At 40.9% G+C, this 139590-nt stretch overlaps 1 protein-coding gene and 1 non-coding gene across 3 annotated transcripts; one reads left to right on the forward strand and one right to left on the reverse strand.

Moving 5' to 3' along the window:
* Positions 1 to 12930: 12930 nt before the first annotated feature.
* On the reverse strand, positions 12931 to 86234 carry LOC126100778 (rhomboid-related protein 2-like). Of its 2 annotated transcripts, none has more exons than XM_049911400.1 (8): positions 86181 to 86234; positions 85505 to 85579; positions 85227 to 85415; positions 75837 to 76016; positions 57232 to 57368; positions 29330 to 29543; positions 29091 to 29204; positions 12931 to 14128 (listed from the first exon to the last, which is right to left on the reverse strand). In XM_049911400.1, the coding sequence occupies exons 2-8, from the start codon at positions 85568 to 85570 to the stop codon at positions 13928 to 13930; spliced, it is 1101 nt and encodes a 366-aa protein (XP_049767357.1). In that variant the 5' UTR covers positions 85571 to 85579; positions 86181 to 86234; the 3' UTR covers positions 12931 to 13927. The 2 variants fall into 2 exon arrangements, with proteins under 2 accessions (XP_049767357.1, XP_049767356.1); XM_049911399.1 differs by having other exon boundaries at positions 85505 to 85575; positions 86060 to 86210.
* Positions 76510 to 76581, forward strand: Trnat-agu (transfer RNA threonine (anticodon AGU)). Its single transcript has one exon. It is a non-coding gene; the product is annotated as a tRNA-Thr (tRNA).
* Positions 86235 to 139590: the final 53356 nt, after the last annotated feature.

The raw sequence follows: 139590 nt of genomic DNA on the forward strand, positions 1-139590 counted from the left end.
CTAATTTTTACAACAGGAGTGCCATTACATCAAGCAAGTTTTTTTAACTTTTCCATTTTATTTTCTTTGTAGCCTTCAGATATGATCCATTTAACCTGCATCTGATAAGTACATGATATGGCACAAATTAAAATATGTACTGGTATCCAGTCACACCCACACTTACACACATGATGCACATAGAACATTTGCCTTGGTACTAAACATTAGTTACATCATGATATGCTCCTACAATTGTCGCAAAATACTGCACCAAACATCAATCAAATATGGAGCAAGTATTATTCATGCCTCCTCTGAACTTTGCTGACGCATTGCTTAAAACATTTAAGTCATATGAAAGTGGTGATATTCAGTTACCTAATGTTGTTCTCTGAATTTCATGCCGAACTCTATGTAGTGGTCTGTAAACAAAATTGCTAATAAGACAGCCAAGTCATTCAGCTCTAGATAGCCAGTGCTCCATGCATGAAGCTGGGGGTGGGTCACAAGTCCACAAATGAAATTCAGTGCCACAGCTTAGAATCAATTGACCAACTGTACACTGGCATCCCAATCGTTTGGCATGAGAGCTTGCACTCATTGTAAACAATATCATAAAGTAATTGATGGTACAGAATTGATCATATATGTTCATAGATTATGCCTTCCACAGCTTGAGTTCTTCTCATACTTGTAGGACAGCGTTCTACAAGTGGCAGTCCTCACTTCTCCGTATCTGGTGTGTAACCACTATGATGTCTACCATGATCCCCTGTGTTTATTGTGAATAATTCCCTGTCTGATAGTCACTGTAAAACACGCTGAACATTTTTCAGATGGAATGTGGTGTTGATGATGTTCAACTTCTGTGACACATGTCTGTTAACTAAACCATAGCAGAGTACTTTGTCTGTCACCTTCCACGTGGAATACTAGGGTTTAATTTCCTGTTTACATTGTTAACTCCCTACGGAATCACTGATCCTGTTCTGATGCCAGCACAATCTCGAAACAATATGTACAGAATGGCTGATGTAAGAAGCAATTGTAAATGCAATGTCTGACACAGAACTGCAGTCAGAGGGCTAAGTACAGAGACAAACAAAACAACAGAAATGAGTAATAAATGTTGGATCCTAAATGACTGGGAAACATTGGCCTGATCAGATGAGTCCAAATTTCAATTGGTAAGAGCTGAAGTGTGGCACAGACCCCATGAAGCCATAAACTCAAGTCGTCAACAAGGCACTGTTCAAGCTGGTGGTGGCCCCGTAATGGTGTGGGTTGTGTCTGCATGGAATGGACTGGGTTCTCTGGTCCAAATGAACTGATCATTGTCTGGAAATAGTTATGTTCGGCTACTTGGAGACCATTTGCAGCCGTTCATGGACTTCATGTTCCCAACAACGACGGAATTTTTATTGATGACAATGTGCCATGTCATCATGACACATTTGTTTGCAATTAGTTTGAAGAACATTCTGGACAGTTCAAGTGAATGATTTGGCCACCAAGATTGTCGACATGAATCCCATCGAACATTTTTGGGACATAATCAAGTGCACAAAATCCTGTACCAGCAACATTTTCATAGTTATGGATGGCTATAGAGACAGTATGGCTCAATATTTCTGCAAGGGGCTTCCAACAACTTGTTGAGTCCATGACTTGTTGAGCTGCAGCACTATGTGAGGAAAAAGGTCTTCACAATATTAGGAAGTGTACCAGGAGTTTTGTCACCTCACTGCATATCACAATGACAGATTAAAAGGGCTATAGATAGAGAGCATAGGGCTATAAATAGAAAGATGCTGTGTGAGATGTGTTTTGCTGTCAAAAAAGGCAATATATGAAGCCATCAGTGACTGCCGTAGTAGAATCTTGTAAAAATATCTCTCACAAAAATTCAGAGAAGTTTCTGTCGTATGAAAAGGTTGCCAATGCCACTGAAGTTAGTATAAGAGGACCTAGATAATCCAGTATGCTCGGGAACCTGTCAATGCTAAATTATCAGATTTGTTGAATTATCAAGGTCATTTTTAAAAATATGATTTAAGAAAGGAATATAAGTGAAACCTATAGTTTTAAAATACAAAAACAAGTAGGTATTTTCTGTTACACACAACAGGAGAGATTTCAGTATAAAAAATTAAAAGTATATATTAATTTTTTTGGAGAAACAGAATTGAATTAAAATTCAAATACTGTACTACTCTGTTAAATTTGTTTAAGGCTAAAAGTCTTAGAAGGGTTCAGTATATGCAAATAGCTTTTTGTACACTAGTCACACAATAAAATAAGTGCCATTGATTTACAAAGTTCAAGAACAAGTTAATTAATAAAAATTATTATGAAGGATTTGGTGAAGTTTAATTGGAATCAATGTCTCTAGAAATAGCACAGATATCTGACATTGCCAAGGACATGTAATATGTCGGACTGGTACCCACCATTCATAATTTAGCTGAAATTATCATCTGAGATCTCTGAAATATTGCATAAATCCTACCACATTTATTGGATTGAGCTACCTTTTGATGAACATAATTTTGTATGATGTGCAGATCCATAACTGCAGAAGTGTTGTATTGTTTGTTACTCTCAGTGAATTTCACAAAAATGTTTAAGGGTTCCAAGCGTCAGCCCAAGAAATATAAGTTGTAGGAGTTCCTTCTTCGTCAGTCTCAATTTCTGGTGGTGAGGATATAATTACACAGTGAGGGATACCACTGTGACTGATGAGGTGCTGTACTGAACAGTTCCGATGTTTCTCAGAGGTGTCTAACTGACTGCCGACCATGCCAAGCTAAAAATGCAGGAAAATTTCTGATGCTTGTAAGACTATCAGATCTGCCAGATTATCGAGTGCCAGCTTGGTCTTGCTGTATACCATGGATGATGCAGGAACTGAAACTGATAGTAACAAAGCTGAAGCAGAAATGTTGTATTTTGTTTTCAAATGTTCCTTTACTATTGGAGATATGGAATTACTGCCTCAACTTAATTCTCATGCCACCATAAAGATGAGTGATATAATTATTAGTGCGAGTGGTGTCGAGAAAGAGATAAAATATCCTAAATTAAACAAGGCTTCTGGGTCCAATGGAATCACTGTCAGATTCTATACAGAATTTCCAGCTGAATTAGCTCCCATTTTGACCATAAAGTACTGGAGGTCCCTCAATCAAAACTGTTACCAGGTGATAGAAAGTAAGTACATGCACACCTGTCTACAAGCAGAACTGAACCACAATACTGTCGTCAAATCTGAAAATTCCTGGCAGATTAAAACTGGTTTGGGGCTCTGACTCAGAACCTTTGCCTTTCAAGGACAATTGCCCTACTGACTGAGCTATCAAAGTGTGGCACATGACCTGCCTTCAAAGCTCTTCTCCACAATGTCCTTTGTTACAAGAGTACTAATCATGAAAGGTAAATGGGAGAAAATCTTTCAAAACTTACCAAATCTTTGAATGGTTATGGTTTTATATGCTGGCGTGGAATTTCCCGGCACTTTAGAAAACTAAACTCGGAGAGGGGCGGGGGCGTTTTGGAAAGATCTTTGATGTGTCGTAACATTTACACTGCATATTTTCGTGTTACGAAAATATAAATTCGAATTCCACTAAACACCACATGTTACTTTCCAAAGCACTGAAATCGAGATTGCGATGCGCTTTTGTAAGCCCGTCATAGCTCATGTCACGTGATCTCGCCAGCCGATGACAGCGGATATTCAGAGCATAGGACACATGATGTAGTCAGTCAATTGCAACATGACTGCTAAATCCGGTATTACACTATCAAATTTCTATGTCAAATATCTTTGTCAAAGAAATTTGATGGTGTAATAGGGAACTTTGTCAAATGTCGTCCAATATTTGATGATTTTATCAAATCTAGGGCCTCGCTGTAGATTTGATCAAAAAAGTCGCTTGTCTTCTGTTCACTGCACTGTGACATGTTAACACATGGAGCGCTAGCATGGCTGCAGCGTTCTGTCGTCCAAAGTGATTTTATAAACATTGCCGGTAAATACAATTGGTGTGTGCTGACAACTACAAAATTAATAAGCCGACCGGAGTGGCCGAGCGGTTCTAGGCGCTACAGCCTGGAGCCGCACGACCGCTACATCGCAGGTTCGAATCCTGCCTCGGGCATGGATGTGTGTGACGTCCTTAGGTTAGTTAGGTTTAAGTAGTTCTAAGTTTTAGGGGACTGATGCCCTCAGAAGTTAAGTCCCGTAGTGCTCAGAGCCATTTGAACCCATTTTTTTGAACAAAATTAATAGAGATGTAGGCCCATGAAGCTGATGAGGCACTTTACAACGTGAGGCAAACACCAATAGGGAAAGTAATGGTTTAAATTAATATACGAAGTGTTTCTAAAAGAAAAGCAAAAATTTCATTTATATTGTTGGTCTCAAAAATTAATATGCTGTAAGGAAAGCTAAGCTTACACATATAATGTTGATCTTTTCTGCACATGTTACACTTCAAGATACATCACACAATTGTGCCAGTAAAATTTTTAATAATAACATAAATCTTCTGGGCTCGAAATTCTTCTAAATGGGCGTCCTCAAAGAGTTAATTTTTAAATGACAGTCAAACGCTCTATGATTTAAGAAATCCATCGTACATTGTCGCACATAGTTCATCTTGCATAAAAGGAAATTTACTTTGAAAGCAACGCTTTTCAAACCACAATTCGCAATGTTTTCCCACGACCTGTTAGAAACAGGTTCGTCTCAGCAGTTGCCAGAGAGCGCCAGATAACAGGCGTCACTGCGCATGCGCAGCTACGATGACACAAGAAGGCCGTATGTACATACATGTAAAACATTAAAAGCACTTATATTACGTCATAAAAGAAACAATCCTTGGAGGATACTCCAAGAGCATCGAAATTTCGTGAACCACACTAAAATGCATAATTCGGCTTAAAGTGCAGATTCAGATGTAATTTGTCTTGGAGTACCTGTACTGTACTATCTCAAGCTTGGTTGTTTATTATGGCATAATGCCATATGCGCCAGAAGATGAAAACGTGCACTTGAATTGCAGTGACCAGTTGAAACTAGCCAGTAGTGTGGAATTAAACACTTCGTTTCAAGTAATTTTACTGCCTCAGCAGAAAAGGCTAAATTTCTTTACCAAACTGACAAATATAACTTTATTGTTCTGCAAGGCGATTAATGCTTGACTGACAGAAAAGTGGAAATAAAAAACCTGAAACTAATAACATATTTTAGTCTTCCGTAATTATGTGAATGTATTTTAATTCACTTGATAGCTCCAGGCCACTGAAATCCGTTTTGTTTTCATTTGATGTGAGAGTAATAAATGAATAAGAAACAGCAAATCACTAAACGTAAACACGGGACACATGGAGACTACCCATCTCACCAGTACAACTCAGCTTGCGCTGTGCATCAGCCCAGGATCTACAACATTTCCGAACCGGGGCAATACTAGACTACCGCCACCCCCCTCCGCCCCTTCCACGAGCTTTTGAGGTAGGAAGCCAAAACTATAAAAAAAATGACTTTTCAAAAATATGTTCATTTTCTGAAGAGTCTAATACATAAAACATGTGTGTTCAAGAAAATGTAACATGATATTTGGTCTTAAATGAGTCAATGTGAAGCGCCATGCCTCTTGTCACAGCATTCATCTATCGCACATCACTGTATTTCACTCTGTGGAATTTAAATATGTATATTTTGTAATGAATTCCATCTAACCATATTCAGAACAGTGGAAATTAAAATGTCCTATGATGCCTCTCCTGCTCCCAGTCGGTCGCTTTGACATACTGCCCCTCTTAAAAAAAGACTCGCAATTAATACTGGATGGGACTGTTTGTAATTGGGAGAACAAGAACTCTTCAGAAATTTTGCACTCCTTATTGCCTATTAGCTAATAATTTGCTGTTTTGTGTGACACAAAATTAAATATAAGATACATAAAACCAATAGAGACAAGAGACAAGCAAGACCGTACACATTTCTTCAATCCTTAAGTCCTAGCATTTTTTTTTCTCTCAAATCTTCCTACAGCTTTACATGGTGTGCTTTCCTTCCTTTGAAAGAATCTATTACCTCATAAAAGTTTGTCAAACATTTTGCTATATGAAAAATCGAAATGTCGTCGTCTAATACTGAAAAAGCTGTTAATACATATAGTACCCAACGTTGGTGTGTTTTCTTGATCTGATTACGTGTATTTTGTCATTGTCAGTTAGATAAAACGAAAAATGAATGTCTAATATTTCAATAATTGTAACACACATCAAATAAAAGAGGCTGTTTTGGCACAAATGGTCATTTTTATAACACAACAGAATATAATTTACAAAGTACCATTATCAAATGCCAGTTAGGCCTACTACAAGCAAAAAGCTTTATGTTAGGAAATAATTTCACATTTCACTAATGCGCTCCAGTTTCTCAAGCATAAGGTCTAACAGTAGTTGCACGAATTATTTATATAAATTTTGAATCGTCATATTCTTCCATAATTTGTGTGATGTCCTTGTTTCTTGCCCTTCCTTGTTCTGACAAACAATCTTGTCATCACCAATTCTGTAACTATTCCTGCAAGTGTCAAAACTTGTTCTCTGGTTAACTCCACTAACCCAGCCATAATCACCAGTTTAATTATTGCGCTTTTGTTCTCCAGATAGGCGATATTACATGTTCGTACAACACATTGTCCATGCTGCTGCTGAACAGAACTTAAGCAGCTGCTAGCAGGGGACTGTACAACTGGCTCTTACTACTGTAGCTATCTGGCCAAATTTTCTGTATGTTGTTGTGGACTTCAGTCATGAGACTGGTTTGATGCAGCTCTCCATGCTACTCTATCCTGTGCAAGTTTCTTCATCTCCCAGTACTTACTGCAACCTACGTCCTTCTGGATCTGCTTAGTGTATTCATCTCTTGGTCTCCCTCTACGATTTTTACCCTCCACACTGCCCTCCAATGCTAAATTGGTGATCCTTTGATGCCTCAGAACATGTTCTACCAACTGGTCCCTTCTTCTTGTCAAGTTGTGCCACAAACTCCTCTTCTCCCCTATTCTATTCAATATCTCCTCATTAGTTATGTGATCTACCCATCCAATCTTCATCATTCTTCTGTAGCACCACATTTCGAAAGCTTCTATTCTCTTCTTGTCCAAACTAGTTATCGTCCATGTTTCACTTCCATACATGGCTACACTCCATACGAATACTTTCAGAAACGACTTGCTGACACTTAAATCTATACTTGATGTTAATAAACTCCTCTTCTTCAGAAACGCTTTCCTTGTCATTGGCAGTCTACATTTTATATCCTCTCTACTTCGACCATCATCAGTTATTTTTCTCCCCAAATAGCAAAACTCCTTTATACTTTAAGTGTCTCATTTCCTAATCTAATGCCCTCAGTATCATCCAATTTAATTTAACTACATTCCATTATCCTCGTTTTGCTTTTGTTGATGTTCATCTTATATCCTCCTTTCAAGACACTGTCCATTCCATTTAACTGCTCTTCCAAGTCGTTTGCTGTCTCTGACAGAATTACAATGTCATTGGCGAACCTCAAAGTTTTTATTTCTTCTCCATGGATTTTAATGCCTACTCTGAACTTTTCTTTTGTTTCCTTTACTATTTGCTCAATATACAGATCGAATAACATCGGGGAGAGGCTACAACCCTGTCTCACTCCCTTCCCGACAGCTGCTTCCCTTTCATGCCCCTCAACTCTTATAAGTCTACAAATGCTAGAAACGTAGGTTTGCCTTTCCTTAATCTTTCTTCTAAGATAAGTCGTAAGGTCAGTATTGCCTCACGTATTCCAGTATTTCTACAGAATCCAAACTGATCTTCCCCAAGGTTGGCTTCTACTAGTTTTTCCATTCGTCTGTAAAGAATTCGCATTAGTATTTTGCAGCTGTGGCTTATTAAACTGATTGTTCGGTAATTTTCACATCTGTCAACACCTGCTTTCTTTGGGATTGCAATTATTATATTCTTCTTGAAGTCTGAGGGTTTCGCCTGTCTCATACATCTTGCTCACCAGATGGTAGAGTTTTGTCTGGACTGGCTCTCCCAAGGCCGTCAGTAGTTCTAATGGAATGTTGTCTACTCCCGGGGCCTTGTTTCGACTCAGGTCTTTCAGTGGTCTGTCAAACTCTTCACGCAGTATCGTATCTCCCATTTCATCTTCATCTACATCCTCTTCCATTTCCAGAATATTGTCCTCAAGTACGTCGCCCTTGTATAGACCCTCTATATACTCCTTCCACCTTTCTGCTTTCCCTTCTTTGCTTAGAACTGGGTTTCCATCTGAGCTCTTGATATTTATACAAGTGGTTCTCTTTTCTCCAAAGGTCTCTTTAATATTCCTGTAGGCAGTATCTATATTACCCCTAGTGAAGCGTCTACATCCTTACATTTGTCCTCTAGCCATCCCTGCTTAGCCATTTTGCACTTCCTGCCGATCTCATTTTTGAGACGTTTGCATTCCTTTTTGCCTGCTTCATTTACTTCATTTTTATATTTTCTCCTTATTTTCTTGTATACACCGAAGAGATAATACATAATCTTTCTTACCTGTTAATCCTGTTAGTCGTTTATTTCCACTCTGGTACTCTATGGATTTTGCTAGTAATTATAACAATGCTGATCATTCACAAACCCAGGTCAACCACATAAACAAACAGCGATTGGCATTCACCCGTTCGGATTTTCAGCTCGTATAGCCCCATCCACTTTTGTCTGCAGTAAAGTTTATTTCTAGATGCGATGTGGATTCCCCTGGCAGAGACATCACATACACTATGGACGCATTCGTAAATTAACTTATTATTCATTCAGAAATCAACTTAGAATGTGATCAAAAATGTTCAAAAACCAGCAGGGATGCATTTCAAAATCTTAAGAATAATCGATAGACCAACGTTCGTTGGATGCTAGGCGCTTTAAACAAGGTTTTCATCATCAAGAAAATGAATTTGGCGCTCCGTCCCCTGAAACTGCCGCCCGGGGCCCCCTAGTTCAAGGCCTGTTGTGCCTGCATGAATCTGGCAGCTTGGGTGCACCATTAAAATTTTTCCAGGTAGCATATGGCTGCTTGTTGCTATTGCTTATAGAGCCAATAGCCACATTTCTGTAGCCAGAAGCGGGAGAAGGTACTACTCATACGCGACTCAGATGCGCATGAGCTCGTTCACACATGCTCAAACGAATCTAATGCAAACAGTTGTGATGTCATGCTCATCAGAGGCAATTTGTTGTTATGGAGCATTGCATAGTCTTCCTAAAACCGTTGACAGATTTTGCTGTTGCCAGACGCTTTTGTGAGTACTGTGTTTTGTTGTTGTATATGGCACATTTCCTTTGCAACTTAATTTTTATTTTCGTTTTTTTCTCTTGTTCAAGTTTTATTGCTGCAGTACTATTCTGTAGCTTGTTAGACTATTGGTTCTTACCAGTCAAAATTACAAAAATTTATCTGAAAACTAAAACAATGAAAATGAATTCTAAAAAATTCCCAGGTTTTCTCCCAGATGAAAAAATTCCTGGGTTTTTCCCAGATCTCCCAGTTGTCCCGGGTTCGTATATACACTGTTCTTTGTATTTTGGATAGTAGGATGGAGATAATGATGCAGTCTGCAAGTCCTGGTCCGGCACACAGTTTTAATCTGACTGGAAGTTTCAGATCATTGCCCACTCTGCTGGAGAGTGAAAATTTATTTTAAAAAATCTCCAGTCTCCTAAATTGTGGCTAAGCCACTTCTCTGCAGTCTCTTTTCTTCCTGGAATTCAAGTCTCACAAGGCATGTATGTGGACTTCTGTGAAGTCTGGAATGCAGCAGAAAGGTACTGGCTGAAGTAAAGCTATGAGGAGAGATAGTGAGTAATGCGTGGATGGCACAGTTGGTAGAGCATTTGCCTGTGAAAGAAAAGGTCCCAGCTTTGGGGCCTGCTGTGGCACACAGTTTTAATCTGCCAGTAAGTTCCAAAACGGCATACACTCCATTGTGGACTGAAAATTCATTCTTAAAAATAATTAGTTACTGACTTAGTTGGTAACAGCCATTTCTCTTTGTTAATATGAAAATGTACTTTTTCAATATCCTGGAAGTTTCTCATTCAAGATATAATCAACAGATCACAATTAGTAAATTAATGAATGAAAGAATGTGTCACTCAATTAAAGAGGAAATTATTCCACAGTACTGAAACTTCTCACAATCTCTGTGATGTGAAAATGTGACTAATTGCAACAAATGAGAGAAAAGTGATTTCAGGTAAAAGTCTTGAAAGGTTCTGTAATGAGATGATTGTTCTACCTCTTGTCCATACTAATTGTCGTACTGATAGTGTCACATAAAAGCAGTAGGAAACAAATTGCATTGCTGAATTTTTATAACTGACTTTTTTATAAGCTGTGACTCATATGCCAGCCTGTGAGAACTTTTTATGTTTAATGGATGCAGACAATGCAGAGCATTTGTTTATTTAATGTTTCCTGGGAGATATACTGTTTCAAAATTTTTAATTAAACAGGTAGTATCTATGCACTTTCAGATAAATCAATTACTAATGACAAGGAGTAAATATTTTACACATATAAAATTTCTCTGAAAAATATGTGAGCCCATATTTGTACATAATGGGTGTACAAATCAATTGTTTTTGTACTTTTGTCTATGGGTTGGGACTTTTATGTATCAGTGATGTGAAATGATTATAATCCAAATTTTAAATTTGGATATTTAAAAAATATAACATGAAGACAATTGTGAGGCACAAAATGATGTAACTAAAATAAAAGTGTCTATGGACAAAGATAAATTAGGGAAGAAATAGGAAAACGAAACTTTCTTACTACAGGGCATTAATCTTTGATCTTTAGTTAAATAACAGCAATAAAATATTAAGAATTACTGCAAATGTGTCAATTTATGTTGACATTTAATGAACTTCAAGATTTTAAGATTCCAAATAAATACAAAAATATGAAATAAATATATATATCTAAAAACAAAGATGATGAGACTTCCCAAACAAAAGCGCTGGCAGTCGATAGACACACAAACAAACACAAACATACACACAAAATTCAAGCTTTCGCAACAAACGGTTGCTTCGTCAGGAAAGAGGGAAGGAGAGGGAAAGACGAAAGGATGTGGGTTTTAAGGGAGAGGGTAAGGAGTCATTCCAATCCCGGGAGCAGAAAGACTTACCTTAGGGGGAAAAAAGGACAGGTATACATTCGCACACACACACATATCCATCCGCACATACATAGACACAAGCAGACATTTTTCTTATGGGGAGAGATAAAGGTGAACTAGAAAGCAAATGGAGATCTGGTGTGAAAAAAGGTGAAAAAGTGTTGGTTAGAGCTGGGCTATGTTGATCCTGTGGTGAACTTGTGTAGGTAGACAACGATGTGCATAAAGGTTAGGTGGTTGTGTTGCCGCCAAAACACGTTAAAGGGCGGAGAAATTCGGGAAAATTTCGAAAAAACTACGTGTAGATGTATTAAAAGGAGTTGTTTTGTGGTGGCAGATTATGAAAATGAGGCTAACAATTTTCTGACGAAGAAATAATGACGTTAAAACCTGTGGGAAGCGGCTAAAAATCATCGGTGATGTGAAAAAAAACGGAAATGGAAATAAAGCAAAAGTTATTAGAACTAGCCGAAAAGGTTGTTTGATAGGTGAAAGGAACTGTTTGTGAACTAGAAACGGTGGATTTTATAGCAGCGGTAGTGTTGAAAGCGGAAAAAAATATTTTGGTTATGGTTTGGAAGTGGGTTACGTATTATTACGTATTACGTATTATTGAGTATACATCGGCGGGATAAAATTGTATAGTAGATTACGGTAAAAAGGGGAAGGTGAATACAAAGTGAAACTGCTGGCAAAAACAGAAGGAGGAAATAAAGACGACAGAAAAGACTTCGAAATGCAACAGTGACAATAACAAACGTAATTGTTGGGTTCAAATTAATGATATGAATATAATAAGAGGGAAACATTCCACGTGGGAAAAATATATCTAAAAACAAAGATGATGAGACTTACCAAACAAAAGCGCTGGCAGGTCGATAGACACACAAACAAACGCACACATACACACAAAATTCAAGCTTTCGCAACAAACGGTTGCTTCGTTAGGAAAGAGGGAAGGAGAGGGAAAGACGAAAGGATGTGGGTTTTAAGGGAGAGGGTAAGGAGTCATTCCAATCCCGGGAGCAGAAAGACTTACCTTAGGGGGAAAAAAGGACAGGTATACACTCGCACACACACACATATCCATCCACACATACACAGACAAAAGCAGACATTTGTCTGCTTGTGTTGCGAAAGCTTGAATTTTGTGTGTATGTTTGTGTTTGTTTGCTTGTCTATCGACCTGCCAGCGCTTTTGTTTGGTAAGTCTCATCATCTTTGTTTTTAGATATATTTTTCCCACGTGGAATGTTTCCCTCTTATTATATTCCTATCTGAAATAAATATATAAATACACCAAACTAATACAGATGTATAAACATTGGAAACAGTGCATTTCAGGTTGGAAGACTGGATTAAAGCTGTTAATGCATTTTACAGAAGAGGATGTGAAGCACACTACGGTGAAAATGGAAAACTAATGTGTGAAAGAAGGATAATTTTGTAGAAGAAATGAAGGAGAATGAGATAAATAGGAGGAAGCAAATCACATTATGTTGACACAGAATGCAAAGTAAATTAGCTTGGTGAAGCTGTTGGAAAGTAGAAAGAAAAGATATCAAACAATACAATAGAAGGTATATATTTTCTTCAGGATCTGACTTTGGTCTGTTGATTCAAAATGTGCTTATCCAGATTTACAATTCATCTCTGCTTCCTTTTTGTATGTGTTTATTTCTATTCAGAAAATTAAAAGTTCTCAAAATGCAAGTATAAATTATAGGTAAAACACTGAATCCACAAAACAAATTATGAAAATATTTCACAAAATGAATAACCAATAACACAGGTACAAGAGGGGTGGCAGAGCGTACATCAGAAATGAATTCCAGTGTAAGATATGTTTAACAAACTGTCATGCTTCGAAAGCCACTAAAAATTATAATCTAGATTCACACTATTCAAATGTCAATTATGACTACCCACTTGTAGAAGCATGCACAGTTTGAATACAGTACTTAATGTCAACACACCTGCAGGACATGTACACCAATTATCTAGACAATGCCGTACATGCATGTAAAGAGTACAAAAATGAATGCACCATAATCAATCATTTCACTCTTCCAGGTTACGTGAGGAATCCAAAATTCATACATTTTAATTTCACAAGTCATTTGCACACTCTAGCAGCACAGTTAAATACTTTTCAAAAAATAATTTAAAGAAATTTGATGACCAGTACATATTCTTGTGATGAAAATGTGCTATCAGATAATGTCATAGTAGCTCAAGGATTTTCTTATGACTGTTTTTATATTCTGGCAAATAAATGAGCTCTAATATAAAAACAGATGTAATCACAGACCTGTCATGGAACTTAATTGAACGACATTGGGAAACATGTTACAAATGTAAATTCTGTTCACTGCTTACTAGACAATCTTTCAAAGTTGAATAAAATTATTATAATGGACGCTTTGTAAAACCATGCCTGTGGAACAGAGGTCATCAAGCATTAACAGTTATTTGTGGCTGTGTCATTTCATTTGTACCAACAATAAAATTTGACAATAACCTAGGGTATTGGGGATATGCACATGATAGTCTTGATACAGTCTGCATACACTCATAAAAATTCCAGTTGTTATGAATTTTAATTCTGAGACTGTGGTAGAAAAACTGTAGTGGAAAAAACAGCGTCTTTTAATATAAGTTTGTGTATCAAAAAACCCTTAATTTTCTTCAAAAATTTTAATAGTAAAGCACTAATTTCTATAATAAGACACAGGGAAGTAGTCAGGAAATGCTGCATTCCAGATAATAGCACCAATCATCAGAATAAAATAAAGGACAAAACATGTCCACCGAAGAACTTTCTCCCACGGCTTCACTTGAAGGTTGCGCAAAATGTTGACACCAACAAGTAATCCAGCAATAGCACCAGCAATATGGGCTGCATATCCAATCTGAAGAAAGACATAAAAGATTTTTCATATGGTTCTAATTTTCACATAAACTCTACAATCTATAGTTTCTGTGTTAAAGTACTATGTACATGTAGAATACTGCAAAAGAAAAGTGGATGTTTCTGTCACAAAATATAAAGTTGGTGGCTGATCAGCTTGAACTGTGATGTAGAAACATTCTTGCATAGTGGGAGGTGGCTTAGTCACTGATCTGCCATTTTCCCCTTGACTTTATTTTCATGCACTTTCGCACTAAACTATCATATCTCCATTTTTCAAAGATGAATGGTTTATTTTCCAGCTGGATAGTCAAAGACACATGTATCAAGTTCTCAGTGATAGTATGGTATTGTACTGCTAGACAAGTCTTCAGTGATGGTATGGTATTATACTGCCAGACATTAGTTTTGAGTTTGTTTTCTAACCTCTTTGTCAGATCTCCAACATTGCACCTAACCTCGGTTATTTTAGAATACAATACATGCTTCGGATTATTAGTGGGTTGGTGCATAAGTTTACAGCATTTTTCCATAAGTTTAATAAACACAAAAGATACACACAACAGAAACTTCAGTCATCAGTTGTATTCTCCTTCATTATTTACAACAGTCTGCCAATGCCAGGAGCACTTTTTGAATTTGTGATTGTAGAAATCATGTGGTTTTGAGGCAAAGAACTCATCAAGCCATGTTTGAAGTGGATTTTCATCTGGAAAGGATGTTCCTCGAAGGTTGCTTGATAGAGAGCATAAAAGGTGAAAATCTGAGGGTGAAGGATCAGGTGAATAAGTTGTGTGTGGAATGACTTTCTGATACAACTACTGAATAGCATTGTTCATCAGTCTCACAGAATGCTGGTGGAAATTATCACAGAGCAGCATCACATCACACAGTCTTCCTGTTTGTTGTTCTTGGATTGCATCTGCAAGACGTCTCAGTTGTTGACAACAAATGTCAGCAGTGATGGTTACACCTCAGGGAAGCAATTCATAGTACAACACACCTTTGCTGTTCTACAGGTGCACAGTATTATCTTTTGTGGATGTGCAGGTGTCTTTGTACGAGGAGTTGGTGCTTTGTTAGAGCTTTTTTCCTCCTTAAGTTAGCATAAAGACAGCATTTCTCACCGCCAGTAACAATGTAGGATAGGATTGATGGTGTTTTTCACAAGCCAATTGATAAAGAGCAAACAGAGATGCACAAATGGTCGCTCTTTGAGTTTTGTGATTTTGGCGAAGAGCATGTGATATCTGTACACCCAATTTTTGTACCCACCCCATTGCATGGAAATGTTGCATGATAGTGGGATAATCACTGTTCATCAAATTTGTCAATTCTTGAGTGGAGTAACGCATTTGAATGATATTCATCAAACATCAAATGTCTTCCTGAATGTGAATACTCACTAACATCAAAACAATCCTCCTTGAAATGCGAAAACCATTTTCTTGCCATGCCCTGTCCAATGGCATTATCCCCATACATGGCAAAAATGTTTCTGGCTGCCTCTGCTGCTGTCACCTGTGTATTGGACTCAAACAGAAGGGTATGTAGGAATTATTCTGGTTTCTCCAATTGGCACTCCATTTCCTAGTGTACACAGCTCCTCACTGTCCCAAAATGACAGTGTGTAAACTCAAATAGCAACAGGGAACTACAAATAAAAAACAACAGTCAATAAATATACCAATATCAATAGGAATACCCAGATGCAAAACAAAAACACTACCAACTTATGCACCAACCTAATAAAATCTTAGACCATATTCTGAATACAAACATAGTGAGTAACCCCAAAGTGAATGACCTCCTCCAAGTCAACCAGCAAGGATTCCAAAAACATATATCATGTGAAATCTAGTGTGCCCTTTTCTCAAATGAATCCTGAAAGCTATGGATCAGTATTTCTTGACTTCTGAACAAAAGTTGACTTGTTATGACACCAATGATTATTAATTAAAGTACAGTTTTATGGTGAATCAAACAAAATTTGTGACTGGATTGAGGATTTCTTGATAGTGATGATGCAGCATGTTACCTTGGATGGGGACTGTAAAGTACCCAGATTTAGGCCAGTTCCCCAAAATGAAAAATCTATACCACTTTTGGTTTTGTAGTGTTACAAACTATTTAAGTTTTATAATACATGAAACATGTTATGTGTTGATGCATATAATAGATTTGAGCTTATTCAAGAAGAATAATTTTATTTACTTTTTATAATTAATATTAAAATTTCTGTCAGTAACAATAAGTAGATGTAATATGTCTCACAGCTAGTGATCCTAGTAATTTCAGTTGAAAATAGAGGAAAATTAATGAGGACATAATTTCAGAGATAAATGTATGTAAAAAACGCTATAGCTTTCCATTACTTAATTTGCAAGCCATAGCAAATGTCACATAAACTTGTGAAACCATGAAATTTTATTTAAGTTGTTGATGGTCACAATTTATTATTCATTACTTAAATATTAACCTTTTGATTATGGAAATGAAGTTGACTTAACAAAAAAATATTGTTATTTAATGAAATACCCCGTAATATTATTGTGAAACGAAGTGCATTACGAACATTTGGTTGAAAGCTAAAAATTATAAAAATAGTTTGTTACATATCAGTTTAAAAGATCTTCATAATTCTCTTATCAGGAAGCATTTTATTTTGTTAAAAATCCATTTGTACAGAAATAATCAACTTTTAAAATTTAAATATTCTGATCATTCCAACATAAAATTGTAATAATTCAAAATAACTATGGACAGTTCTTTGATTTTTCTGCACGAGACAACATATCATTTTATTTAAATTTATATATCTAAAAACAAAGATGATGTGACTTACCAAACAAAAGCGCTGGCGTGTTGATAGACACACAAACATGCACACAAAATTCAAGCTTTCACAACCAATGGTTGCTTCATCAGGAAAGAGGGAAGGAGAGGGAAAGACAAAAGGATGTGGGTTTTAAGGGAGACGGTAAGGGGTCATTGCAATCCCGGGAGCGGAAAGATTTACCTTAGGGGGAAAAAACGACAGGTATACACTGGCACACACACACATATCCATCTGCACATACACAGACACAAGCAAACATTTGTAAACGCAAAGAGTTTGGGCAGAGATGTCAGCCGAGGCGGAAGTACAGAGGCAAAGATGTTGTTGAATGACAGGTGAGATATGAGCAGCGGCAACTTGAAATTGGCGGAGGTTGAGACCTGGTGGGTAACGAAAAGAGAGGATATACTGGAGGGCAAGTTCCCATCTCCGGAGTTCTGACAGGTTGGTGTTAGTGGGAAGTATCCAGATAACCCGGACAGTGTAACACCTGTGCCCAGATGTGCTGGCCGTGCACCAAGGCATGTTTAGCCACAGGCCCCACTAACAAACACTGTCTGCCTGTGTCCATTCATGTGAATGGACAGTTTGTTGCTGTTCATTCCCACATGGAAAGCTTCACAGTGTAGGTAGGTCAGTTGGTAAATCACGTGGGTGCTTTCACAGGTGGCTCTGCCTATGCCAACCTATTTATGGGTCGCTTAGAGGAAGTCTTCTTGGTTACCCAGGCCTGCCAACCCAAAGTTTGGTGCAGATTTATTGATGACACCTTCATGATCTGGACTCATAGTGAAGAAGAACTCCAGAATTTCCTCTCCAACCTCAACTCCTTTGGTTCCATCAGATTCACCTGGTCCTACTCCAAATCCCATGCCACTTTCCTTGACGTTGACCTCCATCTGTCCAATGGCCAGCTTCACATGTCCATCCACATCAAACCCACCAACAAGCAACAGTACCTCCATTAAGACAGCTGCCACCCATTCCACATCAAACGGTCCCTTCCCTACAGCCTAGGTCTTCGTGGCAAATGAATCTGCTCCAGTCCGGAATCCCTGACCCATTACACCAACAATCTGAAAACAGCTTTCGCATCCCGCAACTACCCTCCCGACCTGGTACAGAAGCAAATTACCAGAGCCACTTCCTCATCCCCTCAAACCCAGAACCTCCCACAGAAGAACCCCAAAAGTGCCCCACTTGTGACAGGATACTTTCCGGGACTGGATCAGACTCTGAATGTGGCTCTCCAGCAGGGATACGACTTCCTGAAATCCTGCTCTGAAATGAGATCCATCCTTCATGAAATCCTCCCCACTCCACCAAGAGTGCCTTTCCGCCGTCCACCTAACCTTCGTAACCTCTTGGTTCATCCCTATGAAATCCCCAAACCACCTTCCCTACCCTCTGGCTCCTACCCTTGTAACTGGCCCCAGTGTAAAACCTGTCCCATGCACCCTCCCACCACCACCTACTCCAGTCCTGTAACCCGGAAGGTGTACACGATCAAAGGCAGAGCCACGTGTGAAAGCACCCACATGATTTACCAACTGACCTGCCTACACTGTGAAGCTTTCCATGTGGGAACGACCAGCAACAAACTGTGCATTCACATGAATGGACACAGGCAGACAGTGTTTGTTGGTAATGAGGATCACCCTGTGGCTAAACATGCCTTGGTGCACGGCCAGCACATCTTGGCACAGTGTTACACTGTCCGGGTTATCTGGATACTTCCCACTATCACCAACCTGTCAGAACTCCGGAGATGGGAACTTGCCCTTCAGTATATCCTCTCTTCTCATTACCCACCAGGCCTCAACCTCCGCTAATTTCAAGTTGCCGCTGCTCATACCTCACCTGTCATTCAACAACATCTTTGCCTCTGTACTTCCGTCTCGGCTGACGTCTCTGCCCAAACTCTTTGCGTTTACAAATGTTTGCTTGTGTCTGTGTATGTGCGGATGGATATGTGTGTGTGTGTGTGTGCGAGTGTATACCTTTCCTTTTTTCCCCCTAAGGTATATCTTTCTGCTCCCGGGATTGGAATGACTTCTTACCCTCTCCCTTAAAACCCACATCCTTTTGTCTTTCCCTCTCCTTCCCTCTTTCCTGATGAAGCAACCATTGGTTGTGAAAGCTTGAATTTTGTGTGCATGTTTGTGTTTGTTTGTGTGTCTATCAACACACCAGCACTTTCATTTGGTAAGTCACATCATCTTTGTTTTTAGATATTTTTTCCCACATGGAATGTTTCCCTCTGTTATATTTAAATTTATAGTTTTATTAAAAACTAGGTGTAATTAAAATAATTTAAATAACGATAGAGGTTACTCAAATGTTCTAGCAAGTAATTGTAAATAATATACAGTTGTTAAAATCACACCAGAACACAATCCCGTAGTTCTCTGTCTGCAGTTCTGTTTTGACAGTGCAGTTCAGTTCCTTACTTCTTTGTAGACAGCTCTTATGTCTGGCTAAATTGTTTCAAGTTGATTACAAAAACTTTTATGCTATAAAATGATCCTTCACTAGTTATGAAGTTTCTGAAAATGTGATTGACAGTTATTTTGCAACATGTGACTTTTGAATGGAAATCAATTTTGTGTTGATTTAAGACAAAAGTCTGACCAAGGAATGAAGAAAAATAAATCTGAATTCTAGAACAACAAAGTTATCATTTGCTTTATTATAGAACCTGGTACTCATGAACAAGATGCCTTTTCTTGTAAATCTAATCTAATCTAATCTAACCTTTTCTGCAGAGAACATCAAATAAAGACGGCCATGACATTTATTTTGAGTACTCATCTTCCTCATGGAAATAATATGCATCATATTAGTGTTGACCTTGTTAGAAGGGTGCCATGAACTATGGAAATTCATGGAACATTTAATTTCAGTGGTGAATTGCTTTCATGTTTCTCTTTAAATGTAAAGAAGGTAATGCTTAACAGAAAAGGAAGTGTTTTACAAGTCAGTGACAGAAGTAAAAGTAACTTCAGACTTGCCCTGATGTTATGTGTTGGGACCCTGACATGTGAAGGATGGCAACAATCAAATTGATAGTAATGTTGTTTTTTAGCAGTGCATCTCCTATCAGTATTATCCTGGTCTTGAATGTGTTAATCAGCTACTTCGATAATGCTGTGACTTTCTAAAATTATGCCATGAAATGAGGTCCATTTTGTCTGATGTTTTACCCACCACACCTAGAATTGCATTTTGTCACCATCCCAATCTCCACAATATCCTTGTCAGACTCTATGCTCCTTCTGCACCCATTTCCCTATGCTTGTAACCATCCCCACTTTAAGATTTGTCCTATACACTCTCCAACCATCACTTACACCAGTCCTGTAATATGCAAAACATATACTATAAAAGGAAGCACCATCTGTGTATGACACAGGTCATACACCAACTGTTATGCATACACTGTTCTGCCTTTTACATTCACATGACTGTTGCCAAGTTATCTGTTAGGATGAATATGGTATAGACAGAGGGTGTACACTGGTAACATACAATACCCTGTTGCAGATCATGCTCTACAACACGACAATCATGGCCTCGGTGCCCATTTCACCACATATGCCTTCTGGATTCTTCCCCCAGACACCAGTTTCTCAAATTCCACAGGCAGAAACTGGTGTTACAACAATTGGTTCTCACTATCCACTTGGCCTTGATTTACATTAATTTTTTTGGTCTCAGCACTTATTTTTTCACTTCCTTTTAGTTTTACATACCTTTCATTTTCCCTCCTACCTCCCAACTCTACTATATAAAATGTACTTAACTTTCTGCTCTCATTAACTCATGTATAATGTTTTGGCAGTAATCCTAGTCTTGCATATAATCCTATTTTCCACCGTTAAACTCTAAGGTTTTCAAACCTTGTCCGGTGTGGACCCCAACTTTCCTTCTTATCCTGTCTGGTTAGGCTTTTCATGTCAATTTTCTTTTCCGCTCTTCCTTTCCTTCACCCTTCTGCTACAAGAAAGAGCAATTGACTCCAAAAGCTTGCAAATTTAAATACCTTTATATGTATATTCTCCTTTCATGGCTTGGTTAGTAGATTTTTTTTTGTTTATTCATCTTCATCACAGTTTCAAAAATTGATTATTATTTTTATTTATTTAGTTCTTTGATCGTATGTAGTACAATGTACAAATTTATATTATACTTAACTCTAGTCATTGCAGATAACAGTTTTCAAGATTGTATATAGTTCTACATTCTATATACAGATTTGCATATTTATTGTAGTTAAAGTATTTACTTACTGAATAGAAGCAGTGGTATTGCAGACATTTTATAACACATCTTTCAAAAGCATTAGTATTTAGTATACATTTTATGTCATTTGTCAACTCACTGAATAGTTTTAGTCCCATACAGCTTATACCTTTCTCATACAGACTTTTACGGCTGGGAGTAAATGCAAGTTGCCTCTTAATTAAGTGTTATGATTATGTAAGTCAGAGGTTTTTAATACTGTTATCATTCCAGTTACATTTATAAAAAAATATGCTTTAGTGTGTCAAGAATAAACATGCATAATAGTGTTAGCATTTTCTAATAATCCTAATTTCTCTTTTTTGGATTCTGAAAGTCCCTAGAGCTGCTGCGAATTTCCCCAGAAAATGAGTCCATATTTTAAACATGCATTAAAATATGCATAATAGGCAGAAATTAGAGCCTGTTCATTCATACATCCCTTTAGAGCCCTTAGAAGATAGCAGCTTGCACTCAGCTTAGCATTAATGTGTTCAATATGTTTGTCTCATTTTAGATGACTTTGAATCGAAATGGCAAGATATTTTGTTACTTCTTTATTCACAATGGGTTGTTGGTTGATGGTGATACCTGGATAATGCAAGGTGTTGGTTTGACAGTTACGGAAATTTAATGCTACTGTTTTTCTGTTGTTTATTATGCGCTGATTCATAGCTGATCAGTTACTTAGTTGATTTGTAATAGAGTTTACTTCACATTGTATATCATCATTTTTGCAGCTTTTACTAATATTGTTGTGTCATCAGCAAACAGAATTACTCTGTAGCATTCAACATGCACATCCAGATCATTGACACATATCAAAAAAGAATAGGTCCCATTACTGGCCCTTGAGGTAATTGGGTGTTCTTCTGGCAGGTATTCTAAGACTATCTGTTCCTTTTCACCTATAAGTCTAATGCACACTTTCTGTTGGCAGCCACTGAGAAGTGAACAAACCCATTCATTTGTTAACCCCCTCCTGCCATAGTATTCAAGTAGTGCTGAGAACAGTTTGGTGGTTTACCATGTTGAAAGCTTTAATTAATTTAAAAAATGTATCTGCTGTTTATTATTTTCCATCAGCAGCTTTTAAAACTGTGGGCCATCTAACTTGATTTCTTACTTTGGAAACCTTGTCGAGAATTGCCTAATACTACAATGGTGACTGAAAAGTAATGCCTCCACCTTCATAACTCTTCAACAGTTGGTAGCATTGATATGTGGCAGGTACTGGCTTGTTCCATAGCCTCTTCTCTACAGCTCCAGTTGGCGGGAAGCCTTAGCATTGAACAGTTGTGTTGTTACAGTGTCAAGTATGGAACCCTGTGCAGATGGTCGGTCAATGCAATTTAAGCTACTTGCAGTCATTGAATTCTTGACAACAGAAGGTGTCACCCCAGAGGAGATTCATCAGAGAATGAAAGCAGTTTATGATGATTGTGTTGATGTGAGTATTGTGCACCTTTGGATGAGTAAGTTTACAGATGTTAAGGCAGGAACATCTGGCCTGTGTGACAAACAAAGAGTTGGACATCCTGTGACAGCAACCACCGAGATTCATAAGCAAAATGTTGGCTGATTGATTCAGGACAATCGTCATATCATTCAGAGAGAAATTGCAAGCACAATCAGCATTTCAGAAGAACGTGTAGGTCACATTATTGCTTTGCTTGGCTATCAGAAGTTCTGTACATGACGGGTACCCTGGATTCTGACTCCTGAAATGAAAGTGCACAGACTTGAAATTTGCCAGGAACTCCTCTCATGTTACAAGAATGAAGGTGACACCTTTCTCCATTCAATTGTGACAGGAAAAGAAATGTGGGTACACCATTACAACCCAGAGACGAAACGTCAGTCTATGGAATGTCAACACAAAGACTTGCCCCAGAAAAAGAAATTCAAGACACAGCCCTCAGCTGGAAAAATCATGGCCACAGTGTTCTGGGATGCAGATGGTGTTATCCATGTTGATTTCTTGATTGTGGAACAACAATAAATACAGAGTGTTACATCACAGTGCTGCAAACTCTGAAATAACTGGCTAACAAGGGTCTGAAAGGAAAAAGGAAATGTTTTCCTGTAGCATGACAGTGCCAAACCACACACTTCACGTGCCACCACAGTAGAACTTCAGAGACTGAATCTCACCATCGTAAGGCATCCTCCATACAGTCCAGATTTAGCACTGTCTGACTTGCATCTATTCCCCATAATGAAAGACTATCTGTGGGGACATCATTATGCTTTTGATGAAGACATTGAGAGAACTGTGAGACTGTGGTTGTAGCTTCAGAAAACTTGTTCATCATTGGCAGAAATGTATCCAATTGGCTGGTGATTATGTGGAAAAGTGAATATTGGTAATTATAGATCATATTCTAAGGGTTATTTCTGCATTTGATTTATTAAAATATTCCCATCCAAACCCAATTAACAAAGGTGGAAGAAATTACTTTTCATTCAACCCTCATATATTATTTTTTATAAACTTTATTAACTTATTGTACATTATTTTTTCCAAAAACTTTTGAAAAAAGGATTTTGCTGTAATGGGGTGATAGTTTATCATTTTATCTCTGTCACTAGTTTTGAATATTGGAATAACTTTAAATGGTTTTAGCTGATCCGGAAAGATGGCCATCTCTAATTAGCAGTTACAGGTATGAGTGAGGGGGCTCAATAATCAGCAACAGCCTTGACTGTTTCCTCCCTGCTTACACAATCCATAAACTTTAATTAAAAGCTGTTGATTTTGTTTTTTGCTGGCTGCTGATTTCCAACAAAATTAGTTTCTATTAAATCTTCAGCTATTCCAGTGAAATAGCTGTTGCATATATTTGCTGTTTCACTTGGTTCAGTAACCTTTTTATTGTCATGTAATAAGACAATATTCTCACTGGTTTTGTTTTCTTTTTTTCTTTTCTTTTTATTATGTCACACATAGCTTGTACTTTACTCATAGAATTTTTGTACACATATACTTGTGCATTCTTTTTGTCTGTTTTATGACCTTCTGTAAAATTTTCATGTATGTGTTGTAGTGAGTTTGCCGTGACATTATTTTCCTTGCATATTTGGTGCAGTTTTCTTTTTTTCTGGCAAGAAGCTCAAATTCCATTAGTAATCTGGCCATTTCCTCTTGCATTATTTCTGATATTTACCATTTTAGAGGGAAGGCTGTTTCTACAAATATGTTGAATTTTGTGTTCAGACTTTGTGTTTTGTAGACAGCACACCAGTCTTCATTGTGCAGTAATGCATTAAAGTAGTTTATGTTTTCCTGATGGAAGATCCTACATTTGATCTTAAGTATGTGGTTGTTTGCCTACTATCCTTGAATGTGATGGTCATTACTAAAAATATATGGTCACTAAATCTCTTATTGCATACTGTTGCAGACCAATTAAATTTGTCTTTATCAGTCATGACTGGATTAAAGGCAGTCTGACTGGTTGGTGTTAATCTTGTTGCAGGGTTTACTATGACAGTAAGATAATGTGATTTTATGAGATTGGCTAAAGCAGCTCTCTATTTACATTTATTGAGAAAGTCTATGTTAATAGCATCATATACCGTTGCCCTTACTTTATTTTGGAACCATTCCATTTTTTTCTAGAAATACTTCAAACTTTCCTGGTGGTGACAGGATGCAGTGACTACTATTAAATTTAATTTTGGAAGTCATATTGCTGCCATCAAAGTCTTTTTCACAACTTTGGTGAGTAATATTAGCTATATTAGTAACTTCTATATCTATAGAGGTTACCTGGTCTACAATAACAGTCACCTAGAGAGAAATTTTGTAGGGAGACAGATTTCAAAACACATTACAGAAATATTTTGTAGTTCATACACAGGGTGAACATTAATAAAACTGACAAACTGTAAGGACAGATTACTGACTCGAAATGGAGGAAAGGAGTTACTACGAAAATGTGTCTGGAAATTCATCACTGCCATGGTATGTAGTGCTGATGAATGGAGGTTCCTCCAACCACATTGCACTCACTGCAGGTGATACAGATAGTAGTGGTTGCCACATAAGATACACATAATCGCACTTTAGCTAACACCATGATGGTAGACCACTTGCTTGGAGCTTGTACTAGAGTTCGTCTCAATATCCCACAGAACCTGGTTCTCCAGATCTGGTCTATGCACAGTCTGCCACCTCTCTGTACTTTCGTCTGTCTGAAAGGACCCATGATCACACAAACTCCCAAAAAGGACTCGAAATGTGTGGTGGGCTGGGGTCTGTAAGAGTACATGTTTTGATATGCTTCACTACTTCTTGGCCATTTAAATCTGCTTGGCCATACACATACACTATCTTAGCTTGTTCCTGACATGAATACTGGACCAATCTGCTGCATCAATCACACAGCCTGCAACACACAAAGAACCCATGGTCAGAGGAACTTTTATTTGTCAGTGCCATCTACTGTGGCAGCAATGCATTTCTGAACACATGTAGGATTTTCCCCCCTCCATTCCCACCTTTCAGGAATCCATCTGGAACCTGTACAGAAAATGGGAATATAGAACAACATAAACATCATTTCCGCCCCTTTATTGCTCATGAAAACCACACATTGCATGTTGTACCACCAAACAGCAAGACCTTGAAAGGTGGTGGTTCAGATTGCTGTTCACATTGGTACCTCTAATACCCAGTAGCACATCCCCTTGCATTTGTGCATGCCTGTATTCGCCGTGGCATACTATCCACAAGTTCATCAAGGCACTGTTGGTCCAGATTATTCCATTCCTTAACAGCAATTTGGTGTAGATCCCTCAGAGTGGTTGATGGGTCATGTTGTCCATAAACAGCCTTTTTCAATCTATCCCAGGCATGTTCGATAGGGTTCATGTCTGGAGAACATGCTGGCCACTCTAGTCAAGCAGTGTCATTATCCTGAAGGAAGTCATTCACAAGAGTACACAATGGGGGCACTAATTGTCATCCATGAAGACGAATACCTTGCCAATATGCTGCCTATGTGGTTCCACTATCAGTTGGAGGATGGCATTCATGTATCATACCACTGTTATGGTACCTTCCATGACCACCAGTGCCGTATGCCGGCCCCACTTAATGCCACCCCAAAACAGTAGGGAACCTCCACTTTTCTGCACTTGCTGGACAGCGTGTCTAAGGTGTTCAGCCTGACCAGGTTGCCCCCAAACATGTCTCCAACGATTGTCTGGTTGAAGGCATATGTGACACTCATCGGTGAACAGAATGTGATGCCAATCCTGAATGGTCCATTCGGAATGTTGTTGGTCCCATCTGTACCGTGCTGCATGGTGTCGTGGTTGCAAAGATGGACCTCGCAATGGATGTCAGGAGTGAAGTTGCGCATCGTGCAGCCTATTGTGCACAGTTTGAGTCATAACACGACATCCTGTGGCTGCACGAAAAGCATTATTCAACTTGGTGGCATTGCTGTCAGAGTTCCTCTGAGCCATAATCTGTAGGTAGTTCTCAACTACTGCAATAGTAGCCCTCGGGCGGCCTGAGAAAGCCATGTCATTGACAGTTCCTGTCTCTCTGTATCTCATCTGTGTCCGAGCAACATTGCTTTGGTTCACTCTGAGACACCTGGACATTTTCCTTGTTGAGAGCCCTTCCTGGCACAAACTAACAATGCAGATGTGATCAAACTGCAATATTGACCATCTAGGCATGGTTGAAATACAGACAATATGAGCCATGTACCTTCTTCCTGGTGGTATGACTGGAACTGATCAGCTGTCAGACCCCCTCCTTCTAATAGGCATGCTTCATGCATGGTTGTTTACATCTTTGGGCAGATTTAGTGACATCTCTGAACAGTCAAAGGGACTGTGTCTGTGATGCAATATCCACTCACAATATCTATCTTCAGGAGTTTGGGGAACCGGGGTGGTGCAAAAATTTTTTCGATGTGAGCCAACAGCCTTGCCGCAGTGGTAACACTGGTTCCCATCAGATCACCGAAGTTAAGTTCTGTCGGGCTGGGTTTGCATCTGGATGAGTGACGCCAGCCGCTGTGGCTGAGCAGTTCTAGGTGCTTCAGTCCGGAACTACACTGTTGCTACAGTCACAGGTTCAAATCCTGCCTCAGGCAAGGATTTGTGTGATGTCCTTAGGTTAGTCAGGTTTAAGAAGTTCTAAGTCTAGGGGACTGTTGTCCTCAGATGTTAAGTCCCATAGTGCTTAGAGCCATTTGAACCATTTTGGACGGGTGACCATCTGGTCTGCCGAATGCTGTTGGCCAGCAGGATGCACTCAGCCCTTGTGAGGCAAACTGAGGAGCTGCTTGATTGAGAAGTAATAGCTTCGGTCTTGGAAACTGACATACGGCTGGGAGAGCAGTGTGCTGACTACATGCCCCTCCATATCTGCAACAGGTGATGCCTCTGAGCTGAGGATGACGTGGCAGCCGGTCGGTACCGTTGGGGCTTCATGGCCTGTTTGGACGGAGCTCTACAGTTTTTACTCGTTACAGCTCCCTATAATACCATGGAAGTTAGTCCCTCATGTCTTAACACATGTCCTATCATTCCGTCCCTTCTTCTTGCCACTGTTTTCCATATACTCCTTTCCTTACATATTCTGCAGAGAACCTCCTCATTCCTTACCTTATCACTCCACCTCATTTTTCAACATTCTTCTGTAGCATCACCTTCCAAATCCTTCAGTCCTCTTCTGTTCCTGTTTTTTCACAGGCCATGTTCCACTCCCACACAATGCTGTGTTCCACACATATATTCTCAGAAATTTATTCTTCAAATTGAGGTATATGTTTGATACTAGTAGACTTCTCTTGGCCAGGAATGCCATTTTTGCCTGTGCTTTTTGTGCTTTTTTTTAACCACTTACTCCATCCATCATGAGTTATTCTGCTGCCTAGGTAGCAAAATTACTTAACTTCATCTACTTAGTAATCACCAATTTTGATGTTAAGTTTCTTGTTGTCCTCATTTTTGCTACTTCTCATTACTTTCGTCTTTCTTCAATTTGCTCTCAGTGCATACGCTGCACTCAAAGGACTGTTCATTCCATTCAACACATCCTGTTATTCTTGTGATTCTTTTTCACTTTCACTGAGGATAGCAATGATCTTAGTGAATCATATCATCACCTCCAAGAGATTTTCAATTCAGTTCCTTCAGTATCTCTGTGACACTCTCTCATGGACTGGACAAACTTATGACCACTCATGCTATCCTTCTCTGTATACAGTCAATATCAATATCCTAGGATGGGGCATAAATGTGACATGTAAGTGAAGCAGAAGAACAATTACTACTAGCCCTCTACTGGAAGACAAGAATACCCTTGTAGGTCTGTTTCTATGGCAACAGCCAACCACCCCAACTCTTTTGATGACAAACAGGATTGTCCATGGAATTAAAGAGAGTTTAAGATATATCACACAACATATTTAACTACAGGCAGAATTTCTCAATTTTTGCATCATGGAATGTGAGTTCAAATCAAAAGTTCTGAAATTTTTCTCAATGTTAGGTAAACAATTAATAATTGTAGTATAATTTGAAACTTTCTAATAGATTAAAACTAGAGTCACACCATGAAAGACAAGAGTCCCATTTTTGATCCCCAGTTTGGCACACCATTTAATTCTGCTAGGATATTTCACATCAGTGCACATTCTGCTGCAGAGTAAAAATGCATATGGAAACTGTAGTATACGAAATACCAGATTTATCTTTACACACTGCAGGTTTATCTGCAGGCTAAGGTGCTCCTGTAATGATAAAGTACACTAACATAGGACCAATTGTATGTAAAACTAGTCATATACATGGCCAGCAACTACCTATTTCTTACCTGTGTTGCTTCCTTAAGGACGTAACGATTGTATATGGCAGATCCAATATCACTTGCAGCTAGTATAAAAAATACCAGAGCTTGCAGAATTGCGAGTTTCATCTCACTCCAGTTCTGAAACAATGAATAAATAAAAGTTGTCTCACTAAATTTGCATATAAATTGTGATATACACTCCAAATTTGAAGCACATTTTTAAACTGTTCAGTATAAATTCATGTAACATCAGTGAAACTAACCATTATAATTGTGGCCACATGGGCTGTGATGATAGCATATACACCTCCTGAAGCACCAGCTAAGTATACATTGGGATCAGATATTGAGGTTCCCAAGGAACCAGCAACTACTCCTGCGAAGTACACTATTAGAACTCTCCAGCCTCGGTGCACCATTTCTAATGGTATTCCAAGAAGTATTTGGACCAGCAAGTTTACTACCAAGTGAAATGCACTGCAAACAAGTTATATGTCTATAAAAATTACAATTACCAAATGATGTGACAGTTTGAAGAAAAAATGTTACAAGAACGGTCATAGAAAACTCTGAATAAACTTCCGCACAATTATGAGGATAAAAGTCGATCAAGAGAACAAATGGCAGGAACTTTCTTCACTGCTTTAGTGATGAAATCCTGGCCAAATTTAAAAATGTCGAATATATTTCGAAATAGTTCTGAAAACTGGAGTGTCATCATTACATGTACTGTCCAGTAAGTCAAAGCAATCAAAAAGTTGGTCATCCCTGTATGCTAATTCATGGAAAACAAACAAAGAGGTTAGTCTGCATTGATTTGTGGTGCAATAACACAAGCAAGGCACCTATTAAGAAAATCAAAGGCACAAAATCTATAGCTCTTTAGAAATTGAAGTCTTATCTGCAGACAAATGAATTACTTCTCTGAGAAACCATGACAGGAAAAAGAATGGAAGCATTCTATTTAGCTGAGATTATGATCTTTCCCTCTGATGTACTTATTTAATGATACATTTTATAAAAAATAGTTATCTCGATTGCAGAAGGAGCACAAAAATCATGTTACACAAATACAATCAGATGAAAGAGAGAAATATGTACAAGAAAATATAATTTATTAAAAAACTAAAGGTCATAGGCAGTTAGTGCAAACAATAAATGAAGTGCATGATGCTTCCTGTTCCATTAAGAGCTACACTTTTTGATAAAAGGATTATGTTCATAGTACATAAATAATGTAACACATATAATTTATAGCCACAATTTTTCATGTCCTCAGCAGCTCAGCATTCATTTGCTGGATATGGGCTTGGTGACCCCAGGATTCCTGAGCTGTGGACTGGTAAACACCACCAGTCCCCTGTCACTGTAGGCTCTGGGCATGCTTCAGCAACCACTGTACGGTGCAGCTGTGGAATGTTGTGTGTCACAGGGAATGAGGATCTTGGCTCGACTGCCAGATCATGAAGCTGGAAAGAAGCTCAATAAAAAAAACTCCAACTGGAAGTGTGCTGCATGTTGACAGGATGCATGGCTGTTGAGGTGGAACAGTCTTTAGTGGTCTACATCTGGTGAGCTTGCCACACCTCAGTTGTGTAAGACTAACCTATGCATGCAGGGCTTTGTACAGGTGGATTTTTTTAGATGCCCATAGCTATTTGTTGGACCATGATGTGACCCTTGAAATTTCCTCTTCTTCTTCCCAGTGGAATGGAAGGGCTGCTGGTAGGTATGAACACCCAACCTAACAAGAGGGCTTGTTTAGCCAGCCCTCCAGATTCAGGGGCTAAACAGAATTTATCATTGAATAATAACAGAATGCATGCTGCTGGTAGATTTGTGTGTGTGTGTGTGTGTGTGTGTGTGTGTGTGTGTGTGGGTGAAATGGGAAGAGGGAAGTCTGAGAAGGTTTCGCCTTTTCACATACAAAAAGATTTAGAGGCATTGCATGTACACTGAAACCATCAAGTGACTGCATAATGGAACACTCCTGGTTGAAACTGCCAATTCCAACAAGTGACAAAACCCCAGAGAGCTAAATCCCTTGGGGAATATGCCATAGAAACAGAGCTCCACAACACCTTGCACTACAGCAATGGTGTTGTGTCATGTCAACATCTGGTAGAAATTCCAAAGAAGGAATTGAATGATGAGTGGGTTCAAGAAGTGCTCATTAATGTGCAAAATGTATTGAAAAGGGTGTATGGGGATCTAGTAAAATCTGACTCCTTCATTCTTATGTTCAATAGCATGAAACTCCCAGAGCATATCAAGACAGATTTCCTTCACCTAAGTGTATGGCCCTGAGTCTCCAATCCAATGTGCTGCTTTAAATGCATTTTGGGTGCACCACCTTAGGGTGTAAGGTTGAAGCGACTTGTGGTAAATATGGCAAGGCCACCCATGATGGATTTGGTTGGTCTTCTCCTCCTAAGTGTGTAAATTGTTCTGGGAATCACCCTCTCTGTTGTAGGAACTGCAGTTTCTTACTTGCAGAAAGGAAGACACAGGAGATTAAAACACTGAAACACATCCCATATGGTGAGGCCGGAAAGATGTATAGGGCCATGCAGCCTCTCATATTCACTACATCTTTTGCTTTGGCCCTTAAAAAGCGTGTTTCAACAGCCAACGCTTCTACACAGATGGAGGTTGCTAGTGTCATCGCATTCGTCATTGCATTTGTCAAGCTGCAATTGTTTCAGAACTCATAGTCCCTCAGGAACATCAGATAAAGCCATGGTTGCCACCATTGCAGAGCTACCATTACCTTCAAAGGCAGAGTCTGGTAAAATATCCAGCACTGGCTCTATCACCAATGCATTGGTTTCCATGAAACCCTCCCAGGCCAAGAAAGCAAATGGGAAGTTTCCATCAGAGGCAAAAACAGGTGGTAGACCATCAGACCATGTTGATGTCATTCGACATGACAATTCTGCTGCTTCTGCTTCAGAGCCAATGAAATTCAAGGCCAGCTCAGGACAACCCGGTCACGACCAAATCTAGTACTGCATGCTTCGATGTTTGCCAGCAGCATCAAAGAAAATCCTTGCCAGTTGTTGGAGGAAGGCAGACAGGCAGCTCTTCCAGCTCATAGAGAGAGGCAGTTCTGATATCTCTCCACAAACCAGGAAAGGACTGCACTAGTCCTATGTAACAAGCTATGTAGGAAAGACCCTGGCATGAATGGTCAAGCATCATACGATCTGCTTGCTAGAGACCAGGCAACTCCTTATTTGCTCTCAGTGTGGATTCTGGAGATTTTGGTCCCCTGTCAACAACCTGACTCTACTAGAGGCTGCTATTCAGCAGGCTTCTCTACAAAAACATAACTTCCTCAGTATATAAAAAAAATTGTAAATTTGTGGTAAAATCTTATGGGACAAAACTGCTTAGGTCCTCAGTCCCTAAGCTTACACACTACTTAATCTAACTCATACTGTGGACAACACACACACCCATGCCCAAAGGAGGACTCAAACCTCCAACAGGGGCAGCCACACAGACCATTAGAAGATGCCTCAGACCACGCAGCTAACCCACGCAGCTCTCAGTGGTTTTTTGATATCAGTAAGGTGTGTGACACTAGTTAGAGACCCAGTATTCTCATGAAACTCCATCAGTGGGGCTTTTGTGGCCACCTTCCCATCTTCATATGGTCATTCCTGTCTAAGCACTTTTTTAGGTATTGAGTTGGTGACAAGCTGTCAGAGTATTTGGTACACAAACAGAATACCTAATTCACAGGATAAAATTAAAACTATATGGTCAGGAAGGAAGTTTCTGGTCAGCAGCACAAGGTCAAGGATATAAAGTCAGTATGTAGTAAAAATGTTTCTATTGCTGATAAGTCAGATATATGTACAGTATTTATCAGTCACTTTCTGAACATAGCTGGTGAATTAAAAAATTGAAAAAATTAAAAAAAAAACTTAGTTTCTACAGGAAATCATATAATTCTCTTGGAAAATGCCTTTCTGATACTGTTATCTGAAATCCTCCTCTGTGATACTGACAAGTGGGAGATTGGTTCAATAATTAAATCACTGAAGTCTAAGGACTCTCAGGTATATGACGGAATATCTAGCAGAATACTAAAGTACTGTGCTGCACAAGTTACCCCTGTACTTAGCCATATTTGTCATTTTTCCTTTAGGAATGGTCAGTTTCCTGAATGATTAAAGTACTCAGTAGTAAAGCCATGCTATAAAAATGGAAAAAGGGATATTGTAGAATATTTTATACATATTTCTATGCCATTGGTGTTTGCTAAAGGTATTGAAAAGGCTGTGGATGAAGGATAATTGATCATTCCACTTCACATATTTTTCTGTCTAATGTATAGTGTGGTCTTAGAAGTGATTTAACAATTGCAAATGCTATATTCTCTTTTCTCTGTGAGGTCCTGGATGTATTAAAAAAGTTTTAATGTTAGGCATCTTTTTGACTTAGCGAAGGTGTTTGATTGTGTTGATCACAAAATATTGCCCCAGAAGTTGGACCATTGTGGAATATGGGGAGTAGCTCACAACTGTTTCACCTCTTACTTTAAGAACAGACAGCAAAAGATTATTCTCCACAGTACTAATAATGGTTATGATGGGGGGTGCCTCAGGGATCAGTGCTAGACCACACCTGTTCCTTATTTATATAAATGACATGCCTCCTAGTATTATTGGTGATTCTAAAATATTTGTGTTTGCTGATGACACTAGCTTGGTAGTAAAGGACATTGTGTACAATGTTGACTCTATTTCAAATAGTGCAATTCAAGACATCAGTTCATTGCTTGTAGAAAATAAACTAACACTAAATCAGTGAAAGACTAAGTTTTTACAGTTTCTAACTCACAATTCAAAAAACCTGCCATTCTAATTACACAGAATGAGCATATGATTAGTGAGACTGAACAGTTCAAATTTTTAGATGTACAGATAAATAGTAAACTGTCGTGGAATTCCCATGTTCAGCATTTTGTTCAAAGACTTAGTTCTGCTATTTTTTACTATTAGAAGAGTAGCTGAAGTAAGTGATAGTTCAATGTGAAAAGTAGTCTATTTTGCTTATTTTCATTCAGTTATGATGCATGGCATTATATTTTGGAGTAATCCTTTCCATTCTCAATGTATTTTTGGCTCAGAAACAGACAGTTTTGGCAAGTGATCAAACTTCCTTGACTCTTGTGCAGAAAAGTGTGCAGTATTCTGCAGCATCCATTTTCAATAAGCTACCACAAGAATTCAAAAATCTTAGCAGTAATCTCCATGTTTTAAAATAGAAACTGAATAGTTTCCTCATGGCTCACTCCTCCTATTCTGTCATGTAGTTCCTTGAAAAATTAAGATTATTTCTATGTTATATTGTTGACTGTGCTTACATAAACTTTTTAGGATTCATAACCATTTTATTTTATCTGTTATTACTTTTTGTTGTAAGTTCATTTGCTGACACGTTCTATGACCATGGAGATTTGCTCCTCAGTTTTGTCCTATGGAACTAGACGTGTAAAATAAAAATAAATAAAATCATTTTGAGCAGGAGAATGGTGCTTGTTAGAGCAGTGTTTTAAGTGCTACCCTCATTGCTATAGCTATAAACTATATCATGTCTATAGTAGAGTCCTGTACAGTGCTCCTTATTTGTGTACAATTTTGTTGTTTTCTGTTCATCCTCCTGTGTTGCAACAGTGACCCCTCAGTTGCAGCTTACAGTGTGGAGGTTAAATGACTGCACTGAAAAGACAGGTTCTCAGTTTTCTGAAATGTGCATGTGTGTGTGTGTCTGTGTGTGTGTTCATTTTAATTATTGTTGTTGTATTTATAATTTATCTCACTTGCATATGAGGGACACAATACTACATTTTCAAGACTCAGTGAGATTTCTGGGCCTCATTTTTGACTCCAAACTGCCTTGGCTGCCAAACCAAAGAGACCTGAAAGCCAGAACTCAGAAGGCACTGCATATCGTAAAGTGCCTTAGCCACAGATCTTAGGGAGCAGACAGGGTATGTCTACTACAGTTTTATAGGGCTTTCATGTGTTCATTGCTGTTCACAAACAAGAAAAATTTGTTGTTGTTGTTTTTGGGGTGCATGGGTGATGAATGGTGAGATTATCAGCACCCTTCTAAACATGAAGAGAAATGAATATGTTGTATTTGCTTACTTCTGTGCTAAATAAATGTATATTTGACTTCTAAAGTGTGTCTTACCGCCCTACGCCATGTAATAGCCAAGTGGTGACACTGACATTGTCATTGTATGTTCGCGAATTATTTTGTGTTCCTTTTCATCATTAGCAAACATTGTGTGCTGGCCCACATTGTCTATGGAACAATGGATCTACCAGCATCTTTCTGTGCTAGTGCCTCACACCCTATTAACTGTGCTTGCATATTTACAAGTGTACCTAATATCGACATAAAAGTTTTCTGGGTTTGGTACCGCGTCATAAAGTAAAAAACTACTGCTGCTATAGAAAAGCCAACGTTTCGGCCACGATTGCAGCGGCCTTCTTCTGGCGATTGTTGAGGTTGTATTATGTCCTGGACATTTCAGGATGGCTTTTCTATAGCAGCAGTAGTTTTTTACATTATGACGCGGTACCAAACCCAGAAAACTTTTATGTCGACTGACTCTGGCCGCGGAAGCCTACGCAATTATATGTACCTAATATGTTGGTTAAAAGTGAACAATTACCTACACCCAGGCATGCTGGCAGCCACTTAACCTTAACTAGCTCAACATGGCCACTGTCAAGTGCAACTACATAGCAACAGCTGCTACATGGACAGTGCACACCGCTTAGTGACATTTTGAACGATAATCCAATGAAGGACATTGTGGTTCACCCCTCAGCTATGCAGTCTCCTTCTCCTTCAGTTCAGTTTGGTGTGCCACCAAAGTTCGAGTACTGTAATTTGAACATTCCAATGCATGGGGTCACACATTCTTATATATCTAATGTCGCAACACCCCCCTCCCGCACACCGTCTCGGCGATGAAGGTCACCTCAACCGCACTGGTTTCCGCAACCATTGCTCCATGGTCACACCACATTCCCCTTCTGCCCACTTTCATAACAGCACCAGCCATTCCCCCCACTTTGGTATTTGTATCAGATCCCCTGTGGCTGCATCGTGACTGCCTTCCACCCGCTGTTACAACGTCATCGGCCGTTACGTCCGTGCCATGTTCCCCATCGGACCTGCAGTTGGGCACATCATGCCATCGTTTGCATCTGCTCACTCCACATTGTGTGCTGTTGCGCCCCCCCCCCCCCTCCCCCTCCACGCAGACCTTGGGCAACACACTGTCTACCACTACTGCACTCCAGGTGTCGGGGCTTCCTGCCCTGCTCACACAGATCATCGCCTACCAGTGCTGCATCAACACGTGTTACATGGCAGGTTTCCTAAGCTGTCTGCTTTGCAAAAGGACAACACTAAGACTTGGTTTGCATTGGTATATCACCTATTGGTTATCCAAGGGATTTTGAACAATGACACACATTTTGCTGCCTGGTAGGCCACCTCCTTGCTCATCCGGACCTCATGAGTGATCTGCTCCTCTCACTGCCCACCTCACCCATGTATTTAGCAGGAAAAACATTGCTCGTCAAATGCCTTTTTCACCCACCAGTGGAGGCTATCCACCACATTATTCATGACGAGCACCTCAGCGACTGCACACCTCCGCAGCTTTGGTGGCGCCTTCATGCATTAATCAATGATCAAGCACTACCGAACACCGCGCTTTGGACTTTGTGGATGGTCCAACTGCCATTGGCCCTACAACTTCACCTGCTATCTTACGTCACCAACCCTCTCGAGATTTGGCTGACCACACCTACGCTATCATTTGTCACCAACACCGCCTGTCACGGACGACATCTCCGTCACCATCAGATGGCATGCCTGCACCTTCGATTCCATGCTCTACCAGCAGAGGCCAGTGCACTTGCCTCAGTACCTCAGCAGCCTGTCAGGAGCTGCCACCTAGCAGCCTACAGAAGGTACTGCCTGTGGCCTCACAACAGCAGCAGACGACTCTGCCCGAGCAGTAGCCAGAGTGGTCTCAAGCAATGATGCAGTCCGCTGTGTACCCCTCCCTCTCCACAGTGCTTCGCCTCCAAGCTTGCCTGCTATGCTGGTACCATGCCACTTACTGGGATGACACTCACAACTGCCACATGCCTTGGACGTGCCCAAATGATTCCAGCAGGCACGTTTAGGTGCCACGTCCCACCACGATTGTTCACAGCATGTATCGTTCGACGCCGCACCACTTGCTCCAGTGGCACGATGCCTCTATGTCATGGACTTGTCATTGGGTATTCACTTTCTCATCAACACCAGCGCCAATATCAGTATTATCCCAGCCAAGCATGCGGGCAACATGCTTGCACCTGCTAACCTCACTTTGATTGCTGCAAACCACTCTCCTAATGTGGTCCTTGGCTTCATCAAGATGTTGCTTCGTCTATGACCAGTCACCACCTCCTCTTGGACTTTCCACACCACTGACGTGAATGAACCTGTGATTGGGTTGGACTTCCTACACCATTACGAACTTTTGCCAGACCTGCAGGCTGCCACGTTCCACCATGTTCCATGCTCGAACGAGTTCAACATGACCCCGCTCTCGACCTCCTTGGCTACGCTTTCCACATGTGCATATCTCTCCTCAAGTGTATTACTACATGACTCTCTGATTTATTGGACTTACCTACACAAATTGACAAGCTCTGCACACATAACGAGATGTTACGCACTCGCATTGTCGGTGCCTCTGCTGAGTTATCACATGCACGGAGTGCGATTCACAGCCTGTCTACAGAGCCGCAATGTATGGAACCGTTACTCACATATACTGTACCTTCACACTACATTACTCCTGTGTCAAGTTTCCCTCTGCCTGCTGCCATGACCATGTCATCACAGGTGAATCTACAGGTCGATCAGGTTCTTGCTTCATGGGATTCCTTGTATCACGTGGCTGCCGCACCATGCCCTCCATATTCATCAGCTCCTGATGCCCCACCAACGCCATTCTGGCCCAGCAAGGTCAGTGAGCTGTGTTGAGTTTCCCTCTGCCTGCTGCCATGTCCGTGTCATCACAGGTGAATCTACAGGACGCTCATGTTCTTGCTTCACGGGATTCCTCATATCGCGTGGATGACATGCCATGCCCTCCATCATCATCTGCTGCTGATGCCCGCCCCCCCCCCCCCCCCCAACACCATTCCGGCCTGGCAAGGTCAGTGAGCTTTCATCTCACCAGCCCCCCTCGCACCCTCCCCCCACCTGCCTCCCTTCACAGGTATTGGCCATCAGCAATGGCACTTGTCATAGAATCCGCACCATGGATGACCCACATGTACATTATAAAGCTAGGCATCCTAACGCTTCCAAACTTCTGCGCACACCTCTGGTGTAAAGTGCCATATCCTTGGACTCGATCAACTTTGATTTATCTTTGTCTATGTTCACATGGCATGCTACATTTGTACTGCCATATTGTATTCGCTTACTTCTGTGATAAATAAATGTATATTCAACATCTAAAGTGTGTTATTATCACCCTATGACGTATCCTTGGACTCGATCATCTTTGATTTATCTTTGTCTACGTTCACACGGCATGCTACATTTGTACTGCCATATTGTATTCGCTTACTTCTGTGCTAAATAAATGTATATTCAACATCTAAAGTGTGTTGTTATCACCCTACGACACATAATAGCTACACACTTCTGTGTTCTAAAAATAATGAGTTTCGCCAAAGCATGAGTATGTGACTCATTATTGAATGGAGATATTCAGGATAGAATAATTTATTAATTTTTAAATGATCCGTAGATGTATCATGTACACTGCAGATCTATTAGAAATGAGGTGCTTCACTAAATTAAGAGTTTGTTTTTGAATTATGATTATGATATATCTTTGTCCCCAAAAATGAGTGCTCCTTATGTCTTCTATTTCATTGTTTGAGCAGATCATTCACATGACTTGTGGAGTTCTATGAGAGATACTGAATTATTAAAATTTAATGATAATGAATCTGTCTTGAACTGTATCTTGATGTTTTCACTTACAATTATATGGAAGTTAAATGATTGATAGCTAACATATCAGGTAAAAGTATCCTATGCCAGGAAGAGAGAATTTTATTTAACGCAGAACACTAGCTCTAAGCAAGACTTAGTTGCTTTTTTGCAGTCTTTACTTTTAGCCACTAGATAACCTATGTTGTAAGAACTCCTCTACATGACTGATTCCCAAATGATTTCCTGGTGTGATTCATACAGATACTGAAAAACTGAGTCCATTAGGTGATCACCACAACAAATAGATTTTTCATCATACTGATTTGATTTCATATATTTATTAGTGTTCTTCATGTTCTCTGCCATTGAGTCAAATAAGATAAGAGGAATTCATATCAGTCCTTTTAACTTATATTTATTTTATCAACTTTCATCATGTGATTCAACTTATTGGGTTTGGTTTCCTTTTTAGAAATTATGCTCAACATAACTAACATGTAACAGAAGTCAGAACCATCTCTTATATGCAGTCACATAATATGTTTTGTGGTGTATATCTTCCACAAGTACTTCTTGTTTTTATAAGTATAATAAAAATTTCTAAGTATGTGAGTGTATCTATATAACTCTGATCAGACTTGTAACACAACATCTTGCTGTTTCTTGCTTGATAAACTGTCATGTCTGATACCATATAAAATGAGCTGAAAACAAATAAATAAATAAATAAACTACTCCCATGGAGCCTGATATGGGACCACTGCTCAGATTACTTTTGACACTTTCGTTAAAAACCATTCTGAAGCAACTGAGGTATAACAGTCAAAGTATGAGATAAAAATAACTTGATACTGGCAGTTTATTTAATGTAAAAGGAAATGTTTTAATTAGTGTTAATTATAAGATTAATAAATGTACATCAATAAACTCCAAAATACTTTGCCTTTGCAAAATCAGATTCCAGATTTGTATTTCACTATTCAAAAGCAACATTTAGATATATATCTCAATCACATTCTGTTTAATTTTTATTTTGTAATGGTTTTTGGTTTTGTATGTCTTTTTCCCTTTCATTCCCATGTCACCAAACTGGCTATGTCTGATGAACCCCATATTATATTTCGATCCACTGAATAACGCTTAAAATTAAGCTTCTGTGTCATGGAAATCTGCATAAATAATAGATTCGAAAGATGCTTCATAGTCTGCAAAGGGATTGGTTGATGCCATAAGAATAATCTCACAATCCACTGTAATAATAGAATCTGTTTCAGTTCAATTGAGACAATTTTTATTTAGTTTTGGCAGCTCTAGCAGAGTGATGGGAGCAACAGGTTGGTGTCTGGTTTGAATGTTTCATATTAAATTGTGTATATTTTATTCTGTGTAATAGTATGTTGGCAACACTGATGTAGCTATGTTAATATGGGGCACATGTGTGTTTTTATTTTGAGGCAGATACTAATAATAACAAACAAATATCCTATTAAGTTTCTGTTTGTTTTTGAAACATTTCAAATCATGTCAGAAATCATATGAAGCCACAGACCAATAACCCAGGATATAACAACCTGATCTTTCTAGCTTCCTCACATGAGAACTAGTAATATTATTCTTCAGACAATCAATGAGATATGTAATATTCACACATGCTTGTAAATAGAAGTGGCACATGTGCTTGTTCTATTAACTGATGACTATGGCGCATTGTTCTACGTTGCCACTTATATATCCCCACAAAATTTAAAACTTGTTTGCCACTCATGTAAAAGGAAAGTTACATTGCACTTTACAGTTTATATAATAATTTTATATCTCACCTTCTACTCAGTTTTACCACAGTTCTGGACCAACCTGTTCAATACACTCCTTTACTACGCATAATGCTTTCTTAACTTATATCATGTGTTTTTTGTATGTAATTGTTTTGTTTTTTCTTCATTTTAAATGCAAACCACTAAATTCAAATTGTGAGTGGCTGGGCTAGTGGCCCCGCATTCTTCTCTCCATCAATAGATGGCAGCACTTTTGCCGCTCTGGCTTACCAATTTGCCTTCCTGTTCACATCCGCTACTCCCTGTTGTGCACTCATAGGCAGCACACTGTGCATGGTACATGCAGCGCTCAGGGACCACAGCACAGCGCAAGTGTCATGATATCATTAGCATATATTACCTACCCAGTCAGTTGTTTGTAGTACTGTCTGGTGGCACTTGCTCATTGACATAGGTTTCATAGCACCTAGCCTGACCGGCAGTTTTGAAATGTTTTTTAAAAGTTTTTAAAACTCTTTGTTTTCTGTGTGTGTTGCAGCATGTGAAAATTATCTCCTGTGTTTTGCTATTTCCAGTATGACACCTGAGGATGGGCTTATAACAGTCTGAAACCGGTCGTGTGAAAATAAAGTAATTTACAACTGAAGTAGTATTTTCAACCTCTGCTATAATGCTCAGTTATGGATGTCCTGCCAACAGGATTGTTTGTAAATGTTGGTGGACGATAGCCTGCTGTGCGCCCAATTTAATACAATCTATGTGGCACCAAGGCTCTCAAGTGACTAACCATTTGCGCAGATACATTAATAATAATATACAACTCATGTTATATCACATTCTAGGATTCAGTTCAGTCATAATGGTAGTCAGGTGGAATAAATCTCAGACTAATAAACTGCTCCTCCGTCCCTGCTAACTTCCAAGTTTGAATAATGATTTTTGATGTAGCCTCATATGGTGAGAATTGGGAACATTTAATGCACCAATGAATGTTGTCAGACATTATTGTTTTGCTGATCCAGATGTTACTGTGTCGAGAGGCATGATGTAAAATGTGCATACTTATCCCTAGATCTTTGAACATGGCACACTCACCAGTCAGTGTTATTGTGACACTGTAGTCCTTCCCTATGTACATATTTTCAGGGTTGCCTTTTGCTCTGACTTCAATTTTAGGGATGATAATGCATGACCGCATCTAGCAGAGCAGAACAGATGGAGCAGATTTTGGAACAAGAGAGTGTACAGCAAATGGGCTGAGCTGCCTATTCTCTTGACTTAAATCCCAGTGAACATGTGTGAGAGGCATTTAGATGTAGTGCACTGTGTTCACATGCATCAACAATATCCAGCAATTGTCAACTGTGTTGGCAGAGGAATGGGAGACCCTATCACAAGAACTATTTTCTAGCCTTGTGGCCAGCATGGGAGCACACTACAGAGCACACATTGCTGTCTATAGTAATCACACACCCTACTAGAAACCATGTCCAGCATTTTTCAACGTCCAGGTGACCATCATAAATCATGCTGACTTCAGTGTAATTATTGTCTCTGAATAAAATTGTCATTCCTGGTTGTCTCACTGCATATCTGTTTCAGTTACCTTCTGTGCTGTGCTGTGCTGTACTGTACTGTACTGTACTATAGCAGTTCATTGTATGCATGGTCCAAGTTCCATTAAGCTATGTTAGTTGGCAGTGACACATCACTTGAAAGTTACTTACATCCTTAAGTTTTGCAGACAAGTGTACATACTTCATTTTAAACACTGCGCTGAATCCAAGCTTTGCAGCTGTCACATATTGTGAGAGGGATATAATCATGATGTTACCTTAGCTATATATGTGTAAGAACCATATAATGATTCACATACCGAAGTGGTAGTTTGACACACCTTATGTCAGACACAGGTTATGACACTTGTATTGGATGGAGAAGTTTGTTTACATGGTTTGTATTCCATAGTATCCCCATAACCACAAAAAACTGTCTTCTTCATGTGCCACCCCTCATTTTGCACTGACCTCACCATCATCAAATACTACCTCCCCCAATGCCCCACTAACTCTAGATCCAGTACCAACCTGTTTTTGTGGCATTTAGAGGCAATATATCTAGTCACCCAAGATCTAAAAGTTTCTTGTTTGGTTCAGATTCATTGGCAATATCTCCATATTTGGACTCAGTGTCAAAGAATTCTAACCTCTTTTCTCTAGTGTCCCAACAACTTCTCTCCTTCCATTTCATCTGACCCTCTTCTGCTCAGCTTGCCGCCTTAATGGTCATTGACTTCCATCTCCCTAAGTGCTTCTTAAAAATCTCCACCCATATAGCATACTATTCATTAACACTATCTGTGCCTCAATAGATACCATCCTATCCAAACTAAGAATATTCTTCTATATAATCATCTGTACAGAAGCAGTCCGTTGCCCTATACTCATACACTGATGTGACAGAAGTACTAGGATTCCTCCTAATATTGTTCTGTGCCTCCTTTTGCCTTGTGTTTGCAGCAACTTGACATAGTATGGACTCAACAAGTTATTGAAAGCCCCCTGTAGAAATACTGAGCCATGCTGAATCTATAACCATCCATAGTTGTGAAAGTGTTGCCAATGCAAGATGTTGTCCAAGAACTGACTTCTCAGTTATGTCCCATAATTGTTCAATGGGATTCATCTCAGTGATCTGGATGTGCCAAATCATTCATTCAATTTGTTCAGAATGTTCTCCAAAACAATAGCGAACAACACTGTCCCGGCGACTTGTTTGGGAACACAAAGTCCATGAATGGCTACAGACGGCCTCCAAATAGACAAACATAACTATTTCCAGTCACTGACTGTTTCAGTTTGACCAGAGGACCCATACCATTTAATGTAAACATAGCCCACACCATTATGGAGCCACAACCATCTTGCACAGTGCCTTGTTGACAACTTGGGTCCACAGCTTTATGGGGTCTGTGCCACACTTGAAGCCTACCATCAGCTTTTACAAACTGAAAATGGGATTCATCTGACCAGGCTATGGTTTCCAATCATCTAGGGTCCAACTGATTTGGTCATGAGCCCAGGAGAGGCACCGCAGGTGATGCCATGCTGTAAGCAAAGGCACTCAGGTCGGTCGTCTACTGTCATTAACATCACATTTTACTGCACTGACCTAATGTATACATTCGTTGTATGTCCCATATTGATGTATGTGGTTATTTCACACAATGTTACTTGTCTACTGGCACTGACAATGCAAATGCCACTACTGTCAGTCATTAAGTGATGGCTTTCCGTCACTACATTTTCTGTGGTGAAAAGTAATGCCTGAAATCTGGTATTCTCAGTACACTCTTGACACTGTGGATCACAGAAGACTGAATTCCCTAATGATTTCCAAAATTCTGAAATGGTAGGTCCCATGCATTTAGCTCCAGTTATCATTCCATGTTCAAAGCCTGTTAATGCCCATCGTGTGGCAGTAATCACATCACCTGTTCACATGAATCACCTGAGTACAAATGACAGCCCCACCAATGCACTGCCCTTTTATGCATTGTGTACATGATACTAGTGCCCGCTGTATATGTGCAAATTACTATGCCTTGACTTTTGTCACCTCAGTGTATACCAAAGGTCTACTAAGGCCTTCACAGAGAAACACTATCCTTCCAACCTAGTCCACATACAGATCTCCTGTGCCACATTCATTGTATACCTGGAATTCTTCCATTACCACTGTGAGGCACTTATGTACCCCTTCATTACCCATCCACGCCCTTTCTGGAACAACTTAACCACATCTGTCGCCAGGGCTTCAATTACATTTCATTATGACCTGAAATGAGGAACATACGTCTCAAAATTCTTCACCCTCTTTGTCTTCAAAATTTTCTATTTCATTCTTATGCCACACTTATCCCCAACAAAGCCCATGGGTCATATCCCAGTGGAAGATCCTAGAGCAAGACTGTTCTGTAAACCTACCAATAACACACATATCTTACCATATCAGAGACAGAGCCACCTGTTGGAGCAGTTATATCACATATCAACTATATTGTGACTTCTGCTCAGTCTTCTATGTGGACATGATCACCAGCTGGGTGTTTATCTGAGTGAAAATCCACTGTCAAACTGTGACCATGAGCAATGTTGACCATACATTGACAGAACATTCTGCTGAACATAATGCACCAGAATTACCTAACATTGTCAATAGGAGAGAGATATCTATATTCATGTAAAAGAACTTCCAGGCTAGAACTTTTATTGTCCAGATCACAGTTGATACATATACCAATTACTAGTTTTGCCAAAGTTATATTGCCATTTTCAGATCAGTAAGTGTTACAAATATGTTACAAGGTTCGTATATGTATATATATAATTAAAACAAAACCTTAATTCAGTTATACATACTGTCAGATACATGAATTATAAAGCCACTATATGTGGCATGTTACCATCTGGCCACTTGGAGGTAAACTGTGAAATTAGAAATATTACATAAGAGAAAGCACTACAAAATTTTTATGGGGTCTCCAACGTCACTGACTAAAATAATGTTTACCTCACAGAAAAGACACTTCCATGCAATGCTAAGTACCCTAAAATAAAAGCCATAACTTTATCAGCAAGGCATAAATAAATAAATTTTAAATTTATTTCTCTCGATGTGTCTCCTTTTGCACTACTTCCCCCCCCCTCCCCCCTCCTGCCCCCACCCTCTCCAGCCTGTCGCCCAATCTGCAGCACTTCACTGTCTGTCATCCCCACCGTACTATCCCTTCCCTCCCCGCCCCAGCCTCATCCTTTCCCCCACCCAGTCGCCACTCCCATCATGCACTGATGCTGCTGAGACTGCAGTTGTGTGTGTGAGTTGCATTTGTGTGAGAGTGTGTGTGCACATGTGTGTCTATTGTTGACAAAGGCCATTGGCCAAAAGCTGTAAGTCTTAAAATCTTTTCGTTGAGCCTATCTGTGACTCAGCATCTCCACTGTATGGTGAGTGGCAACTTTCCTTCTCACAATATTTTAGTGAACTTTATAAAACTTGATATATAAATCCCCCCCCCCCTTCCCCTCCCCCAAGCTGTACCATATTGCGACCATATGGAGAGGTAACTGTTGAGAGGCCAGACAAAAGTGTGGTTCTTGAAGAGGGGCAGCAATGTTTTTAGTACTTGCAGGGGCAACAGTCTGGACAATTGACTGATCTGGCCTTGTAACATCAACCAAAACGGCCTTGCTGTGCTGATACTGCGAATGGCTGAAAGCAAGGGGAAACTACAGCCGTAATTTTTCCTACCCTATGGTTAAATGATGCTGGCATCCTCTTGGGTAAAATATTCGAGGCAAAATAGTCACTCATTCAGATCCCCAGGTGGGGACTACTCAGGAGGGGTTGTTATCAGGAGAAACTAAACTTGCTACTATGGACTAGAGTGTAGATTTTCAGATCCCCTAATTGGGGAGGTAGGTTAGAAAATTTAAAAAGAAAAATGGATAGATTAAAGCTAGATGTAGTGGGAGTTAGTGAAGCTTGGTGGCAGGAGGACCAGGAGTTCTGGTTGGATGAATACAGGGTTATACGTACAAAATCAAGTAGGGGTAATGCCAGAGTAGGTTTAATAGTGAATAAACAAGTAGGAATGCAGATAAGTGTAGTGAATGTATCACTGTAGCCAAGATACGAGGGTAACCCAAAAAGCAAATTCTCCTATTTTTTTTATAAGTAAAGAACTCTGTTTGTGTGGTGGTTGGTCACATTGTTATGAAGAGTGCTTCATGTGCTGTGTGTAAACATGTGCACGCCACACTGAGGCGCTCAGTCTTGGCTTGTCAGCCGTTGAGAATGGAGCTGCTGTTGGATGTTACCGCCAAATACGAATTGTGTGCAGTTATCCGCTTTTTAAATGCAAAGCGCACTGCATCGATTGAAATCCATCATCAATTGATGGAAGTTTATGGTGAGTCGTGCATGGATGTCAAAAATGGTCATGAGTGGTGTAGAGAGTTGCAGCTGGTTGGACCAAAATTCATGATGAGCAAAGGAGTGGGAGACCATCACTTTCTGAGGAGACAGTGTTGAAGGTTGAGCAAAGCATGCGAGAAGATCAGCGGATCACCCTGGATGATCTCTGCATGTTGGTTCCTGAGGTTTCTCAAGCACCGCTCACAGAATTTTAATGGAAACATTGAACTACCAGAAGGTAGCATGGCGGCGAAGTGGTATGACATGGGCATACAAAAACTGCCACAGCGTCTACAAAAATGCATCAACATAAATGGTGATTATGTCAAAAAATAGTAAAATGTTCAAGCTGTGAACTGATGTAAACAATTGTAGAAATAAACAGGTCTATGTACTTCAAAAAAATAGGAGACCTTACTTTTGGGATTACTCTCATAGAAACAAAGCCCACACCTATCACAGTAGTACACCTTTATATGCCAACTAGTTCTGCAGATGATGAAGAGATAGAAGAAATGTATGATGAGATGAAAGAAATTATTCAGACAGTTAAGAGAGATGGAAATTTAATAGGAAAAGGGAGAGAATGAAAATTAGTAGATGAAGAGATACTGAATTTAATTTACGAAAGGAGAAAATATAAAAATGCAGTAAATGAAGCAGGAGGATGGGAATACAAATGTCTAAAAAAATGAGATTGACAGAAAGTGTAAAATGGCTAAACAGGAATGACCAGAGAACAAATGCAAGGATTTGTAACCATATGTCACTAAGGGAAAGGTAAATACTGCCTGCAGGAAAATTAAAGAGGTATTTAGAGAAAAGACAACCACATGTAGGAATATCAAGAGCTCAGAGGGTCTGTACAGGGGAGATGTACTTAAGTGCAATATTATGGAAATGACAGAGGACACAGATGAAGAGGAGATGGCAGATATGATGCTGGAAGAAAATTTGACAGACTGCTCATAGATCTAAACAAGGCCCCCGGAATAGACGACTTAGAACTATTGATAGCATTGGGAGAGCCAGCCATGGTGAAACTCTTCCATCCAGTGAGAAAGATGTATGAGACAGGCAAAATACCCTCAGATTTCAAGAAGAATATAATAATTCCAATTTCAAACAATCAGATGTGGACAGATGTGAAATTTGCCAAACTATTAGTTTAATAAATCAAGGTTGCAAAATACTAACATTAATTGTTTACAGAAGAATAGAAAAACTGATAGAAGCTGATCTCAGGAAAGATTAGTCTGGATTCTGGAGAACTGTAGGAACACACAAGGCAATACTGAGCCTATGACTTCTCATAGAAGATAGGTTAATGAATACAAACCTACATTTATAGCATTTGTAGACTTAGAGAAATCTTTTAAAAATGTTGACTGGAATACTCTCTTCCTAATCCTAAAGTTGGCAGGGGTAAAATAGAGGGAGCAAAAGGCTATTTACAATTTGTACAGAAACCAGATGGCAGTTATAGGAGTTGATGGGCATGAAAGGGAAGCAGTGTTTGAGAAGGGATTCAGACAATGTTGTAGCCTATCCCCAATGTTATTCAATCTGTATATTGATCAAGCAGTAAACAAAAGAAGAATTTGAAGTAGGAATTAAAGTTCAGGGAGAAGAAACAAAAACGTTGAGGTTTGGTGATTGCATTGTAATTCTGTCAGAGACAACAGCAGACTTGGAAGAGAAGTTGAACAGAACAGAGAGTGTCTTGAAAGGAGGATATAAGGTTAACATCAACAAAAGCAAAATGAGGATAATGGAATTTAGTTGAATTAAACCAGGTGCTGCTAAGGGAATTGGATTAGGAAATGAGGCACTTAAAGTAGTAGATGAGTTTTGCTATTTGGGCAGAAAAATAACTGATGATGGTTGAAGTAGTGAGGATACAAAACATAGACTGGAAATGGCAAGAAACGCATTTCTGAAGAAGAGAAATTTGTTGACATCAAGTATAGATTTAAGTGCCAGGAAGTCTTTTCTGAAATATTTGAACGGAAGCCATGTATGGAAGTGAAACATGGACGATAAACATTTTAGACAAGAAGAGAATAGAAGCTTTTGAAATGTGGTACTACAGAAGAATGCTGAACATTGGATGGGTAGATCATATGAGGAGGTACTGATCAGAATTGGGGAGAAAAGAAACTTGTAGCATAACCTGACTTGAGGAAGGGATCGGTTGATAGGACACATTCTGAGACATCAGCGGATCACCAATTTAGTATTGTAGGGAAATGTGGGGGGTAAAAATCATAGAGGGACATGAAGAGGTGAATATAGTTAGTAAATTCAGAAGGATGTAGGTTGCAATAGTTACTTAGAGATGAAGATCTTGCACAGGATAGGGTAGCATGGAGAATTGCATCAAAACAGTCTTGAGACTGAAGACCCCACCCCCCATCCCCCCCCCCCCCTCCCCGACACACACACACACACACAATTGATTTAAAACTTGTCAATTTTACTTATATAATAAGCACAAAATTTGACTAATAGGTAAAAATAGGGGGTTCAAGTACATATCCAATAAAACATTATGTGTCACATAAAAATTTAGAAAAACTTAATCTACAAAATATGTTTACATAGTAAAACAACATGTAAGACATAAGGACTTGACAAGTATTGAGAGATTTAGGTGTTCGACCAATGGTGTCAGCTATTAATGATCATAGTAACATGATTCATATTAAAAATATATATAATACAAGGATGAAATGAATATATAAGTTATAAGAATGAAAAATAAGTGCTACCTAATGTACTGTATAGGAGAGTATGATATTTAGCTCCATGTCTGGGCCATACAGACCTCATATATGTGGGCTAGAACCTCATTCTAGATATTATATTATACAGTCATTTATTGTTTTGCAACCCACTCGGTTGGGTTGTACTCCATGTTATGCAAATACATTTGATGCTTAAGCTTTCCCAGACTTCAATATCCAAACTTTTGCATACTTAAGTCAATAATCTGAGTCAGTTTCAGGTTAAATGTAACATTAGTGCTGTTCTACTTTCTGTATGCCATAAACATGAGAACCTATCAGATTATATATTGTTAAGATGTTGTATTCAAGTAGGTTTGAAGATTGTTCCTTGCCATTTGGATGGACATATGTTACTACCATGACCTAGACCCCTGGTTTCATATTGTGTGCTCCCATATAGTAATGTAACAGTACTTAAGATGACATGGTTTAACTCCTGTTTCCTGTCTTTTTATTTTTATGACATATTATGTTAACCCAATAACAGGCTGTATAACATAATACCTACAATGATGATCTAGCCAACATACCATGAGGTCTATATGACCCAGACCTCGGGTTACGTATTGTACTTGTCTATACTATACATTAGGTAGCACTTATCTTTCATTTGTGTAACTTTTATTTTCATGTCATCCCCATATTTATTTATTTATTTTTTTAATAAAAATCATTGCAAGGCTAGTCGTGTTCATATTACTATGCACATTAGTAGCCTGCACCTTACACTTACTTCCATCGATCTCAGACGTAGACCTCAGAATACTTGTCGAGTTCTCATGCCTTACATGCATTGCTTCAGCATGTAAACTTATTTTGTAGACTGGCCTTCTCTACATTTTTATGTTGCACATAATGTTTTATTATTGTTTGGGTATATAGTTAGACTATCTTTTTTCTTTTTTTTTTTACTTTTTTTTTACTTTTCATCAATTTTCTGTTTATTACATAAGTACCAGTGACTACTTTTAAATCAAATCAATTTAATACAGTGTAATAACCATTTTATACTTAGCATTTTAGGTAAATTTGCACATCGGCATAGCCTGTTTAAGACTTCTATAAGATATTTTTTGATTCGCCACTGCTTATATTATAATGATGTTAAAAGCCTTAATCATTTATTAATGAGCTTTTCATAATGTCTAATGCTGACTCATGTGGTTTGTCATCATCACTATTCTAACTTGCTGCATCTCGTTTAAAATTTTGACCACCAATAATCATGGCTCCAGCTCCTGTGCATATTGTCAATATTGTAATTTATATTGTTATGCTCCTCATACTGTTCTGATATCATCTAGAAGATTTTGTAATTGCATGGCATCATGTACCTAAACAAGCTTTATTTTTGTATTGTATATCAAAAAGTATATATGTATATATTGCTATTATTGTATTTTATCTTCAAATTGTATTATTTCTTGATGCTGGCAAATCTTTTCAAATGTAAAGAAGATGTGAATTAGTTTCTCTAGATATTTTTCAATCAGTATGAACACAAAAACAAAGTGCTGTAATGCTGCAATTTTTTTGTAAGCTTGGTGTTGATGCAAACAACTGATATACTTTGTATATAGCTTAATGTTGTTCTTACATTATAAGGTTTGTTGAGCCTCTGCCACATGTTGGGGTTCTATAGTATTATGTAATTTATTTAATGACTTTTCAGCAGTTCTGAGCTGGTTACCAACATACACACATCTGACAGTAGTGAAGTGCTCTATTTTTTGTATCTGATATGTCAACACCTTGCTGACACAGTTATGGCTTTAATTTTAATGTACTTACTGTTGCATGGGGAGTTTCTTTTCAATTAGATAAACATGACTCTGGAGTAACTTTAAAATTTTTTAGCAGTTTTTTACATAATATTTTTAATTTTACAGTTGACCTCCAAGTTTTCAATGGTCAGAAGACAATCTACACATAGTGGCTTTATGATTCAAGTATCCAATGGTATGTAAGAAATTATGTATGGTAATTATAGACCTTGTGACACATTTGTAACACATATCAGAAGATAGCAATTTAACTTTGCTGGAATTAGTAATCACGGTATCTATCAACTGGGATCTGGGCAAGGAATTATTCTATTTTGGAAGCTTTTTACAACAATGCACATGACTTAAATGGGTGATTCATTATGAATGTGCCAGCCGGAGTGGCCGTGCGGTTCTAGGTGCTACAGTCTGGAGCCGAGCGACCGCTACGGTCACAGGTTCAAATCCTGCGCCGGGCGTGGATGTGTGTGATGTCTTTAGGTTAGTTAGGTTTAATTAGTTCTAAGTTCTAGGCGACTGATGACCTCAGAAGTTAAGTCGCATAGTGCTCAGAGACATTTGAACCATTATGAATGCCATCTAAATTGCATAGATAAGAACTGTTCTTATAACAAATCCTTCAATCCTGCAATCATCCTGGCATCAAGCTCTGCTAGCCCATGTTCTATATACACATCCACCCGTGTTATCATGCCCCTGCACTTCACTCTATTAATGTGCACATGTGCCTTTGTCTCCACAGTCTCCTTTTTCCTCTGCCCCCTCCCCAGCCTCTCTCACAGTCCATTTCTCTGTTTCATTATGTGTCACATGCAACTTCCCCTGCCTGCATCAGGGCAGCCTCCACTATTCTCCTAGCTGTCGGCTTCCATCCTCCATTTTCTACACCCTGTAAGGGTACTGTGAAGATTAGTGTAGCCTCATCTAAGCATAAAAGAGAAGGTAAATTTATTATTCTATTATTGTAGAAGTACATTCAGTAATTCACGTAGTTATCAATAAGTTAGAAGAAATTAAAAACAGTGTATGAGTCATTGTAGAAGTTTTTAGAGAATGGAAACTTATCATAATGAATGAAAACTCTTACATCAACCACATTCAAGTGTAGGCTGATGTTTATTCTGTGGCACAGAAATTTCTTAATTTAGGGAAAGCAGATTAATAGAAACACACAGATCATAATGCTACATTGTACTGTCAGCGGTGTTTAAGAATGAAGTAAATGAATTTGTGTTATTTGCATAATCATTCAATTAGTAATTAATGACTTTGGTAACTATGCAGCCATTGCAGTTCAAGGAGTAATATTCACAAGTTAAATAAATTACAAGAGCTGGCTGCTGATGGAAGCGATAGGCAGCTTTCAACCCTTCCCTTCTGATCCCTTCTACCTTGTTCTTCTCTTCCAAACCACCCTCTGAACCCAGCAGGAGGAGACAATGTTTGTACACATGTGCTTTTTATTAGTAAGCTCAGAGCTTTGTCTGAATGCTTAAAAATGACTTCAGTCTTGTTTGTATGTCTGTTAACTCCTCAAAACCAAAGCTATTACTTGTTCACTTATGAAAAGTTATGGAATGGTGACATGATAGGAGCTGATTCAAACCATGGGAGTAGCTTTATGGCACAAAACCCATAATTATCTGACAACAATGTGTTCAGCTTGTCTGCGTACTCATAAACAAACACTGACATATACACTGAATTAGAGATCACAGAAATATTATATGTAAATGAATATGAAATTGAATAAATTTGTTGACAGGTTCAATCAAGATACATGCTGCAGACATTATTGAAAGCTAAGGTTGGTAGTGAGTGAAAACAACTGAATATTGGTCTGAAGTCATACACCTTCAGCTGAAACAGCTAGTCCTATCAGCCACTGAGCTGTAAGTCTGCATAAAGTGAACAAGTAATATATGGTGAGAGGTTACCTTTACTTCTTTCTTTATTTAATAGAAAATATGACATTGGTAAGTCTGTAGACAGAGAACGGATCATAAAACAAATGTACAATGCACAAAACATAAATATGTGTACCTTTTCATAAAACAATTAGTAGATTACAGCTAGAACTAGTTGCTGCAGCTAAACACAGGGTGTAAGTTAGTAAATCGAAAAGAAGAAACATAAAAGATCTATTATGTGTGAAGCAAATGGCACAGAAGGTGTGCTGGAAGAGAATGGGAAACTGGATGTCATCTATGTTGAACAGCCATAAGGATTGGCCTGCGACAGTGCTTTATCAACTGAAATCTGTTTTACTGATTCTTGTTGCAGTATGATAGAACATGTTACAGTAAATAAACAAGGCAGACAGTCCACAACAGGGGGAATAAAATTAAGGAAACTGGTTGCTTGTCCATGTGAAAAATCCTGGGTGGCAACATGCATCTGAGATACTGGCAACTTGCAGCGTACAAACCGTGTAGATCATACTTGACAAGCTAAACCTGCATGTTGAATTTTGACTCATATGTAGGTACCTGTTTCTTTCAGATAATACCATTTTAGATCAAATGATAGAACACTGCTAATAACAGGCAGGTATCTGGGTTTGAGTTCCAGGTTTAAACATCATAACACGTTGGCAGCTCGAGTATAAATGTAATCTCTCATTGGTATTGGCTATATTATGTAAAGACCACACCATGAATACTTGTAGTTCATTCAAGTTAACTACAGTACATACTCTACAAACTAAATAAGCAATTCATCCTCATTATAAAGCTCCTAAACAATAATTTAAATTCCTGGATGGAGCAATACCTGAAATAAACAGAAAAGCAACCACTCACCTAAAGCAGATTGGTGTGTAGAGCACAAAAAAAAAAAAAAAAAAAAAAAAAAAAAAAAAAAAAAAGCAGCAGCATTCACATTAGCTTTTGAGCACTAACTCTTTTTCTAGCAAAAGTACACATGTACACACATTTGCACATACAACGAAACAAATGCCCAAAGGCACACTCCCATAGGCTTGGTAAGGGATTTGCCATGGTAATGTGTGTGTGCATGTGTGTGTGGGGGGGAGGGGGGGGGCAGGTGGGTGAGTGTGTCCTTTTCCTATAAAAAGAGCTAGAGCTTGAAAGCTGGTGTGACTGCTGCTTTCTGTTGTACATTTCTGTGCTCCACACATTGCTGCAATATAGGTGAGTGGTCGTGTTTCCCTTATTTCATAATGCAATTGCTCCTGTCAAACTAAGTCTACCTTCTAATATAGTGATACCTCATCTTTTTCAAGCAAGACAGTTGCAGTTTGTCATAGTAAGTATTCCAAAACATGACAGAATATAGTGAAATGTGGAAGGCGTTAAGTACCTAAGCACAGTCATATAATTATTGTAAGTTATAAGGAGTCACTTTTCTTAGCTTTGAACTCTGAGCTTAAAGTTTACCATAGATGAGTGAGCTTTGCCTGGCAGCTCTATCAAAAATTTTTGAGAAGGTAATGTATTCAAGAGTAGCCTCCCATATTTGTAAAAATAAAGTACTAACAAAATGTCAGTTTGGTTTTCAGAAAGGCTTTTCAACAGAAAATGCTATATACACTTTCACTGATCAAATATTAAATGCTCTGAATAACCGGACATCACCCATTGGTATTTTTTGTGATCTCTCAAAGGCCTTTGATTGTGTAAATCGTGAAATTCTTTTAGATAAGCTAAATCATTATGGTTTGAGTGGGGCAGTGCAGAAATGGTTTAATTGATACTTAACTGGAAGAATGCAGAAAGTTGAAATAAGTGGTTCATGTAATGTTAAAACAACAGCTGATTCCTCAAACTGGGGGGCTATCAAGTACGGGGTCCCACAGGGTTCGGTCTTAGGTCCTTTACTGTTCTTGATATACATTAATGACATACCATTCCACATTGATGAAGATGTAAAGTTAGTTCTTTTTGCTAATGATACAAGTATAGTAATAACATCGAAAAACCAAGAACTAAGCAAAGTAATTGTAAATGATGTTTTTCACAAAATTATTAAGTGGTTCTCAGCAAACGGACTCTCTTTAAATTTTGATAAAACACAGTATATACAGTTCCGTACAGTAAGTGGCACAACTCCAGTAATAAATATAGACTTTGAACAGAAGTCTGTAGCTAAGGTATAATTTTCAAAATTTTTAGGTGTGTCCATTGATGAGAGGTTAAACTGGAAGCAACACATTGATGGTCTGCTGAAATGTCTGAGTTCAGCTACGTATGCTATTAGGGTTATTGCAAATTTTGGTGATAAGAATCTCAGTAAATTAGCTTACTATGCCTACTTTCATTCACTGCTTTTGTACGGCATCATATTCTGGGGTAATTCATCATTGAGTAGAAAAGTATTCATTGCTCAAAAACGTGTAATCAGAATAATTGCTGGAGCCCACCCACGGTCATCCTGCAGACATCTATTTAAGGATCTAGGGATCCTCAAAGTAACCTCACAGTATATATATTCACTTAAGACATTTGTTGTTAATAATCCAACCCAGTTCAAAAGTAATAGCAGTGTACATAGCTATAACACCAGGAGAAAGGATTATCTTCATTATGCAGGGTTAAATCTGACTTTGGCACAGAAAGGGGTAAATTATGCTACCACAAAAGTCTTTGGTCACCTACCAAACAGCATCAAAAGCCTGACAGATAGCCAACTAACATTTAAAAATAAATTAAAAGAATTTCTAGATGACAACTCCTTCTACTCATTGGCTGAATTTTTAGATATAAATTAAGGGGAAAAAAAACAAACTTAAACATTAGTGTCATTCAATATTTTGTGTAATGTAATATCTTGTACAGACATCTTTTATTAACCTGACACATTCCACATCATTACGAAGTGTTGTATTCATGATCTATGGAACAAGCATTAATCTAATCTAAAATAAGTGTCCATAACGTCGAATGGAAGTCATTACAATACTTCCAAAACCACTACAGAATAATTTTGGTCTTGAAAAATGGATTCATACCTGTTTTTTTTTTTTTTTAGCCAGATGAATGTCACCATAATATAACACTATAACTGCCAGTCTATGTACATCTTACTGCACAAGTGTTCTCCTGGGAGGTAGAATGTACCAAAATGAAATTAATGTTATGTAATTGGAAGCATGACTCATCTGATATAACAATTTAAATTCTTGTTCTGTACTCCAATGATGCTATTACTGTGGCAGTTTTTTATCTAAACTGCTGATTTCATGAGGGTAAAAAGAATGGATAGCTAGATCATCTTTTGTGAAGTCCCACTTGCAATGGAATGCAATGAACAGTATCCTCTGAACTATTGACACTACCACAGAATCGTACTCCACTCTCAGTTCCATGCAATATTCTGCTTTATAGAGAGATGAAGGTTCTGATAGTCATGTTCCTGAATGATGGATAGGGGTCTATAACTCTGTTGCCAAGTAGCAGTTTCAGTGATTATGTCAAATCCTGAGAAATATAACGGCATGTCAAAATACAACAGAGCTTGAGTTTTCAACATTGTTCATTTGCAGACACATAGTCATGACCATGTATGCTTTGTTAAAGTAATTTAAAGCTGCAGTGCAATGCACAGAATCAATAAATGGCTTATTCTAAGGGCTACATTAAATGTAGATACATGTGCAAAAAAGAGAAAAAAATATTGTATGTCGATAGAGGTTCAAGTGGATCTAAGCAGTATAATTTGTTGGAAGAAACAGAATAAAAAATGGTGCATTGGTACAAAATAGTAATTAATGAAAAAGTTTAAGAAGTCACACAATAATTTTTCTGTAGATATTATTAGAGGAGAAACTCACCCAACGTGAACAAACATGTATGTAATGTAACGCCATGCTTCATATCTCTTATGAGGATTATACATAAGAGCAGTAGCAGCAGGGCCATTTGCTGCCATAGTTCCCACAGCAATAACATCCCAGAGAAATGTTATAACCTACACAAAAAAAAAACCAGAGCATCTTATCCACCAGAGACAAATATTAGAAAAATCCAGCATGGTATAAAACAATATTATGGAAATAATAGAGGGAAACATTCCACGTGGGAAAAATATATTTAAAAAGAAAGATGATGAGACTTACCAAACAAAAGCACTGGCAGGTCGATAGACACACAAACACAAACATACACACAAAATTCTAGCTTTCGCAACCAACGGTTGCCTCGTCAGGAAAGAGGGAAGGAGAAGGAAAGACAAAAGGATATGGGTTTTAAGGGAGAGGGTAAGGAGTCATTCCAATCCCGGGAGTGGAAAGACTTACCTTAGGGGGGGAAAAGGACAGGTATACACTCGCACACACACACATATCCATCCGCATATACACAGACACAAGCAGACATTTGTAAAGGCAAAGAGTTTGGGCAGAGATGTCAGTCGGGACAGAAGTACAGAGGCAAAGATGATGTTGAAAGACAGGTGAGGTATGAGCGGCGGCAGATTGAAATTAGAAATTAGCGGAGATTGAGGCCTGGCGGATAGCGAGAAGAGAGGATATGCTGAAGGGCAAGTTCCCATCTCCGGAGTTCTGACAGGTTGGTGTTAGTGGGAAGTATCCAGATAACCCGGACGGTGTAACACTGTGCCCAGATGTGCTGGCCGTGCACCAAGGCATGTTTAGCCACAGGGTGATCCTCATTACCAACAAACACTGTCTGCCTGTGTCCATTCATGCAAATGGACAGTTTGTTGCTGGTCATTCCCACATAGAACGCTTCACAGTGTAAGCAGGTCAGTTGGTAAATCACGTGGGTGCTTTCACACGTGGCTCTGCCTTTGATCGTGTACACCTTCCGGGTTACAGGACTGGAATAGGTGGTGGTGGGAGGGTGCATGGGACAGGTTTTTACACCGGGGGTGGTTACAGGGGTAGGAGCCAGAGGGTAGAGAAGGTGGTTTGGGGATTTCATAGGGATGAACTAAGAGGTTACGAAGGTTAGGTGGACAGCGGAAAGACACTCTTGGTGGAGTGGGGAGGATTTCATGAAGGATGGATCTCATTTCAGGGCAGGATTTGAGGAAGTCGTATCCCTGCTGGAGAGCCACATTCAGAATCTGATCCAGACCCGGAAAGTATCCTGTCACAAGTGGGGCACTTTTGGGGTTCTTCTGTGGAAGGTCTCCTCAAACCCGGAACCTTCCACAGAAGAACCCTAAAAGTGCCCCAATTGTGACAGGATACTTTCCGGGACTGGATCAGATTCTGAATGTGGCTCTCCAGCAGGGAGGTCTCCTCAAACCCGGAACCTTCCACAGAAGAACCCTAAAAGTGCCCCACTTGTGACAGGATACTTTCCGGGACTGGATCAGATTCTGAATGTGGCTCTCCAGCAGGGATACGACTTCCTCAAATCCTGCCCTGAAATGAGATCCATCCTTCATGAAATCCTCCCCACTCCACCAAGAGTGTCTTTCCGCCGTCCACCTAACCTTCATAACCTCTTAGTTCATCCCTATGAAATCCCCAAACCACCTTCCCTACCCTCTGGCTCCTACCCCTGTAACTGCCCCCAGTGTAAAACCTGTCCCATGCACCCTCCCACCACCACCTATTCCAGTCCTGTAACCCAGAAGGTGTACACGATCAAAGGCAGAGCCACATGTGAAAGCACCCACGTGATTTACCAACTGACCTGCCTACACTGTGAAGCGTTCTATGTGGGAATGACCAGCAACAAACTGTCCATTTGCATGAATGGACACAGGCAGACAGTGTTTGTTGGTAATGAGGATCACCCTGTGGCTAAACATGCCTTGGTGCACGGCCAGCACATCTGGGCACAGTGTTACACCGTCCGGGTTATCTGGATACTTCCCACTAACACCAACCTGTCAGAACTCCGGAGATGGGAACTTGCCCTTCAGCATATCCTCTCTTCTCGCTATCCGCCAGGCCTCAATCTCCGCTAATTTCTAATTTCAATCTGCCGCCGCTCATACCTCACCTGTCTTTCAACATCATCTTTGCCTCTGTACTTCCGTCCCGACTGACATCTCTGCCCAAACTCTTTGCCTTTACAAATGTCTGCTTGTGTCTGTGTATATGCGGATGGATATGTGTGTGTGTGCGAGTGTATACCTGTCCTTTTCCCCCCCTAAGGTAAGTCTTTCCGCTCCCGGGATTGGAATGACTCCTTACCCTCTCCCTTAAAACGCATATCCTTTTGTCTTTCCTTCTCCTTCCCTCTTTCCTGACGAGGCAACCGTTGGTTGCGAAAGCTAGAATTTTGTGTGTATGTTTGTGTTTGTTTGTGTGTCTATCAACCTGCCAGTGCTTTTGTTTGGTAAGTCTCATCATCTTTCTTTTTAAATATTATGGAAATGATAGACTGCTACTCACCATATAGTGGAGATGTTGAGTCACAGATAGGCACAGCTAAGGGACTGCCAAACAAGGAAGCTTTTAGCCAAAAAGGCCTTCATTGAATTAGACAATGTACACACACATACACACATGCAGGTGGAAAATCACACACACACACACACACACACACAGGCGCGCACATGCAAACACAACTCACACACTTTTGACCACAGTCTCTGGCTGGCAGAGACTGTCATATGTGTGTGAGTTTGTATGTGTGTGTGTGTGTGTGTGTGTGTGTGTGTGTGTGTGTGTGTGTGTGTGTGTGTGTGTTGTCTAATTCCAGTGAAGGCGTTTTTGGCTGAAAGCTTACTTGTTTGACAGTCTTTTTGTTGTCCCTATCTGCAACTCAACATCTCTGCTATATGAGGAATAACACTCTATTCTTTTCATAATAGAGACAAATATTTCAAACTATAGATTTTCGTACTGTTTCTCTGATGTTCTGGTATTTTGTATGTGTGTGTGTGTGTGGGAGGGGGGGGTGAGGGGGGGGGAGAGAGAGAGAGAGAGAGAGAGAGAGAGAGAGAGAGAGAGAGAGAGCGAGAGAGAGCATCAGTTATGTAAAAACTTATATATGTGACTCTAATTATATTTCAGGTATGCAGCTGTAGAAAATACAGTTACTTCATTAATGTCTCAGCTCTACATGTTCCACCTATCTTCTAAGTGAACTTACAGATCGAAGGTGCACCATGCACATCCAGCCAATTAAGCGTGAAGGCCATGCCATGACACATGCAGTCATCGATGTTCATGCCCTGGATACATCTATTTGATGGGTGGCAAAGAAGTTTATATCAACTTCTTGTAACCAGTCAGTGAATAGCATGTAAGGTCAAACACTCTTAATATGCTAAGTTATTGGCCTGATGATGGACATAGCACTGTAGTTATATCTTTGAGAGGGAATCAAAGCAAAGTACATATTCTTTCATTTCCCAAGGCTGTAACCAACACCACATTTAATTAAATCCTTCATTAGGCAAATGTACACTGCTTCTAACACAATTGAGATCAGAAGTTGCATCAAAGGAAGTATTTTCTCACAGGTACGCTGGATTATCAATAGGCACTAAGTTACAGTAAACTATTGCTCTCTACTGAAGACTGCAGCACTTCTAGATTTCTTAAATGGTTATTTGATGATCCATGATGCTCGGATTTACAAGAGTCCCTACAGATCTGGCCTTTTACTCATCAGACAGTTCATGGAAACAATTTGTGAGAGATACAGTAATGTTGATCACACGTGTTGCTTTTACAGCCTGAAAAATGTGCTGTTGTGGATTACTCCCTCAACAATAGTCATTCTAAGGTCAGTGACAGAGTTAAAATTCTGGCACTGAGTTATTTCTTTATCCATTTTGTTGTGAAAGTAATTGATATTCAGTGTCTGTTACTTCCAGAAACAAAATTTGACCTACTACACAGGTTTATGACTTTGTGTTGTTTAAACAGTTTGTTAATTAGCTTCACTAATTCTTGTTTTATTTCATTTAATAAACTCCCTGAAGTTCTTTTTCATATTCTTTCTTTATCTTTCAAGTGCCAGTTAGACTGTTTCATGCCTTTGCAATGAATGCCACTTTGTCACTTTGCTATCAGGAATTTCTGAAATGTAATGTTGTTGCTAGTAGAAATGACAAGACAAAAGGAAATGCCAGCTCAGCAGGTAGGATGGAAATTGAGCACTACCTGGAAGCAGCTAGAAGCTGTGCTGACCACTGTTGATATAATTCAGGCTGCTTCCGAGGCTTGCAGTGTTGTTGGGGTACTTAAGACGAAAAATGTCTGGTGTCCTCTCGAAAATAGGATGACGCTTCTCATATATATAACATGGCCAGTTCATCAACCCCCCAGCGTGAATGTAAAGGGCAGATGAAGTGAATTCACAAATAATGAGCACAAAGTGAATGTGGATGTCAGTCACACAGCTGTCTCTTTATGCCGTAGCAACAGATGTGGATTATTGCCACTACTGATAGATCAGAGCCAGGGAGGGATATCTAGACTGTTGGCCCTGTAGATGATATTGCAAAGTCTGAGCATGCCCAGAGGGTGAGTATGTTGATCACCAGGAGTCCAACACCAGGCAAGTAATGTGAGCCCCTCAGGAAAATCACTGGCAAATCGAAAAAGAAAACCTGTGTGCACTTAGTATGTTTGCTGTAGGTCTCATCTGAGATATGGAGGAGACTCTGCTGGCAGCCATTGAATGCACTCAATGCAACTAGCCATAAATTGTACCTTGTGTCAGCATAAATGGCACCTTCCTTTAAACAGCTAACTGAGCTAGTGTAGACAGCTAGCCCTTCCCACAGTACAGAAGCAGTAATCACAATTTGCAGCATCTCACCCAGAACAGATCATGATCCTCAGGTTCCTAGTTGAGAGGAAGACATAAACCAGAGGCTTAAACAATTTTAGAATGTTTTTTGAAGGGTTGTCAGGTGTCCAACTAGATAATACTGTTGAATGCTATGATATTTCAGTGAATAAACATTCTGCCGTCATCAGATGGTGCTGATGCAATAATCTGTCTGCTCTCTGCCATTAGTATTTATCTCTCGTGGGTCCAGGTTTGATTCCATGTGCTAATGGCACATGGCATGTTCAGTGGTGGGGGAATGGAGGCTGGGGTAGGTGGTGGTTAGGGGAGGGGAGGTTTCAGTATCTCTTCAGTGGCCATCTCAGAATGATCTTGTGTCTGCTTGCACTGTTGCTCCTTGATAGAGCTTAGTATTTGTTCCCAGGCCTAGTGATCTGCTTCCCCAGGGATTTTGAGCTTGTCCAGTCTGTTTGGGCCCAGGTGACACCATCCACCAAATTCCAACCTTCATGCCCCAATTCTAGGGTCATGAAGGATAATCGTAGGTGATCATGCAGCAGCTCCTTGGCAGACAAAGGCTTACCAACTAACGAAGACAATTTAGTGTCTAAAATATTCATCAAATGTTTGGTACCATGTCAGAAGTTGGATGTAACATTATGTAAAATGAAACCAAAAAGTCAGAATATGGTCCCTGCATTTACCACGGAATTGAGAGGCAACATTATACTCATTCTGGTTGTTTATATAGGCAACATGATGACCTTTTTGAATAGAAATAATAGGTGGAAGAAAGAACTGAAGAAAGAATTAATGAATCAATTCACACACATCAAAAAAAGTTTTGCATCACCTCAGTTCCGAGAGTTCCAGAACTTGTACAGAAAATTGGAATAAAGATCAATATAAACATCATTTCCACCATTTTCATTGCTCATGAAAACCACACATTGCATGTTGTACCACCATAAAGCAAGACGTTCAGAGGTGGTGGTCCAGATTGCTGTACATTCCAGTATCTCTAATACCCAGTAGCACGTCCTCTTGCATTGATGCATACCAGTATTTGTTTGGCCCTACTATCCAGAAGTTAATCAAGGCTCTGTTGGTCCAGATTATCCCACTCCTCAATGGAGATTTGGTGTAGATCCCTCAGATTGGTTGGTGGGTCATGTCATCCATAAACAGCCCTTTCCAATCTATCCCAGGCATGTTCAATAGAGTTAATGTCTGGAGAACATGCTGGCTACACTAATTGAGTGATGTCGTTATCCTGAAGGAAGTCATTCACAAGATGTATATGATGGGGCATGAATTGCCATCCATGAAGACAAATATCTTGCCAATATGCTGCCTATATGGTTGCATTATCAGTAGGAGGATGGCATTCACATATCTTCCAGCCATTACAGCGCCTTCCATGACCACCAACAGCATACGCTGGCCCCACATAATGGCACCCCAAAACAGCAGGGAACCTCCACCTAGCTGCATTCACTGGACCGTCTGTCAAAGGCATTCAGCCTGACCGGGTTGCCTCCTAACACGTCTCCGACAATTGTCTGGTTGAAGGCAAATGTTACTCTCATTGGTGAAGACAACATGGTGCCAATCCTAAGCAGTTCATTTGGCATGTTGTTGGGCCCATCTGTACTGCGCTGCATGGTGTTGTGATTGTGAAGGTGGACCTCGCCATGGACGTCGGGAGTGAAGTTGCACATCACACAGTTTGAGTCATAACACAATGTCCTATGGCTGCATGAAAACCATTATTCAACAGGATGGCATTGCTGTCAGGGTTCCTGCGAGCCATAATCCATAGGTAGTAGTCATCCACTGCAGTAGTAGTCCTTGGGTGGCCTGAGTGAGGCATGTCATCAACAGTCCTGTCTCTCAGTATCTTTTCCATGTCTGAACAACATCGCTTTGGTTCACTCTGAGACACCTGGACACTTCCCTTGTTGAGAGCCCTTCCTGGCACAAAGTAACAATGTGGATGCAATTGAACCATGGTATTGCTGTCTAAGCATGGTTGAACTACAGACAACACGAGCCGTGTACCTCCTTCCTGCTGGAATGACTGGAACTGATCGGTTTTCGGACTCCCTCTGTCTAATAGGTGCTGCTCGTGTGTAGTTGTTTACATCTTTGTGTGGGTTTAGTGACATTTCTGAACAGTCAAAGGGACTGTGTCTGTGATACAGTGAACATCTATCATCAGGAGGTGGGGAAACTGGGGTGATGCAAAACTTTTTTTGATGTGTGTAAATGACACATCTCAGCAAACTCAGTTAGTGTCTTGGCATGAGAATGTAACAAAGCAAAAAACAAGACATGATTAGCACTGAGGGGAAAAAAAGTGCAGCAAACTTACTCAAGAAATTTGGTATGGAAGCTTGCAATCTGGTTTCACATCCACTCAAAACTCATTTGAAACTGCAAAAAATGTGAAAAAAAATTGCCAATTGAGGAAAACTTGTCTTACATTGGATTTCTTGTCAGCAAGCCATTCATTTGAGAAAGAACTTGTGTTACATATCATTCCTTATTAGCAATCCATTAGGACACTCCTATATTTGGTTCAAAGCACAAGACTGAACATATTGAGGTTGTAGGTAGATACAACTATAATTATCAAAAACTCCAGTGGGAAGCAGTAAAATGAATTATGAGATACATGAAAGGCACAGTCAATGTAGGATTAACTTCCCAAAAAAAAGGAACAATTAAAACTGAAGGCATTTATCATGTTGATAATGCATCAGATCTCAATCAATGATGATCATCGAGTGGCTGTATTTTCAAGTTAGCTGAGGCAGCATTTTCATGGAATTCAAAATAGCAACAAATGGTTACTCTGTCAACTACAAAAGTAGAATTCAAGGCCCTGTCAACAGCAGTGCAAGAAACAGTGTACCTTCAGGGCTTACTCTGAGAACTGTGTATTACACACAGTGAAAAGCCAGTGTATTCTTTGGAAATACAGATGCTTCTGCACTGAGTCACAATGGTGCACATCACATTTAATCAAAACACACTGACATGAGGCACCACTTCATCATGAGTTAATTATTGCAGGGAAAGTTCAGTATCAAGTTGGTCAGTACCAACAAACAGCAAGCTGATATTTTTTGATGGTATGGCCAAAGATTACGCATCAGTGGTGCTGCTAAGCCATGGGGCTTTCAGTGTTCATGAATTAACTTCTCAACAGCTTGTGGGTGTGTAGGAAACAACTATGTGTTTTGTTGTTATGATCTTTGGTCTGTTAAGTAATAACTGCAGAATAAATATTTTTTATAATCTGTGATCCTTGCAATATAGTGTATTTGGATTTCGTTCATTGTTAAATCAACTATATAATCTCAATAGGATTGGTTGGAATCAATTAGTAGGAAAGATGGTAAATTTTTATTCTGGAAGGAGCTCCTTTCGAAATTTCATTAATACAAGATACAAGCTTGTTCTCATAAGAGAGAATGCCTCACAAACTTGATAAATAACATATACTTCAATTGGAGCTTGTCTCCATACAATAAGAGGGCTGTCTTGTGAAGATCCTTGCTCATTGATGCTACAAAATGAGTAACTGAATTTCTAATTTCTTATCTCCAAAGGCATCTTGCCGTGAAAACCCACCCATTTTCATTCGTAAAGACCTCAGTCAATGTAAGCATGTAATGCTCCAGACAGATGTCACAAAAGCACCCTTGCAGCCACCTTGTGCTGACTCCTTTCCAGTCTTAGAAAGAGACATTCATGCAATGACATTCTTAATTAATAGCAACTCAAACAGGGTTTTCATTGAACAGGTAAAACTAACAGATATGCTCCTGTCAGATGACACTGCACAGGGGCAGCCTCTCCATCAGCTGATGCCTGCTTTCAGACCTTCCCCCACTGACCAGGCCTTCACCCTGGTACCCCGCCAGCCATCCTGGTATCATCACCAATGGAGTCAACTGCCACAGACACTTGCACACCATGAGGCTCTTATCCTCTCAAAGAGCACTCTCACACACCCACACCGGTGCTGGTATGCATGAGAGTGGGCAGGACAATTCAGTATAAATTCCCTTTCATCCCAGGATCTCCCCTCTACCAGAGGAGCACTGCATGGCATTCAAGCAGTCAAACATGTTATCGAAAGTGTGGGCTTTCTTTGTGCTTATGTGAAGGATGATCTGGCAATACCTTTGGTTACATTTAATGACTTTGTTTGAGTTATTTCTTTGGTTTTCTCCTCAGTTTTCAGTCTCCTTGGTTTATGTGTCTATTGGGGTAATAAAACGTATAGCACTTACACTGCCTTTCTTCTACTGTGGATCATAGTATTCACACTGTTACTACTAAATTTTTATCAATGTCAACAATTCTCACTTAGATCATGTGGCATGTTGGATGCAGGCAAAAGAATATCAATTAAATATAAGAGCAGTAGAAGTCACATATGCTACACTCGCCATTGTCTCTGGAATAATGAAGCTAAACCTGTTCCTGGTTATGGACTGGTCATGAAACAGAAGCATTGCAGACAATCAGTGCAGTGATCATTGTAAGAACTCCATTACTGAACTGCTCTGCCTCATAAGAAATTTTTGTAATTTTCCAAATTAATTTATCTAAATAATAAATAGGGATGTATTCAAGTTTTTGTGACCAATTTACTCACAGTTTTGGTTAATGTTTCATCACTTTTTCATTATTAATTTAATTTGCAGTTCATGGCAATGCGGCATTAGAGTCGTGTATTATGAACTTATTTTTGCTTCTTCATTATACACCAAGTGTCAAAACATTTCTGCTGGAAATATTGTGGTACCTATTCTACTACCTCTGTTGAATTAACAGCTGATGTGTAAAAAGTAAATTTTCCAATGAAAATAAATTGCTAGAAAGACAGTAGTATTTCTGAATATCCAAATATCTTTCCTCCATTTTTGTGAATGAATATGAGTTAGTAGAGGAGATGGATGACATGAAGATGGTAGATGAGCTTGTAGGCTTACAAGTGCTAAAATAGGCCATTTAATGGTGCTGAAGATAACTGGTAGAGATGATGACAATTTCAGACAAATACGTTAAAAAGTTTACTTAGCCTAAATGGCATGAAAGGTTATTCAAAGTGCTTGGAGACATTGTGTCTTCTACTTTGAGGAGATAATTAAGAAGAAAGGTACACATTGTAAAGCAACTTGGGGGGGGGGGGGGTCATATACAAGTGGACACTTTGCTGTATTCTACAAAAAAAGAGAAATGTGTCAATGAAGTGTCACTGCTGTTTACAGTTCATTAGCAATAATTAAAAGTATTTAGTTTCTAGTGGAAAGCATACATTTTCAGGTTGACTCTTCCAGATAACAACCCACTTGACATCCACTGCATCTTATCTATCACAATATTTTCAATGCATGGGGAAATCTTTTGAATATATGACTTCCATAAGAAAAACTTTCACACAAATACCCAAACCTACTGAATAGGGTCTTAAGAATTTCTTTACTTTCTCCTTTAGTGTTCAGTCTACCCTCAGCTTGTAATATAATGCAGAGACAACTGCTTTCTGGAGAAATGTAAGATCAAGCTGCAGTAGCCACCAGAAAGATCGCGGGAGGCGCACATTGGCACGGCGCGTCACGGACGGTAGTTTCCGCAAGTAGAGTCCCGTCCACCAGAGGGCACGCGAGAATTCGGACGCGACCTCTGCCGGCATAACAACAACAACAACAACTCCGGCAGCACGGGCCGTGCCCAGTCAGTTAACATCGGGCATGCCTAGGACACAGTCCCGGTCTACGCTAAGTGAAGTGCGACGTAAACGTGAACAGTGTTACTACACAATTGGCGATGAGTAGGGTCGTTCTTTCACATGTTGCATCATTGTTCTGGTTTCGCAGCTTCTCCTCGGCATGGAGGATTTGGTGCGGGTTTTGGTTGCGCAGCAGATGGAGCTCATGGCCACCATGAAACAAGTGCTTCCGGCATTGCTCTCCACGCTGTCTGCTCCAGCGCAGTTCCCTCCTCCCTTTCCCCCATATGACGAGATGGCGGAGGATTGGGACGCATATGAACATCGCCTTTGGCAGCATTTCCAGGCGTTTCATGTTGCCGATGCGCAGGTATGTCGTGCTCTCTTCTTGTCTTGGATATCTCCCTCACTGTATCCTTGTCTTTTGACGCATTGTGTTCATTGCTGTCTTCATATTATCGCCGCTGCACGCATGTTGTGGCGGCTAGAGTCGAGTTCTATCAATGCAAGAAACAGCCCCATCAGTCTTACTGGGTGTGTGCCGCTACCCTGCACGGCCTTAGTCGCAAGTGTCATTTTGTCACGGAGCAGTCGCAAGAGTCGTATGCCCACGTTATGGTACGCAACGTCATTGTTCGTTCGGCCCCTGATAGGGAGGTCCAGCAACGGGCCCTGCAGTTAGAAGACCCTTCCCTCGAGGAAGTCCTGTCCATTGCTCAATCATATGAAGTCTCTCATGCAGCAGGTCAACAGCTGGAAGCGTGGTGCGATGTCGCGGCAGTTCAGGGCGGCGCGGCCATGTCCACTGTGTCCGGGGTGGACGACGTGCGAGCAGTACAATCCGGCTGTTACGGCCGCTCCCGCACGGTGCGTAAACAGAATTCCGGCCGCCGGCCCCTGTTGCCGTCCTGTGCGTCGTGCTATATACATCATGATCGGTCAGAGTGCCCCCAGTGTTGGGCCGTTTGTCGCAAATGTAATAAAAAAGGTCACATTGCTAAAGTTTGCCGCTCAGCCTCAAAAGAATCGAAGGAAGCAGGTACAGGGGACATGGACATTCAGGAAGTTTCATTGGGCCAGGCTCGCGACGCATCAGCCCGCAAACTCTTTATCGAGGTGTCAGTTCGGTTGCGCTGGTTACAACTGCAAGTAGATACGGGTGCGGCAGTTTCGTTGTTGAATGCACAAACTTATTCCGACCTTGGATCGCCCCCGTTGGCGCCAGTTTACCGGCGTCTACGCGGTTATGGTAAACAGTTCATTCCCCTACTGGGCCAATTCACTACCAACGTGACTTACAAATCAGTCACTCGGCCTATTACTTTTATTGTGGTCAGTGATGCGAGCTCCGCTAACCTTCTTGGCCTGGACGCCTTTCAACTTTCAAGCTTTCAGTTTTTCTATCGCTGACACCATACAGTTGGTCTCCAAAGACGTTCCCTATCAATCATTGGAATCTTTGATCTCAGACTTTCCAGATATTTTTGAGGAGGGCCTGGGGCGTGTTTCCGATTTTGAAGCTCACTTCACGTTGAAGGCGTCGGCTCGCCCGCGTTTTCTATGCACGAGGCAGATCCCCTTGGCCCTCCGCCCTCAGGTAAAGGAAGAGCAAGACCGGCTGACAGCCCTAGGGGTCGTTCTTCCCATTTCTTCCAGTGAGTGGGCTTCGCCCCTCGTTATTGTAAGGAAGCCCTCGGGAAAATTACGTCTTTGTGGCGATTTCAAGGCCACCATTAATTCCCAATTGGTGGTGGACACCTATCCTTTGCCTCGTGCTGATGAATTGTTCTCCGCCGTAGCAGGAGGCCAATATTTTTCGAAAATCGATCTGTCGGAGGCTTATCATCAGATACCACTTGATGAGGACTCCAAACGGCTGGCGGTCATCAACACCCCATTTGGCCTTTACCAATACCAGCGGTTGGCCTTTGGAATATCCAGTGCCCCGGCGATATTCCAGCGTTATCTTGAGCATGTCACGTCGACAATCCCTCATTGTATTAATTACCTGGATGACATAATTGTCACAGGCCGCAGCACGAAGGAACACTTGCACAACCTTCGCACCCTCTTTCTCAAATTAAGGTCTGTGGGCTTGCGTTGCAACCTGCATAAGTCAACCTTCTTCCAACCGTCCATTGAGTATGTGGGCTACACCATCTCTCGGCACGGCATCCAGCCACTAGGAAGTTTGGTCCAAGGTATCGTCAACCTTCCTCGGCCCACTTCACTGAAAGAGTTACAAGCTTTTTTAGGCAAGATAGCCTATTACCACCGGTTCATTCCCAGGGCTTCCACTACAGCCCACCCCCTGTACTGCCTTCTGCGCAAGGGTGTTCCTTTTGATTGGTCGCCTGCATGCGAGCGAGCATTCACCTCATTGAAGGGCCTCCTCACGTCAGCCCCTTGTTTGGCTACTTTTGATCCACATAAGCCGTTGGTCCTGGCTACAGATGCTTCGCAGTATGGGGTGGGGGTGGTCCTGGCCCATCGCAACGCAGATGGTTCCGAGCAACCACTGGCGTTTGCGTCTAAAACGCTTAGTCCCGCGCAGGCCCATTTCTCCCAGGTGGAAAAAGAGGTTTTGGCCATTGTCTACGCTGTTACCAAGTTTCACCCTTTCTTGTATGGCACGAAGTTTCAGTTAATCACTGACCATAAGCCGTTAATATCGTTATTTGGCCCCGCCTCTCAGATTCCGGATTCCACAGACTACAGTGCTGGGCCTTGTTCCTCTCTAAGTACCATTATGACATTCATTTTCACCCTACAGGACAGCATGCCAACGCCGACGCTCTTTCCCGTCTTCCGGTGGGCCCGGATCCTACGTTCGATCGAGAGGAGATTATGTGTTTTCATTTGGATGTGGTGTCCTGCCAAGCGGTTGATGGCTTCCCGATCACTAGTTCTCGAGTCGCCAGGGAAACAGCAGCTGACCCGGTTCTCTGGCAAGTAGTTTGCCTCATTCAGCAGCGGTGGTCATCCCGCCCTCCGGGCCGGACCTCGGACCCTCTTCGTAATTATTTTGTTTTACGAGACCGCCTCTCGGTCTTGGAAGGAGTTCTCCTTCTGGCTACCGATGATACAGCTCCTCGCGTGGTTGTTCCTGCAAGTTTACGAAGGGAGGTCCTCACGTTATTACATGCGGGGCACTGGGGTGTTTCCCATACTAAAACCTTGGCTCGCAGACATGTGTACTGGCCCGGTATTGACAGAGAAATTGAGCACTTGGTGGCCGCCTGTTCCCAGTGTGCGAGCCAACAAGCATCTTCCAGGGCAGAGTTCTCTTCATGGCCACTGGCAACCCAAGCATGGGAACGTGTTCACATCGATTTTGCGGGCCCGTTTCTCAATGGCTTTTGGCTCATTGTCATTGATGCTTATTCCCGATTCCCATATGTGGTTCGCTGCTCCTCAACCACTTCAGAAGTTGCAATCCAGGCTCTAGCAAAAATCTTTTCTGTGGAAGGTCTGCCAATCACCCTGGTCTCGGACAATGGACCGCAGTTTATTTCGCAGACCTTCCAGGATTTTTGTTGGCGGTTCGGTATTCGGCACGTTTGCTCTCCCCCCTTCCATCCACAATTGAATGGGGAAGCCGAGCGCATGGTGCGCACATTTAAGACGCAGATGAAAAAGTATGTGCATGAATTTCCTGCGGAGGAAGCATTGACATTTTTCTTGACGGCATACCGGACCACACCAATGGGAGAATGCAGCCCCGCAGAGCTCCTCCATGGGTGTCAACCTAGGACTCTGCTGCACCTCCTCCGGCCTGGTCCTCGCCAGTCTTCACAAAACGGAGTACCTGGCTTTCCACTGTGTATGTTGGTCTGGGCCCGTGGGTTTGGTCGCAATCCACGTTGGATACCAGCGGTGGTCGTGCGCCAAAATGGCCGCCGGCTCTATACCTTGCAGGCGGGGGACCGGGTGGTACGTCGTCACCAAAATCAGCTACGTCCACGTTCGGGCACCCACCCTCCGACCTCTCGGACACCGGCTTCCCCATTGCCGGCACCTGTGTTGGTTTCGCAGGGGACGTTACCTCCTCTCCCCGCTGTGACTCTGCTGCACTGCGATGGTTCTCGGCCTTGGCAGCCTCCAGTAGCTTCAGCACCGACATCGCCATCGTTAGAGATGCCCTAGCGAGAGCCGGACCCCCTAGCAGGCCCGGTTTCTCAGGAGGCTGGTTCACCTGTGGTCGTCCCTTCCCCATCGTCCCCGCCACTGGGTCTTGCCCCTCCCGAGGTGGCACAGTATCCGGAGTTCGACAGCTTGTTGCCCGTTCTGTCCCGGGCTCCGGTTGTGGGACGACAGGGGCCTCTTCGTGTGGGTCACTTCCAGCTGTATTCGAAGGTTCTGGCTTGAGGGTTGGCAGATCCCCTCGACTCCAGCCTTCCAATGGATGTGGAGGTCATCGCTCCTGCCCGATGTTCCACCTTCCAACGCAGTGGATCACAGTGGCTTCACCCCCTGAAGGAGGAGGAGTGCAGTAGCCACCAGAAAGATCGCGGGAGGCGCACATTGACACGGCGCATCACGGATGGTAGTTGCCGCAAGTAGAGTCCTGTCCACCAGAGGGCACGCGAGAATTCGGACGCGACCTCTGCCGGCATAACAACAACAACAACAACTCGGGCAGCACAGGCCGTGCCCAGTCAGTTAACATCGGGCATGCCTAGGACAGAGTCCTGGTCTACGCTAAGTGAAGTGCGACGTAAATGTGAACAGTGTTACCACACAAGCGTTCTACTGCCAATGCACTGGCAGTTAAAAACTAATATTTTATGAATATCATTGTCTGCATTTGCTATCCAGACAGCTACATTAAATGGTTTATCTGATGATTGGTTTTCTTTGGGAGAATTCAGAGTTTTATTTAACCTACACTAATCTATATTTCACCTGAACAGCCATTTGTGGTGAATAGTGGACACTTGACTTATCCAGACTGACAAGTCTCCATCCTACAGCCCAGATTGAAGAATCTACAGCAAACCTCATCATAAAATCAGTAGTTGCTCTGGTTTATATTCTCCATTCAAATTCAGACTAGAGGACCATGTCAGTACTCAGAATGATGCTGCAAATTGACAGCTATTCTGAGACACTACTGCCAATGTATACATTTCACCACTTCAGCCAGCCTTCGCATAGGACTAACAATTATTTCAGATCACAGGTGACAGAAGTCGCTGGTGCTGGCATCAGTAACAAATTGCAGCTCATAGACAAGAGGTCTCACTTTCTCTTGGGATGTCTTCTTCCATCTGAAAGATAATATTTCCTAAACCTAACCTACTTTGGTAAGAACACCTGTTATGTTCCTAATATTCAAACTGCCTAATATTAATAGTAGTCCTCTCTAAAGCTACCCAGAACTTGACCACCACGCAAGAAAGAGAGCAAGTCCTACAGACTCCGTCTCAGTATCATCAAAAGACAATGACTCACACCTGTCTGTTAGAAATATGTGGCTAGTCTTTCAGTTGTTTTCCTCATAAAACAGCTCCAGATCTGTGCACAACCTGACAACTCCATTACATGATCATCTGATACCACTCTGGGGATCACATTAGATAAATTTACACAGCACATTTGCATAAACTGAAGACCACCCTGGCACTTCATCATCAGAAAAACCTACAACAACAATATGAAGGTGATTGAAAGTGGACAAAGGAGCTTCCAGTAGTTTGCAGACAGCAACCAATTCCAGCATCAAGAACCCACAATGGCCACAATCGCTAGCCACAACTACTTGTGAAAGCACTGAGTGAACCTTATTCTTGCAAAAATAAAAAGAAATTAGGATTGACAAAATGTAATTCAACTAGAATAGAATATTTGCCTTTAAGTATTTTTCATACGATTGGCTTAATCAAAGTTTACATTGTTGTCAAGTTTCATAGAATAATCATTTACATATACAAAAAATAACACATAAAATAACTACCTTATTTAAGAAGTAAACAATGTTATGTATCACTTAGGAAAAACATATGTTATGATTATTACTTTCTAGGAATTCTTCAATTCACTGCATTTTAGCCGTGTTTGTAATACGCTCTTATATTTATTTAGTGTTACTGTAAGAGTGCAGTATGGTAACTTATTGAAAAATTTTCTCTGACATGCTGTCATTATGCTGAGAAATTCAAAGTGGGTTTTTGCAAGACTATCTGGGTGATAATCCAACTAAACATCTGACTGCCTTCTTCTGCCATCTGAAAATACATTTCGATCCTGGGGAATTGCCACAGAGCAATATGCTATAATGCAAATGAGAATGGAAGAAAGTAAAATATGAGCAGGGCAATAACCGTTTGCTCACACTGTTCCTTCATTTATATAATAAAAAAGTACACAATCTATTCTGCTGCACAGATAATTTATATGTTCTTCTCAAGAAAGTTTTTGATCTTTGAACAGTTCAAGTAGTTTTACTGTTTTATTTTCATTTTTAGGAAGTCATGTGACTCACTTTTGACTATAGTAACTGTTTTATTAATTCAGATTGCTAATTATTGCAAAATTGTTAGATTACCTATTATATTGTAAATATTCCACAGCTCTGGAATATTCACAAAAATATGTCATCAAAAGCTATAGGAAACAGTTCTATGCAGGTGAACATATATTAAATGTGTGATTCACAAGGTTTAGTACCTGGGACATTTCTGTTGTTACCATATAGAAATGATTTACCAAAGACCTGGAAGACTCTTAAAAAGTCATGATGTTCACCAGTGAAAAGCTATACTATTACAAGGCTGAAAAGCAGTGAGGAGAATAATGGAAGAGGCTTACAACTGTTTAAAAAACAGCCCAGTCTGCAACCTAGAGGTAGCTACCATTCTTCTTGGCTTTCCCATTGTAATTTTCCCTACTATGATGTAAAGAAAAACTGGACTCATAGTGTTGTAAGAATATTTTAGTGAAGTAATTAAATTCTTCATCCCCTGTGTGTCCCTGGTAAACTCATCCCTTTTTTCATCCTGTAATTTCTCCTTGAATAGTGCAACTGAGTCAGTATTTCTGTCAAATTTTTTCTTAGCTCCTATTTTAGTTAAATCAGATTGATGGGGATACTTTGTTGCTGGCATTTGACCATTTTGATCAGATAAACCATTTATTATGAAGCTCACATCTATTTAATCAGAAGTCTTGCTTGGAATGTTACTCTGGAAATCAAAACAAAGCTAGACATTGGGAACTGCAGTTTCCTTAAATTAAAAAAAAAAATAAAAAATAAAAAAAATAAAATAAAATAAATCTGAAACAAAATCTATATTGAAGCATCCACATACAATCATTTCCCAGTTATTACTCTTAGATCTTATTGGTACCCCTCAAGCATGCGTGCTGTGTCTTATAATATGAGTGGGCACAGTGTACTTTGTATGCATGTAAAAAATAGCTGTCTTTATGTACACAAGGTAAACAATTTTACAACTTGCAAGTTGCGTTTGTGCGAGTGTGTGTATGTGTTTCTATTGCTGACAAAGTCCTTAATGGCTGAAAGCTATAATTGTGCTTTGTGCGAATCTTTTTGTTGTGCCTGTCATGACTCAGCATCTCCACTATATGGTAAGTAGCAACTTTCCTTCTGAAACATAATTAATTAGATTTACATATTTTGGTTTGTTTAAAAGTTGAATTCCCAGTTAGCAGAAATAAGGGATGGCTGGCATAAATGTTTTAGTTATTTTTTGTAATCTGTTCTCTCTGATTAATCAGTTTGAATTATTGTAAGATACAATGCATGCAGTCAGCTCACTTCTCCTACCCTTCTACTCACTATCATCAAGGTAGTAAAAGCTATGCAGTGACATCTAGTTTACTTTTAAACAATCTTTTGTTAAAATTCTTCTTTCATTGAAGTGCAGTCGGCTGAAGTTATTGTTCATGTGACAGAAGCAGTTTTACTACAAATACATTCACAATAAATTCACATACCTCTACAATACTGATAAAGATCATGGCAACAGCTGGTGGCCAACAACTGTACTGCTCCTCATATTCCCCAGTACCATCTACTACATCAACTTCGTATAATCTGTGGCGTGGAACTACAGTTGCACGGATATATTTGCCAAGTACAGCTGCAAACAAGCTTCTGTATTCTTTCATGTGCACCTATACCAAGGTATAAGAAAAAGTAAGAAAAATGATAATTACAGATAAGCAACTTTGTAGTATGTCTTGCATTCAGTAAATATCAGACAAAGGTAAAACGTAACAGCACAGGATGAGTCATGGCAATATTTACAGATAAAATGTCTTTGTCCTGTAACTATTTCTCACTTAATCAAATGAAACTATATGGTTCCAGAGGCCTTTTTGTTCTCAAACATCTATGATGTATTTACGTGGTCTGAAGTGATGAATGAAAATTTGTACCAAGGCTGAGAATTGAATTCAGGTCTCCTGCTTATCAGGCAGATATTTTATATTGGAATACCAATCCAGTATCATTTGATGCTGAGGAGCTATTCCAGTACAGTTGGAGAGCCTCTGCAATGCTGTTCGATTTTAGGAGGAATACCAAGTGAGCTGAGGTGCCTATGGGTGTTTGGACTGAGGAGGGATGTTCACTAGAGTAGCCTGTGTAGTTGTACAAAGCCACTGTGCCATAGTGGTGTAGTGGTTAGAGCATCTGCCTAGTGAGCAGAAGGCCCAGGTTCAAATCCTGGTTTTGGTACAAATTTTCATCCATCACCTCAGTCTGCATAAATACATTATTTCACATTTACTTGCTTCATTCTCTAGAAAGCTTTTTATTTTATTTTAGATTTATTTTCATTAATTTTATGTATCTGTCATACATCTTTATAAATATAAATAATGTCACACAGGACACATTGACACATTTGAGCTTTGGCAAAAGCTGCCTTCAGAACAGAAAACATGCACATATTCACATAAACAATTTTCAAATAGCGATTCAGAAAAAAGGAATTAATATGTGCAATGGATGTAAAATAATGATGACTGAAATTTGTCCACAAATGAAGTGCGCAGGTAAACAGTGCTTAAAACAGAATGAAATACACAATTTCACCATAAAATTATGTTCTTTCAAGTTATTTCTGCAGCCCCCCCCCCCCTCAATGGACTAAGCCTTGATGTGGCAGGGGGCTCAGTACTCAACGATCCAGATGTCCGGCATGGGACAGTCTATTTCAAATAACCGGTTGCTTGGTAATGGGTGACAGGACGTTAATTAGTCAGCAACATGGGAGAGGAAGTGAAGAAGATCAAAAGCTCCTGTGGCAGATGAAGATATCAATGTCAATGGCAAAGAAGTGGATGAGTCATTTTCTCCTGACAGTGATACCTCAGTGTAAAGGTGGAGAGGCTGCACCTCAGTATGGCAGATCTAGTAGAAGAAGCAACCTGCCAAGCAACCCAAAAACCTACATTGTGTCTGACCTGCAACAACTGGCTATATGATCAGTATGGTGGCTGCAAAAGTCAGTAGTATATGTTACCAAAGAGATCGGCTACAAAGGTGTCTGTTCCCATAAAAGGCTGCCTGTTAAAACCCATCTGGCAATGAAATCACAGTTGTAACATCCCAAGAAGCAATTGAGATCCCTTCCTAATCTACTTTCAACTAAGACATGAAGGTAAACAATGAATGGAAAAGTACTCTAGGAGGTAAGAAGTATCTGAGCTTTCTCACATAAGGCCCAAGAGAAAAACATCTGCTAGGCATATGAACATCAACACCTTACTAAAGATTAGGACACTTAAACAACTGACGGATATGTTAAACAGATGCAACATACTATAACTAGCACTTCAGGAAACCAGAATGGAGATGAGAATGTATTTGTGTCAGAAGGATACAGAATTTAAGAACCACATAAAATTAATAGTGGGAGACTTCAAAGCACAGGTCAGCAGATAAGAGAAATACAAGGAAACAGCAGGAAATTTTGCTGTACACAAATGCACAAATAAAAGTGGAGGAAGGGTCATCAACTTCTGCAGACAATTTGACTTAAAACTAATTTCAACCTTTTTCAGAAAAATAACAAGGAGAAAGAAGACCTGGTATCTCCTAATAAACATTCAGGTAGGCTTCAGTTGGATCTTGTGACAACAACCAAACAAAAGCATAGATAAATCATGAACATGTAGTCAGAAGAGGACTAGACATAGACTTGGACCAAAATTTAACAGATGTCAGAGCCAAATTTCAACCTAAAAGTCCAAACCCCAAAATAAAAATGTCCATACAATTGACACAAAATTTGCCTGACAACAGGAACGAATTAATTAAAAAGCTTCACACAAAGAAGATGGGGAAACTGGGATGAGATCAAAGGAGCAAGTATAGAAATGATAAAAGTTAGTTAATTAGTTATGTGTTCCATTGATCAGTCTCATTGCAACCATTATGATGTAGAACATGTCAAGTGCATAAGAAATGCACATATGAATCAAGTATTTTTTTTCTTTTTTTTTACACTTAAAATTTTTGTTACCTACCCCAGATTCTTAAAGGACACAAACTGCATATATTAGACCTATAGATTTATTTATTCATATTGAAGAATTCATCTGTGATATAGAAAGAGTTGTCAAGGAGATATGATTTCAGTTTATTTTTGAAACTATTACTGCAGTCTGTCAGATATTTTATTTCATCTGGTAATTTATCAAAAAGTTTAGAGCAGCATGTTTTTACCCTTTTCTGTACCAAGGATAGGTTAAGTAGAGGACAGTGTAAGTCTTTCTTCTGGTATTATAATCATGAATATCACTGGTGTTTTTAAACTGGTCCATGTTGTCAAAAACAAATTTCATTACTGAGTAAATGTACTGTGAGGCTGTTGTAAGAATTCCGAACCTTTTAAACAGAGGCCTTCAATATGTGTGTCCATGAACCCCACACATTATTCTAAATACTTTCTTTTGAGCAGTGAATACTTTTGGCCTAAGAGTTGAGTTACCCCAAAATATTATTCCTCATGACATCAGAAAGTGAAAGTATAAGAAGTATGTTAACTTGCTAATTTCTATATCCTCAAAATTGGCAATTATTCTGATTGCAAAAGTTGCTGAACCTGGTCACTGTAGGAGATCCAAAATATGAATTTTCCAGTTAAGTTTCACATTTGTATGTGCACCCAAAAACTTAGTATGCTCTACTCTGGCTACTAACTTCTGTTGATGTGTTATATTTATTGAAGGAACTGTACTCCTTCCAGCAGAAAATAGGATGTTCTGTGTTTTTTCAAAGTTCAGAGCAAGCCTATTTGCAGAAAACCAATTAATAACTTTTCCAAAGACATTATTTGTATCATTTTCTATTGGACTTTCTTTTACTGGATTAATAACAATGCTTGTATCATCAGCAAAAAGTGTCAGTTTAGCTTCTTGTTCCAGATAAGAAGGGAGGTCATTCATACATATCAAGAACAGAAGGGGGCCTGTGATCTGACTCTGTGGAATATCTAATGTGATTTCACATCAGTTAGATTAAGTGGCAAACTTCTTTGAATCACTTAAACCACATAAAGAAACTTTTTGCTTCCTGTTCTGTAGATTTAACTTAAACCACTCATGTGCTATTCCATTTATACTGCAGAATTGTAATTTCTGTAACACAATGTCATGCTTTGGATATGTCACAAAAAAATCCTATTTGTGACATTTTATTATTTAAAAACTCTATTATGCGGGCAGTGAAACTGTATATTGCTGTCTTAGTGGAACTGTATTTTTGAAATCCGAATTGTGACTTGTTGAGTATCTCATTATGCTGAGATGGTTAACCACTCTTGAGTACTTTACTTTCTCAACAATTTTTGAAAATGCTGTAAGCAATGATACTGGCCAGTAATTAGTGACATCTGTGGTGTCCCCTTTTTTGTAGAGTGGCTTGACAATGGCATATTTTAACCTGTCTGGGAAAATACCTTGAGCTAGTGATACATTACATATGTGATTCAGAACGTCAGCTGTAACTGCTCCACATTGTTTCAGTCTCTTGTTAGAAATGTCATCCACTCCAATAGAACACTTATTTTTCAAAGATTTAATAATTTTCCTTATTTCACAAGAGATTGTTTGGTGAAAATTAATCTGACTAAGATTTCTCAAAGAGTTAGAACAAACATCAAGAAAAAGGATATATAGAAGTTGGAACAAAATATGGGAAAAAGTGATAGAGTGCAGACTAACAGATTGGAAAAAATGGGACTCCTGCAAAAAGGAGAGAGGCTGGAACACATTCACTGAGATCATGCAACAGACATAAAAACAGGAAACAGAACCAAACTTCAGACAGAACAAAGCTAGGGAATTCTACAAAGTTTCCAAAGAAGAAATAAGTGGGTACAAGCAGGTGAGCCTTGTCATCAAAGATTCTACAGGCTAATTGATTACCAAGGATGAAGACAACTGCCAGTCACTAGCAAAGTACTTCAAGAATCTTGAGGAACCAACATGACAACTAATTTTCAGAAAATCTCAAAAGGAAAACCCACCTTCAGAACCACAGTCACTGCATCAAATTGAACAACATGTTGGGCAGCTGAAAAACAATAATAGAGCAACAGGTGAAGACAGGATATCAGCTGAGATGTGAAAACTGGGAGGGAATCATTTATGAGGTTATTGAAGTTAATAAAAGAAACATAAATCACGAGTCTTTTACAGAGAAATGAAGAGCAGAATTAAAAGCTTCGAGGCAAAAGAACCCTTTGTAATAGGACAAGATGGCACAATAAAAATTGGCAAGAAAGAGTTGTGTGAGGAAATGACTAGGTATTTTAGGGATTTGCTGAAAGCAGAAGCACCGACAGTAAAGTGGACACACTAATGCTCTAGGGACGAAAGTCAGGATAATCTAGACAATGCACCCACCAGGGCAGAAGTAGAGGAAGCAATTAAAAACCTCAAAAACAACAAGGCATCAGACAATGATGGTATCTGATTTAATCCAGGACATTGGCACAAAGATTGGTAAGCAGGAACTTTACACAAGCAGCTCCCCTCCCCTTGCCAGCCAAATAATAACAGCAAAAATTTTCCATCACCAAGATTCAAATTGCACAAGTGCACTGTACCAATGACAACTACAGAGGCAGGTACAGACTAAATGTGATACCAGAAATCCCTGGAAAATTACATATGAGGTTTGTAACAGCTCTTTTTCCTATTAATGTGACTTTTTACTTATTGTGTAACCCTTGATGGTCTCCTACTCTGTAGCCTCTTTCTTATAGACAGATTTATTTATTTCTTGTTCCACAGATCCATAATGTAAACAGACCACATGACATGGAAAGAGACAATTTTACAAACTTTCTGTGTTCATTACACAACTATGCACTTGGGATTAAGTCACTAGTACTAATTAATTAAATGTGAACATGTTATGCATGTTCTGACATAAAAATAAGATGAAGTACACTAAACACATCAGGCATGCACTACACATCAGAGGCTGCTACTCAGTTAGCTGACTCTGTATGGTGTGCACACAAGGGTTTTTTGGATCAGGCAACTCTCTATCAAATCCAGATAATTATAGCTATAGGAAACCCAGAAGTATCAGTGTAAGATTCAAAGAAATACCTCCCACATGTGAGAGTGTTAAAATCGTAATGGTAAACTGCTGAAGCATTTGCAACAAAGTGCCAGAGATTGAAGTGCTCATGAAAAACAGTGAAGCTCAAACAAACTAGGTACAGAAAGCTGGTTGAAACCTGAAACTGACAGCAGTGAGATTTTTGGGAAAATCTGAGTGTATATCGAAAGGATAAACAAATGGGAAATGGAGGTGGTGTATTTGTTGCAGTAGACAAGAAACTCAAATTCTCTTAGATAGAAACTGAAGCTGCATGTGAGACTGTTTGGGCAAGACTCAATATCAGGAGTGGGTATAAAATGATAACTGGATGCTTCTATCACCATCCAGACTCATCTCCTGATGTAACTGAAAACTTTTGAGAAAACCTCAGTTCTCTTGTACATAAGTTTCACAATCATACTGTAATCATGAGTGAAGACTTTAATCACAATTCTATTACTGCTGGGTATGATAAGACATCATGTGAAAAATTACTAAATGTCATCTCTGAAAACTACCTAGCACAGATAGTTATGGACCTCACAAATGATGGAAATATATTGGATCTAATGGCAGCAAATAGGCTGACCTCTTTGAAGATGTCCATGTTGAAATTGGTATCAGTGACCATGACACAGTTTTGGCAACAATGATTATCAAAGTACAAAGAACAACTAAAACAAGCAGACATATATGTTCAATAAAATAGATAGAAAATCAGTAATGTGATATCTCAGTGAGAAACTTCAAACTTTCAGCACAGTGCAGGAGCATGTAGAGGAACTATGACTCAAATTTAAAAGAATAGTTGACTATGCACTGGATAAATATGTACCCAGTAGAACAGTCATAATGGGAGCATGTAAGGAAACTTCTAAAGAAACAGAGATTACTCCTAATAGGTGTAAAACAAAGCATAGGGATATAAATATAGAGATACTGAATGAAATGTGTCTGGCTGTCAAGAGAGCAATGCATGAAGCCTTCAGTGATTACCATAGCAGAATTCTTCTTCTTTTGCTACTGCCTTAGCCCCACATCATGTGTTGGGTCGGCAGGGCTAAGTATGAACTTGACATGGTTAATTTTAAGGGGTATCCAGATGCCCTTCCTGCTGCCACCCCATACTCCTCAGGATGGAATTAGTGTACCCCAGCTGTCTGCATCTAGTGTAAATCATGAAAGAGTGTGAATGCATTTCAAATGTCTGCGAGTCATGTAACAGAAGTGAGACATGGTGACCAGCCCGGTATTCACCTAGTGGGATGTGGAAAACCGCCTAAAAACCACATCCAGGCAGGCCGGTACACCGACCCTTGTCGGTACTCTGTCAAGCAGATACGATCCAGGGCTGCTGCGTGCCTACCCGAGTCCAGAAAGCAGTGCGTTAGCGCTCTCGCCTACCCTGGTGGGTAGACTACCATAGCAGAATTCTGTCAGATGATATTTCACAGAACCCAAAGAAATTTTGGTCACACATAAAGTGTGTTAGTGGCACCAAAGTTAGTGACCAGTCTCTCATGAGTAAGACAGGAACAGAAATTGAGGATAACAAAGCAAAAGCTGAAATGCTCAACTCCACTTTCAAATGTTCCTTTATAATGGAAAACCCCAGAGAATTGTCGCAACTTAATCCTCATACACTGAAAAGATGAATGAAATAAGTATTAGTATTAGTGTTGTTGAGAAACAGCTGAAATCAATAAAACTGAACAAAAATCCAGGGCCCAATGAAATCCATATCAGATTATATATTGAATTTGTGGCTGAGTTAGCCCCTCCTCTAACTATAATCTATAAACTATAATCTTGGAAAAAAGCACAAGTCACACCTGTCTACAGGAAGGGTAGTAGAAGTGATCCACAAAACTACAAATATATTTGACATTGATCTGTGAGATGTCCTGAACAGAATGATGTCCTCAGTCCCAACCAATGTGAATTCTGAAGACATCGATTATGTGAAACCCAATTCTTACTTTTCTAATACGACATACTGAAAGCTTTGGATCTATGCAGTCAGGTAGATGCAGTATTTCTTGATTTCTGAAAAGCTTTCGAGCCAGTACCACACCTACGCTTATTGTTGAAAGTACAGTCACATGGGTTATCAAGTTAAATTTGTGACTTGATTGAGGACTTGTTGGTGGGGAGGACATAGCATGTTATCTTGGATGGAGAGTCATTGTCAGATGTAGAGGTAACTTCGGGTATGCCCGAGGGAAGTGTGTTGAACCCTTTCTGTTCATATTATATATTAATGACCTTGTGGACAATATTAATGGCAATATCAGACGTTTTGCAGATGATGCAGTTATCTAAAATAAAGTGCTGTCTGAAAGAAGATGCATGATTATTTAGTCAGTTCTTGATAAGATTTCAAAGTGGTGCAAAGCTTGGCAACTTGTTTTAAATGTTTAGAACTGTAAAATCGTGCACTTCACAAAATCAAAAAACCTAATATCCTATGACTATAATATCAATAAGTCATTGTTGTAATCATCCAATGCATATAAATACCTGGATGTAACACTTCGTAGGGATATGAAATGAAATGGTCACAGAGGCTCAGTCATGAGTAAAGCGCGTGTTAGACTTCAGTTTATTGGTAGAATACTGGGGAAGTGCAATCTGTGTACAAAGGAGACAGTTTACAAATAACTCGTGCAACTTGTTGTAGAATATTGCTCAAGTGTGTGAGAACCATACCAAATAGGACTTAAAGGGATATTGAATGTATGTAGAGAAGGGCAGCATGAATGGTCATGGGTTTGTTTGATTTGTGTGAGAGTGGCCCAGAAATAGTGAAGGAACTGAGCTGAAAGATTCTTAAAGATAGATGTAAACTATCTCAAGAAAGTTTAGTAACAAAGTTTCAAGAACCAAGTGTAAATGACAACTCTAGTAATATACTACACCCCCTATACAATGCTCACATATGGATTATGAGGCATTCAAACAATCATTCTTCCTGCATTCCATATGTGGATGGAATGAAAAGAAACACTAACAACTGGTACAATGGGATGTACACGCTGCCATGAACTTCACAATGGTTTGCACAATATACATGTAGATGTAGAATACTGCACAACACAACACCACCTGTACATAGTAGGATGAGAGTTACAAATTGCCTCCCCCTAATGTTGCATTTTTCATACTTTATGTATGACATTTATACATAATATAGACTGCACCAAAATAATACAGGAGGTCTGTATAAACTGTGTAATAAAATTGTTCTGAATTTACTTTATAGTTTCAGTTTTTACATCAAAAAGTGCATTAACTGTGAAATGAATGCAGATGTTGTGCTTCACTAGCAGCTCAATCTGTTCACAATTTTGGGTTTGTCAGTTCCCGACCAAATTGTCAAGTTCCTGCATAACATAGAGCTGTTATGGTGCAGATTAGTCTGTCACCAAAATCAAACGTATCACATTCTGCTCTGTATTAGTGGGTAGTTAATTCTCACAGCTTTTCTTAGTGTCAAAGTTTTTATTCCTCTGAGGTCCATAATTTTAATAATGCACTTACTTTGCCCCTAGTGTTCAGTGTATTTATCTTAGGGTTTTTCTGCTATAAACCAGGTCATTTGTTTCTTTTAAAACAGATAAATATGTTTTTGACTTGTATATTTGTCCAGTATGTATTTAGTTAGTCATATGACTATTTTTTAAGCAGACTATTCTAGATTAGGCTGCAGTGAATTGTTATTCAAACACATTAGATAAACTAATAAATATAAAACATACCAATCGCACAAACTCATCCCACTCCAAGTAGCCATTCTGGTCCTGATCAGCTTTTCTCAGAATTTCTTTAACAGCAACATCAGGAATATCTCTTTCATATGATGCACTTCTGATGATATTCTTCAGCTCTGTGAGCGATATTCGCCCATCATTATTCAAATCATACTTGTTGAAGATTCTCCGCCAGTGCTGCAAGTGAAATGATTTGCATAAAAATGTCTGTATAATTGTACAATGGTAACGTGAAAGTAGAGCAACAAACATAGAAAAAGTATTACTGGATGAAGAGGAACTTCGGTCTCCTCTGGATGCTGCCTCAGTTCAATGCCTTCACCAGCCGACATATTCGCTTCCTGAAAAATGAAATGATTCTGTTTGACCCAGAAGGTCGAGCTGCATATTTTATGTTATCCTATTTTGATTCATGCCAGCGGGATAGTGAGTTTCATACATTCATTCTTTTATTCGTTCATACATATCACGCCCCATGAAACCTATAATGAAGGAGATCCTTTAGGGGTGTGAAATGAGCTAAATTATACATACACTGGCATCTGTACGCCAACCTTCAATCTAACAAATAGAAAGATAGACAACAGTCTTAGATTCATTTAAATTCGATTCTAATGTTTAACAGCCAGTCTAAAGTAAAAAGATTTAATAGCATCACAGAAGGGACTTTTGGCGTAATTTGTGTTTACACTACGGTAAATTATCGAGCAGACTGGACGTTATCCCCGTTTTGCTAAACATTCTTCCTCTGGCGGTGGGGCGGAAAACGAATAACATAACTTTAAGCTGACAATGTTAAATTCTGTTCACGATGTATTAACTTACTTAAAACCAGTGTAAGAACTCTCTTACAATGCAAATCAGTAAAACTGGTAAGCACCGTTGAACAGATCACTTTGTTTCAATAAAGCTCCTAGGACACGTGGGAAAGACGTTACTCACGCTAACACTAAAACGTACTCGCACGATGGGAGTCTGTAGTAACTTAGCTGCGCCCGTGTGTCTTCACACACTAACTTATCTTATCTGTGCGTTTAGGATTTCTACGAAGAACATGCCTCACCTTTGCGACCAAACAGCGACACTCTTAGTAACGTTTCAGACCTATGAGATAACCATATTTTTACCCCGGAAGTAAGTGTTATCAGATTTGTGAAGTGTATATCGGTACGCCGGGGTGAGTCACTTTCGTCTGACCATTCAAACTTTCCACGCCGTTGACAAATGAATAAAGCAACTTGTCGCGCGCTCACAGACAGCGCTGTCGCAGTTAATTTATTACAAGAGTACACTGCCTCTGACCGAAGCGCGCACATCGTGTTCTAAACCATATAAATTCTCTTGGGCTGCCAGAAAGTCGTTCATCTAACGCACATACCCAACACTTTTGGACCTGTTAAATGTGTAATATTTGTTCTGATATCAATCGCTAATTTTTTTAAAATGATTTAAATACGGCTTTCTGACAATAAGTGATGACCTACGTCAGGGAAACATACGGAACTACGCTCATTTCACTTTCTCCCGCCTAGACACCCTTATCTGACTGCGCTTGCTGTAACAAATCCTTTTTACCCCAACTTTTGGAATTAAGCATTGCAAATTTCCATCTCTGTATCTCACTTTCCTTACTTTTTATTCCGTTCCACAAACCTAGCTACTTGGTGTTCGCCAGCTAACCTGGAAACATCCTCCAGCTGATAGACAGAGGTATCAACGTCACTGTGCAGCTTACCAGCGGCCTCCTACAAAATAGTCGTCGTTTCATCTAAATTATATGCTTTTAGTTATATCAGCTATAAGAATATCACAGTGGGTAACGATAACTGACACAAGAGAAATTACGTGATAACACAAGCGAAAGCGTTCCATAAAAACATGGATGTGCAAACGAACCTTTGCGAGATAATTGCGAATGAGTGACCGCAACGACTGCAGTTTGTAATACTATCCCAGTAGTACAAATTTCTTTAAAATAGAAGCTACATCTTGAAAACTGAAAAGTTTCCAGAAGGGTGGAAACTAGCATTAATCCACCCGTTACATGAAAAGTCAGCAATTTTCAATGACTGTCACTTCTCCCAGTGGCATTTAAACTATTATCAAAAGTTTTCTTAGACAGAGTTGTAGAAACTGTAGACAAACAATTGGGAGAATATCACCGGAAGACCCTGCACACAACAGAGTTTTAACTTAAAATCAATAATTCGCTAAAGAATGTTAACCAGCAAACCTATAACAGTATCATTTATCGATTTCAAAAAAGTAATTCTGTAGGCAGAGAAACATTAGACAAAAACTCATTAGAGAATTTGGTGGTAAAGCAAAATAAGCAAACCTAAACCGAGAAACTTTTACAAATACGACATCTAAAGTTAAATTTATGGGAAAAGTATCTCAGATCTCAGCTATTTGAAATAAAAAAAAAAGTTCAGATGTGTGTGAAATCTTATGGGACTTAACTGCTAAGGTCACCAGTCCCTAGGCTTACACATTACTTAACCTAAACTATCCTAAGGACACACACACACACACACACACACACACACACACATACCCATGCCCGAGGGAGGACTCGAACCTCCGCCGGGGCCAGCCGCACAGTCCATGACTGCAGCGCCTTAGGTCGCTCGGCTAATGCGGTGCTCGGCAAGGGGATGGTTTATCAGTTAGACAAGGAGACGGTTTATCGCCTTTACTTTTTATCTGCGTCTTAGAAAAAATGTAAGGATCTGGAATTTGAAGCTAAAGAATCACAAAACTGAACGAGTAATTCTAGAAAGGAAAACAAATGGAATTAAGATAAACTGATTGGCTTTTGCAGGCGATTTTGCAAGACTTCAAGAATACCTTCTCCAGTTATTCAAACAAATCTTCTGAAAGAAATAGCAAATAGATCTGTTCTCAAAATTTAAGCTGAAAAAAATTCATGACAAACATAAAAAATGCGCCAAAACTCATAGAAATACAAATAGGTGAAACAGAGCTAGTAAACAAATTCAAATATCTTGGAGAATCTGTACAAAAGAAGGGACTAGAAAAATGTGCAGTACATGTAAGAGTTATCAAAATGGAGAGCGCGTTTGGTTTGACAAAGAATATTTGCAACAAGAAATACACGTCAAGAAAAAAAACTAAAACACTATACCACAGTGGTACGATCAGAAGGTTTATATGGATGTGAATGCCCAACAATGAACTATAAGCTGGACAGAACAGAGGTTCTTGAAACACTGATAGAAAAATAACCGATGCAATACAAACTACAGATGACTGGAAAATGAGAAGTAATGAGGTCTACAAAAATACAGAGAAAATATCAAAAGTAATGGTTAAAAGAAAAGTAATCTTTTTTGGACTCCTCTACCGAATGAATGAGAACAGGCTCATGAAACAAATATTCCTTGTTTCTGGAAGAAGAAATCGACAGTAGCGGTGTATTACAGAAATAAGGAAAGATCTAGAAAGAAACAATATCAAAGAAGCGGAAATACCAGACAGAAATCTTTTAACAAAATTCTTTTTTCTGTGCGCGGAGCATACAACAGCTACCACCTTCGTACATTGGCTAAAGACCTGGCAGAGAACCCGAAAAAAATCTTGTCCTATATAAAATCGCTAAGCGGATCTAAGATTTCCATCCAGTCACTCGTTGATCAGTCTGGTTTGGCAGTAGCAGATAGCAAAAAGAAGTCCGAAGGTTTAAATGCCACCTTGAAGACATCGTTCACGCAGGAGAATCGTACTACCGTACCGTCATTTGACCATTGCACAGAGTTCCGTATGGATGACATAGTAATAAGCATCCCTGGCGTAGAGAAACAACTGAAACAGTTGACAATAAATAAGTCGCCAGGTCTGGATTAAATTTCAATTTCCAATTCGTTTTTTTTTTTAAAAAAAAAAGTTCATTAGCCCCTTACTCAGTTTGCATTTATCGCGAAACTCTCCACCTGCGCAAATTGTCAAGCTACTGGAAAAAAGTACAGGTGCCTCCATTGTATAAGAAGGGTAAAAGAACGGACCCGCAAAGTTACAGACCACTATTCTTCGAATAAACTTCCTAGAGACCGGAAAGATCATGTCTATTAATCAGCACGGCCTTAGAACGTATCGTTCGTGAGAAACCCATCTTGCTCCATTCTCACATGATACATTGCGCATTATGGATGAAGGGAAACAGACAGACTCCATATTTCTAGATTTCCGAAAAGCATTCGACACGGTACCCCACTGCAGACTCTTAACGAAGGTACGAGCATACTGGCACGAAGACTTCTTAAGTAATAGAATCCAGCACGTTGTCCTAGAAATCGAGTGTTAGTCGGAGGCAGGGGTAACATCAGGGGCGCCCCATGCAAGTATCGGAACATAGCTATTTTCTATAGACCTAAATGATCTGGCGGACAGGGTGGGCAGCAATCTGCGGTTGTTCGCTGATGATGCTGTGATGTACAAAAGGGCGTTCAAAAAGTTTTGCATAGTCGTCTATAATTTTTTTATTTTTTGCAGGAGGAGAATGAAATTCTTTGTGAACACACTTGGAACATTTACCTATAAATTGGTATATAGAAGTATTTTCTTTTATTTACAGGTGAGCCATTATGGATCGTGAAGTAGATGCCAGTTTGCGACAACGGTCGGTGATCGAGCGCCTCTTCAAGACTGGCGATGACTCTGCTACATCGATTCACAGGAAGCTGCTTCCTGTTTATGGGGAGGACACAGTGTATCGCAGCAGTATCCAGTGGTGGTTGCAGAGGTTTAAAGAAGGTGATTTCTCTCTACTAGACAATCTACGATGCGACAGACCATCGACGACAGTGAATGATGAGAATAAGGAGACCATTGATCAAATCATCCAAAATGACAGATGTGTGAGGACACGGCAGCGTGCTGAAATGACTCGTTTGTCATTGTATAATGTTGTATCACTGGTACCGTCACTAGGGTACGTTGGGTGCCTAGATTGTTGACAAGAGAAATGAAAACGATGATGAAGAATGTGTGCGAGGGTTTCATGAAGACCTTTACTGAAGAGTGACAACAGTGTTTCGACGGCGTCATTACCCAGGATGAAACATGGCTGTTTTCGTCCGAACCTGAGAGCAATACCCAATCCATAGAGTGGCGTTATCCGGGTTCCCCTCGGAAGAAGAAACCAAGACTTTCACGAACAGCAGGCTGAAAGGTGATGGCATCCTTCTTCTGGGATCAGTGTGGTGTCATTTTCATTGACTTTTTGGAACCTGGCTCGACAATTAACCGGGACCGTTACTGTTTGTCATTGGACAAGCTGCGACGTGCCATCAAGACCCACAGACCACAGCTTCAGGGTCAGTTCATCAGACTGCACCATGGCAATGTCAAACCCCATAAAGTCCTTATGACGCAGGAGAAAGTCAGGAAAATGGGCTGGAAAATTGTTCCTCACCTTCCCTACAGTCCGGACTTGGTTCCGTCTGATTTTTACCTCCTTGGTCGTCTGAAGGTCCACCTGCGTGGTAAAATATTTGATAGTGAGTAAGACCTGATTTCCTGTGTCAAGCGATGGTGTAAAAGTCAATCACCAGAATTTTACCATAATGCATTTACCTCATGGAAGGAACGTTGCGCCAGATGTGTCACAGCTGAAGGAGGCTACATTGAGTAGGCTCAGTGTATAGCTAAATGTTCCAAGTATGTTCACAAAAAATTTCATTCTCCTCCTGCAAAAAATAAAACAAAATAGAGGCGACTTTGCAAAACGTTTTGAACGCCCTTTGTATAGGAAGGTGTCGACTATCAGTGATTAGTTTGTGTGACGAATGGAAACTGGCTCAGAATGTTGAAAAATGTTACTTAACGCGGATGAGTAGCAAAAACGAACCCGTAATGTTCGGATACAGCATGAGTAGTGTCCTGCTGGACATAGTCACATTTAAATATCTGGGTGTAACATTGCAAAGCGATATGAAATGGAACGAGCATGTGAGGATTGCGGTAGCAAAGGTGAATGATCGACATCGGTTTATTGGGTGAATTTTAGGAAAGTGTGGTTCATCTGTAAAGAAGACCGAATGTAGGGTGCTAGTGCGACCCGTTCTTGAGTATTCCTCGAGTGTATGGGATCCACACCATGTCGGATTGTAAGAAGACATCGAAGCAGTTCAGAGGCGAGCTGCTAGATTTGATTTGTTACCGGTCGGATCGATCAGCATGCAAGTGTTACGGAAGTGGGTATCCCTGGAGGAAAGAAGACATTCATTTCGAAGAACACAACTAAAAAGTTTAGGGAACCGGCGCTTGAAGCTGATTGCAGAACAATCCTACCGCCGCAAACATACGCTTCGCGTAGGGACCACGAAGATAGGATATAAGAAATTAGGGCTCATACGGAGGCATATAGACTGTCGTTTTTCCCTCGCACTATTTACAGCTGGAACAGGAAAGGAAACGACTATACTGTGTTCATCATAAGAATAAATCTGATGTAAACATTACACCATATATTCTTCTGTGTTTGCTAGAATCTAATTGGATTTCTTTTCACGTGGACCAGAAGCCAAGCTGTCTCGAGTACAGTCAAGTACGATCATAAGAATACGTTTTATCCTGTGTTTCACGAACACAGATTGAGCGATAATGCGGGACAACAGTTTTACCGGCGTGTTTAACTTGGACAGCACTGGCGAGCCAGCTGGTCCAACTAAACTGCAATGATGTGAACAGTTGCAGATCAGATGTAAAAAGAGACGAGCCGAGAAACAATATAGACTCGAATGTCATTTAATTTTTAAAGAGAGTGAAATAATATTCGGTAAAACTCCAGCACTACCACACGCTTCTTAGGTGACCAGACGGAAAGCATAAAATACTCTCGTTCTTTCCTAACATAGTATTCTAATTACAATCAAAAGTGATGAAATTCCTAACTTAAACAAATGGTAATTATTCTGAGCGAGCTGTGTGATGTAAAAGCATACTTCAGAGATTTCATCGTATTATTGAATACTGAAGCCACTGAAGGTATTGATTACAATCAGTCGTCTGGCAATCTCTTAGTTCCTTCCTTATCCGAATCCGAGAAGTACATTTCAGATCTGGAGCTGTCATCTGCTACGTTGATAACGAGTCGATCAACAACACAATCCACGAAGCCATCCAGGCGCCGCATTTTCTCCTCTTCTTTTATGACGTACCGTGCTATATTCCGCCAGTGTTCAGCTGCGTCGTGTGAAAAAGCAACGTGCGTTAATTCCAGTACGTCTGGCAGTTTAACAGTTTTGTTACTTCTCGCGAAAAAACCCTTAACTTGGTTCTAAATCAGTTCTATTTGTTTAATATTGTAATGGTACGGTGGCAAATGTAATAATGCAGTATTTTTATGGTGTGCTCGATGCTGTGAAAATGATTGTTTTCCGTGTTTCTACGACACTTATCACTCTGGTTCGTGTGACACTACATATGTGGTGTAAAACACTGGTCATAGTCCAAAAGAAGAGTATTTGGTTTTTCATTTTTCCCTAAAAATTAAATTATTTTTTCTAAATTTAAGTAACCTTTATTAACAATATTTCATAAAATATCGATAATCAAGAATTAATATCTAAAATGAAAACAGGAATTTCGCATGCATATAATTAGAAACAAGAAGATGTGTGTTATTCATAAAACATAATGATGAAATTTACAATAACGAGTTGTCGATATTTCAAATTGAACGAAAAAAAAAATATCTGAGCAAGGTGAGACGAACCAACGATCAATGACCTGCAGTCTACTACGCTACTGACCCCGCTGTATAAACAGTATTCATTTGCGTCTCAACTGTATCAAATACAGTCACTCTGGAAAGTTCAAAACCGATTTTTTCTGTAAATTTATGAAAAACGGTAAGAACAACCTATGTTTCAGCACTTTTTAACCGTATTCCACACTCGTGTTTCACTACAGAGCAGGAAGCAACCTCAGCCATTTTCATACCGCGTATTAACAGCGCAACAATCAGGGCACAACAGTACAGAGACGGTGACTGTACAGGAGTTCTGAAGTAAAAACTACACACCTAAAGCGTGATTAAAAAAATTGATGGCTGTTAATACATTAGAATATCTTAAAGTTTCATTTAACGTAATTTAGCAATAAGATATCAAGTACATAAGTAAGACCTACTTCCAAGAGCGTAACAACTCATGTGGTATGGCTTCTGACCAATCATCGCGTTTATGTTTGTTTGCATCAGGTTTATTGTTATGACGAACAGAGTATAGTAGTGGTAAAGCGTACCCTCCACCAAGCACCCTGAGGTGGCTTGTGGAGTATGTATGTAGATGTATATAGAAGAATGAAACATTGAATTTAGAAGGCTTTCATTGCAGAGGAAATAAGAAATCGGGAACAACATGAGCAGAAGAAAGGAAAAGACAACATGGGGAGAACATGAAGAAATAATGAAAAAATAGAAAACAACAAGAAAAAAAGAGGATTCGAGGGTGTTACGTGATCCTAGCTGGTCAGTACGAAAATAATAAACAAATAACTAGTTAGTTAAGATCTCATCCAATTTGGTCTAAAATTGCATCTATAAGGCATGCAGAGCTGTATGGACGGGGTGGTGAGATAGACCCCCATCAAAGGTACAGGCACACAGGGTGCGCAAAAACTTATCAATAAAATAAGCAAGAAAGAAAGGCCTATCGAATAGGCATCTGCCAATAACATGGGTTACCTAGCAATAATGCGTTTCTTTCACATAGCTGCGTGAGTAGGGGGACAAGGGCAGTGTGGCCCCACTCTGCATTTTTGCCAAATGTATTCCAGATGGCGGCGATAGACATGGCAACGTTGCAATGACATCATGGTGGGAAGTACAAATTTTGGCAGAAATATAAGTTAATTGGGCTACCTCCACTAACCTAACCCCCCTCCTCCCTCCCACCCTTCCCCCAGATAATGGCAGGAAGTTCAAATTTTTTCCAAAAAAGATCACTTTGGGCTACCTCCACTAACCTAAGTCATCCGAACGTTACCACTTCCTAGGGATCAGTAGGAAAAGGACTCAGCCTTTTCTGAGCTGCTGGATAGGATGGACTTAAGTCTTTATTTTGCAGGCAGTGTTTATTTAAACAATTTGAGGCAGTAGCTCTGTGCAGTGTGTCCACCTTGAGGCCTGGAGTCCAGCTGACCTAGTGCACAGTACCGCCACCAGAGAATGCTGTCGTCCCTTCTGTGACGTAATCCAAGATGGCGGTCTGTGGGAAAAATGGTGGGAAAAGGACTCAGTCTGTTCTGGGGTGCTGGATAGGAAGCAGTGTACTTTATTTATTTTGGAACAATTTATTTAGGGATGGATTTCACGTAGATTATTTATTAGACTGATACAAAACACTTGTTCTGACTTGCTTGGGGTCACAATACACCGCCTACAGACCTGAAAACTACTCATAAGTCACTGAAATATTGTATAACACTGATGTGCAGACACGAAAACAACTCGTAAATTATCAAATAGTGCATGTAAAACGCTTTGCAGACATGCTCACTAATTCTAGACTGTCCAAATAATGAATTGCACAGCCTATGGACCAGTTCACCAAATAATGCAACAGACACGTCCACTACACAAGAAATTGTCAAAATAATGCATGTAACACATTCTGTCAACATGCCCACAGCGCTTAAACACCCGAAAATAATCTAGTGCACAAACAGTCATTGCACATAAAAAACGTTTTCGAACTTTCGCCAACCGCAACGTATCAGAGGCTCCAATGTGCACATGCGCTGACACTGCCGTGAGTCACTGCGGGACAGATGAAAGCCAGGGTGCGAGCCATTACTCTCAGGCCGTTGTCACCTACAGTCAGCAGGTGAAAGTCACGTCTATTTTTTAGTATACAGTTAGAGTGTTATACTGATGTCACATTGTTGTTGTTGTTGTTTTGTGGTCTTCAGTCCTGAGACTGGTTTGATGCAGCTCTCCATGCTAATCTATCCTGTGCAAGCTTCTTCATCTCCCAGTACTTACTGCAACCTACATCCTTCTGAATCTGCTTAGTGTATTCATCTCTTGGTCTCCCTCTACGATTTTTACCCTCAACGCTGCCCTCCAATACTAAACTGGTGATCCCTTGATACCTCAGAACATGTCCTACCAACCGATCCCTTCTTCTTGTCAAGTTGTCCCACAAACTTCTCTTCTCCCCAATTCTATTCAATACTTCCTCATTAGTTTTGTGATCTACCAAATGGTTCAAATGGCTCTGAGCACTATGGGACTTAATATCTGAGGTCATCAGTCCCCTAGAACTTAGAACTACTTAAACCTAACTAACCTAAGGACATCACACACATCCATGCCCGAGGCAGGATTCGAACCTGCGACCGAAGCGGTCGCGCGGTTCCAGACTGAAGCGCCCAGAACCGCTCAGCCACACTGGCCGGCTATGTGATCTACCCATCTAATCTTCCGACATAAATAAGAGACAAGTCACCCTCTGGACATGCAAGTGTTTACCATTGCTGGTGTGATGCCTTTCTACCTGTGGTTCAGCGAATACCTAATTGCCGAGCAACTCACCCTCGCAGATGCAGCTAAAAGGTTATCAGTGTTATACTGATGTCACTGATGTCGCTGTTGTAGGAGCTTCCATGATGTCTCAGCTTGTCCGCTTGGAAATTCTTGTCCTAACAGAAGCTGTTTACAAAAATAGCCCAGAATAACGCTGAATGCATTTCTCCTGCTGGTCATAACGTGACATGCCATCCATCATGTGTTACCCTTCCTGGAAATCGTTCTGCTTTCCACAAACATCTACATCCATACTCCGCAAGTCGCCTGACGGTGTGTGGCGGAGGGTACCTTGAGTACCTCTATACGAGATCTCCCTTCTATTCCAGTTTCGTATTGTTCGTGGAAAGAAGGATTGTTGGTATGCCTCTGTGTGGGCTCTAATCTCTCTGATTTTATCCTCGTGGTCTCTTCGCGAGATATACGTAGGAGGGAGCAATATACTGCTTGACTCCTCGGTGAAGGTATGTTCTCGAAACTTCACCAAAAGCCCGTACCGAGCTACCGAGCATCTCTCCTGCAGAGTCTTCCACTGGAGTTTAAATATCATCTCCGTAACGCTTTCGCGATAACTAAATTATCCTGTAACGAAGCGCGCTACTCTCCGTTGGATCTTCTCTATTTCTTCTATCAACCCTATCTGGTACGGATCCCACACTGCTGAGCAGTATTAAAGCAGTGGGCGAACAAGCGTACTGTAACATGCTTCCTTTGTTTTCGGATTGCATTTCCTTAGGATTCTTACAATGAATCTCAGTCTGGCATCTGCTTTACCGACCATCAACTTTATATGATCATTCCATTTTAAATCACTCCTAATGCGTACTCCCTGATGCGTACTGCTTCCAGTTGCTGATCTGCTATATTGTAGCTAAATGATATGGGATCTTTCTTCCTATGTATTCGCAGCACATTACACTTGTCTACATTGAGATTCAATTGCCATTTCCTGCACCATATCAGTTCGCTGCAGATTCACCTGCATTTCAGTACAATTTTCCATTGTTACAACCTCTCGATATACCACAGCATCATCCGCAAAAAGCCTCAGTGAGCTTCCGATGTCATCCACAAGGTCATTTATGTATATTGTGAATAGCAACGGTCCTACGACACTCCCCTGCAGCACACCTGAAATCACTCTTACTTCGGAAGACTTCTCTCCATTGAGAATGACATGCTGCGTTCTGTTATCTAGGAACTCTTCAATACAATCACAAAATTGGTCTGATAGTCCATATGCTCTTACTTTGTTCATTAAACGACTGTGGGGAACTGTATCGAACGCCTTGTGGAAGTCAACAAACACGGCATCTACCTGGGAACCCTTGTCTATGGCCATCTGAGTCTCGTGGACGAATAGCGCGAGCTGGGTTTCACACGATCGTCGTTTTCGTAACCCATGCTGATTCCTACAGAGTAGATTTCTAGTATCTAGAAAAGTCATTATACTCGAACATAATACGTGTTCCAAAATTCTACAGCTGGTCGACGTTAGAGATATAGGTCTATAGTTCTGCACATCTGTTCGACATCCTTTCTTGAAAACGGGGATGACCTGTGCCCTTTTCCAATCCTTTGGAACGCTATGCTCTTCTAGAGATCTACGGTACACCGCTGCAAGAAGGGGGCAAGTTCCTTTGCGTACTCTGTGTAAAATCGAACTGGTATCCCATCAGGTCCAGCGGCCTTTCCTCTTTTGAGCGATTTTAATTGTTTCTCTGTGCCTCTGTCGTCTATTTCGATATCTACCAATTTGTCATCTGTGCGAAAATCTAGAGAAGGAACTACAGTGCAGTCTTCCTCTGTGAAACAGTTTTGGAAAAAGACATTTAGTATTTCGGCCTTTAGTTTGTCATCCTTTGTTTCAGTACCATTTTGGTCACAGAGTGTCTGGATATTTTGTTTTGTTCCACCTACCACTTTGGCATTTCTTAGGATTTTCTGCCAAGTCAGTACATAGAACATTACCTTCCAATTCACTGAACGCCTCTCGAATAGCCCTCCTCACATTACATTTCGCGTCGCGTAATTTTTGTTTGCCTGCAAGGCTTTAGCTATGTTTATGTTTGCTGTGAAGTTCCCTTTGCTTCCACAGCAGTTTTCTAACTCGGTTGTTGTACCACGGTGGCTCTTTTCCATCTCTTACCATCTTGCTTGGCACATACTCATCTAACGCATATTGTACGATGGTTTTGAACTTTGTCCACTGATCCTCAACACTATCTGTAGTTGAGAAAAAACTTTTGTGTTGAGCCGTCAGGTACTCTGAAATCTGCTTTTTGTCACTCTTGCTAAACAGAAAAATCTTCCTACCTTTTTTAGTATTTCTATTTACGGCTGAAATCATCAATGCAGTAACCGCTTTATGATCGCTGATTCTCTGTTCTGCGTTAACTGTTTCAAATAGTACGGGTCCGTTTGTCACCAGAAGGTCTAATATGCTATCGCCACAATTCGGTTCTCTGCTTAACTGCTCAAGGTAGTTTTCAGATAACGCACTTAAAAAAATTTCACTAGATTCTTCGTCCCTGCCACCCTTTATGAACGACGAGTCTCCCAGTCTATATCCGGCAAATTAAAATCTCCACCCATAACTATAGCATGGTGGGGAAATCTACGCAAAATGCAAACGTTCTCACTGCTAAATAGCTATGTCCTGGCGCAAAGGGTGTCTTGCCTGAGAGTAATGGCTTGCGTCCCCATGTTCATCTGTCTGGCGGTGTCTCGCAGCGTTGTTGCCGCGTGTGTGCGTTGGAGCCTCTGTTACGTTGTGATTTACGGTATTTTTAAAGCGTTTTGTAAATGCAATGCGTTTTTGTGCACTACACTATTTTTGGCTGTTTAAACGTTGTGAGAGTGTTGGCAGAGCGCTATATATGCATTATTTTGACAATTTCACATGTAGTGAACATGTCTGTTCCATTATTTTGGAACAGGGCTGTAGGCTGTGCTATGCATTACATGGACAGTTTAGGTGAGTGTGTCTGCAGAGCATTTTACATGCATTATTTTGCCAATTTACGAGTTCTTTTCGTGTCTGCATATCAGTGTACTGCATTATTTCAGTGACTTATGAGTAGTTTGCAGGTTGTGTTTGCAGGCTGTGTATTGTGACCCCAAGCATGTCAGAGCGAATGGTTTGTATTTGTGTAATAAATAAACTACATGAAATTCATTCCTAAATAAACTGTTCCAAAATAAATAAAGTACTCTTCTTCGTATACAGCAGCCCAGAACATACTGTCATCTTGGATTATGTCATGGAAAGAATGGCAGCGTCCTCTGGTGGCAGTACTGTGCACTAGGTCTGCTGGACTCCAGACCTCATGGTGAACACACTGGATGTAACTACTGACTCAAATTGTTTAAATAAACATTGCCTGCAAAATAAAGACTTATATCCATCCTATCCAGCACCCCAGCATGGGCTTTTTCCTGCCAATTCCTAGGAAGAATTGGCGGTCAGGTGACTTGGGTTAGTGGAGGTAGCCCAACTGATCTTATTTTCCCGCCATTTTCTCAGGTTACCGGAGGTAGCCCAAGTGACCTTTTTCCGCAAAAATTTGAATATCCCGCCATTTTATGGGGGAGAGGAGAGGGTGGAGGGAAGGGGATTACGTTCATGGAGGTAGCTCAATTGCCCTATCTTCCTGCAAAAATTTGATCTTCCCGCCACAACGTCATTGCGATGTTGCCATATCGATCACCACCATCTTGGATACGCCAACTTGAATAAATTTGGCAACAATGCAGAATGGGGCCACTCCACCCTTGTCCCCCTACTGCCGCCTACTGTTGGCTCACGTTCAACAATGGACTCTTGCTGCAATGTAGGACGTCAAAGGTGCTATAGACAGTGTTAGTTTGCTTTGCTCAAAGCAATGAAGTGTAAAGTGTTACTAAAACGAAAACACAATTTCTGTAAAGTGATATTTCCTTAACTCTTAATAATAGCCTTTTTAATTTATTTCTAATGAATAATCAATTTATGAGAATCAAATAAAAATATATTCTTTATTATAAAGAGTGCACACTTTAATATAAATCTACTATTAACAACAAGATACAGATTTTTTTATTTTCAATTTTTCATAAAATTTAAACAATTAGTAATTTATTTACAACTCTGATTCATTTAATTTATTGTGTGCAACATTTTTCATCAACCTAGTTTATGTAAGGAACATTTTTCAATGATGCGTTTTGTAGACTCACCCACTAAATGATGAAGTTTGTCTAATTCTGTGTAGGAAAAAATTCATGAAGGTAGTTCTATGGCGGGGGAGTGCACTTCACCAGTTCGATCCTATGCCCGTGGTTTGTTAGGGAATGTAGCGATATGATTGAAGACGCGCAGGTTGAGCAGAGCTGTACCTTGTACTCTTCGATTGTCAGCAGTTTTCTCTGTGGGATCGTTTCAAAAGTAAAGTGTAGAACATTCCCGCCGACATGGTTGAAGAACAGGGGTCTTGTTAAGATTTGCGAAATGATCTGTGATTTTGAAAGAATTAGTTATTCACTGCAGAGGCAACTGCAGTATTTAATCCCAACGCGAAGGTAAATCGTGGGACACCTCCTTTAACAGATTCGAGCGACCCTATAACCTTTATCGAATCACAATGGCTGCTCGTTCCATATTTCACCTAAATGCCTCTTTCCAGAACCACTCCCACTTAACCTTCTAGAGATGGGAGAACGTTAAAACCGATACCAGTATTTTAGTTCCCAGTAACCGGTATTTTTCGGTATTTGTTTGGTCTTGGTTATATACGTTTTTTTTCATTTTCTGCTGACAACCGTGTAAAAAAGCGGCATATCTGTTTTCCATGCAGCAATGGTAAAAATTTTGGTTTTTAAATAAAACTTTTTTAAAAAACGGGCAATGTTTATTCATACAGTTTACGTTGCTTTTAAATATTCGATTGTTAGAGAAACTGAGAGAAGCTATCAGCACTATTTTGATAACAACGCCTACTGTTAAAAACTAGCAAGAAACAGATGACATAAGAATCGGCGCAGTACCGCACTGACAATAACGAATTTGTTGCCGTGTGGCGTTGCGGTACGCGTGAACGCCCAGTGTGCAAGACTTACCTACACCTGACCGAGCGAGGTGACTCAGTGGTTAGCACCCTTGCATCGCATTTGGGAGGGAGATGTTCAGATTTGCGTCCGGCAATCCAGATTTAGGTTTTCCGTGATTTCCCACTAGGTGAATATTGGAATGGTTCCTTTGAAATGTCACAAATGATTTCCTTCCCCATCCTTCAAACATTCATAGCTTGTGCACCGTCTCTAATGACCTCATTGTCGACGAGAAGATAAACCTTAATCTTCCTTCCTTCCTTTAGCTCCCAACCCGATCTATACGACAGTTTCTCGCTAACCTACCCAGACATCTGATGTACTGCAGAACGGTACCATCCCCAGTTTGGAAGTACATTTGTCTTAAAATATTGAAGACGGAAGGAGGCACTACAGACTTGCGACATCATGTAAGGAGAAAACACCCATGGTGTTTCTTGAAAGAGAAGATAACGAGGTCGTGCTGAAAATTAATGCATCCAAATTTTTTGTGTGATTACTAAAGCCTTTAAATAGAACAAAACGTTATTAACGTTTTACGTCATTATCATCTTGCTTAGATTAGATTAGATTAGATTAGATTAATACTTGTTCCATAAATCATTAATACGACACTTCGTAATGACGTGGAATGTGTCAGGTTAATAAAAGATGTCTGTACAAGATATTACATTACACAAAATATTGAATGACATTAATGTTTAAGTTGTTTTTTTCCCTTAATTTATATCTAAAAATTCAGCCAATGAGTAGAAGGAGTTGTTATCTAGAAATTCTTTTAATTTATTTTTAAATGTTAGTTGGCTATCTTTCAGGCTTTTGATGCTGTTTGGTAGGTGACCAAGGACTTTTGTGGCACCATAATTTACTCCTTTCTGTGCCAAAGTCAGATTTAACCCTGCATAGTGAAGATCATCCTTTCTCCTGGTGTTATAGCTATGCACACTGCTATTAGTTTTGAACTGGGTTGGATTATTAACAACAAATTTCATAAGTGAATGTATATACTGTGAGGTTACTGTGAGGATCCCTAGATCCTTTAATAGATGTCTGCAGGATGACCGTGGGTGGGCTCCAGCAATTATTCTGATTACACGTATTTGAGCAATGAATACTTTTCTACTCAACGATGAATTACCCCAGAATATGATGCCATACGAAAGCAGTGAATGAAAGTAGGCATAGTAAGCTAATTTACTGAGATTCTTATCACCAAAATTTGCAATAACCCTAAATAGCATACGTAGCTGAACTCAGACATTTCAGCAGACCATCAGTGTGTTGCTTCCAGTTTAACCTCTCATCAATGGACACACCTAAAAACTTTGAAAATTCTACCTTAGCTACAGACTTCTGTTCAAAGTCTATATTTATTAATGGAGTTGTGCCATTTACTGTACGGAACTGCATATACTGTGTTTTATCAAAATTTAAAGAGAGTCCGTTTGCTTAGAACCACTTAATAATTTTGTGAAAAACATCATTTACAATTACATCACTCAGTTCTTGGTTTTTCGATGTTATTACTATACTTGTATCATCAGCAAAAATAACTAACTTTGCATCTTCATCAATGTGGAATGGTAAGTCATTAATGTATATCAAGAACAGTAAAGGATCTAAGACCGAACCCTATGGGACCCCATACGTGATAGCCCCCCTCCCCAGTTTGAGGAATCAGCTGTTGTTTTAACATTACATGAACCACTTATTTCAACTTTCTGCATTCTTCCAGTTAAGTATGAATTAAACCATTTGTGCACTGCCCCACTCAAACCATAATGATTTAGCTTATCTAAAAGAATTCCATGATTTACACAATCCTAGGCCTTATTTCTCAACATAGTCAGTTACGAACACATTTCTTCTAACTAGAGCCCAGTTTGTTGATACCATCACTGTACAATGTTTGAGTATGTTGACGATGCCACAGCCTCTTCTGTATTTGCATGTTCTTTAAAATTGGGAAACACATGAAAACCGTATGAGGCCAAGTCAGGAGTGTATGGAGGATGATCGATGAGAGTGAACTCAAGGCGATGGATTGTTGCAGATGTCGCAGCGCTAGTGTGTGGTCTAGTATTGTCATGCTGAAGGAGAGGGTGCTCCACACGTGGACGAACTCTTCGAAATCGAAACTCGATTACAGCACGCTGTTTCTCACCTAGTTACATACATACCACCATGTTAGACGCTACAATTCAGAGCCCTCTGACGGCAGGGGGCTGCAAATATGTAGACATGAAGAATAAATGTGTAGAATGTTAACAGCGTTTGTTTTAGGTCTATTTAAAAAGCTTTAACAGTCTTTCCATAAAAAAATTCAGAGACTTTAATTTCGGGACGCCCTTATAACTACGATTTTGTTGGTGTGCTGCAAACCCGATGTAAAAACTTAGTCCTTAATTTTGTGGTTGCTTTAGGGCTAAAAGTTGATACCACCCAAAAGTGACAATGCAAGGAAGTCATCAGCTTGTGACCTTTCGCTCTCGCTGTCACCGCGCCCATTCCCTTCGCCTTCGCAGTCTTTCCTGGGGACAATGAGACCGATTTCTCACACAGACTCAACCCCGTACCAACCGTGATCTACGAGGGTCGTTCCTCCTATTTTTATTCATGGAAACAACAGGAGACACATAAATCACAACAGCACAGCTAGATATAGCAATATTTCATTTTTCACATAGTCACCTCCATTCGATATGCACTTTTGCCAACGAAGAACCAGATCCTCAATGCCGCTATTGTAAAAATCGGAACCATCTGAGGCTAACCACTTCCTTGCAGCTTTGACAAAAGCATCTGAGCCTTGAAAATGTTCGCCACTTGGTCGATCTTTCAGAGGCCCAAAGAGATGGAAGTCTGAAGGCACTACATCGGGACTGTGTGGTGGATGTGGTAAGACAGTCCAGCCTAATTGTGCAATGACTTGCGTGGTCGCAAAACTGATGTGGGCCTGGCGTTATCATGTTGCTGGTGAAAGTTTCAGCTCAGTAGGTCTCGTCTTGCAGCGTGTTGAACTGATTGTTTCTCCAGAAGAGATAGGAAGATAGTGTAACAGGAGAAGATTGCTGCCCTTCAGGCAGAACTAGATAACGCGAAACAATATCTGGAAAGGTTAAGTGGGGAGAAGGGAAAAGAGAGGTGGGATGTAACAACAGGTTATAGAAGAAATAGAAATAGGACTCTCTCAGACAGTGTGGTTGTGAATGCGGAAACTAGGTTTGATCTGTTGTCACAGTTGGGAAAGTGATGAGCCACAAATAGATGAAGGAGTAGACATAACACAACAAACATTCAAGTGTTTGAAAAGTAAGAAGTCAGTAAAGGCTGTGAAGAAGAAGAAAGTTTTGTTGTTAGGTAGTTCACATGGTAGAGATGTTGGTCAAATGTTGCAGGATGAACTAGGGTCATGTCACCAGGTCACAAGTTTTTTTTTTTTTTTTTTTAAACCTAGTGCAAGTCTGGGTTGGGTGATAGAGGATGTAGGTTCACTTTGTAAAGATGGTTCAAATGGCTCTGAGCACTATGGGACTTAACTTCTAAGGTCATCAGTCCCCTATAACTTAGAACTACTTAAACCTAACTAACCTAAGGACATCACACACATCCATGCCCGAGGCAGGATTCGAACCTGCGACCGTAGCGGCCGCGCGGTTCTAGACTGTAGCGCCTTTAACCGCTTGGCCATCACTTTGTAAAGACTTCACAAAGGAAGACATCGTAGTAATGGTGGGTGGAGAAATAAATTATTCAATTGAGAGTGACCTGGTAAAGATAGCGTCAGCAACAAGACATACTGGCGTTGTGCTTGTGTCTGTTCTGAGGCGCCATGACTGGCCTCATTTAAACTCTTCTGTTAGGAGAGTTAATTTAGAGGTGGAATGGCTGCTTGGATCAGATATGGGGTCTCATATCAGTGTGGTTCCTGTTGACTCTACCAGCAGGTGGGACTACACTAGGCATGGCCTTCACCTCAACAGGAAAGTGAAAGGAAAATTGTCTGGGCTAATAGCTAATAACTTAAGTGGCGGGGGGAGGGGGGGGGGAGGAGGCTCTGTCACAAGTGGTAAAGTACCAGTGGTTACAAGTGACAAAATGGTTCAAATGGCTCTATGCACTTTGGAACTTAACATCTGAGGTTATCAGTCCCCTAGAACTTAGAAACTACTTAAACCTAACTAACATCACACACATCCATGCCTGAGGCAGGATTCGAAACTGCGACCGTAGCAGCAGCGCGGTTCTGGACTGAAACGTCTAGAACCGCTCGGCCACAACGGCCGGCTTACAAGTGACAGATCAGCAGTTTTTTTAGGGTAGGGAGAGCAGAAACAAAAGATGTTCAGAGACAGGCTGAAAATGACATTCACATTGATAAAACAGGCAGGCAGAAAGCAAATTTTAATGTACACAATTCATGCAGACAGCCTATGATTGAAACTAGAGATACCCAAAAACTGGCAGGAAAATTAGGTTCATCCAGTTATCATTCAGCCAGTGCACAAAATCAGTTATCATTATTGCACCAGAATATCTTAGGACTAAGAGGTAAGCTTAATGAGTTCCTTATTTCTGTTGAAGAATTAGAGTTGAGCAAACCGGTTGATATAAGCTGCCTCTTTGAACATCATGTTAAATCTTACAAGATTCAAGTTAGCTTCTTATCTCTGTAGAGAAAATATGGAGAAAGGAGGAGTTGCCATATTTGTCAGAAGCTGTTTTGATTTCAAGAATACTGATATTAATAAATTTTGCTCAGAGCAGCACTTAGAAGCGTGTGCAACAGAAGTAGTATTTCATAATAAGTCCTTTATAGTAGTAGGCATATAAAGATCACCTACAGGAAATTTTAACCTCTTCATAAAAAATCTGGAAGCTCTGCTGTCCCATCTCATGGTAAAGAACAAGGAAATAATGGTTGCTGGTGATTTTAATGCGGATTTATTGAAAATCTCTGTCAGTGAACAATTATTGCAGTCAGTAACACTATCATTCAATTTAGTTCCTACTGCAAACTTTGCTATTAGGATATGTAAATGCTCTGAGACTGATATTGATAATATCTTTGTAGACAAATCTAGGGAAAAAGGTCATATCACGAAACCAGTAGTAAATGGGCTATCTGATCATGACATGCAGCATCTTGTGTTAAATGTAGAAACTTGTCAGGACAAAAAAAAATCTATTAAATCTGAGTAAAGGAGGGTAACAAATAAGTCAAAAATTGAGAAATTCATTAAATTACTTAAAGACATGAACTGGATAGATGTTTACAATACTTCTCACTAAAATGGAAAATCCAAAGCATTCATTACTAAAGTTACCTCCACTTTTGAAAATTGTTTTCCCCTAAAGGTAACTCAAATCACACAGAAGTCAAAAAATAAACTGTGAATTACACAAGGAATAAAGATATCATTTGGGATGAAAAGGAGACTGTATCTACTGTCTAGGAACAGCTCTGATGTTATAATTATAAAGAATACAGCAAAATATTGAAGTAAGTAATCCAATACAGCGAAATATTGAAGTAAGTAATTCAGAAATCAAAGCAGCTTTATTATGAGAAAAAGATAAATACATCAGGCAACAAAATAAAAACTGTACGAGATATAGTGAAGACAGACAGGTGGGGCCAAAAAGGAAGAGGAACAGATGGCTCTAAAAATAAATGAGATTTTGGTAATAAGTACATGTAGTGTTGAAAACCTCTTAAACAAGTACTTCATTTCTGTTACTGACAGCTTGGGGTTATTAGGTTCAGTGAACAGTGCAATGGAGTATCTGAGACCAGTTTTTAAAAATGACTTCAGTAAAATGGAAATGACACTCATGTCTCCCAAAGTAGCAGCATCCATCATAAAATCTTTAAAATCTAAGTATTCCATTGGGTATGATAACATATCAACAAAGGTAATCAAAGAATGCTCATGTGAGTTGAATTCAATCTTAAGTTATTTGTGTAATCAATCTCTTATCAGTGGAACATTTCCAGACTGGCTAAAATATGCTGAAGTTAAGCCTCTTTACAAGAAGTGGTGACCAATATCACTTTTGCCAGTTTTCCCAAAAATATTTGAAAAGGTTCTGTTCCAGTGTCTCCTTAAGTATCTGCAAATAATGTATTGTCCAAGTCACAGTTTGGATTTCTTAAGGGTTATGATATGGGGAAAGCTATTTACACTCACAGTGAGAATGTACTTAATTCATTAGATAATAAATTAGAGGCTACTGGCATTTTCTGTGACCTGTCAAAAGCCTTTGACTGTGTGAATCACAGAATTCAAGTAGATTGGAATATTATGATGTCACTGGTAATATTGCAAAATGGTTTGAGTCTCATCTAACAGGAAACAAAGGGTGTCATTGCAAAATACCTGTGCAGCAAGCAGTCAGTGTTCATCTGACTTGGAATTAATTGCATGTGGTGTTCCTCAAGGTTCCATCCTGGGTCCATTGCTTTTTCTTGTGTACATTAATGACCTCTCATCTGTTACATTGCCAGATGCTAAGTTTGTTTTGTTTGCAGACGATACAAACATTGCAATAAGTTGCAAGTCAAGTACAGATTTAGAAATAGTTGCTAATCAAATTTTCACTGGCATTAATAAGTGGTTTAAAGCTAATTCACTGTCATTAGACTTTGAGAAGACCCACTATATGCAGTTCAGAACCTGTAAGAGATTTTCTTCCAGCATGTGTATAGCATATGAAAACATGCAGATTGAAGAGGTTGACAGTGTTGAATTTCTGGGATTACAACTTGATTATAAATTCAGTTGGGAAGAAGAAGTTCTTAAGTGCCTAACAAGTCTGTCTCTGCTGTGAGATTAATGTCAGATGCAGGAGGTATAAAAATAAGAAAAAACTTGCAAACTTTGCTTACTTTCATTCCATTATGTCATATAGGATCATATTCTGGGGCAACTCATCAAACTGAACAAAAGTTTTTAAGGTGCAAAAACGTGTGATAAGAATTGTTTGTGGTGTTAATTCAAGTGTAGAAACCTGTTCAAGGAACTTTATGTCCTAACCACTGATTCTCAGTATATTTATTCCTTCATGAAATTTTTTACAAGTATTACATCTCCATTTCCAACCAATAGCTCAACACATAGTATCAATACTAGAAATAAGAACAATCTTCATAAAGACCTAAAATCACTTGCCTTGGTCCAAAAAGGGGTCCAATATTCAGGAACACACATTTTCAATAAATTGTCAGTAACCATTAAAGACTTGGTTTTAGATAAAGCAGTTTGAAAGACTTTTTGATAGGCAACTACGTCTATTACATAGATGAATATCTTAACAGAGACTGTTAAGCCAGCTTAAGTAAAAATATCTGTTACATTTAAGTTTTGACAGCACTTGGTCACAACAGTCAAGATTAGGTATTTTGTGCATGGTTCTTGTTGTTGTTGTTGCTGCTGTCTTCAGTCCTGAGACGGGTTTGATGCAGCTCTCCATGCTACTATATCCTGTGCAAGCTTCTTCATCTCCCAGTACTTACTGCAACCTACATCCTTCTGAATCTGCTTAGTGTATTCATCTCTTAATCTCCTTCTACAATTTTTACCCTTCACGCCGCCCTCCAATGCTAAATTTTTGATCCCTTGACGCCTCAGAACATGTCCTACCAACCGGTCCCTTCTTCTTGTCAAGTTGTGCCACAAACTCCTCTGCTACCCCAATTCTATTCAATACCTCCTCATTAGTTATGTGATCTACCCATCTAATCTTCAGCATTCTTCTGTAGCACCACATTTCGAAAGCTTCTATTCTCTTCTTGTCCAACCTATTTATCGACCATACATAGATAAACTCCATACAAATACTTTCAGAAACGACTTCCTGACACTTAAATCTATACTCGATGTTAACAAATTTCTCTTCTTCAGAAACGCTTTCCTTGCCATTGACAGTCTACATTTTATATCCTCTCTACTTCGACCATCATCAGTTATTTTGCTCCCCAAATAGCAAAACTCCTTTACTACTTTAAGTGTCTCATTTCCTAATCTAATTCCCTCAGTATCACCCGACTTAATTCGACTACATTCCATTATCCTCGTTTTGCTTTTGTTGATGTTCATCTTATATCCTCCATTCCATTCAACTGCTCTTCCAAGTTCTTTGCTGTTTTGACAGAATTACAATGTCATCGGCGACCCTCACCGTTTTTATTTCTTCTCCATGGACTTTAATACCTACTCCGAATTTTTCTTTTGTTTCCTTTACTGCTTGCTCAATATACAGATTGAATAACATCGGGGAGAGGCTACAACCCTGTCTCACGCCCTTCCCAACCATAGCTTCCCTTTCATGCCCCTCGACTCTCATAACTGCCATCTGGTTTCTGTACAAATTGTAAATAGCCTTTCGCTCCCTGTATTTTACCCCTGCCACCTTTAGAATTTGAAAGAGAGTATTCCAGTCAACATTGTCAAAAGCTTTCTCTAAGTCTACAAATGCTAGAAATGTAGGTTTACCTTTCCTTAATCTATTTTCTAAGATAAGTCGTAGGGTCAGTATTGCCTGCAAGTGTACAAATGCTAGAAATGTAGGTTTGCCTTTCCTTAATCTATTTTCTAAGATAAGTCGTAGGGTCAGTATTGCCTCACGTGTTCCAATATTTCTGCGGAATCCAAACTGATCATCCCCGAGGCTGGCTTCTACCAGTTTTTCCATTCGTCTGTAAAGAATTCGCGTTAGTATTTTGCAGCTGTGACTTATTAAACTGATAGTTCGGTAATTTTCACATCTGTCAATACCTGTTTTCTTTGGGATTGGAATTATTACGTTCTTCTTGAAGTGTGAGGGTATTTCGCTTGTCTCATACATCTTGCTCACCAGATGGTAGAGTTTTGTCAGGACTGACTCTCCCAAGGCCGTCAGTAGTTCCAATGGAATGTTGTCTACTCCTGGGGCCTTGTTTCGACTCAGGTCTTTCAGTGCTCTGTCAAACTCTTCACGCAGTATCGTATCTCCCATTTCATCTTCATCTACATCCTCTTCCATTTCCATAACGTTGTCCTCAAGTACATCGCATTTGTCTAGACCCTCTATAAACTCCTTCCACCTTTCTGCTTTCCCTTCTTTGCTTAGAACTGGGTTTCAATCAATGCTCTTGATATTCATACAAGTGGCTCTCTTTTCTCCAATGTTGTTGTTGTTGTGGTCCTTAGTCCTGAGACTGGTTTGATGCAGCTCTCCACGCTACTCTATACTGTGCAAGCTTCTTCATCTCCCAGTACTTACTGCAACCTACATCCTTCTGAATCTGCTTAGTGTATTCATCTCTTGGTCTCCCTCTTCGATTTTTACCCTCCACACTGCCCTCCAATGCTAAATTTGTGAACCCCTGATGCCTCAGAACATGTCCTACAAACCGGTCCCTTCTTATCAAGTTGTGCCACAGACTCCTCTTCTCCCCAATTCTATTCAATACCTCCTCATTAGTTATGTGATCTTCCCATCTAATCTTCAGCATTCTTCTGTAGCACCACATTTCGAATGCTTCTATTCTCTTCTTGTCCAAACTATTTATCGTCCATGTTTCACTTCCATACATGGCTAAACTCCATACAATAAATGGCTACACTCCATACGAATACTTTCAGAAACGACTTCCTGACACTTAAATCTATACTCAATTTTAACAAATTGCTCCCCAAATAGCAAAATTCCTTTACTACTTTAAGCATCCCATTTCCTAATCTAATTCCCTCAGCATCACCCGACTTAATTCGACTACATTCCATTATCCTCGTTTTGCTTCTGTTGATATTCATCTTATATCCTCCTTTGAAGACACTGTCCATTCCGTTCAACTGCTCTTCCAAGTCCTTTGCCGTCTCTGACAGAATTACAATGTCATCAGCGAACCTTAAAGTTATTATTTCTTCTCCATGGATTTTAATACCTACTCCAAAGGTCTCTTTAATTTTCCTGTAGGCAGTATCTATCTTACCCCTAGTGAGATAAGCCTCTACATCCTTACATTTGTCCTCTAGCCCTCCCTGCTTAGCCATTTTGCACTTCCTGTCGATCTCACTTTTGAGACGTTTGTATTCCTTTTTGCCTGCTTCATTTACTTCGTTTTTATATTTTCTCCTTTCATCAACTAAATTCAATATTTCTTCTGTTACCCAAGGATTTCTACTACCCCTCGTCTTTTTACCTACTTGATCCTCTGCTGCCTCCACTACTTCATCCCTCAGAGCTACCCATTCCTCTTCTTCTGTATTTCTTTCCCCCATTCCTGTCAATTGTTGCCTTATGCTCTCCCTGAAACTCTGTAAAACCTCTGGTTTAGTCAGTTTATCCAGGTCCCATCTTCTTAAATTCCCACTATTTTGCAGTACCTTCAGTTTTAATCTACAGTTCATAACCAATAGATTGTGGTCAGAGTCCACATCTGCCCCTGGAAATGTCTTACAATTTAATATCTGGTTCCTAAATCTCTGTCGTACCATTATATAATCTATCTGATGCCTTTTAGTATCTCCAGGATTCCTCCATGCATACAATCTTCTTTTATGTTTCTTGAACCAAGTGTTTGCTATATTTAAGTTATGCTCTGTGCAAAATTCTACCAGCCGGCTTCCTCTTTCATTTCTCTCCCCCAATCCATATTCACCCACTATGTTTCCTTCTATCCCTTTTCCTACTCTCGAATTCCAGTCACCCATGACTATTAAATTTTCGTCTCCCTTCACTACCTGAATAATTTCTTTTATCTCATCATACATTTCATAAATTTCTTCATCATCTGCAGAGCTAGTAGGCATGTAAACTTGTACTGCTGTAGTAGGCATGGGCTTCGTGTCTATCTTGGCCACAATAATGCGTTCACTATGCTGTTGGTAGTGGCTTACTCGCACTCCTATTTTTTTTTTTTTCATTATTAAACCTACTCCTGAATTACCCCTATTTGATTTTGTATTTATAACCTTGTATTCACCTGACCAAAAGTCTTGTTCCTCCTGCCACCGAACTTCACTAATTCCCACTATATCTAACTTTAACCTATCCATTTCCCTTTTTAAATTTTCTAACCTACCTGCCTGATTAAGGGATCTGACATTCCACGCTCCGATCCGTAGAATGCCAGTTTTCTCTTTCCTGATAACGACGTCCTCTTGAGTAGTCCCCGCCCGAAGATCCGAATGGGGGACAATTTTACCTCCGGAATATTTTACCCAAGAGGACGCCATCACCATTTAACCATACAGTAAAGCTGCATGCCCTCGGGAAAAATTACGGCTGTAGTTTCCCCTTGCTTTCAGCCGTTCACAGTACCAGCACAGCAAGGCCTTTTTGGTTAGTGTTGCAAGGCCAGATCAGTCAATCATCCAGACTGTTGCCCCTGCAACTACTGAAAAGGCTGCTTCCCCTCTTCAGGAACCACACGTTTGTCTGGCCTCTCAACAGATACCCTTCCGTTGTGGTTGCACCTACGGTACGGCCATCTGTATCGCTGAGGAACGCAAGCCTCCCCACCAACGGCAAGGTCCATGGTTCATGGGGGCATGGTAAATTTATTAATAGTGCATAACAAAGTTTCATACTGACAGCGTTTTAATTCTGTATATATTAGCAGTTCCTGTTTACCGCATTGTATTAACCTATTTCGACAATCTCCTGGTAAATGATCAGGGTAGTAAATATTATATTCAAATGTTTTATGTTTTTATGTTATACTTTCTTACATTTTCCACACCCATGAGAATCATCTTATTTTTTTGGGTCTCTGGTACGAAAACTGAATCTAATCTAACCTAATTCAGGCTTCAAGACTTCCAAAACAACCACCCCCTGCCTACTCCAGAAGACTTTCCACGTCACTTTGACGGATAATTAGCATGTAGCTATTCCGTGGACTGTCATTTGGATTCCAGCTCATAGTGATGAGATCGCGTCTCATCTCCGGTGACAATGCTATTCGTAAAATTTTCACCTTCATATTGGTCCAGCAGGCCCCGACAAATTTTCATTCTTCCGTAAGCATCCGCGGGGCTCATGTCACACAGACTTTGCGATAACCAACATGTTCCATCATTGTTTCCAAGGTATTACAGCCAACAGTCGGCTTTGCACACAATTCTCTGGTCGTTATCCGCCCATCAGCACGGATGAATTGATGAAGTCGCTCTTCATTGCGTGCAGGGTCGACTGGGCCATGGCTTGTCACGCACACCCTTTTCACCACCTTGAAAATGCAGTACCAATAGCATCATATTGCTCACGTCTATTGTATCGTCTCCAGACACCTTCAGTAAGCGTCGATGGATTTTAATGGGCGCAATTTCTTCAGCATTGAAAAATTCAATTACAAATCTCTGTTTTATACTCGCGTCCATATCAGACACCATTTTGGAACACTCCTCTGCTGGTGCCAAATACCGCAGAAAAAAGGAAACTACCTGCAAATGAAGGAGGAAGGTTCAAGCATTAGCACTACATTTGGCGCGAACATCCAACGTCACCATAAAAAATAGGAGGCATTACTTTCGGAACTACCCTCGTAGTACTCCTTCACTTTCGTTACAATTTTTCAGTATTTGTCCAAAGTCCACATTTGTCACTGGAAATAATAACAATAAAAAACCGAAAATCGGTTATTTCAAAAACGGGTTATTTTGAGCAGATGTCAGAGCCAAGTTAAACTGGGGACGAAAAGAACCGGTGAAACCGAAAACCAGTTGTTTCAGCGATAACTGCCATCACTTTTTTCTAGATCGTAGTGAGGACGCATTAAGAAGGCCACTGACAGCTCGCAGCACTGTTTCCATCTTTTAGCTGAGGAGCCTTGCCACAAAGACAAAAACGAAAACATAAAAATAAAAACACTAACCTACTGGTTGAGATAGGCGCGCGAAGCAGCAGCGCCCCGCCCACTGCATCTTTCAGGGATCGAATTATGCCGACTCAACTATTGATACCATTGTCTGTTCCCACTCATACCCTCCTACATGCAACACGACTAATCCCCATGACCGTTGAATCAGACTTTCGAAACGAAAGCTAACAAATTCTCATACCTAACTTTCTACATGATCTCCGCCATCAATGTTCCACCTCCACTTTCCTTCTTTTAATTTTATTTCATAAACATGTCAACCTGGAGGTGGTCCGCAAGCCTCCAAACATCATCTGCAGTACAAACATGTCATCATCATAATCCCTCCAAAACAATCACCTACGAAATAATGATACCCATATCCAAATCATCTTTTTTATTGACATCATTTCTGTGGCGGTTAGCCATGAAGTTTTAATTATAAATTCGAAAAATAAGAAAAGTAAACAGCACTCACAGATTAGGCCTTAGGCTAGTTCCGACTGCCCGACTTCTGCCTACAAGGCAGTACGAAAAGCGATCTATGATTGTGGGACATGTGATCAGCATATCCCTCCAGCCATTATCGCCGGTAGATCAATCCTCATGTTGCCGCTACATCCTTACTCAAGCAGTTCCTCATCTGACCCCATAAATGCTGATTGGACCCCGTACCAGACTTCCCTATATGAGATTAAAAAATCTGAGGATGTACCAGGAATCGAACCAGGGTCTTTCCGAACCAATACCATTCGACTGCGGAGGCGGTCTAGATTAAAAAACTTTCATGTACGGTAATTAATTTTTGTGTGTTTCTCTGCAGGTACGTGCCTATAGTCCTGGCACACATTCAAATTCCCACGCCACACTACTGTAGCACGCTTCCAAAAGACTCAACATAAAAAGTGACCACATTGATCTTTACTTTGTCGATGGACTATGGCATCGCCTCGTGGCAGAATGCTACAGTACTGTGGCGTGGGGATTTGAACGTGTACCAGAACTGCATACATGTACCCACTGCCAGTTTAAGATTCGAGCAACACAACCGGACGTTTGGTGCGCCAACCTGAGGAGGATGCAAGAGGCACCCAGGCGCAAAATTTGTTTAGGCGGTGTTATACCGGAGCCAAGGTAGCCCCTGAGGGTCGGCAACCCATATAACACCACAGAGGAACAGATTGTCTATGCCCAAAGGCGTACCCAAAAGCACCATGGTAAACACCGGCTATTTACACGCAAGATAATGGAAACAGACATTTCGAGCACTACTTCCTGCAGGGGCGCTCGAGCCACGGACTACAGGAAGTATCAGAAGTACCACTATGCCGAAATCTGATTTGCTGGAGGCAACTATTTAGGGGCTAGAACCAGGCCCGAAGTTCAGTTCACACCCGATGCCGACCTCGTGTACTGCAACCGTCGAAGATTACGTCTTCGTCTCAGAATTGGACTGTTACTAGTTTGTGAGTGTGTTACCACGAACCTTTATGGAAAATAAGAAGTGGACTTTTGTTTGCCGCAATTAGGAGACTTTTTTGTTATTGTTACCTTTCGTTTGTATGTTCAGTCATCAACCTTATGAACTTTCATCAACAAAAGTTGTGTTGTGAAAAGTTGCGGATTGTCAGTCACAACAGACGGTGTGCCATAATTAATACTGAAAACCGACACATAAGCAAACACGTTCCAGTAAACTTGTGTCTGCAAACAAAATGTTTGCTAGGTAATTGCAAATCTGTTGTTACGAGCCGCCACTGGCTTTGTCGTCAAATATTGTTCTAGTTAGTAGGAATGCATTTGAAATATACACTTTTCGATTAAGTTCCCGTGTAACTGGACTCAAATTTCACCTAATGCATTCCTTAAAAGAAACATGATACCATAACAGTACGTTGCATATTGCATGTTTACTGAACACTCTTACCTGATAAAGGAGGAATCCCAAGTATCGGTCTCGCATTTGGAGGCAGTACTGCACACGTCCTGCAATCCTTATTCAAACATCCCCGAATAATCTCGTAAATGTAATTTATCTGCCCACCGACCGACCGACCAGTTTCGTGGCGAGCTACACATATTATGACCGACTGCACTCGACGATTGCAGCACCACCCTATGGTTGTGTGCTGCTAATCTTAAGTTCTTTGAGTTTATTTTCTACGAGATACGGCTTGATTTTACAAAGAAAAAAACAGTGTTTTGCCTTGGTTGTTTTAGAGGCAACAAGGCCAAAAACTCCGAGAGAAATCTGTGGACAAAGAAGTGGTTAATGTAAGGAAATAAATTCATCCACGTTCTCTTACTTAAGAAGCTGGTAATTTTCGTAGTTACCAACAAACAGATGAATCACGCTTTTCGGAGCTGCTGGACATCATCAAACCGCTCTTAACGAAAAAGAATACATTCATGAGAGAGACTGTAAGCTGCGAGGGGAGGTTCTGAGCTACATTATGATTTCTAGTGACCAGAAGTCAGCGCTTCAAATTCAGTGCTATTGTATCCCCCACTGCTATTAACTAAAATGGTTCCTGAAACCTACAGTGTAATTTATATTTAACTGGGGAAATACTTCCTGGTAAGAAAAATAAATAAAACGAAAGACGTTCATGTAAACATTATTAATTTATTTGTGTGTCTAGCATAAACAACGACGTGGAAGTTTAAGGACTCATTTCACATTCGAAACTGAAAGACTACACATGGTGGTGGCGCACATCATCTAATAAGTAGAACAACAGATACAAAAGAAATGAGCCGGCCGGAGTGGCCGTGCGGTTCTAGACGCTACAGTCTGGAACCGAGCGACCGCTAAGGTCGCAGGTTCGAATCCTGCCTCGGGCGTGGATGTGTGTGATGTCCTTAGGTTAGTTAGGTTTAATTAGTTCTAAGTTCTAGGCGACTGATGACCTCAGAAGTTAAGTCGCATAGTGCTCAGAGCCATTTGAACGAAAGAAATGAAACATTTAGCAAAATAACTGCCACATTTTACTTTTCGTAACAGAGAGGTCGTATATAGATAGGATGGATTTTTTAACACTGATAACAACGAGGCAAGTATATTTTATGAATTCACGTCTATCGAATGTCGATATTTCGGTTTCTGGATGTCATTTCCTATGAGTATCGGAAATAAAACCTAAATACATAAATTATCTATATGTGCCACACAAAACCGTTTTGGATTCGTTAAAAATTGGTGTAAGTTCTTCATTTCTTGTATCTGTATCGCTGTTCGCTCACGACGTGTCCCATAAACATTTGCAGTCTTTAAATTTTTCCAGGAACTCTGTCGGGAGGTTGGCACGACAATACTGTCGGAAGGTTGACACAACAGTCCTACACACGGCACAATTTGTTGGGTGGAGTGGCGGGGCAGTTGGCTGTTTTTTGAGTGGCCCTACCAACACCACCTAGAGGTGGACGACTACACACGTCCAATTTCTCGGTCGGTTGGCACGTGGGTAGGACCCTTTAACAACACTTTAGTATTTCCCTCCCCCAGCGAACATGCAATGGAGACAGATGAGATGGTGTCGGTAGCGCCACAGTCTAAAGCCGTCCGCATACAGACCATGGTGTCGAACGTTGAGCGTTCCAAGTTCAACGTGCTGCTGCACGCTCAGAAATGACGGACTTGTGTTTACGGTACGTGTTCTCAACGGGACACACCCGATCCCAGCGCGCTCCAGCGGCAGTTGTCAGCTGTATCTGGCTCGCACATGAATATGTTTATGAAATTGACGGGCTTAAAATTTCTACATTAGCTCTATTAAAATGCATATTTGCTCTGTCGTCCATATGCTAGTTATGGTATTCTGTTTATGGTATACACAAACAAAAACTTCAGTATCTATGGACATGCTATAAGGCAAAAAGGATACTACCATGTCCAGTCAATAAGGACATTGGCTTACAAAAGTTCCATTACAAATAGTGCGATACTAATTCTTACCTTATCACTGTTCCTATTCAGCAGCAAAATCTTCACAAGATGTGAAATAAGAAACTTAAAACAAGAAAGTGCAAAATATATTACAGCGAGTACTGCAAGCTGTCTTGTAAGTTAAGTCAATTAACAAATTCTTTCGTCAAAAGTAGGGTACCTATACTTACATAATATCGGACATCAAATGATACACTTTCATTAAACTAATAGGACAGTATTGGAACCTATTAGAAAAAGTGAAGCCGAATAATAAAAAATTTTGGATCTAGTGAGGCTCGAAACAGCAATAAATCATACGGCGAAGTTACAAATTGCGCTACACCGACCTAGGTGTTCAATAAACAGTTCTTGATGTTGCTGAGCAAACATACAATATTTTTTAAAGGAACAAACCGCCATTTGACTGTTTTGTTGTTTATTTAAGTACAACCTAGGTTTTGGCCTTTTATGCCATTTTAAAGTATATGATTTTACGTATTTAACATTTATTGCAGGACACATAAAATGTTTGACATGTTAAGTGTCCTGCAATATATCTTAAAGACATAAAATCAAAGGCTTGAAATGGCATAAAAAGCTGTAACTGGGCTGTACTTAAATAAACAATAAAACAGTCAAATAGCGGTGAGTTCCTTTACAAAAATGACGTTCAGTGTCCATATTTTGCATCTTACCGTCTACTGAAAGCTTTAATCGTAGATATGTTACTAACTGACTTTCAATTATAAGCAACCATACGAAGAACACTGCATTTATTATGGATGCTTAGTGTGCCGTTGTCTTGAAGCGTCATACTTTCATAATACGCAAGTTACAATAATACTTTAACCACCAAAATGACGTTTCACATCATTTCAGTACAACAAATCATCCAGTTAGCGATGAATTTTCGAGAGATGCTCAATTTGCTGATATTTAGAAATGGCGTATATTCGCATACATACGGCTTTCAAATTAAGTGCAATATAGCGTCTCGCAACTCTGCACTGTAGAGAGATGGCGTGGATATCACTTAGATGATGTTCTTCCATTTCACTGGTCAACGTTGAAACACGCGTTCAGAATATATGTCATGCTAGATATTGCTCTGCACGTTCGGAAATACTCCCCATCGTGCTTTTTTCGCGCCGTTACGTCAGAGACTCTGCACGCCCAACATTTGAATGCACGTTGCGTGTGCCGACAGCTTACAGTAGCACAGCCAGGTAGTGAGGTAACCTGCCATGGAGGGCGCACGCGAACCGTGGCATGGGCAGACTCGCTGACGGAGGGGCAGGAAGGCCTGGCAGGCAAGAGCTTATGCGGAGTTCAACCACCGCGATCCTCCTTCGTGTCGTCTGTTGACGCCGAGTGCTTAGCCCTTAGCTGCCTGCGTCAGCCGCGTGCTGAGTTCCTTCCGTGTCCTTCTCTGTATGGGTTCAGACACTCTGCTTTCCGTAGACTGACTAGCACGGCGGGATCATTTTTCCTCGCAGAGCGCTGTTGTCCAACAATTTATCGAGCCACTGTCGGCCCGTGAAGTATCCGCACCGACCGTGTAATGTAGCGGCGTTGTCACGCCTGTGCTAATACTAAAAGCACGGTACAGTTTGTCGGTCCAGATGTTCAACCGTATCAACGGGAGTGCTGTGCACTTCGATGTTGAGATGACCCCAGACAGGGGAGTTAGAGGGATCAATTTACAGGCTGTGCTCGACATATGCATCCAGGACCATTTTGGCGCGTCGAATAACGACTGATACGAGCAACAAAATGCGCCTGTGCCCAGGGCCTGCTCGAGAAAATTTCTCCACACAATCTTCTCCCTTTGGCCTCTTAAACTTTCACCCGGTTTCGCCAGTAAATGCGATATGCACTGTATACAAATCTTGCACTTGGGCGCCTACCTCTGCTTGACGCCCTAAGGGGCCATTAATAACTGTGATACGTCTTATAGAGAAATGTGGCTTCTCTGACCCCGTTTCAGCTCGAGGCCCCACGCGGCGTGTTGTGTCGCTTGAGTCTGAATCCCGCGCAGGTGACACTTGTACCCTCATGGAATCTGAGTACAGTCCTTTTTATTCATTACAGAATTCTCTTGAATTTCTACAAACGAGTGTCTGCGACTCTAATAAACTGAGACGGAACGTCGCAAGTCGCGAAAGGAAGTACTGCACCTTTAGCATTTAGTTTATATGAGGGTGGTTTAATAAAAGTCTGGTAAATTTCAACGAAAGAATGGAAGATTTTTGTTGTGCCTTCATGGTTAAAAAGCGCGAATATTCCAAGACTCGTATAAAGAATTTCAACGATTCACAGCATACAGTTCATTGAAAAAGTATTCCAAGGATCGTATAAAGAACTTCAACAATGCACAGCATACAGTTCCATATTGACAGGCGTGTGAATTGATCAGAGTGTCGACTGGGATTAAAAATGCAGAAAACAGAGTTTCGTCCTTTTCTTAAAGATTTTCATTTGAAGGATTGGACTGACGCACAAATTAAAACAGAACTAGAAGAAGTTGACGGACACTCTGCCCATCATTCAAGACCATTTACTTTCGGATTAATGAATTTAAACGTGGTCGGACAAACACCAAAGACAAAGCGCGCTCCGGCCGTCCAACTGAGGTCACCACAAAAGAAACCATTGTCAAAATCCATGATGTGGTAAAGCAAGACCGCTGAATAGAAGTTCGTGAGGTTTATGCATCCCAACTGAGCGAGTTCATTATACAGGTTGTTCAAAAAAAGAGCCGAATACTTTGAGAGGTGTTAGTTCTCATCGAAACAAGAAATACAAGTCCAATAAACCTGCGTCCTGAAACGCATACTTTCCGAGATAAACAGGTGTTTATAGGAAGGACTGTGCGACGCTTGGTTGCAGCTATTAGCACAATTGTTACATTGGCGCATCGTCAAATGTGTCGGCAGGGTATTATGATGTCTTACTCACAGTACTCTACCTACCATTAGGTGGTCTGCAGTCAGTTGTGTGGTTCGAGTCGTATTGTAGGCCACGTTAGTTTTCGTTATGTTTGTGTGCCTTATTGTACAGTACTATCAAACCTGAGAATGTATCATGATGTTTTGTCTTCTTCCAAATGGGGATTCACTAACTTGTTTACTTTTTTACGATGTTTGTACATACAAATGGTGTAGTACATTTACATTTTCTCTTTCACACCACTTTCTGGCAATGGAAGCCTACTGCTCGACAAGTGGAACGGCGGATATGATATTCTGCTATGGCTTAACAAATGGATGTAGCATGCGAGCTCGTGCCCTCTACACTGAAAATCATCCATAGAGCAGAGTGACCTCTGATAAGGTGTTCGGCAGACTTTACCAGCGTTTGAGGGACACAGGTACCTTTGGTATTCGGAAGACAGACAGTAGAGGGCCCCGGACAGTCCACACTCCTGACTGAAGAGCGTGTGCTACGTTTCGCGAAAGAAACTTCCGGGGCTAGTATGCAACGATTAGCAACAGCAGAAGGTGTGTCTCACTTTCTTATCTGGAGGGGTTACCTCCTAAACAATTGCTCTACCCATATCATGTACAGCACGTTCAAGCCCTAAGGCCACAGGATCATCATGGCAGATGCCATTTCTGTCAATGGCTGTTGCAGAAGCGTGCTGAAGATACACCGTTCATATTCACGATTTTATTTACCGATGAGGCAGGGTTCACGACAGATGGTGTTGTGAATTTCCATAACCAGCATGTATGGGTAGATGTAGATCCGCAAGCAATTCGGGGAAGAGGGCATCAACACTGATTCTCAATCAACCTTTGGGCTGGTGTACTTGGCGATAGATTAATAGAGCCATACGTGTTACCGCGAAAGTTAACTGGGGGGCATTATTTAGACTTTCTCATTAATGTACTGCCCACCTTTCTGGAGGATGTGCAATTACAGCAACGAATACAAATGTGGTTCATGCATGTTGGCGCACCAGTACACTTTCATCACAATGTGCGCCAACATCTGATGCAGGCATTTAAGGTCTGTTGGATTGGTCTGGTGGGAGGGGGTACATCTTGAACTGCTCGTTCCCCATACCTCAATCCCCTAGACTTTTGGGTCTCTACACCATGCCAATCAACGATGTGTGGACACTACAGGGTCACGTCCTAGACGCGTGCCAGCAGGTACAACAAGCAAGTACACTTCAAAGGGTACGTCATTCCTTAAGCCAGAGGGAAGAGGGATGCATTTTGTTTCTCGCAAAAAGTATGCATTTATGGACCCATGTTTGGTGGAGTTGTTTTTCTTGTTTCGATCGGTACTACCTACCACCTCTGAAAGTATTAGACACTTATTTTTTAACACCATGTATATTGCACAGAGAACTGGCTATGAAGAAGCTTTCCTCTTAGTCGACAAAGTCGCATCCAGCACAGCATTTCAACGCAATGCGTGGCGATGTTTAATCGCAATCTGCAAGACTTTTTGCACCGATTTGTGACTGGTGATGTAACCTGGGGGGCAACGGCCTTGCCGCGGTGGGTACACCTGTTCCCGTGAGATCATCGAAGTTAAGCGCTGTCGGGCGTGGTCGGCACTTGGATGGGTGACCATCCAGGCCGCCATGCGCTGTTGCCATTTTTCGGGGTGCACTCAACCTCGTGATGCCAATTGAGGAGCTACTCGACCGAATAGTAGCGGCTTCGGTCAAGATTACCACCATAACGACTGGGAGAGTGGTGTGCTGATCCCATGCCCCTCCTATCCGCATCCTCCTCGGAGGATGGTGTTTTTTTTTTATGTAACCTGGATCCATCACGGCACATCACAGTCAAAACGACAATCAAAACAATGGACAAAGTGTGGTGAAAGTGTACTGAAGAAGGCAAAGACCATTTTGTCTGGTGGTAAGGTGATGGCCGCTGTTTTTTTGGAGTTTCCATGGAATAAACGTCACAGATTGCTTGGAATAAGGCAGAACCATTACTGGAACCTATTATGCTTCATTGTTGGATCATTTGAAACTTTTACCAGACTTACCCGCAAGTGACTTTTTTCTGTTCCTTAATTTGAAACTTTAGCTTTCTGGGAAGAAATTTTTATCAAGTGAGGAATTGATAGTTACAGTCAATGAGTATTTTGCAGAGTTTGGCAGAAACTATTTTTCCCATGGGATTGGAAAGGTAGAAATCTCTGGAACACGTCCTCAGAAGAGACTATGTCGAAAAGTCAGGTGAGATGTTAGGGAATAAAAATTTTTTTCCAGCATTTTTGTCAGATTTATCAAACCACCCTCATATATATCTTTGGTTTTATTAGATGGTACTGTGTTCACTGGAAATTATGGCGGTTCCTTCGTGCGACTGCGATTTCGGGGCTTATCTGTAGTCAGGACGGACAGAAACCTTTACAGAACGGGGCCTAAGTAATGACGTGAGTTTTATTCTGTCCCATTCTCGTTCAGTCCTTGCCGAAGAAAAGAAAGGAGCCGGTCTAACACCCTTGCGCACGGATTCCGTCGCCGATCCCCAACACAATAAACATGGCAGCAGTGTATGTACCAACCCCCTGTCGTCATTTCTCGTACGAACGCTATCTCCCCTTAATGCGCAAGGAAATCACAACTGCAGTTAAACAGTTGCCAGTGGAAAAAGAAAACACATGACGGCTTGCTGATTCTGCATTCAGTTTTACGTGACAGCTCTGTCACGCCGTACACTAAGGAATACAGCCATGCTATGCCGTAGGTCTGTACATCTGCATATCTTCAATCACAAACACATCACTCGAAGAAAGAAAATTCCATTTTGTGCACTAGCGGAAAGTGAAAAAAGTGTGAAATTTCAAGATCTTAAAAGTGTTCTCACCAGGATTGGGACCTTCTCAATGACTAGGAATGCAACATAGCACCACGTGCAGTCACAGATCTACGAATTCTGCATTTCAGTCGACACGTCGCACAGCAGAAACTGGAGAGACGACGACTGCCTCTTTCAGTCCTAGGCTGCTAAAAGATGTTTGCACCGGCCAATTCCAGGATGATTTCGGCTGGTTTCCACATTCATAAAGTCGTATATTGGCCCTAGACTCCACTTCACCTGCACAACCCAAGAAATGTAGTCTTCAAAACACATTTCAGTTATACGATATTTCAGTGCCTTTGTTGTTGGGAAGTATGATGCAGTGTTCCTTCAGGCATGCATGAATGTCCAGAGGAACCAGCACTGCGGTGACTACAGCCGGTATGAAATACATGAAACGTATTAGCAGTTGCGAATATGGACGACTATCCGCTGTATAATGGAATGAAGTCAATGAAAAGTTGTGGCGGTAGAACATGGCGACCACGAGAAAGCACCTGGGAGCACAGCCGACCAAACTGCGGAGGCCCTGAACAGTCCACGGCCGCTTCTTCGGTTGCTCGCGGACCACACGGCGCCACTACAGCATCCACCCATGACTCGGGCAGAGGACGTACAGGCGCTTTCGTCGTGAGTGCATTGCACAGGCGGCTGTGCTGGAACGCGAGCTGGGCGGTCTGGAGTGTGGTGTCACCGCCAGACACCACACTTGCTAGGTGGTAGCCTTTAAATCGGCCGCGGTCCGTTAGTATGCGTCGGACCCGCGTGTCGCCACTATCAGTGATTGCAAACCGAGCGCCGCCACACGGCAGGTCTAGAGAGACTTCCTAGCACTCGCCCCAGTTGTACAACCGACTTTGCTAGCGATGGTTCACAGACAAAATACGCTCTCATTTGCCGAGACGGTAGTTAGCATAGCCTTCAGCTACGTCATTTGCTACGACCTAGCAAGGCGCCATGTTCAGTTACTATTGATATTGTGAATAATGTTCAGTCAAGAGCGACGCTCATCATTAATGGATTAAAGTTAAGTATTCCACCAGCTACGTCCGTTTTTCTAAATTCTAATTTCCTTGTCCTGTTCCAGACCTCACGCCAGCCTGCGTGAGCTAAAACGCGTGCCTTTCGGCTTCCTCTAATAACCCGGTGTTGGCTCTCCTGCCAACCCACAACATGGAGGACGACCGTCGTGGTGTGCTTCTCTGCTGGAAATAAACAATTAATGCTACAACAGTCTCACTGTGCGCCCCGGCGTAGATCAGCCCTCTCCCGCTCCATTTCTCTCATCATTCCTGAGGCGTAGTGGCCACATCAGAGCTAAGCTGAACCTCTAGTCTTCATTGACGACCACACAGTGGGGGCCAGTGGCTGTGCTCTCTAACGTAAGTAGTCTCCTGGCAGCGGCGACGTATGGAATCTCTTGAGGGGTGTGCCCTTCCCGTCTACTTTCATGCGTGGCTGGGTCTGGCAGCGACTGTCTTTAGCTTGTGGTGCCATTGTAAGGTACCAACTGCAGCCTGTGACCTCACTCTTTGGACGACACCACAGAAACAGCATTTCTCGCAACAGGAATTTTTGAGCGAATTTTTGACGCACCGTTGTTCATCCTCCTTCTTTATTTTCTTTTTAATTATATTATTAGTTAGTTTAGTCATTGCCGATCGTCGTGACCTCATCCAGTCATTCATTTTTTAAGCAACTGAATCTTTGACTACACTGTTTGCACCAAAGTAGAGCAATAACCATGCCAGCAGTGCCTTGAGCGTCCAACATTTTGAACGAGACTGACTTTCGCACAATACTGTTGCACGTGTTTGTTGAACAGCTTAAGAGAAATTGCGCTATATATTGCGCATTATTATTGTATTATATGAAGACGGGCGCATTAGTTGTAGAACTGATTAGAACTAGTTGCAATGTAGTGCCGCAGTATGGAGGTAACGTTGTCCGTGTGCCAAGGATGAGATGATGGATGCTGAGGCGCCCCAGTGCGGAAACGTAAACTTCTCGAAACACTCGCTCTACCTGCAGCGGGGCAGGTTGATCTCTCAATATCCTTTAAGTCATCAGTCCACCTACCTGGGTAGGTTTAAAGTTGTCTGCTCCTTCGCTCTACGATGGTAGATACTAGTTTAGCCGACAAAAGCAGCGTTGACGAAAATTCAGCTAAATATCTACCATGCAAAAGCCACAGAACTCCAGTCCATGGGCAGTAGTAAACTATCGAGCGTTCGTGATTCTTGCATGACTCGTTTGAAAAAATGTCTAAAATTTCGTTTAAGTTGGTTTATTGTCTATAAAACACGGAAAATGGCTATCTAGTCCGTATTTAATATTCCAACATCTATCGTGCAATGTTAGTATGTCTGTTCCAAGTTCACACCCGAAAAGAGCCAATGATATTTCGTTCGACCCCATATTTCAAACGTCCTAAACAGTCACTGACCCATGACTACTTACGAGTTCAAAAGGGGTTCAAATGGCTCTGAGCACTATGGGACTTAACTTCTGAGGTCGTCAGTCCCCTAGAACTTAGAACTATTAAACCTGACTAACCCAAGGACATCACACACATCTATGCCCGAGGCAGGATTCGAACGTGCGACCGTAGCGGTCGCGCGGTTCCAGACTGTAGCGCCTACAACCGCTCGGCCACCCCGGCCGGCACTTACGAGTTAACACAGTTGTTCAGTGGGCTTCTTGTATAGAAGTGCTCGCCATAATATCTCGTAATCTGCACGAAACACGCCACGCGGATTTTGTGGACGACGTGAAATGTTCACAAGGGAATATCTGCTAAAATAAGTCACTTACAAAGCTCAAACTTTCACAAAATACTCAACACTACAATCTCTTTTCGTCAGCGACACGAGAACCGATCAAACGCGCGGATTTCTTCATTTTGGTAAAATCTGATCAGCACTATTTAACAGACGTATTTAGCAGAACTGCTCCCGAGCGACTATCTCGACTAAATAGATATGAGGCACAAAGCCCTACTGAAACGCGAAGGAAATGCTGAATTCCTACTGGCTAGTATGTTCAGCAGCCAATCAGATATGTCGAGCACTTCTATACTCGCGGTATTTTTAATGCCAGCCAATCAGATTACTACAAGTAATTTAGACTAGAAATCCCGTAATTACGAAAATAAATATAATTTAATGAAAAAATACGATTCCATTCCGAAAAATAAATTAATAATAAATGTAATACTCAATTCACCTTCTGGCTGCCTTTTACAAAATCAATCTCACTTGAACAGACGTCATAAATTCCCCTATTGCACAACAACTTTCTCATGCATACATTTAACTAGTTTCAATAAAATATCACATTCTCACTTTACGTATGTTCTCCATTCACTCTCAGTCTCTCCAGAACACTAACACAATCAAAACACGATGAAATAATAATTTTCCAAAGTACTTTTAACTACGTCAAAAATCTGTGGTAATGAAACTAAAGAAAATTCCAGAAAATTAGATTATATGAAACTAACCTCTTGGTTGTAGTTTCAGTTGATACTATAGATAAATACATTACAGTCCCTAACTCCGTTTCACAACGCTAGCACGGTTAATATGTGCTTTAGGTAAAAATTTGTATCTTCGAAAGTATTGAAGTTACTGATTTGAAATATGAACAGTACGGCAGTATTATAAACAGAATTTGGTATTCTAAGTATGAAAAAGATTGATTAATATTTGGTAGTACTTCTTCAGACTCATAGAGAGCGTGTGTAACGTACTGCACGCAGTGTTAGAGAAGTACACGGCTCGCTCGGCCCAGTGGCCACCGTCAACTGTTTTCCTCTCGACTCCACGGCAGGTTCTCTTTCAATACAAGATGAGAAGTTGTAATAATTTGCCACGTTACATACCGAAACTTCACTACAGCGACTAGTCGACAGCGGCACAGAACACTGGACGGTTAGAACTAACCATGAATGCCTTTATGCGTTACATCTGCACCGACCCTCTATGTAACCACGACAGTGCTTCTTATGCGCAGTTCGGTTGGTTGCTGCGATACAAGTTACGTGACCCCCACACAATATGTCAAATTAGTCAACTCCTCAGTGCCCATGCACCGTAGCACCTCGCAGCAGCGATTAAGTACTTGTCATCTCATCATAATCAGAACACAAGATCTCACTGAACTATAACCGTAGGAGTGCCAAGCCATAAAACAAAAACATTTGCAAATTCCTCTGTTACTGGTATCTGTGTGTGGAACACTCTAAAATATAATCTGCCCACAGTTAAATGCCGTCTTGCTTTTAAGCACAAGCCAAAGCACTTCCTCCAGTCGCCCTCATAATGTTTCCCGAAAATACACACATATCGCTAGTTTCCCCTTCTGTCAAACAGTAACGCAAGCGATCTCATCTATTTATGTTTCTTCCTGTTTCATTTCTCAGTCAGTCACGTCACTTTCTTTTCCCCTATGTTCATTCAATGTATTTTATCAACTTCTTTCTCTCCTTCTTCCACCCTTTCCCAACGTTCGATAGCTGCTACCGCTTACAGTTTGAAAGTACCTCTAAGCTGTCTCTGTTGTTGTATTCTTGAACGAATATAAACTTTGTTTATTGTTATTCCACTTTCCGTACTATAGTAATTGTGGATTGTTTTATAATGTGATACACTACTGCCTTTAAAATTGCTACACCACGAAGATGACGTGCTACAGACGCGAAATTTAACCGACAGGAAGCAGATGCTGTGATATGCAAATGATTAGCTTTTCAGAGCATTCACACAAGGCTGGTGCCGGTGGCGACACCTACAACGTGCTGACATGAGGAAAGTTTCCAACCGATTTCTCATACACAAACAAAAGTTGACCGGCGTTGCCTGGTGAAACGTTGTTATGATGCCTCGTGTAAGGAGGAGAAATGCGTACCATCACGTTTCCGACTTTGATAAAGGTTGGATTGTAGCCTATGGCGATTGCGGTTTATCGTATCGCGACATTGCTGCTCGCGTTGGTCGAGATCCAATGGCTGTTAGCAGAATATGGAATCGGTGGGTTCAGGAGGGTAATACGGAACGCCGTGCTGGATGCTAACGGCCTCGCATCACTAGCAGTCGAGATGACAGGCATCTTATTCGCATGGCTGTAACGGATCGTGCAGCCACGTCTCGATCCCTGATTCAACAGATGGGGACGTTTGCGAAACAACAACCATCTGCACGAACAGTTCGACGACTTATGCAGCAGCATGGACTATCAGATCGGAGACCATGGCTGCATCACAGACAGGAGCGCCTACGATTGTGTACTCAACGACGAACCTGGGTGCACGAATGGCAAAACGTCATCATGATGGTCGCATCCGTGTTTGGCGACGTCGCGGTGAACGCACATTGGAAGCGTATATTCGTCATCGCCATACTGGCGTATCACCTGGCGTGATGGTATGGGGTGCCATTGGTTACACATCTCGTTCACCTCTTGTTCGCATTGACGGCACTTTGAACAATGGACGTTACATTTCAGATGTGTTACGATCCGTGGTTCTACCCTTCACTCGATCCCTGTGAAACCCTACATTTCAGCAGGATAATGCACGACCGCATGTTGCAGGTCCTGTACGGGCTTTCTGGATACAGAAAATGTTCGACTGCTGCCCTGGCCAGCACATTCTCTAGATCTCTCACCAATTGAAAACGTCTGGTCAATGGTGGCCGAGCAACTGGCTCGTCACAATACGCCAGTCACTACTCTTGGTGAACTGTTGTATCGTGTTGAAGGTGCATGGGCAGCTGTACCTGTACACGCCATCCAAGCTCTATTTGACTCAATGCCCAGGAGTATCAAGGCCGATATTACGGCCAGAGCTGATTGTTCTGGGTACTGATTTCTCAGGATCTATGCACCCAAATTGCGTGAAAATGTAATCACATGTCAGTTCTAGTTTAATATATTTGTCCAATGAATATCTGTTCATCATCTGCATTTCTTCTAGGTGTAGCAATTTTAATGGCCAGTAGTGTATATTACACGGTCCAGTCAGATTACTGTGACCACCACCAATGTTCGACGACAACGTGAAATAACCGCTCACAGACGGCAGGTGGCAGCACTAGCAACGGAAGGTATATAAAGTGTGTCTGGGAGACACGGAAAAGTGAGTGAGAACGCTGCTGGACTCGCTGCGGCTCACTTCGTTATCGTCGATCGTCTACGTGTTTAGCACTTCGCCAGTCGAAATACCCGGACGTGGAAGAGGAGGTCGGCTCGCTGCCGCGCTTGCGTTCCTGTTGGAATCCATCGGGGACGGTCGCGGCCGCAGGCGGCAATCGAGGAAGCGCACGTTGCCCCAGTGCTTCAAAAATGGTTCAAATGGCTCTGAGCTCTTTGGGACTAAATATCTGAGGTCACCAGTCTCCTAGGACTTAGAACTACTTAAACCTAACTAACCTAAGGACATCACACACATCCATGCCCGAGGCAGGATTCGAACCTGCGACCTTAGCGGTCGCGCGGTTCCAGACTGAAACGCCTAGAACCGCCCGGCCACCAGTGCTTAAGTGTCTGCGCATGGGCCATGTTGCGGTAGCTTGCACGAACCGGTACAGTGTTAGAGGTGCGTCCAGGCGCACGACACGCGCAACTGTACTAAGCCCAGAGGCGTAGCTGCCCAGTGCGTGAATTGCGGCGGTGCTCACGTTGCCAGTTCCCGCAGTTGCAGCTGCCTCCGAGGATTCCGCAGGCAGAAAGCCGCCCCACGCCCAGCGTCGGTCCCTGACGCTGGGAGGGTCGTTTCGCCTCCTCGTTCTCGTGAGGACGGCAGATCTCGTCCCACCGCCGCCACGGACGAGCGTTGGCCGCCTTCAATGCTGCTTTCGCGGCCGAGAGGGTCGCCATGCAGGCGGAGCTCGTTGCTGTCCATCGCCAGCTGCAACAGCTGCGCGAGGAGCTGCGAGCTCTGCGGAAGTCATCTGTCCCTGCTTCCGTCTCCACTGTGAGGCGGCCGGTGGGGGTGGACGCCTCTACCACGACCTGTCGCCCGCTGTCGCACAGGGGGCTCCGTGAACATTGCTGGATATGGATACGTCTGCTCCCCCTCCCAATGGGGAGGCTGATCAGCAGGCACAAGTCGTTGAGGCGCCCGTGGCGACGCCACCTCTTTCTGAGGCGGTATCTCTGCCCGTTCTGCGGTCTCAGCCAGGTGCGTCTTGGCAGGGAAGTTCTGTTCGGGTCAGTATGAACCATCTTCGCACAGCCCACCCCAACTTCCCGGTTCTGACCTTCTTCCCGAGTCGATGTGCACAGTCCTACGTAACCAGACCTACCCAGACCTACATCAACTTAGACGAATTCCGTCTACCCAGTCCATACAATCCGTGAGGCTCCCCCCCCCCCCCCCCCCCCTCTCACATCTTTTAGGTCCTGCAGGCACAGCATGCCACTGCTTATCGTGAACCCACTCGTGCCTTGTGTTTGCATGTTAGTCAGCCAGCCAGCCACCCAGCCACGGAAAAGAGTGCACTCATAGTCAAAACGCGAAAACGGAGTAATTCATCTGACTTCCAAACGAGCAAGACCATTCGCTTTCCGGCAAAGTGTGGAACCATTTCCGAAACGGCTAAGTCTGTAAACTGTTCACATTCCGTCTTGGTTACAGTATTTAAAATATACCGTGCGTCGAAAACTGTTGCTAAGCAAATCCTGCGCTGAGGCAACTGTGGTGCACCACGGGCCGTAGATGACAGGGGCGAAAGACAGTTGAGCATCTGATCACCCAGATGAACCAAGGGGATACCAACAGTGTTTCCTCAGCCAGAGTTCAGCGAACATCTCTGCGTATGAGCCTCCGCATCAGGCATCTGGTTCATGCACCCATGCTGACTGCTGTTCATCGGCGACGAATGTCTGGAATTTGCACGCCAGTTCCCCAACTGGACGTCCACTCACTGGCGACGTGTGACCTCGTCAGATGAATCATGTTTTATGCTCCATTGGACATGCCGTTGGCATGTACGGCATGAACCAGCTGAAAGCAACAACCCTGCAAGAATCGTCGGAAGAGGAATGTTTTCGAGGCATTCCCTGCGTGACACAGTTATCGAAGAAGGCATACTGGATCAGTACGAATCTATCCTTGGGGACCACGTCCACCCCTATAGACATTTTGATTTCCCTCGGTACGATGGCATCTACCAGCAGCACACTGCAACGTGTCACACAGCTCGCAGCATACATGCTGGTTCGGAGAGCACCAGGATGAATTTAGCATACTCCCCTGACCACTAGCTCGTGGGTTAAAACACAGTCGACAATCTATGGAACCACTTTGTTTGGTCTGTTTGCCTTATCGATCCTCAACCGAGAAATCTAGAGCAGCTGGTCACGGCCCAGGTGTCGTCCTGGATCCATATCCCTGTCGGCACCTTACAGGAAGTCATTGACTCTCTCCTTGCACGTCTCGCGGCGGTGCACGCTGCAAAATGTGGTCATTCAGGCTTTTGGCGAGTGGTCACATTATGACTAGACCGTGTACATGTAACTTACAACATGCTTGCCGTAATGAATGAATTTCAAGATGTATCGAATGCCAGCTGGTCTCAAGAAAAAAAAATCGCTTCAGGCAGATGCCAGGATGGCTACTCTTTCAAAGAGCACTGCCGACTTCCTTTCCCATCCTTCCCGAATCCGATGGGACTGATGACCTCGCTGTTTGGTCCCCTCCCCCAAATCAACCAACCTACGTAACGGTATAAGGTATATCCGTAAGCGCCCTGCGTATATCATTCCACAGTTAACACAGACAGATATGGTCGAAACGTATCATGGATTTTGTATATACCATTGACGTGCATCTTAATAAAGTGTATTCGATATCTGAACTGGACGTGCCTCAAAGCTTTATAGAAATAAACGCAAGGGCATCTCGCTTCGTGATGACAAGTGTTACAGCTGAGGTAACGGTAATTTTTTGTTTTGTTTTAGAAAAAGAAGGCACGGATACCGGTACTTTTTCAGTTTTGTATTGCACATCATTGTGTTACTGAATGTTTGTTTTAATAAATTATACTGTGGCGGCGTTGCGAAACTGCTTCGTAGCATGTCAAAGTTGCAGCGCCCGAAAAACTCGATTTGGAGCTATGGCATGCAGAAAATTTGCGATTTATCAGACTTAAGCATTTAAGGACGAAAACCTTTGTTATCACTTTGTAGGATAATCTTTTTAACATTTGTTCACCCGTAGGGGAAACTTAAATATTAATCACACATAGTTGATAATAGTACACTTCCCTACTGTGACTGATTTAAAATATGAATAGCTTGGAGATCTATATGAGCCAGTGGAAATGAATAAGACTGTCATATACAAGTCTTTATCTGCATGAGAACACTGCTCGAAAACGCGCCACTTACAAGGAGGATAACCAAGATGATCTATGTGGACTTACCTTTGTAAAGTCACTTTCTGTCATTCGATGTACTTCGATTTCCATCCCTTGCAGCAACAGTTATTCGTCATTGCTGTTATCAACAACAAAAACGTGTGGAATCTGGGCAAATACACTCCTGGAAATGGAAAAAAGAACACATTGACACCGGTGTGTCAGACCCACCATACTTGCTCCGGACACTGCGAGAGGGCTGTACAAGCAATGATCACACGCACGGCACAGCGGACACACCAGGAACCGCGGTGTTGGCCGTCGAATGGCGCTAGCTGCGCAGCATTTGTGCACCGCCGCCGTCAGTGTCAGCCAGTTTGCCGTGGCATACGGAGCTCCATCGCAGTCTTTAACACTGGTAGCATGCCGCGACAGCGTGGACGTGAACCGTATGTGCAGTTGACGGACTTTGAGCGAGGGCGTATAGTGGGCATGCGGGAGGCCGGGCGGACGTACCGCCGAATTGCTCAACACGTGGGGCGTGAGGTCTCCACAGTACATCGATGTTGTCGCCAGTGGTCGGCGGAAGGTGCACGTGCCCGTCGACCTGGGACCGGACCGCAGCGACGCACGGATGCACGCCAAGACCGTAGGATCCTACGCAGTGCCGTAGGGGACCGCACCGCCACTTCCCAGCAAATTAGGGACACTGTTGCTCCTGGGGTATCGGCGAGGACCATTCGCAACCGTCTCCATGAAGCTGGGCTACGGTCCCGCACACCATTAGGCCGTCTTCCGCTCACGCCCCAACATCGTGCAGCCCGCCTCCAGTGGTGTCGCGACAGGCGTGAATGGAGGGACGAATGGAGACGTGTCGTCTTCAGCGATGAGAGTCGCTTCTGTCTTGGTGCCAATGATGGTCGTATGCGTGTTTGGCGCCGTGCAGGTGAGCGCCAATTTCAGGACTGCATACGACCGAGGCACACACGGCCAACACCCGGCATCATGGTGTGGGGAGCGATCTCCTACACTGGCCGTACACCACTGGTGATCGTCGAGGGGACACTGAATAGTGCACGGTACATCCAAACCGTCATCGAACCCATCGTTCTACCATTCCTAGACCGGCAAGGGAACTTGCTGTTCCAACAGGTCAATGCACGTCCGCATGTATCCCGTGCCACCCAACGTGCTCTAGAAGGTGTAAGTCAACTACCCTGGCCAGCAAGATCTCCGGATCTGTCCCCCATTGAGCATGTTTGGGACTGGATGAAGCGTCGTCTCACGCGGTCTGCATGTCCAGCACGAACGCTGGTCCAACTGAGGCGCCAGGTGGAAATGGCATGGCAAGCCGTTCCACAGGACTACATCCAGCATCTCTACGATCGTCTCCATGGGAGAATAGCAGCCTGCATTGCTGCGAAAGGTGGATATACACTGTACTAGTGCCGACATTGTGCATGCTCTGTTGCCTGTGTCTATGTGCCTGTGGTTCTGTCAGTGTGATCATGTGATGTATCTGACCCCAGGAATGTGTCAATAAAGTTTCCCCTTCCTGGGACAATGAATTCACGGTGTTCTTATTTCAATTTCCAGGAGTGTATGTGTAATCTGAAATTTTCAACCTTAGCGCAAAGTACAAACGAGCAACATTATACGAAAGTCCCGCAGCAATCCCTGTTTGTCTATGGCTACATGTACAGTACACATGTGCTGTGCTTTGCTCGCGCACGAGAATCCGTGAACATGTAAAATAAGCGAGCTATAGCTACGGCTTCTTCAAAATTATCGATAGCTGCACTCTGCACCGAAGATTATGAAACGTGGTACAGTCGAATGTTTGCATTTCATCTATTCACTGTGTGCATCTATCATACTTCAGCTGACAACCACAGTGCTGTTCGTCTCAATCCTCTCATGAGATTACTGGATTCTGCTCCTGATGTTAGAATTAGCACTGGCCTCAGCATAGTGCCCTGAGCATTTAAATGCTTCCTTTATAACAGATGTGTTATCCTGAATAGGAGTCCTTACCTTAATTTTTTAGACCCTATAAATTTATACGGTGTCATGTTGGGAGTCAGATCTGGAAGCTGGAGAGATCTGTAGAGACTTAATAAGAATCCCTAACCGTTCTTTCCACCAACCTGTCGTCTTCTAAAGTTGTGTCCCCCAGCGCAAAAGACAGCTCGTCGGTCGTGGATTCTTCTTCGGCGGAGGCTGCTATGCTGTCATCTCGAACTTGAACTGGGGGGGGGGGGGGGGGATGTTACTTGCCCAGGTTAGTCTTTGTATCTACAGAGGGAAAGATCTGTAGAACTGACAATGATGGTAGGGGACACCGCTCATTAATGTATACCGTTTGTTTATATTTTAAAATATCACTTTTTTCACTGTCTTCTACAACACTCGACATAGCTTTCTTAATAGTACGGTATCATTTCTGACAACTTCCGATATAGAGCACGACGTGTCCGTCCGAAACAGAGATACACGTCCGGCTCTGAAGAACACCCGAAACAGACTGACTAGCGCAGCCGAAGTATTTCGTCTCCCAGGCACGCCAAAGCGACCCGAAGTTGTCCGAAGCACTTCGGTTGTAATATCATTACTTTTATGTTTCTCAAAACTAGTGAAATTTAATAAACAAACACGTTAGACCCGTAGGGTAACCATGAGATATTGTCATACTGAAAACTGGGTTAAGTACAATAAAAAGTATATAAATAATTAACAAGAGAAGTTAGACGTTTTGGCGCCTAACACCCGAATGTGCCGACCAATCAGAAGCAAGTTCAGTACAATTGGAGGACTCTCCCACTGGAATGGTACATACAGCACCATCTGCTGCTTGTACCACACTTACACTACTTCACGTGCATCACGCTGCATCAAGGCGAGCTTCTAGCAAAATAAAATACTGGCGGCCACAGTCAGGAATACCATAACCCTCCTGGCCATTCCACGACGATGCGGCCATACTTCAGCAGCACCTGCACTACGGCAGCACCGATGCCGGCACTGGCGCCAGTAACTAGGGTCACGCGTACCTAGTATTTCTCGATGTCTATCACTTTGCGAACTTCGCTTATTGGCTCGGTTGTGGGACTAGTTACACGAGTCCACGGAGATTGCAAACACTTCTGACAGTACCGGCGATTTGCCGATGTAACGATGGCGGTATTACGTCACATGTCAAGGCCACGTGCCCGGTTGTCTCGGAAGCATTGTGTCGGTATCGGCGATGTGTCAGAGTAACCATAAGCGATAAGCGTGTTACGGCACGCGACAAGGTGAATGGTTCGTCTGTCTCTGGAACTCTGTGCAGCCAGCAGCACAGTCCTGTACCCTGCAAACTCTTATACATATTTGAGTTGCAATTATTCTTGTGTCAAGAGATGTTCTTTTTCCATGTCGCTGAACAGTAGTTCAGTCACGACCTAGTAAATGACTTATGCGATGTATCATTGGGTTAATTGGGTTTTAAGGAGATATATAAAGGTTTTTCACAAGTAACGTGATGTACGAGGGCCGTTCAATAAGTAATGCAAAAAATGTTTTATCGGCCAATTTCGGTTGAAAAAATGCAGCATTCGTTGTAGGACATCGTGGAATATTGTCGCTTGAGACCCTGTAGTTCCATGAAGTTCCGATAGGTGGCGGCGATATACGTATCTTTCAAAATGGCGTCTGAAACGGAGGTATTTTCTCAGCAGAGAGCTGATATGCTTTGGTGGAAAACAAGAGCATTGAAGGTACTCATAGGTCCTTGAAGAATGTCTAAAGAGACCTGGCGGTGAACAAAAGCACGATGACTCGTTGGGCGAGGCGTCTGTCATCATCGCAGAAATGTCGCGTAAACCTGTCCGATTTCCTGTGTGTACTCAAAGCCGTGCGCCCGCTAGGTGTCTCGTGGCCTAACAGAAGACCGTAAAGAACAACGAAGTACCATCTGTGCAGAATCCCTTGCGTGTTACGAGGCTGATAGTGACAGTTATCACTCCGAACCAGAAACAAAACAGCAGTTCTAGGAGTGGCGGCAAACGACCTCCCCTATGAAGAAAAACTTCAAAGCCGGACCCTCAGCAAGTAAAGTTATGGCGACGGTCTTCTGGAACTCTGAAGGGGTTGTTCTATTTGATGTCCTCCTTCATGGTACGAAGATCAAATCGGAAGTGTATTGTGCGACCCTCAGGAAATTGAAGAAACGATTCCAGAGTGTTCGTCGCCGCAAAAATGCAAACTAACTGCTCCTTGCCCATGACAGCGCAAGGCCTCATGCAAGTCTGCGCGCCCGAGAACAGCTCACAGAACTATTGGACTATGCTTCGTTATCCACTCTTGAGCCCGGATCTCACACTTTTCGACTTCTACCCGTTTGGAAAAGCAGTAAGTGGACGATGGGGAGGTTGCTGATCTAGCAACACATTGGCTCCGACGTCAACCAGTAGAGTGGTACAACGCGGACACGCAGCTTTCCCAGTAAGGTGACGTAGGCCGTCGCACTGAACGGAGAAAATGTTGATCAATAGGGTTTTGTAGCCAAAAGAGTGGGGAATAATATGGTGTATTGGAATCTTGAACAAAACTAAACTAATCTCAGGAAAAAATGTGTTGCATTACTTATTGAATGCCCCTCATATTAATTGTAGTTAAAGTTTGTGATCTCTGTTACACTGCTCTTTATTTTCAATTAGTTATTACTTACATTTTTCGTTCTGGTGGTTCTATCGTTCCTATGTTCCTTGACCCAATTCAGTCAAGAAGGCAAGTAAAATTTTAGGTACTTGGTGAATTGTAAGACAGAACTGCATATTGTTCGTAAAGCTTTTTATTTCACTACAGCATTTTTTGTCCATATTTAGAATTCGGAAGAACAATACTAGAGAATTATATGAATTGTCAAATTAATTTTTATTTGGCAGCCTTCCAGGGTCATCTAGTAATACACTAATTTAAATTTGTAAAAGAAAGAGAAGTTTCCATAACGCATTTGCAGTCACACGAGCTGTCACTGTATCCTTGTTGCTCCTATTCTTAATTACATTAGCACCCCTGCTAACGCAATACCTGACGTTTTTGGTTTCCTGTCCCATTACTCGAGAAACATTGGCGCACGAAAATTCCGTTCTTTACAGAATACTTTAGATATGCTTTCCTTTTTCCTTCAGTCTTATCACTGGTTTGATGAGGTCGGCCATGTACTTTTCTCCTCCACCAAACTCATAAACTCCTTACTAGGAGTAGTACTTACACACAATATCTTCCATTATTTGTTTGATATATTCCAATCTCTTTCATCCACTTCAGCGTATTCCCTCAAGTACCACAGAATTTTTTCCGTGATGTCCTATGATCTCTTTTTATTTATTCGTTTGGCATTTACAAGGCAAATATCAGTCGCCTAGAACTTAGAACTAATTAAACCTAACTAACCTAAGGACATCACACACATCCATGCCCGAGGCAGGATTCGAACCTGCGACCGTAGCGGTCGCTCGGTTCCAGAATGTAGCGCCTAGAACCGCACGGCCACTCCGGCCGGCCCAGGCTTCTATTCTTGACTTTGTGTCTACTCCACAAACTTTTCCATTACTTTCTTGGATCGCAGGACAACACCCATTTTCCATATGGTCAGGCCCTAGCGTTAGGAAGAGTTGGATTCGACAGTATTTTACTATATTGTCTGAACAGTAACTGATTTTCTCTGATTTCAGGTGGTCCTATTTTAAAAAGGTTCTCTGAAACTAGTGTACAAACCGGACTGCGGTTTTAAGACTCGACGAAATTATAGTAAGGCAGAACTTGGGCAAAGGTGCGAGACATAATTAGAGCGTAGCCCTTGTGTCACTCTATCTGTACTATGAGCGAGCAGTTCAGGATACCAACGAGAAATTTGGAATGGGGATTAAAGTTTAGGGAGAAGAAATAAAAAATTCGAGGTTAGCCAATGACACTGTAATTCTGTCAGAGACAGCAAAGAACTTGGAGGAAATGTTGATGCGTGAAGAGTGGTTACAAAATGAATATCAACAAACATGAGCGAAGATTAATGGAACGTAGTCGAATTAAATCAGATTATACTGAGAGAATTAATTAGGAAATTGAAACACTAAAAGTAGTAGTTGATGTTTGCTATTTGGGCGGCAAATAAGTGACAACGTGAGAAGAAGAGCGAATATAAAATGTGGACTGGCAAAAGCAAGAAAGGCATTTCTACGAAGCAGAAATTTGCTAACACTGGCCGGCCGGAGTGGTCGTGCGGTTCTAGGCGCTACAGTCTGGAACCGAGCGACCGCTACGGTCGCAGGTTCGAATCCTGCCTCGGGCATGGATGTGTGTGATGTGCTTAGGTTAGTTAGGTTTGATTAGTTCTAAGTTCTAGGCGACTGATGACCTCAGAAGTTAAGTCACATAGTACTCAGAGCCATTTGAACCGTTTTTTAGCTAACACTGAATGCGGCAAGTAACGGGAAGTTTTTCCTGAAGGTATTTGTGTGGAGGAATTGACAAGTGTACGATTAACGGGTGACTCCGATAACTAATGAATAAGTACTGACATAACTGGGAAGAAAAGGAATTCATAGAACAACTTGGGTAAAAATAAGAGTGCGACTGACAAGATATGGTGATGCATCAAGGAACTGTCAGTTTGGAGCTGGAGGGAGATGTCGGTCGTAAAAAAGGGAGACTGAGGCTTAAATACTTCAAGAAAGTTCGAATATTCGAGGTTTCAGTAGCCAC

This window comes from Schistocerca cancellata, chromosome 9 (assembly GCF_023864275.1).
Source record: "Schistocerca cancellata isolate TAMUIC-IGC-003103 chromosome 9, iqSchCanc2.1, whole genome shotgun sequence".
Lineage (NCBI taxonomy): Eukaryota > Metazoa > Arthropoda > Insecta > Orthoptera > Acrididae > Schistocerca > Schistocerca cancellata.

What these genes read in the sequence shown, in the direction of transcription:
- LOC126100778 (XM_049911400.1), bottom strand. Translation starts at nt 85,570, where the DNA reads ATGTCGGCTGGTGAAGGCATTGAACTGAGGCAGCATCCAGAGGAGACC. An exon ending in TCTTTATCAGTATTGTAGAG is followed by an intron (nt 57,369 to 75,836) that starts GTATGTGAATTT and finishes TTTTTTGTGTAG; the next exon opens with GTTATAACATTTCTCTGGGA. An exon ending in TCCTTAAGGAAGCAACACAG is followed by an intron (nt 14,129 to 29,090) that starts GTAAGAAATAGG and finishes GTCTTTCTTCAG; the next exon opens with ATTGGATATGCAGCCCATAT.